The sequence below is a fragment of the Salvelinus namaycush genome, chromosome 40 (assembly GCF_016432855.1).
Source record: "Salvelinus namaycush isolate Seneca chromosome 40, SaNama_1.0, whole genome shotgun sequence".
Lineage (NCBI taxonomy): Eukaryota > Metazoa > Chordata > Actinopteri > Salmoniformes > Salmonidae > Salvelinus > Salvelinus namaycush.
The window spans coordinates 20,976,352-21,090,598 of record NC_052346.1 but is presented as its reverse complement, the minus strand read 5'-3'; the positions used below and the strand labels follow the sequence as shown (position 1 = coordinate 21,090,598).

General features: G+C 40.5%; 5 protein-coding genes and 1 long non-coding RNA gene across 6 annotated transcripts; all 6 read right to left on the bottom strand.

The window, feature by feature from the left end:
* Window positions 1-6,444: 6,444 nt before the first annotated feature.
* Window positions 6,445-16,444, bottom strand: LOC120033475 (gastrula zinc finger protein XlCGF17.1-like). Its single transcript, XM_038979841.1, has 2 exons — window positions 16,367-16,444; window positions 6,445-7,673 (listed from the first exon to the last, which is right to left on the bottom strand). The coding sequence occupies exons 1-2, from the start codon at window positions 16,442-16,444 to the stop codon at window positions 6,582-6,584; spliced, it is 1,170 nt and encodes a 389-aa protein (XP_038835769.1). The 3' UTR covers window positions 6,445-6,581.
* An 18,127-nt stretch (window positions 16,445-34,571) lies between these two features.
* LOC120033677 (zinc finger protein 135-like) lies at window positions 34,572-36,074 on the bottom strand (the record flags this gene model as incomplete). Its single annotated transcript, XM_038980110.1, has 1 exon — window positions 34,572-36,074. A coding segment is annotated over one exon (1,146 nt), but the record flags the coding sequence as incomplete, so codon positions are not given.
* Window positions 36,075-63,894: 27,820 nt separating this feature from the next.
* On the bottom strand, window positions 63,895-65,352 carry LOC120033678 (gastrula zinc finger protein XlCGF17.1-like; the record flags this gene model as incomplete). The annotated part of the gene is made up of 1 exon (XM_038980111.1): window positions 63,895-65,352. A coding segment is annotated over one exon (864 nt), but the record flags the coding sequence as incomplete, so codon positions are not given.
* A 900-nt stretch (window positions 65,353-66,252) lies between these two features.
* On the bottom strand, window positions 66,253-71,793 carry LOC120033680. Its single transcript, XR_005473982.1, has 3 exons — window positions 71,712-71,793; window positions 66,845-67,001; window positions 66,253-66,372 (listed from the first exon to the last, which is right to left on the bottom strand). It is a non-coding gene; the product is annotated as an uncharacterized LOC120033680 (long non-coding RNA).
* Window positions 71,794-83,833: 12,040 nt separating this feature from the next.
* On the bottom strand, window positions 83,834-85,070 carry LOC120033679 (gastrula zinc finger protein XlCGF17.1-like; the record flags this gene model as incomplete). The annotated part of the gene is made up of 2 exons (XM_038980112.1): window positions 83,834-84,577; window positions 84,830-85,070. Coding segments are annotated over 2 exons (780 nt in total), but the record flags the coding sequence as incomplete, so codon positions are not given.
* A 21,500-nt stretch (window positions 85,071-106,570) lies between these two features.
* LOC120033474 (zinc finger protein 214-like) lies at window positions 106,571-109,353 on the bottom strand. The gene is made up of 3 exons (XM_038979840.1): window positions 109,318-109,353; window positions 108,076-108,658; window positions 106,571-106,593 (listed from the first exon to the last, which is right to left on the bottom strand). The coding sequence occupies exons 1-3, from the start codon at window positions 109,351-109,353 to the stop codon at window positions 106,571-106,573; spliced, it is 642 nt and encodes a 213-aa protein (XP_038835768.1).
* Between the last annotated feature and the right edge of the window lie 4,894 nt (window positions 109,354-114,247).

The following is a 114,247-nucleotide window of genomic DNA, read 5'->3' as shown; positions in this document are numbered from 1 at the left end:
TCACATTTCTCCGCCTTGCAATACAGGTCATGCTCCAGCAGTCGCCCAAGTACCTTACGCACCAGAGACACATGCGCCGCGCGGGTGGCAGAGTAGATCAAGATGTCATCAATGTACACTACCATTCCCTGCCCGAGCAGGTCTCGGAGAATCTCATCTACGAAGGATTGAAAGACAGCTGGAGCATTTTTCAACCCATATGGCATGACGCGGTACTCATAATGGCCAGATGTAGTACTAAATGCGGTTTTCCACTCATCTCCTCCCCGGATACGCACCAGATTATACGCACTCCTCAGGTCCAATTTTGTGAAGAAGCGTGAAATGATTCCACCGCCGTAGCGATGAGAGGTAGTGGGTAACTAAACCCCACTGTGATGGAATTTAGACCTCGATAATCAATGCACGGGCGTAAACCGCCATCCTTCTTCTTCACAAAAAAGAAGCTCGAGGAGACAGGTGATGCGGAGGGCCGAATGTATCCCTGTCCCAGTGATTCAGTAACATATGTCTCCATAGCCGCTGTCTCCTCCTGGGACAAAGGATACACGTGACTCCTAGGAAGTGCAGCGTTCTCCAGGAGGTTTATCGCGCAGTCCCCTCGTCGATGGGGTGGTAATTGGGTCGCCTTCTTTTTACTGAAGGCGATAGCCAAATCGGCATATTCAGAGGGAATGCGCACGGTGGAAACCTGGTCTGGACTCTCCACCGTAGTCGCACCAACGGCAACTCCTATACACCTGCCTGAACACTCCTCTGACCACCCCTTAAGAGCCCCCTGTTGCCAGGAAATCACCGGGTTGTGCTGAGCTAGCCAGGGAATTCCCAACACCACTGGAAACGCAGGTGAGTCGATAAGGAACAGACTAATCTGCTCCTTATGACTACCCTGCGTTACCATGTCCAGTGGTACCGTGGCCTCCCTGACCATTCCTGACCCTAATGGTCGGCTATCTAAGGAGTGCACGGGGAAAGGTAGGTCTAACGACACAAGGGGAATCCCTAGCCTTAATGCGAGCCCCCGATCAATGAAATTCCCAGCTGCGCCTGAATCGACTAGCGCCTTACGCTGTAGAGAGGGAGAAAACCCGGGGAAATAGGTTAACACATACATATGACTGACAGGAAGCTCTGGGTAAGTCTGGTGCTGACTCACCTGGGGTGATCGAGTAGTGTTCCGCCTGCCCTCCCGACTCCCAGAAGAGTTCCTCCAGCACCGGTCGGCCGTGTGCCCTCGCCGACCACAACTGGTGCAGGAGGACACTCCTCCTCCGGTCCCCCTTGATGCTGCCCCCCCTAACTCCATAGGGATAGGAGCAGGAGGGCTGGGAGGTGGAAACGACAGGACCTGTTCCGAACGTCCGCGGGCAGCCAGCAGGTTGTCGAGACGGATGGCCATGTCAATAAGTTCGTCCAGCATGAGTGTGGTTCCCCGACACGCTAGCTCCCTGCGGACGTCCTCCCTAAGGCTACATCGGAAATGGTCTATTAAGGCCCTGTCGTTCCACCCTGCTCCTGCAGCCAAGGTCCTGAACTCCAGGGCAAAGTCCTGTACGCTCCTCGTCTCCTGACGCAGGTGGAACAGCCGTTCACCCGCCGCACGACCCTCTGGTGGGTGGTCAAACACAGCTCGGAATCGGCGGGTGAACTCAGGGTAATGATCCCTCGCCGAGTCTGGGCCATTCCACACTGCGTTGGCCCATTCAAGAGCTCGTCCAGTCAAACAGGAGACGAGGGCGCTCACGCTCTCCTCTCCGGAGGGAGTAGGACGAACGGTCGCCAGGTAAAGCTCCAGCTGGAGAAGAAACCCCTGACACCCGGCCGCCGTTCTATCATACTCCCGTGGGAGCGCCAGCCGAAGAGCCCCGGAGCCGGATGCTGTAACAGGAACAGGAGGTGTTGGAGGAGGGGGTGCTGGAGATGAGGTGGGAAGGCCACTCCTCTCCCATCGATCCATCCTCTCCATCATTTTGTCCATAGCCGACCCAATTCTGTGGAGAACACTGGTGTGATGGAGGACCCTTTCCTCCATCGATGGGAGAGGAGACGCGGCTGCTCCTGCTGATTCCATTTGTTTGGTGCGGGATTCTGTCACGCGGGACTAGGTGAGCGAAAGAACCAGACGCAGAGAGAGAGAGCCGCTTGGGAAAAATATTCCTTATTTTTACTCTTAACAAAAAACTGAATAAGCCCGAACATCCAGGGCGCAGTGAAAACACTTGCCAAACACCCAACATACACACACGTAACAAAAACAACAGGTGCAACTAATAAGACAAAACAAACAGACAAACGAAAAAGGGATCGGTGGCGGCTAGTAGGACGGTGACGACGACCGCCGAGCACCGCCCGAACAGGCAGGGGAGTCAACTTCGGCGGAAGTCGTGACAACTACACAACACAATACTAAACAATACATTAATTGCACAATAACGGTGCCCACAACCTGTTAGGTCCCACATAAAGCTGACCCAACAACTGCTACACCTGGCTATCAACAGAGCCTTGTCTGGCATCGAAAAGTTCATTCAGCCTCATTTACTGCTTTAAAAAAAATATGGCTGGCTTACTTAAACAAATGTGATTTCTACTGAAAATTGAGATGTACAAACTATGGCATAAGGGGACGAAAAGCGGATAAGAGGTCATCTGTAATTTCGATTAAGACATTAATGAGTGAGCTAGGACGGACAGTCAATATACCTATTGTACAGCCCTTTTGAAATGCAAAGAAACAGATTTCAGAACATGGGCCGTTCTTACAGTGTTCTCCCTGTACACCAAGTCAGAACCGTAGGATAAATAAAGGGGCATATAAGCAGACAATGAAAACCCTTACAATATTCAATGATTATATTCCTATAAAACAGGTTATAGGCTACATGTGAACCAAGTCAGAACAGTGGGCAAAATTAAGAGGTGAAAATAGAACAAATTATTAGGGTGAGGCACATGGGCTACTGACATCTTACTACACAACAAACACTTAGTATTACTTTCTTAGCTACAGTATACACATCTCCCTGGCATATTACATCATTTATGCAGCAGCATACAAGACATTTTTGGACTCAACTTGTTGTGCTGTGCTCACTTGAACAGGAAGGTGGCACGGCAGTCCTTTGTGGGCATATTTTGTCATCAAACTCTATCATCAAACTCTGGCATTCTCTGAATTTATGGTGCTTTCAAGACAATTAGGAACTCAGCAAAAAAAAATATGACGTCAGTGATCTTCAGGTTGTAGCTGTAGAAAGAGGCCCCAGTTCCCAATTCCGAGTTGGATGAAAGTTCAAAACCTATTTTCCCAGTCGTAGCTTGTTTTCCCCCCGAGTTCCCAGTTGTCTTGAACTCACTCAAGTCAGATGTTGCAGTACCGAGTTAAGATGTTTTGAGCACGGCACAAATCAAGCTTCATTGACAGCATGGCCAATGTTGAACGTTTACAATTTTAAACTAGGAAAAGAGCCCTTTCATCTTAGACTTGAGAACACAGAGCCACTCCAATGAATTGCAGGCTAATGATTGCTTTGCAATGCTTGCAGTTAGCCACTGATTCCTTCCAAACCACTCATTGTTGAATTTGCAATTTGTTGTGTAATGTTTATGTCCAACGGCCGATGAGCACTGATACTTTATCTATAATTTATCATTATTTCTCTTCATATGACAAAGATTAAAAAGGATTTGCTAGTAGATTGTCGACTTGATTCATGATGATGACTGCTAGCTCAGATTTTGAAAGTATGATGTTGACATGATCAGTCCAATCAAAGCGACTGTAGATATAACATGATTTGACGTTATTTTATCTATGGACAATGACCTTGAGCCTTCTTGGATGGGCACTTCTAATGTAACTCTATGGCAGCACCCAAGGGGCTTGAATTTTCAAGTTCTACCCTTAGACTTGGCAGTGACGTATTGTCCCCATGAATGACAGGACACTGAGCCAATCACGGCACAACGCTCCATATTTTCTGCTGGCTTGCTCCACCTCCAAAGAAGGCAATGAGCTAGGCTGAAAGACCTGCATTTTGGAGCTGCCTTACTCAAGAAAACAAAAAAGAGCTTGTTTTTGTATGTGGCTTTATTAGTAACTCAATTATAAATGTTTTTTTTTTTTTTTTTTTTACATTGTTTGCAAACAGATCATTTTTTTCACACTTTTTTAGCGCTAAAACTGTGGGGCTCAAAACAGGTGGCTCACCTGCCCTGATTGATGGGTCGCCACTGAACTTATCTCGAACACTGCAGTCGAGTCTGGTTGTTTAACCTTCCCAAGTTTCCCCATGTCATTCTGCTCCTCTGTACATTCCACTGGCTTCCAGTCGAAGCTCACATCCACTACAAGACAATGGTGTTTACTTACGGTGCAGCAAGAAGAACAGCCCCATCTCTACCTTCAGGCTATGCTCCAACCCTGTATCCCAACCCGAGCACTCAGTTCTGCCACCTCTGGTCTCATGGCCGTCCCACTGCTACAGGAGGTCAAGCTCCCTCTCAGCCCAGTCAAAACACTTCTCTGTCCTGGCACCCCAATGGTGGCACCAGCTTCCCTCTGATGCTAGGACAGCAGAATCCCTGCCCATCTGCCCGAAAAGGTGTGAAACCCTACGTCTTTAAAGAGTACCCCCCCCCAAAATACTAATAACACTACTAATAATAATAATAATACAACAAATAATAATAATATTAATGTGACACTGACTAATTGAGGAGAAATGTATTTACTGTGTGGTTGTCTCACCTGGCTATCTTAAGATGAATGTACTTAATGTACTGGTGACATCACAGGGTCAGAGAGAACACCTGACTGTAGTCATACAAAAACACTCAGTCCATAAGAACCATTCATACTGTCAGATCTAATATGAAGAACTGAATACAACCATAAGAACCATTCATACTGTCAGATCTAATATGAAGAACTGACTACAACCATAAGAACCATTCATACTGTCAGATCTAATATGAAGAACTGACTACAACCATAAGAACCATTCATACTGTCAGATCTAATATGAAGAACTGAATACAACCACAAGAACCATTCATACTGTCAGATCTAATATGAAGAACTGAATACTAAAGAGAAGAAGAGGTTCATGTAACTTTATTTTTCATTGGCAGATCAATAAAGTTTGCTTCAATGCAGTTATCCAAACACATTCATGATCAGTAACTAAAATAACTCATCTAGTTTTAAAGATAATTAATAAACACATGTATTCATTTCATAAACTGTGTATCATTAAATAAAGTTGTAAAACAATCGCCCCAAACTAGTGGTGAAAAGTGATCATCACACCATCTCTATCTGATACATGTTAGGGGCGGAAGGGGGCCCACTGTTCCTAGGACATCATTGTAAATAAGAATTTGTTCTTAACAGACTTACCTAGTTAAATGAAGGTTCAAAAGTTCTTGTTTTTTTAAAAGAAGTGTATACTAGCTCCTTCCCACAGAACACTGCAGAGGGACAACCTGGTCTCAGAGCAAAACGTATTATAAGAACATCCGTGCCACTCCATTTAGTATGTTAGGTTACATTACGTTGGACTACCAATATAAACTTAACGAAAATATAAACTAAACATGTAAAGTGTTGGTTTCATGAGCTGAAATAAAATCCAGAAATGTTCCATATGCACAAAAAGATAATGTCTCTCAAATGTTGTGCACAACTTTGTTTATATCCCTGTTAGTGAGCATTTCAGCCTTTGTCAAGATAATCCATCCACCTGATAGGTGTGGCATATCAAGATGCTGATAAAACAGCATTATCATTACACAGGTGCACCTTGTGCTGGGGGACAATAAAAGGCCACACAACACAATGTCACAGATGTCTCAAGTTCAGGGAATGTGCAATTGTCATGATGACTGCAGGAAAGAATTCAATATTTATATCTCTACCATAAGTCACCTCTAGAGAATTTGGCAGTACATCCAACCGGCCTCACAACTGCAGATCACATGTAACCACGGCAGCCCAGGACCTCTTCACATGCAGGATTGTCAGGGAGGGTGCTGAGTAGTATTTCTGTCTGTAATCAAGACATTTGTTGGGGAAAAACTCATGCTGATTGGATGGGCCTGGCTCCCAAGTGAGTCTATGCCCTCCCAAGTCCCACCCATGGCTGAGCCCCTGCCCAGTCATGTGAAATCCATAGATTAGGGACTCACTTATTTAAAATGACTGATATCCTTATACGAACTGTAAATCTTTGAAATTGTTGCGTTTAGATTGTTGTTAAGTATAATACGACTTGTAGGACGTATCGTATGTTACGAATTACAATTTTTATGTTATTTTACGCATTGCTATTCATACAATATGTTACGGACTTGTAATATGTATGATATGTTACGAATTCCAATTTGTTGTTGCTAACGTTAGCTGGGTGAGGGGTTAAATGGTTTTAGGGGAAAGGTTAGCTAACATACTAAGTAGTTACATGCTAAGCTAACATGCTAAGCTAACATGCTAAGTAATAGCTAAAAAGTAGTAAGTAGTTGCAAAGTTGCTAAAATGCTAAAGTCCTCCTTGATGAGATTCTAAACACAGCAGCCTTTGGCTAGAAGTTTGAGTTACACGCCCACCCTTCCACAGAGCAGGAATAAGGCTTCTCTCCTGTGTGTGTTCTCTGATGAACTTCTAGCTTAGTTGATGTTGTGAAGCATTTTACACAGTCAGAGCAGTAAAAAGGCTTCTCTCCTGTGTGTGTTCTCCGATGAACTTCTAGCTTAGTTGATGTTTTGAAGCATTTTCCACAGTCAGAGCAGGAGTATGGCTTCTCCCCTGTATGTATACGTTCATGTGATTTTAAGTTGGAAAGTTGAGAGAAACTAGTTCCACAGTCAGAGCAGACGTAAGGCTTCTCTCCTGTGTGTGTTCTCTGATGAACTTTAAGCTTATTTGATGTTTTAAAACATTTTCCACAGTCAGAGCAGGAATAAGGCTTCTCTCCTGTGTCTGTTCTCTGATGAACTGTTAGCACAGTTGATGTTTTGAAGCATTTTCCACAGTCAGAGCAGGAGTATGGCTTATCTCCTGTATGTATACGTTCATGTGATTTTAAGTTGGAAAGTTGAGAGAAACTAGTTCCACAGTCAGAGCAGACGTAAGGCTTCTCTCCTGTGTGTGTTCTCTGATGAACTTTAAGCTTATTTGATGTTTTAAAACATTTTCCACAGTCAGAGCAGGAGTAAGGCTTCTCTCCTGTGAGTGTTCTCTCATGAAATTTTAGATCAGTTGATGTTGTGAAGCATTTCCCACAGTCAGAGCAGACGAAAGGCTTCTCTCCTGTGTGTGTTCTCTGATGAACTTTTAGCTCTTTTGATGTTTTAAAACATTTTCCACAGTCAGAGCAGGAGTAAGGCTTCTCTCCTGTATGTGTTCTCTGATGCACTTTTAGATCAGTTGACGTTGTGAAGCATTTTCCACAGTCAGAGCAGGAGTAAGGCTTCTCTCCTGTGTGTATACGTTGGTGTGTTTTTAAGGTGCCTAGACGAGAGAAACTCGCCCCACAGTCAGAGCAGACGTAAGGCTTTTCACCTGTATGTATACGTTCATGTGATTTTAAGTGGGAAAGTTGAGAGAAACTAGTTCCACAGTCAGAGCAGACGTAAGGCTTCTCTCCTGTGTGTGTTCTCTGATGAGATTTTAGCTCATTTGATGTTTTAAAACGTTTTACACAGTCAGAGCAGGAATAACGCTTCTCTCCTGTGTGTGTTCTCTGATGAAGTTTTAGCACCATTGATGTTTTGAAGCATTTTCCACAGTCAGAGCAGGAGTAAGGCTTCTCTCCTGTGTGTATTTTTAGGTGTATTTTTAGCTTTGATAGAAATGGGAAAATCTCTTCACAATGTGGGCAGTGATGAGACCTCTTAGCTCTCTGATCTTCCTGCTGTTGCTCTCTGGATGTAGAGAATGTCTCAACATGGTATCCTGTGTGAAAATCAGAAGAACCAGTCAGTTGGTGTGATATACATGTCAATCAAATGTAGTTTATGAAGCCCTTTCTACATCAGTAGTTGTCACAAAGTGCTGAACAGAAACCCAGCCTAAAATCCCCAAAGAGCAAGCAATGCAGATGTAGAAGCAGTGGCCACAAAAAAAACTCCCTAGACAGCAGGAACCTAGGAAGAAGCCAGGCTCAGAGCGGTGACCAGTCCTCTTCTGGCCATACCGGTTGACAGGTAGCCTAGTGGTTAGAGCAACCGAAGAGTTGCAAGATTGAATCCCAGGGCTGACAAGGTAAAAATCTGTTGTTCTCCCCTGACTAAGGCAGTTAACCCACTGTTTCTAGGCCGTCATTGAAAATAAGAATTTGTTCCTAACTGACTTGCCTAGTTAACCTGTTTGGGCGCATGTCCAAACGCTAGCGGGACACCTACGACAACATCCGGTGAAATTGCAGAGCGCAAAATACAAAAATCGTAATATTAAACATTCATGAAAATACAAGTGTCTTACATAATTTAAAAGCTTCTTGTTAATCCAACTGCGTTGTCAGATTTGAAAAAGGCTTTACTAAGAAAGCATACCATGCAATTATCTGAGGACAGCGCCCCACATCAAAATACTTTTTCAACCAGCACAGGCGTCACAAAATCACAGACAGCAATTAAATAAATCACTTACCTCTGAAGATCTTCATCTGATTGCAATCCCAAGGGTCCCAGCTACACAATGAATGGTACTTTGTTCGATAAAGTCTTTCATTATATCCCAAAAATGTTAGTTTAGATGGCGCGTTTGATTCAGTAATTCACTCATTCAACATGCACACAAACCAATCCAAAAAGTGAAAGTCAAACGATGTTTCCAATTAATCCTCGTGTATTCTAATATCTAAATAAACAATAATATTTAGACGGAGAATAGTGTGTTTAATAGCGAAGATAAATAACGAAGAGCGCACTGTCGTTGATGCACGCAACATGACTACTTTTCTAATGGGGGACACCTTGGAAAAACTACAAATACCTGAAACCCATTCTAAAGACTGGTGATATCTAGTGGAAGCCATAGGAACTGCAATCTGGGTCCTATCTATTTGTATATCCCATAGGCAAGCACTGAAAAAACCTGTGACCTCAAAATAAACATTCCGGATGGATTTTCCTCAGGTTTTCACCTGCCATATCAGTTCTGTTATACTCACATACATTATTTTAACAGGTTTAGAAACTTCAGAGTGTTTTCTATCCAATGCTATCAAGTATATGCATCTCCTAGCTTCTGGGCAGTTTACAGGCAGTTTACTTTGGGCACGTCAGTCATCCGAAATTCCGGACAATAACCAGTACGCTAAGGAAGTTAAATAAAAGTACATTTAAAATAAATAAATAAATACACTACCATTAGTGGTGAAATAAATGAATGAATTCAAAAGATTGGGGTCACTTACAAATGTCCTTGTTCTTGAAAGAAAAGCACATTTTTTGTCAAATTGATCAGAAATACAATGTAGACATTGTTAATGTTGTAAATGACAATTGTAGCTGGAAACAGCTGAATATCTCGTACAACGCTGTGTACTACTCTCATCACAGAACAGCGCAAACAGTCTCTAATCAGAATAGTGTCTAGAAGGCCAGCATCCCGGAGTCACCTCTTCACTGTTGACGTTGAGACTGTTGTATTGCATGTACTATTTAATGAAGCTGCCAGTTGAGGACTTGTGAGACGTCTGTTTCTCAAACTAGACACTAATGTACTTGTCCTCTTGCCCAGTTGTGCACCGGGGCCTCCCACTCCACTTTCTATTCTGGTTAAAGCCAGGTTGCGCTGTTCTGTGAAGAGAGTAGTATACAGCGTTGTACGAGATCTTCAGTTTCGTGGCAATTTCTCGCATGGAATAGCCTTCATTTCTCAGAACAAGAATAGACTGACGAGTTTTCTTCTGACGAGAAGAAAGGTTTTTGTTTCTGGCCATTTTGAGCCTGTAATCGAACCGACAAATGACCCAGATCCTCAACTAGTCTAAAGAAGGCCAGTTTTATTGCTTCTTTAATCAGACCAACAGTTTTCAGCTGTGCTAACATAATTGAAAAAGGGTTTTCTAATGATCAATTAGCCTTTTAAAATGATCAACTTGGATTAGCTAACACAACGTGCCATTGGATCACAGGAGTGATGGTTGCTGATAATGGGCCTCTGTACACCTATGTAGATATTCCAATAAAAAAATCACACGTTTCCAGCTACAATAGTCATTTACAACATTAACAATGTCTACTGTATTAATTATCAATTTGATGTTATTTTAATGGAGGGGAAAAAGTAATTTTCTTTCAAAAACAAGGACATTTCTAAGTGACCCTAAATATTTCAACGGTAGTGTATGTATTCATTTCAGTAGGCTGTATGGGAATGGGAATAAAACTATTCTAAAACTGGGTAGGAGTCAAAAACTAAAAAGAGGCAAAAGTCGTGAAAATGATGAGCTATATCATCCTCCACTCACTATCACAAGGGTTAGTAACTATACAGACTCATTTCATAGAACTTAAAAACACTGGGCACTCTACATAGAGGAAGAGTTCCATAGTGGAACTCTGGAGCTCTGTCAGAGTGACCATCGGGTTCTTGGTTACCTCCCTGACCAAGGCCCTTCTCCCCCGATTGCTCAGTTTGGCCGGGTGGCCAGCTCTAGGAAGAGTCTTGGTGGTTCCAAACTTCTTCTATTGAAGAATGATGGAGGCCTCTGTGTTCTTGGGGACCTTTAATGCTGCATAAATGTTTTGGTACCGGTCCCCAGATCTGTGCCGACACAATCCTGTCACGGAGCTCTACGGACAAATCCTTCCACCTCATGACTTGATTTTTACTCTGACATGCACTGTCAACTGTGGGACCTTACATAGACAGGTGTGTTCCTGTCCAAATCATGTCCAATCAATTGAATTTACCACAGGTGGACTCCAAGTTGTAGAAACATCTCAAGGATCATCTCATAGCAAAAGGTCTGAAAACTTAAGTAAATAAGCAATTCTTATCATTTTTTTTATAGATTTGCAAGAATTTCTAAAAACCTGTTTTGGCTTTGTCATTATGGGGTATTGTGTGTAGATTGATGAGGAAAAACGTGTAATCAATTTTAGAATAAGGCTGTAACGTACCAAAATGAGAAAAATGGGAAGGGGTCTGACAGTGCCCTCGGAAAGTATTCAAACCCCTTGACTTTTTCCACATTGTTATGTTACAGGCTTATTCTAAAATTAGATAAAATATCCTCCGCAATCTACACACAATACCCCATAATGACAAAGCTAAAACAGGTTTAGAAATTTTGGCAAATTTATACAAATTTAAAAAAACTGAAAAACAAGAGACTCAAAATTGAGTTCAGATGCATCCTGTTTCCATTGATCATCCTTGAGAAGTTTCTACAACTTGATATATAAAATATTAAATATATATGTATCAGATATAAATCATCAGGATGTGGTAGTCTACTGGTTATGTTCAACACTTCCCCAATCGTTGTTGAGATCTGATATTCTGTGCAGCAAACAAATTATAATTCAATATTGACAGTGATGATGCCATGGCCTATTTTGAAATAAGGTATGCCTAACTTGGTGATTGAGGGCATAACATTTTTTCACCGTTCTTGAAACAATGTGTGGGAAAAGGCAGGCGTTACAAGTTTTTAAATGTTTTGCTTCGCTGTGAAGTCTTGAGGTTTTCAGGTATGTGTGATGTTTGTGCTGTGGTGGAGATCTTTGTAGGCTATACTCTGCCTTGTCTCAGGATTGTAAGTTGGTGGTTGAAGATATCCCTCTAGTGGTGCGGGGGCTGTGCTTTGGCAAAGTGGGTGGGGTTATATCCTTCCTGTTTGGCCCTGTCCGGGGGTATCATCGGATGGGGCTGTTAGGATTTACCTAGGGGTCATGATTGGGGCTGTACAAATGTTTGGTGTATTAGAATAATTGATTATGCTTATGTTATATTAATAGCAGGGGAGGGGTTAAAAGACCCCTCCCTCCTTACATTTATAGGGTTTTAGACTACTGATTAACAATAGATAAAGTCATTGTAGAAGTTTAGTATTGTTCTACATTTGTATTTTAGTTCTCTCTCTCTCTGCCTCATTATAAAGAGGCCCTTAGACAGAACTCTGCAGGGGAGTGAAGGAGATAAGACTAGGTAAACATTCCACAATGGGTCAACTTTGGGGGAAGGGGACATTTACTGCTAAGTGTTTAGCTAACAATAAGGGCCCTGTTTATCCAGCTTTGTAGGCATGGTTTTGGTCCCAGGAGTAGAGGATGATGATTTAGGCAGTGACGTCACCAGGGCGCGACTTAGCGTTTAATAAAACCACTGGAGACCTTTTGTTTGAGACAGGACTTACTCGGAAACATGTGTGCTATGTTCCTGTTTGTCAACTTCTGTCTGCAATTGCATTAATAATAATGGTTTTTGAATGATTTAATTAAAGATATTGTCATAATGCTAATTTCACCAATGAACCAATGATTGACAAAGAAGGACGTAAGAAACGAACCCTAACAGGGCCACAGTGTCTCCTGACCCCTCCTGTCTCAGCCTCCAGTATTTATGCTGCAGTAGTTTGTGTCGGGGGGCTAAGGCCAGTTGGTTATATCTGGAGTACTTCTCCTGTCTTATCCAGTGTCCTGTGTGAATTTAAGTATGCTCTCTCTAATTCTCTCCTTCTCCCTTTCTTTCTCTCTCTCGGAGGAACTGAGCCCTAGGACCATACGTCAGGACTACCGGGCATGATGACTCCTTTCTGTCCCCAGTCCACCTGGCCTTGCTGCTGTCCCAGTTTCAGCTGTTCTGCCTGCGGTTATGGAACCCCTACCTGTCCCAGACCTGCTGTTTTCAACTCTTAATTATCGGCTATGAAAAGCCAACTGACATTTATTCTTGATTATTATTTGACCATGCTTGTCATTTATGAACATTTTGAACATCTTGACCATGTTCTGTTATAATCTCCACCCGGCACAGCCAGAAGAGGACTGGCCACTCCTCATAGCCTGGTTCCTCTCTAGGTTTCTTCCTAGGTTTTGGCCTTTCTAGGGAGTTTTTCCTAGCCACCGTGCTTCTACACCTGCATTGCTTGCTGTTTGGGGTTTTAGGCTGGGTTTCTGTACAGCACTTCGAGATATTAGCTGATGTACGAAGGGCTATATAAAATAAACTTGATTGATTGATGTCAGATTTACAGAATTCAACCTAGCAATAGACTGGGTCATAACTTATGGAGGTCTAATATATGAAGATAACTTATAGATTGAACCAGCTCTTACCATGACTAACAGTTGTCCTAATCTTCTCCTCCTCTTCTTCATCTTTAATGTTGACATTCAGCTCCAGTGTTTGACTGCAGTCCTCCAGGTTCACTGATGCCATCTCTGGATCCTGCAGTGCAAACTGGGCTCCACTGTCACAATCAGGACCAAGTGACTGTAGGTTTCTACTCAGTGTGGAAGGAGAGTGGCAGGCTGGGTTTGTCCTCACTGTTGATGTTCCGGCCTCAGACTTAATCTGAGTCGGCCTGTAGTAATAAAGACAAACAGACACAAAAGTTATTTTCTTGACAGTTCTGGCACTTTATTCTGTAAAAATATTTTCTCTCTTTTCTTGTTCAATTATCTCATTTCAGTAGATCAGGTAGCTAATCCTTGAAAAAACATTCATTCACATTAGACACAAAGTACACATTTTAAATTGCACAACATAAGAGCACTTAATCTATAGTAGATTTCCTAAATTCACATAAATCCATAAAAAAACATTTAGTACAAGATTGCAGTATGTTGTAGGCAGTACTATGTAAATTTTTTTATGAATAACCTTGTGTTCACTGTATTATTTCACTCACAAAAAACAATTTTATTTCCCGTTCACACCATAGTAAGAATTATCAGGGCAATGGCAAGTCAAATTCAAAGTGGCAAGTCAAATTCAAGGATTTTCAAGTTCTTTTTCAAGCGCTAATATTTATTTACTTTAAGCCCATTGTGCACACCCTGAAATATAGATAAATATAGAAACAACTGAATGTGTCTGAATATTAGTACACATGTAAAGGACTGATAATCATTACATTCAGCTTCAAAACTGTAGAGCAACTGAAATGTTCTCTCTCTGATGAGGCACTACCTGCACTGAAGTCCGTTGATGCAGACCTATTGTATCATGGTGGTCCACAAACAAACGTTTAAGGTCCATGTCTGTCTCATTTTGTACTAAGAAAATAAACCAAGAAATCCCTATTAACTTCTACCACACCCTCCCCTTCCACAAAAACCCTCCCACACCCCCAATAAACTTTATCAATAGATCCCTTTCTGTGTTTGCAAACATTGGGGTCTATATCATGCTGAGACCATCCACCCCCAGGTTATCCAGCTTATCAAAAACCATACCGACAGTAACATCTGTTACCCCCAACAACTCTGCTGCAGTTTACAAGATAACTTTCAACCTGGTATTTCTGCTTCACACAATCCAAGTGTTGATAACCTTACCAATGAAAGCTATGAAGTACATATTATTCAATATTAAAGTATCCTTTGTCACAGTGCATTTATGGGCGCAAGATTTCTGAACAGCCCTCGAAACCATGTCAGGACTAGTAGAAAGACCAGTTCTGACAGTAGGTCCTCTTACTACGGGACCAGCTATGGAAGCTCCATCAATCTGACAGTAGGTCCTCTTACTACGAGACCAGCCATGGAAGCTCCATTAGTCTGACAGTAGGTCCTCTTACTACGGTACCAGCTATGGAAGCTCCATCAGTCTGACAGTAAGTCCTCTTACTACAGGACCAACCATGGGAGCTACATCAGTCTGACAGTAGGTCCTCTTACTACGGGACCAGCCATGGAAGCTCCATCAGTCTGACAGTAGGTCCTCTTACTACAGGACCAACCATGGAAGCTCAATCAGTCGGACAGTAGGTCCTCTTACTACGGGACCAGCCATGGAAGCTCCATCAGTGTGACAGTAGGTCCTCTTACTACGGGACCAGCCATGGAAGCTCCATCAGTCTGACAGTAGGTCCTCTTACTACGGGACCAGCCATGGAAGCTCCATCAGTGTGACAGTAGGTCCTCTTACTACAGGACCAGCCACTTGGCACATATTTTCACTCAACAGCTACATGTCCCATTCTTTGGCATTTAAAAACACTGTGATGATTCTCCTTTGCTGCTCCAGTTTCAACTGTTCTGGCTGCGGCTATGGAACCCTGACCTGTTCACCAGACGTGCTGTTTTCAACTCTCTAGAGACAGCAGGAGCGGTAGAGATACTCTGAATGATCGGCTAAGAAAAGCCAACTGACATTTACTCCTGAGGTGCTGACCTGTTGCACCCTCGACAACCACTGTGATTATTATTATTTGACACTGCTTGTCATCTATGAACATTTGAACATCTTGGCCATTTTCTGTTCTAATCTCCAGCCAGAAGAGGTCTGGCCACCCCTCATAGCCTGGTTCCTCTCAAGGTTTCTTCCTAGGTTCTGGCCTTTCTAGAGAGGTTTTCCTAGCCACTGTGCTTCTACACCTTGCTGTTTGGGGTTTTAGGCTGGATTTCTGTAAAGCACTTTGTGACATCAGCCGATGTCAGAAGGGCTTTATAAATACATTTGATTAATAGTTGATTGATGAGGCTGGGTCAAATTCTCTGACATTGAAGCTAAGGAATCCTATTCTGTACCTTTCCAGATAAAACCTTCTCAAACCTCAACAGCACTGATAAGCTTTCACTTCTTTAACCCTCTTTCCTACTGATCAACCTTTAGGCTTCAACCACTGTCTCCTTCACATGTTCTTTAACAATATCATCCATGGACATAGATATCGGGACCTCAGATTACTCCCTTCAATTTAGCATAAGCTCCAGGGTCATGCCTTCTGAGCTTCATCCCATTATGATTTTCCAATTGAAGAATCTTCCCTTGCTGAACCTGACTAGCACAAGATATTAACAATCTACCATTTTTTATTTCACTTTTATTTAACCAGGTAGGCTAGATCAGAAAAAGTTCTCATTTACACAGAAGCAGCCCAGTTTAACTTCACCTCTCTTTTTATGGCCTTGGTTTATCAGATAGGGTGTAAATGAGGCCCTGTGGTCTCCTCAAACACCATCCCAACTTTCCACTGTGACACATTATTACTCTAGCTCCCTACCTTGGGCCTCTTTAGAGTTTCTATACTACATACACCTCTGCTTCCAGTACCATTATCGCTGTTCTTCATGTCTTTCCACTACAGACCATTCACATACTAGGCCCTCATCCTCCCGCTCCATATCATCAGAACTGTCCCCCACATTGATCGCATTCGAGCACAGCTGTTGCTTCTCAAACTCTCTCCATGTCCATTGTTTCAGGGGTGTAAAACTCATCCCATTGACAGCTGAGCCTCACAGGTTTTCGTTTCTTCATTTCAATTAAAACCTAGACAATCAGACGAGGGGAGTTCCTTTCTAATTAGTGACCTTAATTAATTAATCAAGTACATGGGTGGAGCGAAAACCCGCAGACACTTGGTCCTCCATGTTATGAGTATGACACGTGCTCCGATTCATCCGCATTAATCGACGCCATTCCATGCAGTTGGTGTAAGAAAAGACATTTTTGTTTAATAACATTACACAGTTAAAACTTGTTATAACTACCTCTTTCTTAAGCATGGTCTGTTATTCAACACCCCCCTACATTTCTACACAAACACACATTGTGTTCTCATCAGATACTAACCACACACGCACACCCAGAAACAGGTGGCTGACTTAGAACGTTACATGACCCTGAAAGAACAGGAAACGCTCTGACCACAGACACTAACTGCTAGTTTTAGCAATCTCATAGCTATCTCATGACGCTCAGACACACACAGGACAGGCCCCTACAGATATACACACACTCACACCCCCCTTTAGGTTGGGGTTCGAGGACAAAGAACAATGCCAAGAGCCAAAGGAACTTCGACACCAGGCCCAAACAGGACCGCCCTCAACCCACACCGACCAGTCAGAAGAACAGACTGTCAGAATCTACCTACGTCATTTTAATGTATTAAATGTAATGCACACCATGTTTAGGGGCTCTCTTCTGCTAGTTCCCTCTGAACTAAATGAACGGGTCCGTGCACGCTTTGCCAGATATCTTTACCTCTGAATAAACTGCTTTTACTATACCAAGATCCACCGTGTCCCGCGTCTCAACTTGGTCTCGTTTCTCAGATAACGAATCATCAACAAAATGGTAGCAGAGGATGGTTTCAACCTTTGAATTCGGTCCATAGAGAGTTGATGAGAGAAACGACAAGTTGGAGACAGATTCCAGAAGGACGGGTGACCTGTCCTCAGGTGATCGGGGATTCAACTCGCCTCAGGAAACTGATCAAAGAGCTCGACATTAAAAGGTAAGCAGAGCCTGTTAAATCAAAATCTGCATATTGTATTATAGTCCATATCTAAATTAAGATCAGTAGTACTGGGCGTGAGTATGAATTACTGTTAAATTTTATGTGAAAATTGTGCATAACCGAAGGCATTGTGTAAAGATATCTGAGTAACAATAGGTCGAGACTTATTCACACAGTCTGACACTAGTCGAAATGTTGATCGACTAGATGTACAGTGAGGAATAAGCTTGATAAGGATTCACACAGTCTGGCAATAGTTGATGCATTTGATCAACTAGATGTACAGTGAGGAATCCGAAACTTGATAAAAGATTCATACAGTCGGGAAACCGTGAGGAATCCAAGTTAAAGAAAAAGTTCAAACAGTCTGGCATTAGTCGATTTGTTGATCCACTAAGTGTACAGTGAGGAACTTAGAATTATAAGGATTCACACAGTCTGGCAGTGGTTGTGTTGTTGATCAACCAGATGTACAGTGAGGAATCCGAAACTTGATAAAAGATTCATACAGTCGGGAAACCGTGAGGAATCCAAGTTAAAGAAAAAGTTCAAACAGTCTGGCATTAGTCGATTTGTTGATCCACTAAGTGTACAGTGAGGAATTTATAATTATAAGGATTCACACAGTCTGGCAGTGGTTGTGTTGTTGATCAACCAGATGTACAGTGAGGAATCCGAAACTTGATAAAAGATTCAAACAGTCGGGCAACGGTTGAGTAACGATCAATTAGGTGTAACCGTGAGGAATCCAAGTTCTAATGAGGAAATGTGATATTATTTGATCAAGTCGTATTAGCAAATCTGGGCCTGGCAGGGATGGCATCCCACTAGCAGCATCAGCAATAAGTCTGAGCTTGACATTTCGAGATTAGCAGTAGAAGGTATTAAACCTGAAACTCTCCAAATTATATGTGACAGATTGACCATTCCACGAGACTGATTATTGAATAACTGTGTTGTGTTGACCGCCGGGTCAAATTTTGGCCTGTTTTGCAGCCGCCGCGCTGAGTGCTGACTTGAAGGTTTTTCCCTCTTGTGATGTTGGTATTTCCATAAGGACTAGAATTAATTTGATAATTGTTTTAGGAGCGCTTGAATTTACTAACATATTGTTCCAAAAGCCCAGATTTTAAATACTTTAGGAAAGTACATAATTAATTCATTGAATACATACTAATAAAAGTTTCTTGAAAAATAAGTCCTAAAACTATTTTGATAATTGTTTTAGGAGCGCTTGAATTTACTAACATATTGTTCCAAAAGCCCAGATTTTAAATACTTTAGGAAAGTACTTAATTAATTTGTTGAATACATACTAATAAAAGTTTCTTGAAAAATAAGTCCTAAAACTATTTTGATAATTGTTTTAGGAGCGCTTGAATTTACTAATATATTGTTCCAAAAAAAGTGCTGTGCTATTTCGGGAAAGTATTTAATTAATTCGTTGAATGAACGGTAATAAAACTCTTTGTGTACGAGGGTGAGACTCAAGAGATAAGTCTGTGTCGGCACCAAGAATACATCGCTGGTTTAGACCAGTGACGGGCTAAGTACGCTAAGATAGTGGATAAAATATAAAACATAACTAGGCAAAATGGCCACGACTACCGTCCCAAGCGGTAAAAGAGGCAACAGAGAGCGAGACGGAGAAGAACAAGATGCACTTATTTAAGAAAGAGGGAACTAAACACAGAGAGAGAGTTGAGGCAGAGTTGAGGATAGGGACATGGGCGATAGAGGAGAGCTGTACAGAGAATGGACAGAAGAGGGCAGCATTGCCACACTCAACGGTCTCCCAGTCGACGGGGAGCCTGTTTGAATGCTGGTGACATAGAGAAAAACTTAAAACCAATTCGGAGTAGAGAGAATACATTTAATAACTTATTTAGGTTAAATTTACAGACTAATGTTATTATTGTTATGGATTGGCTGACATACGATATAAATTTAGCGAAGTATATGGTAAGTTTACACTTTGGAGTGGAGAAAGTTGAGAAGTTGACTTTACTTATACGATAGTTTCGCTGCTAAACTCAGTCGGAGTAACTAGATGTTTTGCCTAGAGGCATGAATAAGACAGTTATTTTTGGTATTGTATTGCCTACTAATTTTCTGAGTACGTTACTAGACACAGGATTGATTTGTTGTGTAACGACGTAAAACAACGTCATTAGGTGGGATATACAATTACGTTACTCGAATGGATTCGGCCATTGTTCAGGTAAATTATTTTCTATACTTCTGGCAGTATGGTTCTGATTAAGAGATCAAACCTTTGTGATAATTTGTGTTTGGTTTATCGAACCCGTACTATTGCCTGTTGCGTTTAGTCAACAATGATTTAGAGTTCGTTGAAAGTTGCTGCGTTCTGAACACAGGTTGAGCGCTAGTAAACGCATATCTTTATTTGAACTATACTAATCTATTTGATAAAATTACTAAACCTGCATATTTAGCATTTGACAATGATTGACAAATCCATATATTTAACCACAACTTTGAATTTAGCATTGGGTATTATAGGAGGAACGGGATACAATTTGTACTTTCGCCACCGGGTGTGGCTGTATTAAATTATGCTAGAGAAAATTGGTTATGTCATTTAGAGAGAAAATGTGTGCATTATAGCTTTGCTTCACTTTTTCAAAGGTGGCTAAAAGTTATTGGTTTTTGTTTAGGTAACACCAGGGATTTCGTACAAGAAGTAAACATATTCTAAACGTGATCTGTTTTCATTATGGTGAACAATGAGAGGGCCACAAATTGGTAATGGCTGGCTGGGAGTTTTTAAAGGAACAGTACACGTTTATCACAGTTGTGTGAATGAGTTACATGAAACATCGGGAAATTAAAGACGAATGATTTGAGGGTATTATCATAATTATTAGGTTTTGTTTTTGTAGTAAACGTTTGGTTTAAGGGGTTTCCGTGTTCCCAGAGACAAGATATCTTAAGGGGGTACACTCATATATGAAATATTGGGAGTTTTATTTTCTGAGTTTTATTTAGACAAGGGATTTTTTTTTTAGGATAAAGGGTTCTTTATGGAACACGAATGTAAGGGATGGTGTAACCTTTGACCTGTTTTCATTGCATTTTCCTGTGGCTTGATCAACCCACGGGGGGATGTAGTGAGGATAATGAATTCGTGGTCATTGGTGTCAGAAGTGGGATATGGTTAGCATTTGTTTTGGCCATTAGAAGATTTTTATTTAAATAGTATTAAAATTGACAGGGGTATATGACATATGTGATGATTTAGGATTATTGATAGGATAGAGACAGGTTTATTAAGGTTATGTAGGGACTTTAGAGATTGACACTATAAGACATGTTGTTATTTTTAAATCCATGATTTCAGATAAAGTCAAAACAGTGAGACACTTAGTTAATGTTTGGGACCAAGCTACAGACAGATAAGGGAAAGGGCAGACAGAGTGGCCCTCCCCGCACTGCTGAGACCTTGAAGGTTTGAGAGCAGAGAAGGGAGTTTTGGAAGGGGCGCCAGGACAGAGATAACAGAATGGGTAGATAACAGTTACTGAATGGAGACAAAAGGGAGAATTGGACATGTGGAAAATGAAAGGGGCGCTCCTACATAATAATGTAGAACATAAGAATATTTTACTAAGTCATTATTTAGAATAGGTAAGGTTGATACCTGGGCAGAGCCAGGTATCAAAAGGGGAATGGGTACATTGTGGTCTAGGATAGGATGGGGCATATTGGATAATAAACTAATTTAAAAATTTTACATTTCTAGCTAACAAATAGGCATAGAAGTTAAATATATAATCAGATAGAACAAATGAGAAACTGTTTGTTAACCAAACCTGTATGTCCAAGATTTTATGCATTACAGGTGAATTAAAGGAGAAGGTGATTCACTCGACCTGGGGGCATATCGCACTTGGAGGGTGAGACACACTGACACTGCCGAATGATCACAGAGTTAAGGAGAAGAACCGTTGCTAATAGAGCTCGGGGATCAACTCCTTGATGAAGAATCCCTGACCCCGACCTTTCATCACTGTGTACGTTCATAGAAGTGAAAGTGTTGCTTGATCTCTGGCTAATGATGTGTTCTCTGGGAGAGGATGGGGCTTTACAGGACTGCTTGTAGTCCTGGACTGTCTGATTAGGATACGATGGGGATGTTTGCTATCACAGTGCTGCCAGGGCCACCACCAGTTCCAACAGACCAGGTTCAGCCGGCCTCCTCCACCACTTCAAGACCAAGTCCCACACCACCACCTAAGCTCTCCAATCCGGTACAGGTAATAAATGTGAAAGACATCTCAGATAGTGACCAATTGGGGACTGATTCTGGTTAAGAGGGTAGGGAGAACATGTGGTTGGCCTATAAAACACTTAATAGAAAGGACTGTGTCGTATGTGGACATGCCAGACCTATTCTGGCTGCTCATCCATTTGCCCTAAGCAGTGGGAAGGTTGGATGTGCATATTGGAAAGTTTTTATTATAATAAGCCAAATTTAACCCTGTGTAAAACTCTGAGTCTTGTGATCCCAGAAGTCCCTCCCCAGAAGGCACCGTGGGGGTTAAGGCATATGGGGGATGCTACAGCTGTAACACTGGTACAGGTAGGGGTATAGACTATGGGAGGCTCCCTACTACTGACTACATCACTAATGTCACTATTAACTAGAGGTGTTGCTGATGTATGATGGATGTGTGGACCTGCCAGGCGGTTGACCCCCATTTTGAAAGGAGACTGTCAGGGCACATGTGCTTTGGCCAGTCTGATAACACCATTGCCTATTATTGAGGTTACAGCTAACCAACTCCTGGGAGCTGCACATGACACAGAGGCTCGGGACCAACCCAGGAGACGGCAGAAACGTGACGCTCCTTGGTCCGAGGGTACAGATAACATCCACACCAACCTTTTGGGGGTCCCAATAGGGGTCCCCCACGAATTCCAGACATTAAACAGGAATGATGGCCTGTGGCATTTATTGCCCATTATTGGCCCAGCTATTATTGATGCTAAGCAGAATGCCTGGATCAATTATATCTACTGTATTCAACAATGATTTGCTAACTACACCCACACAGCACTTAAGGGGATGGCTGAACAATTGGATGCCACCTACAAGATAGACTAGCACTAGACATGATTCTGGCCAACCAGGGGGTGTTTGTAAAATGTTTGAAGAACAATGTTGCACGTATATAACAATACCAGTCCGGATGGGAGCATTTCAAAAGCTCTGAGCAGGTTGGAAAAGTTATCGGTGGAGATGAAGGGTCTTGCAGGTGTGGAGGAGAGTGGACTGTTCCCTTGGCTGGGTGGTTGGTTTGGTAAGTACACTGAAATGATGATTACTGAATTTCTGACCCTAGTTGTTGTTTTTCTTATGCTCATGTGCTGTGCTGCCTGTATCATACCTTGTTTGAAGAAGTCTGTTACAGATGTGGAAAGGGCCTCTGGAATGATGCCGTGGCTTGATGCTCCAGTTGGAGAGGCTGATACGAAATCAAGCTTTCGCAGGAGAGTGGGCCTGACAGAGGAGGACCCTTGGTTTGCTGTAATTGATGTTGTCGAATTAATAAAAAGTGATGTTTGTCCTCCCTGTTGTGAAGGTTTGAAGTTCCCGGGTGGCGACGAGCCCACCTGGTACAGGTTGTATAGAGGGATGGACCTGAGGGTTTAACATTTTCTCGTTCTTTGGTTACTAATGTGTGATTTTGGTTAACAAGGCTTCGAGGCGGTCCATGGCCAATTGGCAGCTACATCCCTGATGACATTTCAAAATAGAATCGCGGTAGATATGTTGTTGGCTGAACGGGGGGGGGGTCTGTGCCATGTTTGGGGAGAAATATTGTACTTTCATTCCCAATAACACAGCAACTGATGGTAGTCTTACTGTTGCCCTAGAGGGTCTTCGTACACTTAATGGAAAGATGAAACAACATTCAGGTGTGGATACCACTATGTGGGACTCCTGGATGGATGCTTTTGGTAAATATAAAACACTCGTTTCCTCTATCCTTGTCTCAATCGCTGTTTTTACCACTATCCTCGTGCTTTGTGGGTGTTGTTGCATTCCATGTGCTCGCACTCTGGCTACTAGAGTTATCACCGCTGCTATAGACCCAAGCCAAACTGATAGGGCTCAAATGTTTCCATTACTTGCTCTTGAGGATGGTGAACCTGGTTACCTTTCTGATGACTAGATGTCACGTCTCTGGTGAGACGTGAAGAGGGGGAATTAAAAATTTGTCTTCTGACAAATTTTCCCCTGTTTTGCTTTACTAGATGTCACGTCTCTGGTGAGACGTGAAGAGGGGGAATTAAAAATTTGTCTTCTGACAAATTTTCCCGTTTTGCTTTACTAGATGTCACGTCTCTGGTGAGACGTGAAGAGGGGGAATTAAAAATTTGTCTTCTGACAAATTTTCCCCTGTTTTGCTTTACTAGATGTCACGTCTCTAGTGAGACGTGAAGAGGGGGAATTAAAAATTTGTCTTCTGACAAATTTTCCCCTGTTTTGCTTTACTATTTGTCACGTCTCTAGTGAGACGTGAAGAGGGGGAATTAAAAATTTGTCTTCTGACAAATTTTCCCCTGTTTTGCTTTACTATTTGTCACGTCTCTGGTGAGACGTGAAGAGGGGGAATCAAAAATTTGTCTTCTGACAAATTTTCCCCTGTTTTGCTTTACTAGATGTCACGTCTCTGGTGAGACGTGAAGAGGGGGAATTAAAAAATTTGTCTTCTGACAAATTTTACTATGTCACGTCTTTTAGACGTGAAGAGGGGGATTTGTAAGAAAATACATTTTTGATTAATAACATTACAGTTAAAACTTGTTATAACTACCTCTTTCTTAAGCATGGTCTGTTATTCAACACCCCCCTACATTTCTACACAAACACACATTGTGTTCTCATCAGATACTAACCACACACGCACACCCAGAAACAGGTGGCTGACTTAGAACTTTACATGACCCTGAAAGAACAGGAAACGCTCTGACCACAGACACTAACTGCTAGTTTTAGCAATCTCATAGCTATCTCATGACACTCAGACACACACAGGACAGGCCCCTACAGATATACACACACTCACACCCCTCTTTAGGTTGGGGTTCGAGGACAAAGAACAATGCCAAGAGCCAAAGGAACTTCGACACCAGGCCCAAACAGGACCGCCCTCAACCCACACCGACCAGTCAGAAGAACAGACTGTCAGAATCTACCTACGTCATTTTAATGTATTAAATGTAATGCACACCATGTTTAGGGGCTCTCTTCTGCTAGTTCCCTCTGAACTAAATGAACGGGTCCGTGCACGCTTTGCCAGATATCTTTACCTCTGAATAAACTGCTTTTACTATACCAAGATCCACCGTGTCCCGCGTCTCAACTTGGTCTCGTTTCTCAGATAACGAATCATCAACATTGGCCTCTCTCTCCAAATGGTGAAGGATATCTTAAGCTAGCTTCCCTCTATTTTGACACTCCACCACACTGCCTCGTGTCGCCATTTCACCACGAGCAAACTCCTAGAAAGATGACCGAAACCGTTGAAACCGCCATTTGATGAGCCTCGTCCGAACCATCCTGATCTCGCGAGCTTACATTAACGAAACAGTGTATGTAAACTCGCGAGATCAGGATGTTTCGGACGAGGCTATTTACCAGCTCATAAACAACATTTGACACAAAACCAAGAACGTGTTAAAACGAACTCAAATAAGTGGAATCTTTATGAAATGACTTTGACGAAATTATGTTCATACACTCATTCAAATCCAAAGTCTAGCTACGTGACTTGTAAAATCGTTTTTAATCACGTTCTTCACTCACTCGGTTTGACCCCAAAATAACACATACAACTTAAAACTTTACCAAACGTGATAATACCTTCACGGATTTGCTACCTATCATATTATATATTCTTTCGACATTAGAAAGTTTAAACATGCTATTACATACCTACAATGATACAGTTGAAACGGACACAACCACTATCGACATAACACAGTTCTGTCGTTTTCTACCCGGAACTTCCTGTTCCCCTCTACCACATGGCAACAGCGTCATCTTCTTCTCTGGTATACTGACATTTACACAAATATAACGTGTCTACCGCCACCTACTGTACGGTTAGTAAACTGTAGAAAGAAATACATGTCCATTGCGGAAGCAACGACATCAAAACAAAATACAAAAATAAACACATCCCACTCCTTCAGTCACAGTTCTCTTCAAATCATATCCCTACACAGTCTCATGGGCCTATTAGGAAGGAACATCTTCAGTCACAGTCCTATTCAAATCACATCCCTACACAGTCTCATGGGCCTCGTAGGGAGGAACATCTTCAGTCAGTATTCCCTGCAATCAGTGGTGTAAAGTACTTAAGTACAAATATTTTAAGTACTACGTAAGTAGTTTTTGGGGGTATCTGTACTTTCCTTTTGATATTTTTGACAACTTCTACTTTTACTCCACTACATTCCTAAAGAAAATAATGTACTTTCTACTCCATACATTTTCCCTGACACCCAAAAGCACTCGTTAGATTTTGAATGATTAGCAGGACAGGAAAATTGTTCAATTCGCGCATCCCTACTGCATCTGATCTGGCGGACTCACTAAACACAAATACTTTGTTAGTAAATTATGGGTGTGATCTTACATTCAATCTGGAGTGCCAGAGTGTGCTTGGGCGTACGTAAATTCAGAGCGTTGTCAGATTGTCAGTTCGTATCGCTCTCGGAGCGTTCAGAGCCACACTGGACGCTCTGGCGGAGGAGTAGGGTTGATTCAAGCGTTCTGACCTCACAACGGCAGCCAAGCATCCAAGCTAACTGGTTAACATTGGCTAGCTTGCTAGCTACTTCCACTACAAATGAGCGAACTCTGACCATTTCACTCGCCTTAGCAGAGCTGGTTAGGCTGCGTTCATGTTATCCAGAGCATTGGTGACTTTAACTGAGCTACAGGCAACAATTTAATTACGCGTATTCAATGGGTGTTGAGCGTTCGTTTATCATCAGTTATTCTGCCCTCTGGCACACTCAGACGAGAGTGCATTGAAGTCTGAGTGTTGGAGTGTGCCCCTGACTATCCGTACATTTAAACTACAAGAAAATCGGTTTGTCTGGTTTGCTTAATATAATGAATTTGAAATTATTTGTACTTTTACTTTTGATATGTAAGTATAATTTAGCAATTACATGTACTTTTGATAATTATGTATATGTTAAACGAAATACTTTTAGACTTTTACTCAAGTAGTATTTTATTGGCTAGCTTTCACTTTTACCTTGATAGGAAAGGACTCAAGTATCTTTACTTTTACTCAAATATGACAATTGGGTACTTTTTCCAACACTGCCTGCAATGCTTCCAATGTTAATTCCTGAACTCCCAAAAACCTTTCAGCCGCACGTACAATTAATCTTTACAATCGGTATCCTTCAACTGGTAAACGACATTATGAATCTCAACAGGTTGCGGGTCATCCACTGCCATAGCTTCCTCAGCGCCAATCGCTCTTTCAACTATTTCCCGCGCCTCCCAGTAGGAGAACTACTGTACAGTTTCTTGATGTGGATGTTCCCTGATATAAGAAAAATGTATAAATGCCATTGGTCAGTTCCGGTGTTATGAAACTGATGGAGACTATTTGGTAAAAAAAAATAGAAGTATTTATTTAACTAGGCACATAGCATACATAACAGGTTAGGATAATTAAAGTGGCAGTTAGGTGAATTAGCATGGCAGGTTAGGAGACTGAGGTTAAAGTTAGGAAAAGGGTTGGGCTTAGCTACAATTGTCAACAAGTGTTTTCCCAACGCAAAAGAAACGGTCACGGACATCATGAAACACCCGATATCAGAGAACGCCCCTAATTGCGGTCTGCAATTACACCCTTCTCGGATCAAGGGGCCAGGCTTCCAGTCTATAAGCATGCTTTCCACTGTGCTCAGAGGGCATTTTCCGTACTGCAGTTCAGCTGAAGCACGGCCCAACTCCCATTGATGGCCCCATAGCGAAGTCACATTTAAATAAAAATAAAAAATGATCATCAACTTTGTTAACAAAACATCTATTGAATTATTCAAGTAATTGCCTTAGTCTGATTTTTTCCCATCACTCACAGCCAAAGTTATTAACTATTTCAGATTCATGCTGTGAGGTGGGTGAGCTTATGCCACATGCAGATGCTGAAGGGAAAACACACCTCTTGATCTGCGTGTTTATAATGTAGGTCAAGGTGCAGCTTCGTCTCATAGACTAGATGTAACATAGTAAATATAAATCCTGGACTCTCAAAATAGTGTGATATGTTACGTTTTTATGGTTACATAAGACAGATGGTTACTTAATAAATGGAATTTGGTGGTGCTGTATTGTAACAGTGAGCTGAGCCAGGGATATATTGTTGTTGACTGTGTGTTCCTTCATTAGTTTTGTGTTTTTTATTCATTTATTTCTGGTACTCTCCTACCTGAGCAGCATGAGGCCTGTGTGGCATTGCACTGTTAAAATCATCCCAGTGTGGAGATGAAACACCTGTGTGTTACAAAGCCACATGCTCTGTCCTCTCTGATCTACCTAGGTGTTTTAATGTGGGTAATACAGAGATAATACTAATAGAGATAACCACTACTCTACCTAGGTGTTTTAATGTGGGTAATACAGAGATAATACTAACACAGAGATAACCACTGATCTACCTAGGTGTTTTAATGTTGGTAATACTAATACAGAGAACCATTGAACATGCATTTTCCATTATGCCATTGTGTTTATCACTTCAGTTCCTTAAATTTGTAATTTAAAGCATATACAGGGAATTATACAAGAGCCCTTGACTTTTTCCACATTTTGTTGCTTTACAACCTTATTCGAAAATTGATTAAATGCATTTTTTTACCCCTCATCAATATACACACAATACCCCATAATGACAAAGCGAATTTATCAAATTTTGTTTATCAAATGTATAAAAATGAATACCTTATTTGCATAAGTATTCAGACCCTTTGCTCAGACTCCAAATTGAGCTCAAGTGCATCCTGTTTCCATTGATAATCCTTGAGATGTTTCTACAACTTGACTGGAGTCCATATGTGGTAAATTCAAATGATTGGACATGATTGGATAAGAGAAAATCTGTAATTTCGATTAAGACATTAATGAGCGAGCTAGGACGGACGTAGTCAATATAACTATTTGTGCGGCCCTTTTGAAATGCAAAGCGACAGAATTCAGAACATGGACCGTTCTTACAGTGTTCTCCCTGTACGCCAAGTCAGAACCGTAGGATAAATAAAAGGCATACACGCAGACAATGAAAATTCTTGCAATATTCAATGATTATATTCCTATAAAACAGGTTATAGGCTACATGTGAACCACCAAGTCAGAACAGTAGGCAAAATGAAGAGGTGAAAATAGACAAAAATTATTAGGGTGAGGCACATGGGCTACAAACATCTTACTACACAACATACACTTAGTATTACTTTCTTAGCTACAGTATACACATCTCCCTGGAATATTACATCATTTATGCAGCAGGAGAAAATACATTTTTGGACTCACCTTGTTATGCTGTGCTCACTTGAACAGGAAGGTGGCACGGCAGTCCATCGTGGGCATATTTTGTCATCAAAGTCTGGCATTCTCTGGATTTATAGTGCTATCAAAACTGGGAACTCGAAGGGGAAAAAATGGAATCATGATGACGTCAGTGATCTTCAGGTCGTAGCTGTAGAAAGAGGCCCGAGTTCCCAATTTACAATTCCGAGTTGGATGAAAGTTTAAAACGTATTTTCCCAGTCGTGGATTGTTTTCCCCCCGAGTTCCCAGTTGTCTTGAACTCACTCAAGTCAGATTTTGTAGTACCGAGTTAAGTTGTTTTGAGGGCGGCACAAATCAAGCTTCATTGCCAGCACGGCCAATGTTAAATGTTTACAATTTTAAACTAGGGAAAGAGCCCCTTAATCTTAGACTTGGGACCACACAGCCACTCAACTGAATAACAGGCTAATGGTTGCTTTGCAAAGCTTGCAGTTAGCCACTGATTCCTTCCAAACCACTCATTGTTGAATTTGCCATTTCCAACTTGTTGTGTAATGTTTGTCCAATGGCCGATGAGCACCGATACGTTTTATCTATAATTTCTCATTATTTCTCTTCATATGACAAAGATTAAAAAGGATTTGCCAGTAGATTGTCAACTTGATTCATGATGACTGCTAGCTCAGATTTTGAAAGTAAGATGTTGACATGATCAGTCCAATCAAAGCGACTGTAGATATCACGATTTGACGTAATTTTATCTGTGGACAATGACCTTGAGCCTTCTTGGATGGGCACTTCTAATGTAACTCTATGGCAGCACCCAAGGGGCTTGAATTTTCAAGTTATACACTTAGACTTGGCAGTGACGTATTGTCCCCATGAATGACAGAACACTAAGCCAATCACGGCACAAAGCTCTGTATTTTCTGCTGCCTTGCCCAACCTCCACAGAATGCACAGAGCTAGGCTGAAACAACCGCATTTTGGAGCTGCCTTACTCAAGAAAACTAAAAAAAGAGACCATAACTGTATGCGGTTTAATTAATAACTCAATTATATATGTTTTTTACATTGTTTGCAAACAGAAACATTTTTCTCTCACTTTTTTATTGCTAAAACTGTGGGGCTCAAAACAGGTGGCTCACCTTCACTGAATGATGGGTCGCCACTGAACTTATCTAGAACACTGCAGTCCGTCTGGGTGTTTAACCTTCCCAAGTTCCCCCATGTCACTCTGCGCCTCCGTACATTCCACTGGCTTCCAGCCGAAGCTCACATCCACTACAAGACAATGGTGTTTACTTACGGTGCAGCAAGAAGAACAGCCCCATCTCTACCTTCAGGCTATGCTCAAACCCCGTATCCCAACCCGAGCACTCAGTTCTGCCACCTCTGGTCTCATGGCCGTCCCACTGCTACAGGAGGTCAAGCTCCCTCTCAGTCCAGTCAAAGCACTTCTCTGTCCTGGCACCCCAATGGTGGCACTCCCTCTGATGCTAGGCCAGCAGAGTCCCTGCCCATCTGCCCGAAAAGGTCTGAAACCCTACGTCTTTAAAGAGTATCCCCCCAAAACACAAATAATAATGTGACACTGACTAATTGAGGAGAAATGTATTCAATGTGATATGTGGTTGTCTCACCTGGCTATCTTAAGATGAATGTACTTAATGTGCTGGTGACATCACAGGGTCAGAGAGAACTCCTGACTGTAGTCATACAAAAAAACTCCAGGCACTCAGCCCATAAGAACCATTCATACTGTCAGATCTAATATGAAGAACTGAATACAACCATAAGAACCATTCATACTGTCAGATCTAATATGAAGAACTGAATACAACCATAAGAACCATTCATACTGTCAGATCTAATATGAAGAACTGAATACAACCATAAGAACCATTCATACTGTCAGATCTAATATGAAGAACTGAATACAACTATAAGAACCATTCATACTGTCAGATCTAATATGAAGAACTGAATACAACCATAAGAACCATTCATACTGTCAGATCTAATATGAAGAACTGAATACAACCATAAGAACCATTCATACTGTCAGATCTAATATGAAGAACTGAATACTACCATAAGAACCATTCATACTGTCAGATCTAATATGAAGAACTGAATACAACCATAAGAACCATTCATACTGTCAGATATAATATGAAGAACTGAATACAACCATAAGAATCATTCATACTGTCAGATCTAATATGAAGAACTGAATACAACCATTAGAACCATTCATACTGTCAGATCTAATATGAAGAACTGAATACTAAAGAGAAGAAGAGGTTGACCAGTACATATTCATGTAACTTTATTATTCATTGGCAGATCAATAAAGTTTGCTTCAATGCAGTTTTCCAAACACATTCATGATCAGTAATTAAAATAACTAATCTAGTTTGAAAGACAATTAATAAACACATGTATTCATTTCATAAACTGTGTATCATTAAATAAAGTTGTAAAACAATCCCCCCCAAACTAGTGATGAAAAGTGATCATCACACCATCTCTATCTGATACATGTTAGGGGCGGAAGGTAGCCTAGTGGTTAGAGCATTGGGCCAGTAACCAAAAGGTTGCTAGATCGAATCCCCGAGCTGACAAGGTAAAAATCTGAACCCACTGTTCCTAGGCCACCATTGTAAATAAGAATTGGTTCTTAACTGACTTGCCTAGTTAAACAAAGGCTCAATAAATAAAAAAGTGTATACTAGCTCCTTCCCATAGAATACTGCAGAGGGACAACCTGGTCTCAGAGCAAAACTTATTATATTATATAAAAAACATCCATGCCACTCCATTTAGTATGTTAGGTAACATTACATTGGACAATCACAGTAAATAAACTGAACTAAAATATAAACTAAACATGTAAAGTGTTGGTTTCATGAGCTGAAATAAAATCCAGCAATGTTCCATATGCACAAAAAGCTAATGTCTCTCAAATGTTGTGCACAACTTTGTTTATATCCCTGTTAATGAGCATTTCAGCCTTTGTCAAGATAATCCATCCACCTGACAGGTGTGGCATATCAAGATGCTGATAAAACAGCATTATCATTACACAGGTGCACCTTGTGCTGGGGGACAATAAAAGGCCACACAACATCACAGATGTCTCAAGTTTAGGGAATGTGCAATTGTCATGATGACTGCAAGAATGTCCACCAGAGCTGTTGCCAGAGAACTCAATATTTATATCTCTACCATAAGACACCTCTAACATTGTTAAAGGAATTTAATTCCTATGTTTATCAACCAATTCAATTAAAACACTCTGCCCATAAATAAGAATTTGTAAGATAATTATCAGCCAAATGGACAGAAACCAGTCTTAAAATCAATCAATCATTAGCGTTTATTCTCGAGAGTACTGATCATAATACATTTTACATCAGGTTATATAATAAAGATGCTGTCATAGGTTTTAATGTCCATCCTCCTCTTGGATACAATGGCAGTACAGTACAGTTCTCATTACTGTCTGCCACCTGTTCAACTATCTGCAACCAACCCAAGGTCTTTCCCCTCCCTGGGTAGAGACATCATTCTAGCCTGTCTGAAGATAAACCCATTCTTTCTAACAAGGAACATATTACACTCAGCATTATGATTATAATAAGTTTCATTTATACAGTAACATCTAAGTCAAATGTATACATATTTTAATCATTAAACACAAAAATCCCATAACAAACATCCTTTTAGAGAATTTGGCAGTACATCCAACCGGCCTCACAACTGCAGATCACATGTAACCACGGCAGCCCAGGACCTCTTCACCTGCAGGATTGTCTGGGAGGGGTCTGAGTCGTATTTCTGTCTGTAATAAAGACCTTTTCTGGGGAAAAAATCATGCTGAGTGGCTGGACCTGGCTCCCAAGTGGGCCTATGCCCTCCCAAATCCCACCCATGGCTGAGCCCCTGCCCAGTCCTGTGAAATCCATAGATTAGGGCCTCATTTATTTCAATTGACTGATTTCCTTATACGAACTGTAAATCTTTGAAATTGTTGCGTTTAGATTGTTTTTCAGTATAATACGACGTATCGCATGTTATTAATTACAATTCAAATGTTATTTTACGCATTGATATTCATACAATGTTACGAACTTGTAATATGTATGATATGTTACGAATTCCAATTTGTTCTTGCTAACTTTAGCTAGGTTAGGGGTGAGGGGTTTAACTTCTTGTGGCTGCAGAGGCAGTATTGAGTAGCTTGGATGAAAGGTGCACAGAGTAAACGGCCTGCTCCTCAATCATAGTTTCTAATATATGCATATTATTAGTAGTAGTGGATAGAAGTTTCTAAAACTGTTTGAATTATGTCTGTGAGTATAACAGAACTCATATGGCAGGCAGAAACCTGAGAAAAAAATCCAAACAGGAAGTGGAAATTATTAGGCTGGTCGATTTTCAAACAAGATCCCATTGAAATTACAGCGAGATATGAATGAGTTTTCACTTCCTACGGCTTCCACTAGATGTCAACCGTCTGTAGAACTTTGTCTGATGCCTCTACTGTGAAGGGGGGTCGAATGAGAGAGGAATTAGTCAGGTCTGCCATGACCTGACCATTCTTTGACCATGCGCGTGCGTTCACATAAAAGAGGGAGCTCTGATCCATCGCTCATCTGAAGTCAATGTAATTCTCCGGTTGGAACGTTATTCAAGATTTATGTTAACAACATTCTAAAGATTGATTCAATACATCGTTTGACATGTTTCTACTGACTGTTACGGAACTTTTGGACATTTCGTCAGCTTTTAGGGAACGCGCTTCGTGACTTTGGAATTGTTTACCAAACGCGCTAACAAAAGTAGCTAATTGGACATAAATAACGGACATTATCGAACGAATCAAGCATTTATTGTGGACCTGGGATTCCTGGGAGTGCATGCTGATGAAGATCAAAGGTAAGGGAACATTTATCATGTAATTTCCGGTTTCTGTTGACTCCAACATGGCGGCTAATTTGACTATTGTTCTGAGCGCCGTCTCAGATTACTGCATGGTTTGCTTTTTCCGTAAAGTTTTTTTTAAATTTTTATCGTACACAGCAGTTGCATTAAGGAGCGGTATATCTATAATTCCATGTGTATAACTTGTATTATCATCTACATTTATGATGAGTATTTCTGTTGAATCGATGTGGCTATGCAAAAATCACTGGATGTTTTTGGAACTACTGAATGTAACGCGCCAATGTAAACTCCGATTTTTTTATATAAATATGAACTTTATCAAACAAAACATACATGTATTGTGTAACATGAAGTCCTATGATTGTCATCTGATGAAGATCATCAAAGGTTAGTGATTCATTTTATCTCTATTTGTGCTTTTTGTGACTCCGATCTTTGGCTGGAAAAATGGCTGTGCTTATTGTGGTTTGGTGTGACCTAACAATCGTTTGTGGTGCTTTCGCTGAAAAGCATATTTAAAAATCGGACAATTTGGTGGGATTAACAACAAGATTACCTTTTAAATGGTATAAGACATGTATGTCTGAGGAATTTGAATTATTAGATTTGTTTTTTGAATTTGGCGCCCTGCACTTTCACTGGCTGTTGTCATATCGATCCCGTTACCGGGATTGCAGCCCTAAGAAGTTTGAAGGTAGAGTTAGATGGGTTTAGGGAAAAGATTAGCTAACATGCTAACATAGCTAAAAAGTAATAAGTAGTTACAAAGTTGCTATGAGCTAAAATGCTAAAGTCCTCCTTGATAAGATTCAAACACGCAGCTTTTGGTTAGACGTTTGACTTACACGCCCACCCCTCCACAGAGCAGGAGTAAGGCTTCTCCCCTGTGTGTATACATTGGTGTGTTAAGTTGCTATGGTGAGAGAAACTCACCCAAAAGTCAGAGCAGACGTAAGCAGGCTTCTCTCATGCTTCTCTCATGCGTGTGTTCTCTGATGACCTTTTAGCTGAGCGTATGTTTTAAAACGTTTTCCACAGTCAGAGCAGGAGTAAGGCTTCTCTCCTGTATGCACACGTTCATGTGATTTTAAGTTGGAAAGTTTAGAGAAACAAGTTCCACAGTCAGAGCAGAAGTAAGGCTTCTCTCCTGTGTGTGTTCTCTGATGAACCTTTAGCTGAGCGTATGTTTGAAAACGTTTTCCACAGTCAGAGCAGGAGTAAGGCTTCTCTCCTGTATGTACACGTTCATGTGATTTTAAGTTGGAAAGTTGAGAGAAACAAGTTCCACAGTCAGGGCAGACGTAAGGCTTCTCTCCAGTGTGTATACGTTGGTGTGTTTTTAAGGTGCACAGATGAGAGAAACTCGCCCCACAGTCAGAGCAGGAGTAAGGCTTCTCTCCTGTATGTACACGTTCATGTGATTTTAAGTTGGAAAGGTGAGAGAACCTAGTTCCACAGTCAGGGCAGACGTAAGGCTTCTCTCCTGTGTGTGTTCTCTGATGAGATTTTAGCTCATTTGATGTTCTAAAACGTTTTCCACAGTCAGAGCAGACGTAAGGCTTCTCTCCTGTGTGTATACGTTGGTGTCTTTTTAAGGTGCACAGAAGAGAGAAACTCGCCCCACAGTCAGGGCAGACGTAAGGCTTCTCTCCTGTGTGTGTTCTCTGATGAGATTTTAGATCAGTTGATGTTCTAAAACGTTTTCCACAATCAGAGCAGGAGTAAGGCTTCTCTCCTGTATGTATACGTTCATGTGATTTTAAGTTGGAAAGGTGAGAGAAACTAGTTCCACAGTCAGGGCAGACGTAAGGCTTCTCTCCTGTGTGTGTTCTCTGATGAGATTTTAGCTCATTTGATGTTTTAAAACGTTTTCCACAGTCAGAGCAGGAGTAAGGCTTCTCTCCTGTGTGTATACGTTGGTGTGTTTTTAAGGTGCACAGACGAGAGAAACTCGCCCCACAGTCAGAGCAGAAGAAAGGCTTCTCTCCTGTGTGTATACGTTCATGTGTTTTTAAGTCGGAAAGTTGAGAGAAACTCGCCACACAGTCAGAGCAGAAATAAGGTTTCTCTCCTGTGTGTTTTCTTAGGTGTATTTTTAGCTTTGATAGAAATGGGAAAATCTTCCCACAATATGGGCAGTGGTGAGACCTCTTAGCTCTGTGATCTTCCTGCTGTTGCTCTCTGGATGTAGAGAATGTCTCAACATGGTATCCTGTGTGAAAATCAGAAGAACCAGTCAGTTGGTGTGATATACATGTCAATCAAATGTAGTTTATGAAACACTTTCTACATCAGTAGTTGTCACAAAGTGCTGAACAGAAACCCAGCCTAAAATCCACAAAGAGCAAGCAATGCAGATGTAGAAGCAGTGGCCACAAACTCTCTAGAAAGCAGGAACCTAGGAAGAAACGTAGAGAGGAACCAGGCTCAGAGCGGTGACCATTCCTCTTCTGGTCATATTGGGTGACAGGTAGCCTAGTGGCTAGAGCAACCGAAAGGTTGCAAGATCAAATCCCCGAGCTGACAAGGTAAAAATCTGTCGTTCTGCCCCTGAATAAGGCAGTTAACCCACTGTTCCTAGGCCGTCATTGAAAATAAGAATTTGTTCTTAACTGACTTGCCTAGTTAACCTGTTTGGGCGCATGTCCAAACGCTAGCGGGACACCTACGACAACATCCGGTGAAATTGCAGAGCGCAAAATTCAAAATACAAAAATCGTAATATTAAACATTCATGACAATACAAGTGTCTTACATCAATTAAAAGCTTCTTGTTAATCCAACTGCGTTCAGATTTGAAAAAGGCTTTACGGAGAAAGCATACCATACCATCTGAGGACAGCGCCCCACGTCAAAATACTTTTTCAACCAGCACAGGTGTCACAAAATCACAGACAGCAATTAAATAAATCACTTACCTTTGAATATCTTCCTCTGATTGCAATCCCAAGTGTCCCAGCTAGACAATGAATGGTCGTTTTGTTCGATAAAGTCCTTCATTATATCCCAAAAATGTCAGTTTAGATGGCGCGCTTGATTCAGTAATTCACTCATTCAACATGCACACAAACCAATCCAAAAAGTGAAAGTCAAACGATGTTTCCAATTAATCCTCGGGTATTCTAATATCTAAATAAACAATAATATTTAGACGGAGAATAGTGTGTTTAATAGCGAAGATAAATAACGAAGAGCGCACTGTCGTTGATGCACGCAACATGACTACTTTTCTAATGGGGGACACCTTGTAAAAACTACAAATACCTGAAACCCATTCTAAAAACTGGTGATATCTAGTGGAAGCCATAGGAACTGCAATCTGGGTCCTATCTATTTGTATATCCCATAGGCAAACACTGAAAAAAACTGTGACCTCAAAATAAACATTCCGGATGGATTTTCCTCAGGTTTTCACCTGCAATATCAGTTCTGTTATACTCAGACATTATTTTAACAGTTTTAGAAACTTCAGAGTGTTTTCTATCCAATGCTATCAAGTATATGCATATCCTAGCTTTTGGGCAGTTTACAGGCAGTTTACTTTCGGCATGTCAGTCATCTGAAATTCCGGACAATAACCAGTATGCTAAGAAAGTTAAAAAAAGGTTAAAAAAATAAATTAAAATAAATACACTACCATTAGTGGTGAAATAAATGAATAAATTCTAAAGATTGGGGTCACTTACAAATGTCCTTGTTTTTGAAAGAAAAGCACATTTTTTGTCCATTCAAATAATGTCAAATTGATCAGAAATACAGTGTAGACATTGTTAATGTTGTAAATGACTATTGTAGCTGGAAATGGCTAAAGATCTCGTACAACGCTGTGTACTACTCCCTTCACAGAACAGCCCAAACTGGCTCTAACCAGAATAGTGTCTAGAAGGCCAGCATCCCAGAGTCACCTCTTCACAGTTGACGTTGAGACTGTTGTTTTGCGTGTACTATTTAATTAAGCTGCCAGTTGAGGACTTGTGAGACGTCTGTTTCTCAAACTAGACACTCTAATGTACTTGTCCTCTTGCCCAGTTGTGCACCGGGGCCTCCCACTCCTCTTACTATTCTGGTTAAAGCCAGTTTGCGCTGGTTAAATTAAAATATATATATATTCTCATCAATCTACAAACAATACCCCATAATGGCATCACAATACCCCATAATGACATCACAATACCCCATAATGGCATCACAATACCCCATAATGACTGAAATATGACATTTACATAAGTATTCAGACCCTTTACACAATAGTTAGTTGAAGCACCTTTGAGTCTTTTTGGGTATGAAGCTACAAGCTTGAAACACTTGTATTTGGGGAGTTTCTCCCATTCTTCTCTGCAGATCCTCTCAAGCTCTGCCAGATTGGATGGGGAGCGTCTCTGCAAAGCCATTTCCAGGTCTCTCCAGAGATGTTTGATCGGGTTCAAGTCCGGGCTCCGGCTGGGCCACTCAATGACATTGAGACTTGTACCGAAGCCACTCCCACGTTGTATTGGCTGTGTGCTTAGGGTCATTGTCCTGTTGGAAGGTGAACCTTCACCCCAGTTTGAGGTCCGGAGCGCTCTCAAGTAGGTTTTCATCAAGGATCTCTCTATACTTTGCTACGTTCATCTGTCCCTTGATCCTGACAAGTCACCCAGTCCCTGCCGCTGAAAAACATCCCCGCAGCAAGCTGCTGCCACCACCATCCTTCACCGTAGGGATGGTGCCAGGTTTGCTCCAGACATGACGCTTGGCATTCAGGCCAAAGAGTTCAATCTTGGTTTCATCAGACCAGAGAATCTTGTTTCTCATGGTCAGAGTCCTTTAGGTGCCTTTTGACAAATTCCAAGCGGACTGTCATGTGCCTTTTACTAGGCAGTGGCTTCCGTCTGGGCACTCTACCATAAAGTCATTATTAGTGGAGACCTGCAGAGATGGTTTTCCTTCTGGAAGATTCTCTCATCTCCATAGAGGAACTCTGGAGCTCTGTCAGAGTGACCATCGGGTTCTTGGTTACCTCCCTGACCAAGGCCCTTCTCCCCCGATTGCTCAGTTTGGCCGGGTGGCCAGCTCTAGGAAGAGTCTTGGTGGTTCCAAACTTCTTCCATTGTAGAATGATGGAGGCCTCTGTGTTCTTGGGGACCTTTAATGCTGCAGAAATGTTTTGGTACCGGTCCCCAGATCTGTGCCGACACAATCCTGTCACGGAGCTCTACGGACAAATCCTTCCACCTCATGACTTGGTTTTTACTCTGACATGAACTGTCAACTGTGGGACCTTAAATAGACAGGTGTGTGCCTGTCCAAATCATATCCAATCAATTGAATTTACAACAGGTGGACTCCAAGTTGTAGAAACATCTCAAGGATCATCTCATAGCAAAGGGTCTGAAAATGTATGTAAATAAGCAATTCTTATTTTTTTTTATTTTTTTTTTACAATTGCAAGAATTTCTAAAAACCTGTTTTGGCTTTGTCATTATGGGGTATTGTGTGTAGATTGACGAGGAAAAACATGTAATCAATTTTAGAATAAGGCTGTAACGTACCAAAGTGGGAAAAATGGGAAGGGGTCTGACAGTGCCCACGGAAAGTATTCAGAACCCTTGACTTTTTCCACATTTTGTTATGTTATAGCCTTATTCTAAAATTAAATAAAACAATATCTTCAGCAATCTACACACAATACCCCATAATGACAAAGCGAAAACAAGTTTAGAAATTTTTGCAAATTTATTTATAAAAAAAAACAAGAGACTCAAAATTGAGTTCAGATGCATCCTGTTTCCATTGATCATCCTTGAGATGTTTCTACAACTTGATATATAAAACATATTAAATATCCACTACTGTTCAAACGTTTGGGGTCACTTAGAAATGTCCTTGTTTTGAAAGAAAAGCACATTGTTTGTCCATTAAAATAACATCAAATTGATCAGAAATACAGTGTGGACATTGTTATTGTTGTAAATGACTATTGTAGCTGGAAACGGCAGATATTTTATGGAATATCTAAATAGGCGTACAGAGGCCCATTATCAGCAACCATCACTCCTGTGATCCAATGGCATGTTGTGTTAGCTAATCCAAGTGTATCATTTTAAAAGGCTAATTGATCATTAGAAAACCCTTTTGAATTCATGTTAGTACAGCTGAAAACTGTGCTGCTCATTAAAGAAGCAATAAAACTGGCCTTTGCAACTCTGCCTAGAAGGCCAACATCCCGGAGTCGCCTCTTCACTGTTGACATTGAGACTGGTGTTAAGTGACCCCAAACTTTTGAATTGAGCTCAGGTGCATCCTGTTTCCATTTATCATCCTTGAGATGTTTCTACAACTTGACATATTAAATATAAAATATATATGTATGAGATATAAATCATCAGGATGTGGTAGTCTACTGGTTATGTTCAAAACTTCTCCAATCGTTGTTGAGATCTGATATTCTGTGCAGCAAACAAATTATAATTCAATATTGACATTGATGATGCCATGGCCTATTTTGAAATGGGGTATGCCTAACTTGGTGATTGGGTATTAAACATTTTCAACGTTTTTGAGACAATGTGTGGGCAAAGGCAGGCGTTACAAGTTTTACAAAGTTTTGCCTCGCTGTGAAGTCTTCAGGTTTTCAGGGATGTGTGAAGTCAGATTTACAGAATTCAACCTAGCAATAGACTGGTCATAATTTATGGAGGTCTAATTTATGAAGATAATTTATAGATAGAACCTGCTCTTACCATGACTAACAGTTGTCCTAATCTTCTCCTCCTCTTCTTCATCTTTAATGTTGACATTCAGCTCTAGTGTTTGACTGCAGTCCTCCAGCTTCACTGATGCCATCTCTGGATCCTGCAGTGCAAACTGGGCTCCACTGTCACAATCAGGACCCAGTGACTGTAGGTTTGGACTCAGTGTGGAAGGAGAGTGGCAGGCTGGGTTTGTCCTCACTGTTGATGTTACTGGCCTCAGACTTAATCTGAGTCGGCCTGTAGTAATAAAGACAAACGGACACAAAAGTTATTTTCTTGACAGTTCTGGCACTTTATTCTGTAAAAATATTTTCTCTTTTTTCTTACTCAATGATCTCATTTCAGTAGATCAGGTAGCTAATCCTTGACAAAACATTCATTCACATTAGACACAAAGTACACATTTTACATTGCACAACATAAGAGCACTTAATCTATAGTAGATTTCCTAAATTCACATAAATGCATAAATGACTCAAAAACCATTTAGTACAAGGGTACAGTATGTTTCAGGCAGCACTATGTACCATTTTCCTGAATAACCTTGTCTCTTACTACGGGACCAATCATGGAAGCTCCATCAGTCTGCACTGTAGTTCTACCAGTCTGTCTTATAGCATCTGCATATGATACATCATGAGGGATTCTATATCTCTGAGCATCTCTCTGCACCTGGCATCCACCAAATGCTGCTCTGTGTGTCCTCCACACAATTGCAACACTTAACCGTCACATTGCTCCAACATTCCCCGTAATCATGTTCCCCACCACTCTTGGCACATCTTTTCACTCAACAGCTACATGTCCCATTCTTTGGCATTTAAAAACACTGTGATGATTCACCTTTGCTGCTCCAGTTTCAACTGTTCTGTTATGGAACCCTGACCTGTTCACCGGACGTGCTACCTGTCCCAGACCTGCTGTTTTCAACTCTCTAGAGACAGCAGGAGCGGTAGAGATACTCTCAATGATCGGCTATGAAAAGCCAACTGACATCTACTCCTGATGGGCTGACCTGTTGCACCCTCGACAACCACTGTGATTATTATTTGACCCTGCTGGTCATCTATGAACATTTGAACATCTTGGCCATGTTCTGTTATAATCTCCACCCAGCACAGCCAGAAGAGAACTGGCCACCCCTCATAGCCTTGTTCCTCTCAAGGTTCTTCCTAGGTTCTGGCCTTTCTAGGGAGTTTTCCCTAGCCACTGTGCTACTACACCTGCATTGCTTGCTGTTTGGGGTTTTAGGCTGTGTTTCTGTACAGCACTTTGTGACATCAGCTGATGTCAGAAGGGCTTTATAAATACATTTAATTAATAGTTGATTGATGAGGCTGGGTCAACTTCTGACATGGAAGCTAAGGAATCCTATTCTGTACTTTTCCAGACAAAACCTTCTCAAACCTCAACAGCACCGATAAGCTTTCACTTCTTTAACCCTCTTTCCTACTGATCAACCTTTAGGCTTCAACCACTCTGTCTCCTTCACATGTTCTTTAACAATATCATCCATGGACATAGATATTGGGGCCTCAGATATTACTCCCTTCAATTTAGCATAAGCTCCAGGGTCATGGCTTCTGAGCTTCATCCTATTATGATTTTCCAATTGAAGAATCTTCCCTTGTGTTAGGATTTATGTTTATGCACTATAGCCGGGTAGCATATAGGTTGAAAATGAATGTTGTTTTGTTACGCACACACACGAGACAGAGGGGGGATGTGTGTGTAGGTGTGCAAGAACTGACCACCACAGGCCAGAAAAGCTGTGGACAGACTGGAGAGGGGAGGGGTGTATCACTCTGGGCCAACCAGGATGGTGAAGAGACAGTTCAGTACCATATTAGGAATTGTTTGAGTAAAGAATCATGGGGGACACAGGACGGAGCTGCTCTACCCAACAACCAGATGTGGACAAAGGAACGCGCCAAGGAGCTTGGACAAAGGGCCAGCAAAAGGGGCAAAGTCTAAACCAGGCCCAGCATCTACTGTGATAGGCCAACAGACGCGTTGAAACGACGTCATCCCGGTATAAGAACAGCTGTTTACGTACTTCGTGCCAGTTCTCTGTTCATCCTGCGCGGTGAAACAGTGAACCCGTATATACGAAAATTGCATTTACCATTTATAAGTTTGAGTTTAATTAAAAATACTTAAAATATATTCGGGGACTCTGAATCACATTTTGTCCTGATGCCAGATATGAACAGACGCAAATCTCTTTCACTTGCTGAACCTGACTAGCACAAGATATTAACAATCTACCATTTTTTATTTCACCTTTATTTAACCAGGTAGGCTAGTTCAGAACAAGTTCTCATTTACACGGATGCAGCCCAGTTTAACTTCACCTCTCTTTTTATGGCCTTGGTTCATCAGATAGGGTGTAAATGAGGCCCTGTGGTCTCCTCAAACACCATCCCAACTTTCCACTGTGACACATTATTACTCGAGCTCCCTACCTTGGGCCTCTTTAGAGTTTCTATACTACATGCACCACTGCTTCCAGTATTATTATCTCTGTTCTTCCTATGTCTTTCCACTACAGACCATTCACATACTAGGCCCTCATCCTCCCGCTCCATATCAGAAATGTCCCTCACATTAATCGCATTCGAGCACAGCTGTTGCTTCTCAAACTCTCCATTTCCATTGTTTCAGGGGTATAAAACTCATCCCATTGACAGCCGAGCCTCACAGGTTTTCGTTTCTTCATTTCAATAAAAACCTAGACAATCAGAAGAGGGGAGTTCCTTTCTAATTAGTGACCTTAATTAATTAATCAAGTAAAAGGGTGGAGCGAAAACCCGCAGACACTTGGTCCTCCATGGAATGAGTTTGACACGTGCTCCGATTCATCCGCATTAATCCACGCCATTCCAGGCAGTTGGCCTCTCTCTCCAAATGGTGAAGGATAACTTCAGTTAGCTTCCCTCTATTTTGACACTCCACCACACTGCCTCGTGTCGCCATTTCACCACGAGCAAACTCATAGAAAGACTACTGAAACCGTTAAAGCCGCCATTTGACTAGCCTCGTCCGAACCATCCTGATCTCGCGAGCTTACATTAACGAAACAGTGTATGTAAACTCGCGAGATCAGGATGGTTCGGACGAGGCTATTTACCAGCTCATAGACAACATTTTACACAAAACCAAGAACATGTAAAAACTAACTAAAATAAGTGGAATCTTTATGAAATGACTTTGACGAAATTATGTTCATACACTCATACAAATCCAAAGTCTAGCTACGTGACTTGTAAAATCGTTGCAAATCACGTTCTTCACTCACTCGGTTTGACCCCAAAATAACACATACAATTTAAAACTTTACCAAACGTGTTAATACCTTCACGGACTTGCTACCTAGCATATTATATATTCTTTCGACATTAGAAAGTTTAAACGTGCTATTACATACCTACAATTGAAGTTGATACAGTTGAAACGGACACAACCACTATCGACATAACACAGTTCTGTCGTTTTCTACCCGGAACTTCCTGTTCCCCTCTACCACATGGCAACAGCGTCATCTTCTTCTCTGGTATACTGACATTTACACAAATATAACGTGTCTACCGCCACCTACTGTACGGTTAGTAAACTGTAGAAAGAAATACATGTCCATTGCGGAAGCAACGACATCAAAACAAAATACAAAAATAGATAAATAAAAACATCCCACTCCTTCAGTCACAGTCCTATTCAATTCACATCCCTACACAGTCTCATGGGCCTCGTGGGGAGGAACATCTTCAGTCACAGTCCTATTCAAATCACATCCCTACACAGTCTCATGGGCCTCGTGGGGAGGAACATCTTCAGTCAGTACTCCCTGCAATCAGTGGTGTAAAGAACTCAAGTAGTATTTTACTGGGTGGCTTTCCTTAATAGGAAAGGACTCAAGTATCTTTACTTTTACTCAAGTATGACAATTGGGTATTTTTACACCAATGCCTGCAATGCTTCCAATGTCAATTCCTGAACTCCCAAAAACCTTTCAGCCGCACGTACAATTCATCTTTACAATCGGTATCCTTCAACTGGTAAACGACATTATGAATCTCAACAGGTTGCGGGGCATCCACTGCCATAGCTTCCTCAGCACCAATCACTCTTTCAACTATTTCCGGCGCCTCCCAGTAGGAGAACTACTGTACAGTTTCTTGATGTGGATGTTCCTTGATATAATAAAAATGGATACATGCCATTGGTCAGTTCTGGTGTTATGAAACTGATGGAGAATATTTGTTTAAAAAAAAAAAAATATATATATATATATATATATATATATATATATATATTTAACTAGGCACATTGCATACATAACAGGTTAAGATAATTAAAGTGGTAGTTAGGTGAATTAGCATGGCAGGTTAGGAGACTGAGATTAAGGTTAGGAAAATGGTGAGGGTTAGGGATTTGTTTACCATGCAGGTTTTGATAACTAACGTGGCGGTGGGGAGACTGAGATTAAGGTTAGGAAAATGGTGAGGGTTAGGGATTTGTTTACCATGCAGGTTTTGATAACTAACGTGGCGGTGGGGAGACTGAGATTAAGGTTAGGAAAAGGGTTAGGCCTAGCTACAATTGTCAACAAGTGTTGAAACGGCCACAAACCAATGGGGAGCATCAATTGGTGTAAACTTGATATCATGAAACACCCGATATCAGAGAACGCCCCTAATTGCGGTCTGCAATTACATCCTTCTCGGATCAAGGGGTCAGGCTTCCAGTCTATCAGCATGCTTTCCACTGTGCTCAGAGGGCATTTTCGGTTCTGCAGTTCAGCTGAAGCACGGCCCAACTCCCATTGATGGCCCCATAGCGAAGTCAATTTAAGAAAAAAGACAATTTGGTTATCAAGTTTGTAAATAAAAAATCCATTGAATTATTCAAGTAATTGCCTTAAGAGTCAGATTTTTCCAATCAATCACAGCCAAAGTTATTAACTATTTTAGATTCATGCTGTGAGGTGGGTGAGCTTATGCCACATGCAGATGCTGAAGGGAAAACACACCTCTTGATCTGCGTGTTTATAATGTAGGTCAAGGTGCAGCCTCGTCTCATAGACTAGATGTAACATAGTAAATATAAATCCTGGACTCTCAAAATAGTGTGAAATGTTACGTTTTTATGCTTACATAAAACAGATGGTTACTTAATAAATGGAATTTGGTGGTGCTGTACTGTAACAGCGAGCTGAGCCAGTTGAAACTATTGACGCCAGGGATATATTGTTGGTGACTGTGTGTTCCTTCATTAGTTTTGTGTTTTTATTCATTTATTTCTGGTACTCTCCTACCTGAGCGGCATGAGGCCTGTGTGGCGTTGCACTGTTAAAATCATCCCAGTGTGGAGATGAAACACCTGTGTGTTGCAAAGCCACATGCTCTGTCCTCTCTGATCTACCTAGGTGTTTAATGTGGGTAATACAGAGATAATACTAATACCGAGAAAACCACTGCTCTACCTAGGTGTTTTAATGTGAATAATACTAATACAGAGATAACCATTGAACATGCATTTTCCATTATTTCATTGTTTACCACTTCAGTTCCTTAAATTTGTAGTTTAAAACATATACAGGGCATTATACAAGACCCCTTGACGACATTTTTCACATTTTGTTACGTTACAGCCTTATACGAAAATTTATTAAATGCATTTTTCCCCCCTCAACAATATACACACTATACCCCATAATGACAAAGCGAAAACAGGTTTTTAGAAATATTTTCCAATTTATAAAAATGAACAGCTTATTTGCATAAGTATTCAGACCCTTTGCTCAGACTCGAAATTGAGCTCAAGTGCATCCTGTTTCCATTGATCATCCTTGAGATGTTTCTACAACTTGACTGGAGTCCACATGTAGTACATTCAAATGATTGGACATGATTTGGAAAGGAACACACCTGTCTATATAAGGTCCCACAGTTGACAGTGCATGTCAGAGCAAAAACCAAGCAATGAAATCAAAGAAATTGTCCGTCGAGCTTCTAGACAGGTTTGTTGCGAGGCACAGATCTGAGGAAGAAAACCAAAACATTTCTCAAATCTCTGTTGGCTTGGCTCCCCGCTTGTGCCGTCAAACTCCTGCCCCACGTTGGGCGCAAACCTTTTAAGGGCTCCCGAGTGGCGCAGTGGTCTAAGGCACTGCATCACTACAGTCCCTGGTTCGAATCCAGGCTGAATCACATCCAGCTGTGATTGGGAGTCCCACAGGGAAGCGCACAATTGGCCCAGCATCGTCCGGGTTTGGCCGGGGTAGGCCGTCATTTTAAATAACTATTTGTTCTTAACTGACTTGACTAGATAAATAAAGATTAAATAAAACTATTTTTAAAAAGTGGAATGCATTGCCAGCAAAGCCACTACACAACAAGACACTAAACAATACATTAATTGCACTGAAACGGTGCCCACAAACTGTTAGGGCCTACATAAAGCTGTCCCAACAGCATAGTCTCAACAGTTTACCACTGCTACACCTGGCTATCAGCGGAACCTTGTCTGGCAGCGAAACAGTTCATTCAGCCTCATTCACTGCCTTTAAAAAAAACATGGCTGACTTGCTTAATTTTCTTGTCAATAGGGGGGCGCTGTTTTCACTTTGGAAAAAATCGTGCCCAAATTAAACGGCCTCGTACAATATGCATATTATTATTACTATTGGATAGAAAACACTGTGAAGTTTCTAAAACTGTTTGAATTATATCTGTGAGTATAACAGAACTCATTTGGCAGCAAACTTCCCTATAGGAAGTGAAAAATCTGAAAACGAGGCTCTGTTTCAGGGCCTGCCTATTCAACTGGCTTTTATTTATCGATATGTATGCACTTCATACGCCTTCCACTAGATGTCAACAGGCAGTGGAAGGTGGAATGGGGTGTCTAGCTTGATCTGAGGTCGAATAAGAGCTTTTGGAGTGACAGGTCCGGTATTTTCTTTGTCTTCGACGGAGCGCGAGGGACCTCGACATTGTCTTCTGAAAAGCGTTCGGTATACACGGCGAATATCTCCGGCTCTGATTTTATTTGATACATATGATAATAACATCATAAAGTAGGTTTTTTCAACCGAGTTTTATCAGTTTATTCAACGTTTATTGGGACTTTGAGTTTTCCGTTCTTTGCGCCAAGAGAGGATGGGAATGTTAGCAACCTTGGCTAGCATTGTGGCGCGAATTCGACAGAAGAAATGGACATTCTAAAACCAAACAACGATTTATTCTGGAAATAGGACTCCTTGTACAACATTCTGATGGAAGCTCAGCAAAAGTAAGAAAACATTTATGATGTTATTTCGTATTTCTGTGGAATATGTAGAATCCAACAGGGCGGAGAATATGTGAGCGCTGTCTCACAATAATGTATTTTTTTATGTTGTAGTAAAGTTCTTTTTAAAAATCTAACACAGCGGTTGCATTAAGAACCAGTGTATCTTTCATTTGCCATAAAACAAGTATTTTTATGTAAAGTTTATGATGAGTTCTTTGGTCAGATTAGGTGAGTGTCCAAAATATCTCCGGACATTCTGGGAAAATGTTGCTACGTATTCACAATGTACAACCACGATTTGCAGCTCTAAATATGCACATTTTCGAACAAAACATAAATGTATTGTATAACATGATGTTATAAGACTGTCATCTGATGAAGTTGTCCAAAGGTTAGTGATTCATTCTATATTTATTGCTGTTTTTTGCGAAAGCTACCTTTGCGGTGAATAAATGCTGTTGTGTGTTTGGCTATTGTGGTAAGCTAATATAATTCTATATTGTGTTTTCGCTGTAAAACACTTAAAAAATCTGAAATATTGACTGGATTCACAAGATGTTTATCTTTCATTTGCTGTACACCATGTATTTTTCATAAATGTTTTATGATGAGTATTTATGTATTTTACGTTGCTCTCTGTAATTATTCTGGCTGCTTTGGTGCTATTTTTGATGGTGGCTGCAATGTAAAACTATGATTTATACCTCAAATATGCACATTTTCGAACAAAACATAAATGTATTGTATAACATGTTATAAGACTGTCATCTGATGAAGTTGTTTCTTGGTTAGTGACTAATTTTATCTCTATTTTGTCGGTTTTGTGAAAGCTACCTATGCGGTGGAAACATGGTGAAAATATGCGGTTGTGTGTTTGGCTATTGTGGTTAGCTAATAGAAATACATATTGTGTTTTCGCTGTAAAACATTTGAAAAATCGGAAATGATGGCTGGATTCACAAGATGTTTATCTTTCATTTGCTGTATTGGACTTGTGATTTCATGAAAATTATATTATATGATATCCCTGTCCCGTTAGCTGACTAGCATAGCCTAGCCTTTTTTGATGAGTAGGATTCCGGATCCGGGAGGGTGATGAAGTAGAGGTTAAACAAATGTGGTTTCTACTGACAATTGAGATGTACAAACTATGGCATAAGGGGACGAAAAGCGGATAAGAGGCAATCTGTAATTTCGATTAAGACATTAATGAGCGAGCTAGGACGGACGTAGTCAATATAACTATTTGTTCACCACTTTTGAAATGCACAGCGACAAAATTCAGAACATGGGCCGTTCTTACAGTGTTCTCCCTGTATGCCAAGTCAAAACCGTAGGATAAATAAAGGGGCATATAAGCAGACAATGAAAACCCTTACAATATTCAATGATTACATATCTCTAAAACAGGTTATAGGCTACATGTGAACCACCAAGTCAGAACAGTGGGCAAAATTAAGAGGTGAAAATAGAGGTGAGGCACACAAGGTGATGCACATGGGCTACTAACATCTTACTACACAACATACACTTAGTATTAGTTTCTTAGCTACAGTATACACATCTCCCTGGCATGTTACATCATTTATGCAACAGCATACAAGACATTTTTTGACTCACCTTGTTGTGTTGTGCTCACTTGAACAGGAAGGTGGCGGGGCAGTCCTTCGTGGGCATATTTTGTCATCAAACTTTGTCATCAAAGTCTGGCTTTCTCTGGATTTATGGTGCTTTCAAGACAACTGGGAACTCAGTAAAAAAAAATATGACGTCAGCGATCTTCAGGTCGAAGCTGTAGAAAAAGGCCTGAGTTCCCAATTTACAATTCCTAGTTGGATGAAAGTTTAAAACGTATTTTCCCAGTCGTGGATTGTTTTCCCCCCGAGTTCCCAGTTGTCTTGAACTCAACTCAAGTCAGATGTTGAAGTACCGAGTTAAGTTGTTTTGAGCGCGGCACAAATCAAGCTTCATTGACAGCACGGCCAATGTTAAATGTTTACAATTTTAAAAAAGGAAAAGAGCCCCTTAATCTTAGACTTGGGACCACACAGCCACTCAACTGAATACCAGGCTAATGATTGCTTTGCAAAGCTTGCAGTTAGCCACTGATTCCTTGACAAACCACTCATTGTTGAATTTGCAAATTCCAACTTGTTTTGTAATGTTTATGTCCAATGAGAACCGATACGTTTAATCTATAATTTCTCATTATTTCTCTTCATATGACAAAGATTAAAAAGGATTTGCCAGTAGATTGTCGACTTGATTCATGATGATGACTGCTAGCTCAGATTTTGAAAGTATGATGTTGACATGATCAGTCCAATCAAAGCGACTGTAGATATCACATGATTTGACGTTATTTTATCTGTGGACAATGACCTTGAGCCTTCTTGGATGGGCACTTCTAATGTAACTCTATGGAAGCACCCACGGGGCTGGAATTTTCAAGTTCTACCCTTAGGCTTGGCAGTGTTGTATTGTCCCCATGAATGACAGAACACTGAGCCAATCACGGCGCAAAGCTCCGTATTTTCTGCTGGCTTGCCCCACCTCCACAGAAAGCAATGAGCTAGGCTGAAACACCTGCATTTTGGAGCTGCCTTACTCAACAAAACAAAAAAGAGACAATGTTTGTATGCGGCTTTATTAATAACTCAATTACATGTTTTTTACATTGTTTGCAAACAGATCATTTTTTTCTCACTATTTTCTCGCTATAACTGTGGGGCTCAAAACAGGCGGCTCACCTGCCCTGAATGATGGGTCGCCACTGAACTTATCTAGAACACTGCAGTCCATCTGGGTGTTTAACCTTCCCAAGTTCCCCCATGTCATCCTGCTCCTCCGTACATTCCACTGGCTTCCAGCCGAAGCTCACATCCACTACAAGACAATGGTGTTTACTTACGGTGCAGCAAGAAGAACAGCCCCATCTCTACCTTCAGGCTATGCTCAAACCCTGTATCCCAACCCGAGCACTCAGTTCTGCCACCTCTGGTCTCATGGCCGTCCCACTGCTACAGGAGGTCAAGCTCCCTCTCAGCCCAGTCTAAGCACTCCTCTGTCCTGGCACCCCAATGGAGGCACCAGCTTCTATCTGATGCTAGGACAGCAGAGTCCCTGCCCATCTGACCGAAAAGGTCTGAAACCCTACGTCTTTAAAGAGTATCCCCCCCAAAATACAAATAATAATAATAATGTGACACTGACAAATTGAGGAGAAATGTATTTACTGTGATATGTGGTTGTCTCACCTGGCTATCTTAAGATGAATGTACTTAATGTACTGGTGACATCACAGGGTCAGAGAGAACTCCTGACTGTAGTCATACAAAAACACTCCAGGCACTCAGCCCATAAGAACCATTCATACTGTCAGATCTAATATGAAGAACTGAATACAACCATAAGAACCATTCATACTGTCAGATCTAATATGAAGAACTGAATACAACCATAAGAACCATTCATACTGTCAGATCTAATATGAAGAACTGAATACTAAAGAGAAGAAGAGGTTGACCAGTACATATTCATGTAACTTAATTTTTCATTGGCAGATCAATCAAGTTTGCTTCAATGCAGTTATCCAAACACATTCATGATCAGTAACTAAAATAACTAATGTAGCTTTAAAGACAATTAATAAACACATGTATTCATTTCATAAACTTTGTATCATTAAATAAAGTTGTAAAACAATCCCCCCCAAACTAATGGTGAAAAGTGATCATCACACCATCTCTATCTGATACATGTTAGGGGCGGAATGTAGCCTAGTGGTTAGAGCGTTGGGCCAGTAACCAAAAGGTTGCTAGATCGAATCCCCGAGCTGACAAGGTAAAAATCTGTTGTTCTGACTCTGAACAAGGCAGTTAATCCACTGTTACTAGGCCACCATTGTAAATAAGAATTGGTTCTTAACTGACTTGCCTAGTTAAACAAAGGTTCAATAAAAAAATTAAAAAGGGTATACTAGCTCCTTCCCACAGAATACTGCAGCGCCACAACCTGGTCTCAGAGCAAAACGTTTTATATTATACAAAAAACTTCAGTGCCACTCCATTTAGTATGTTAGGTTACATTTCATTGGACTATCACAGTAAATAAACTAAACATGTAAAGTGTTGGTTTCATGAGCTGAAATAAAATCCAGTAATGTTCCATATGCACAAAAAGCTAATGTCTCTCAAATGTTGTGCACAACTTTGTTTATATCCCTGTTAATGAGCATTTCAGCCTTTGTCAAGATAATCCATCCACCTGACAGGTGTGGCATATCAAGATGCTGATAAAACAGCATTATCATTACACAGGTGCACCTTGTGCTGAGGACAATAAAAGGACACTTTAAAAATGTACAGTTTTGTTACACAACACAATGCCACAGATGTCTCAAGTTTTGAGGGAGCGTGCAATTGGCATGCTGACTGCAGGAATGTCGACCAGAGCTGTTGCCAGAGAATTATATTTATGTCTGTAATAAAGCCCTTTTGTGGGTAAAAACTCATTCTGATTGGCTGGACCTGGCTCCCAAGTGGGTGGGTCTGGCTGCCAAGGACCTATGCCTTCCAAGGCCCACACATGGCTGCACCCCTGCCCAGTCACGTGAAATCTACAGGTTAGGGCCTAATTCATTTCAATTCACTGATGTCCTTATTATATATATTTGTATTACATTGAACGTTTATTTAACTAGGCAAGTCAGTTAAGAACAAAATATTATTTACAATGACGGCCTACCGGGGAACAGTGGGTTAACTGCATTGTTCAGGGGCAGAAAGACAGATTTTTAGCTTGTCAGCTCAGGGATTCGATCTAGCAACCTTTCGGTTACTGGCCCAACGCTCTAACCACCAGGCTACCTGCCGCCCCTTATATGAACTGTAACTCAGAAAAATCGTTGAAATTGTTGCATGTTGTGTTAATATTTATGTACAATAAACATTCAAGAAACTGGTGATGAGCTACAAAAGGAAGTAAATAGCCCTATTAGACTGAAAGATGATGGAATTTCATCAAACTTATGAGCTCCCGAGTGGCGCAGCGGTCTAAGGCACTGCATCTCAGTGGCGTCACTACAGACACCCTGGTTAGATTCCAGGCTGTATCAAAACCGGCCGTGATTGGGTACCATAGGGCGGCGCACAATTGGCCAAGTGTCGTCCGGGTTTGGCCGGTGTAGGCCGTCATTGTAAATAATAATTTGTTCTTAACTGACTTGCCTAGTTAAATAAAGGTTAATAATAATCATTGTGAGGCTCTCCATGAGCATTAGCTGCTACTTCACTCAATCCTGTTTTAAAAAGTCTCCCTGTGTCACATTCCTTGAGACCAACCAGAAATGTTTCCTTGGCCAAATATTCCCAGATTTTCATAAAAACAGCATGTTTTCTCGTTTCTGCATCACCAAATGTTGCGCGAGACAAAAGAGTAGGCTAGGTGAGCATCAATCACTAGTTCGGTGCGGCAGACTGCAGGGGTGTAGTGCTGCAAGAGCGATGAGCCGCCACAATGGTGTTTGTTTAGTAAAGGTAGATCAATGTCTTGGACGATCACCTAATGATTAATTAGTAGTCCACACAACCAAATATTATAGCATAACATTACCGTTACAACAAAAACAACACCTAATTTCTTACGAGATTTTAGAATGGTTTGCTGAATCGTCCCAAAATCAACAGCACGCCATTAGGCAGAATGTGCTTTGATTAAAACAAAATACAGGAAGTCTATATAATTTAACACCATCTTCTCTAATTTGCTAACCAAACAGTAATTCAAGACGATTTTGATGCATATCCCCATGAAATTGATTGAGATTGAACGATTGGCATGGAGAAACAGCTTGGTCATTTCACTGGTAAAACACGAAGAATTATAATTCAATATTGACAGTGATGATGCCATGGCCTATGTTGAAATGAGGTATGCCTAACTTGGTGATCTTCAGACAATGTGTGGGCAAAGGCAGGCGTTACAAGTTTTTAGATGTTTTGCCTCGCTGTGAAGTCTTGAGGTTTTCAGGGATGTGTGATGTCAGAATTACAGAATTCAACCTAGCAATAGACTGGGTCATAACTTATGGAGGTCTAATTTATGAAGATAACTTATAGATAGAACCTGCTCTTACCATGACTAACAGTTGTCCTAATCTTCTCCTCCTCATCTTCTTCATCTTTAATGTTAACATTCAGCTCTAGTGTTTGACTGCAGTCCTCCAGCTTCACTGATGCCATCTCTGGATCCTGCAGTGCAAACTGGGCTCCACTGTCACAATCAGGACCCAGTGACTGTAGGTTTCTACTCAGTGTGGAAGGAGAGAGGCAGGCTGGGTTTGTCCTCACTGTTGATGTTACCGGCCTCAGACTTAATCTGAGTCGGCCTGTAGTAATAAAGACAAACGGACACAAAAGTTATTTTCTTGACAGTTCTGGCACTTTATTCTGTAAAAATAGTTTCTCTTTTTTCTTGTTCAATTATCTCATTTCAGTTGATCAGGTAGCTAATCCTTTATAAAACATTCATTCACATTAGACAAAGTACACATTTTAAATTGCATAACATAAGAGCACTTAATGTATAGTAGATTTCCTAAATTCACATAAATGCATAAATGACTCAAAAACCATTTAGTACAAGATTTCAGTATGTTGTAGGCAGCACTATGTAAACATTTTTATGAATAACCTTGTCTTCACTGTATTATTTCACTCACAAAAAACAATTTTATTTCCCATTCACACCATAGTAAGAATTATCAGGGATCGTACAGTGGCAAGTCAAATTCAAGGACTTTCAAGTACTTTTTCAAGCGCTAATATTTATTTACTTTAAGCCCCGTGTGAAAACCCTGAAATGGTATATTAGTACACATGTAAAGGACTGATAATCATTACATTCAGCTTCAAAACTGTAGAGCAACTGAAATGTTCTCTCTCTGATGAGGCACTACCTGCACTGAAGTCCGTTGATGCAGACCTCCTATGGTATCATGGCGGTCCGCAAACAAACGTTTAAGGTCCATGTCTGTCTAATTCTGACCTAAGAAAATAAACCAAGAAATCCCTATTAACTTCTACCACACCCTCCCCTTCCCCAAAAACCCTGCCACACCCCCAATAAACTTTATCAATAGATCCATTTCTGTGTTTCCAAACATTGGGGTCTATATCATGCTGAGACAATCCACCCCCAGGTTATCCAGCTTATCAAAAACCATACCGACAGTAACATCTGTTACCCCCAACAACTATGCTGCAGTTTACAAGATAACTTTCAACCTGGTATTTCTGCTTTACACAATCCAAGTTGTTGATAACCTTATCAATGAAAGCTATGAAGTATATTTTATTCAATATTAAAGTGTCCTTTGTCACAGCGCATTTATGGGCGCAAGATTTCTGAACAGGCCTCAAAACCATGTCAGGACTAGTAGAAAGACCAGTTCTGACAGTAGGTCCTCTTACTACGGGACCAGCCATGGAAGCTCCATCAGACTGACAGTAGGTCCTCTTACTACGGGACCAGCCATGGAAGCTCCAACAGTCTGACAGTAGGTCCTCTTACTACAGGACCAGCCATGGAAGCTCCATCAGTCTGACAGTAGGTCCTCTTACTACGGGACCAGCCATGGAAGCTCCATCAGTCTGACAGTAGGTCCTCTTACTACGGGACCAGCCATGGAAGCTCCATCAGTCTGACAGTAGGTCCTCTTACTACAGGACCAGCCACTTGGCACATCTTTTCACTCAACAGCTACATGTCCCATTCTTTGGCATTTAAAAACACTGTGATGATTCTCCGTTGCTGCTCCAGTTTCAACTGTTCTGCCTGCGGCTATGGAAGCCTGACCTGTTCACCAGACGTGCTGTTTTCAACTCTCTAGAGACAGCAGGAGCGGTAGAGATACTCTGAATGATCGGCTATGAAAAGCCAACTGACATTTACTCCTGAGGTGCTGACCTGTTGCACCCTCGACAACCACTGTGATTATTATTATTTGACACTGCTTGTCATCTATGAACATTTGAACATCTTGGCCATTTTCTGTTATAATCTCCAGCCAGAAGAGGACTGGCCACCCCTCATAGCCTGGTTCCTCTCAAGGTTTCTTCCTAGGTTCTGGCCTTTCTAGAGAGGTTTTCCTAGCCACTGTGCTTCTACACCTTGCTGTTTGGGGTTTTAGCCTGGATTTCTGTAAAGCACTTTGTGACATCAGCTGATGTAAGAAAGGCTTTATAAATACATTTGATTGGTTGATTGATGAGGCTAGGTCAAAATTTCTGACATTGAAGCTAAGGAATCCTATTCTGTACTTTTCCAGACAAAACCTTCTCAAACCTCAACAGCACCAATAAGTTTTCACTTCTTTAACCCTCTTTCCTACTGATCAACCTTTAGGCTTCAACCACTCTGTCTCCTTCACATGTTCTTTAACAATATCATCCATGGACATAGATATTGGGACCTCAGAGATTACTCCCTTCAATTTAGCATAAGCTCCAGGGTCATGGCTTTTGAGCTTCATCCCATTATGATTTTCCATTTGAATTATCTTCCCTTGCTGAACCTGACTAGCACAAGATATTAACAATCTACCATTTTAACTGTTTTATTTCACCTTTATTTAACCAGGTAGGCTAGCTCAGAACACGTTCTCATTTACACGGATGCGGCCCAGTTTAACTATACTTCTCTTTTTATGGCCTTGGTTAATCAGATAGGGTGTAAATGAGGCCCTGTTGTCTCCTCAAACACCATCCCAACTTTCCACTGTGACACATTACTACTCTGTTCTTCCTGTCTTTCCACTACAGACCATTCACATTCTAGGCCCTCATCCTCCCTCTCCATATCAGAACTGTCCCCCACATTGATCGCATTCCAGCACAGCTGTTGCTTCTCAAACTCTCTCTCCATTTCCATTGTTTCAGGGGTGTCAAACTCATTCCATTGAGGGCCGAGTCTCCGCGGGTTCATTTTTTTTTCTCCATTTCAATTATAACCTAGACAATCAGATGAGGGGATTTCCTTTATAATTAGTGACCTTAATTAATTAATCAAGTACAAGGGTGGACCGAAACCCCGCAGACACTTGGTCCTCCATGGAATGAGTGTGATACGTGCTCCGATTCATCCGCATTAATCGACGCCATTCCATGCAGTTGGCCTCACTCTCCAAATGGTGAAGGATATCTTCAGTTTGCTTCCCTCTATTTTGACACTCCATCACACAGCCTCGTGTCACCATTTCACCACGAGCACACTCCTAGAAAGACTACTGAAACCGTTGAAGCCGCCATTTGAAGAGCCTCGTCCGAATCATCCTGATCTCGCGAGCTTACATTTACGAAACAGTGTATGTAAACTCGCGAGATCAGGGCGGTTCGGACGAGGCTATTTACCAGCTCATAAACAACATTTTACACAAAACCAAGAACATGTAAAAACGAACTCAAATAAGTGGAATCTTTATGAAATGACTGACGAAATTATGTACATACACTCAGGCAAACCCAAAGTCTACCTAAGTGACTTGTAAAATCGTTTTTAATCACGTTCTTCACTCACTCGGTTAGACCCCAAAATAACACATACAATTAAAACCTTTACCAAACGTGAAAATACCTTGACGGATTTGTTACCTAGCATGTTATATATTCTTTCGACATTAGAAAGTTTAAACATGCTATTACATACCTACAATAATACAGTTGAAACGGACACAACCACTATCGACATAACACAGTTCTGTCGTTTTCTACCCGGAACTTCCTGTTCCCCTCTACGACAGTACAACAGCGTCATCTTCTTCTCTGGTATACTGACATTTACACAAATATAACGTGTCTGCCTCCACCTACTGTACGGTTAGTAAACTGTAGACAAATATACACTTCCAATGAGGAAAAGGGAAGGGGGAACAACATCAAAACAAAATACAAAAATAGATAAATAAAAACTTCCCACTCCTTCAGTCACAGTCCTATTCAAATCACATCCCTACACATTCTCATGGGCCTCGTAGGGAGGAACATCTTCAGTCACAGTCCTATTCAAACTACAGTGTATGATATATATAGGAAAATTGTTCAATTCACACATCCCTACTGCATCTGATCTGGCGGACTCACTAAACACAAATACTTTGTTAGTAAATGATGGGTGTGATCTTAAATTCAATCTGGAGTGGCAGAGTGCGCTTGGGCGTTCGTAATTCAGAGCGGTGTCAGATTGTCAGTTCGTATCGCTCTCGGAGCGTTCAGAGCCACACTGGACGCTCTGGCGGAGGAGTAGGGTTTTATTTATTACATTATTTATACTTTTACTTTTGATACATAAGTATATTTTAGAAATTACATTTACTTTTGATACTTATGTATATGTTAAACTAAATACTTTTAGACTCAAGTAGTATTTTACTGGGTGGCTTTCACTTTTACCTTGATAGGAAAGGACTCAAGTTATCTTTACTTTTACTCAAGTATGACAATTGGGTATTTTTCCACCACTGCCTGCAATGCTTCCAATGTTAATTCCTGAACTCCCAAAAACCTTTCAGCCGCACGTACAATTAATCTTTACAATCGGTATCCTTCAACTGGTAAACGACGTTATGAATCTCAACCGGCTGCGGGTCATCCACTGCCATAGCTTCCTCAGCGCCAATCGCTCTTTCAACTATTTCCCGCGCCTCCCAGTAGGAGAACTACTGTACAGTTTATTGATGTGGATGTTCCCTGATATAATAAAAATGGATACATGCCATTGGTCAGTTCCGGTGTTATGAAACTGATGGAGAATATTTGGTTAAAAAAAATAGAAGTATTTATTTAACTAGGCACATAGCATAACAGGTTAGGATAATTAAAATGGCAGGTTAGGATCATTAAAGGGGCAGGTTAGGATAATTAAGGTGGCAGGTTAGGATAATTAAAGTGGCAGGTTAGGAGACTGAGGTTAAGGTTTGGAAAAGGGTGAGGGTTAGGGATTTGTTTACCATGCAGGTTTGGAAAACTAACATGTCAGGTTATGATAATTAACATTGCGGTTAGGAGACTGAGATTAAGGTTCGGAAAAGGGTTATGGTTCAGCTACAATGCTACATTTGTCAACAACTGTTGTTCCCAACGTAAAAGAAACGGCCACGGACCAATGGGGAGCATCAATTGGTGTAAACTTGATTTCATGAAACACCCGATATCAGAGAACGCCCCTAATTGCGGTCTGCAATTACACCCTTCTCGGATCAAGGGGTCAGGCTTCCAGTCTATAAGCATGCTTTCCACTGTGCTCAGAGGACATTTTCCGTACTGCAGTTCAGCTGAAGCACGGCCCAATTCCCATTGACGGCCCCATAGCGAAGTCACATTTAAATAAAATAAAAAAATGATCATCAAGTTTGTTAACAAAACATCTATTGAATTATTCAAGTAATTGCCTTAGTCTGATTTTTTCCCATCACTCACAGCCAAAGTTATTAACTATTTTAGATTCATGCTGTGAGGTGGGTGAGCTTATGCCACATGCAGATGCTGAAGGGAAAACACACCTCTTGATCTGCGTGTTTATAATGTAGGTCAAGGTGCAGCCTCGTCTCATAGACTAGATGTAACATAGTAAATATAAATCTGGAACTCTCAAAATAGTATGATATATTACGTTTTTATGGTTACATAAGACAGATGGTTACTTAATGGAATTTGGTGGTGCTGTACTGTAACAGTGAGCTGACTGTGTGTTCCTTCATTAGTTTTGTGTTTTTATTAATTTATTTCTGGTACTCTCCTACCTGAGAGGCATGAGGCCTGTGTGGCGTTGCACTGTTAAAATCATCCCAGTGTGGAGATGAAACACCTGTGTGTTACAAAGCCACATGCTCTGTCCTCTCTGCTCTACCTAGGTGTTATAATGTGGGTAATACAGAGATAATACTAATACAGAGAGAACCACTGCTCTACCTAGGTGTTTTAATGTGGATAATACAGAGATAATACTAATACAGAGATAACCACTGCTCTATCTAGGTGTTTTAATGTGGATAATACTAATACAGAGATAACCATTGGACATGCATTTTCCATTATTTCATTGTGTTTATCACTACAGTTCTGTAAATTTGTAATTTAAAGCATATACAGGGCATTATACAAGACCCCTTGACTTTTTCCACATTTTAATACTTTACAGCCTTATTTGAAAATTAATTAAATGCATTTTTTACCCATCATCAATATACACACAATACCCCATAATGACAAAGCAAATATTTTAGCAAATTTATACAAATGAATACCTCATTTGCATAAGTATTCAGACCCTTTGCTCTGAGACTCAAAATTGAGCTCAAGTGCATCCTGTTTCCATTGATCATCCTTGAGATGTTTCTACAAGTTGACTGGAATCCACCTGTGGTAAATTCAAATGATTGGACATGATTTGGAAAGGAACACACCTGTCTGTATAAGGTCCCACAGTTGACAGTGCATGTCAGAGCAAAAACCAAGTCACGAGGTGGAAGACATTGTCCGCCGAGCTCCGAGACAGGTTTTTGGCGAGGCACAGATCTGGGGAAGAATAGCAATACATTTCTCAAATCTCTGTGAGCTGGGCTCCCCGCTTGTGCCGTCAAACTCCTGCCCGACGTTGGGCGCAAACCTTTTAGCGGCTCCCGGGTGGCTCAGCTGTCTAAGAAACTACATCTCAGTGCAAGAGGCATCACTACAGACCCTGGTTCGAATCCAGGCTGAATCACATCCAGCCGTGATTGTGAGTCCCATAGGGAAGCGCACAATTGGCCCAGCCTAGTCCGGGTTTGGCCGTCATTGTAAATAAGAATTTGTTCTTAACTGACTTGCCTGATTAAATAAAAAAAAGTGGGATGCATTGCCAGCAAAGCCACTACACAACACATTACTAAACTATACATTAATTGCACAATAACGGTGCCCACAAACTGTTAGGTCCCACATAAAGCTGACCCAACAGCATAGTAGCAACAATTTACCACTACTACACCTGGCTATCAGCGGAGCCTTGTCTGGCAACAAAACAGTTAATTAAGCCTCATTTACTGCCTTTAAAAAAAACATGGCTGACTTGCTTCAACAAATGTGGTTTCTACTGACAATTGAGATGTACAAACTATGGCATAAGGGGACGAAAAGCGGATAAGAGGCAATCTGTAATTTCGATTAAGACATTAATGAGCGAGCTAGGACGGAGTCAATATTACTATTTGTTCACCACTTTTGAAATGCACAGCGACAAAATTCTGAACATGGGCCGTTCTTACAGTGTTCTCCCTGTATGCCAAGTCAAAACCGTAGGATAAATAAAGGGGCATATAAGCAGACAATGAAAACCCTTACAATATTCAATGATTACATTTCTCTAAAACAGGTTATAGGCTACATGTGAACCACCAAGTCAGAACAGTGGGCAAAATTAAGAGGTGAAAATAGACCAAATTACAAAGGTGAGGCACATGGGCTACTAACATCTTACTACACAACATACACTTAGTATTACTTTCTTAGCTACAGTATACACATGTAGCCTATACATATTACACACATATTACATCATTTATGCAGCAGCAGACAAGACATTTTTGGACTCACCTTGTTGTGCTGTGCTCACTTGAACAGGAAGGTGGCACGGCAGTCCTTCATGAGCATATTTTGTCATGAAACTTTGTCATCAAAGTCTGGCATTCTCTGGATTTATGGTGCTTTCAAGACAACTGGGAACTCGAAGGGGGGAAAAAATGGAATCATGATGACGTCAGTGATCTTCAGGTAGTAGCTGTAGAAAGAGGCCCGAGTTCCCAATTTACAATTCCGAGTTGGATGAAAGTTCAAAACCTTTTTTCTCAGTCGTAGCTTGTTTTCCCCCCGAGTTCCCAGTTGTCTTGAACTCACTCAAGTCAGATTTTGAAGTACCGAGTTAAGTTGTTTTGAGCGCGGCACAAATCAAGCTTCATTGACAGCATGGCCAATGTTGAACGTTTACAATTTTAAACTAGGAAAAGAGCCCCTTCATCTCAGATTTGGGACCACACAGCCACTCCACTGATTCCTTCCAAACCATTCATTGTTGAATTTGCAATTTCCAACTTGTTGTGTAATGTTTATATCCTATGGCCGATGAGAACTGATACGTTTTATCTATAATTTCTCATGATTTCTCTTCATATGACAAAGATTAAAAAGGATTTGCCAGTAGATTGTCGACTTGATTCATGATGAGGACTGCTAGCTCAGATTTTGAAAGTATGATGTTGACATGATCAGTCCAATCAAAGCGACTGTAGATATAACATGATTTGACGTTATTTTCTCTGTGGACAATGACCTTGAGCCTTCTTGGATAGGCACTTCTAATGTAACTCTATGGCAGCACCCAAGGGGCTTGAATTTTCAAGTTCTACCCTTAGGCTTTGCAGTGTTGTATTGTCCCCATGAATGACAGAACACTGAGCCAATCACGGCACAAAGCTCCGTATTTTCTGTGGGCTTGCCCCACCTCCACAGAAAGCACTGAGCTAGGCTGAAAGACCTGCATTTTGGAGCTGCCTTACTCAAGAAAACAAAAAAAGAGACCATGTCTGTATGCAGCTTTAATAACAACTCAATTACAGGGACAGAGAGAACATCTGACTGTAGTCATACAAAAACACTCCAGGCACTCAGCCCATAAGAACCATTCATACTGTCAGATCTAATATGAAGAACTGAATACAACCATAAGAACCATTCATACTGTCAGATCTAATATGAAGAGCTGAATACAACCACAAGAACCATTCATACTGTCAGATCTAATATGAAGAACTGAATACAACCATAAGAACCATTCATACTGTCAGATCTAATATGAAGAACTGAATACTAAAGAGAAGAAGAGGTTGACCAGTACATATTCATGTAACTTTATTTTTCATTGGCAGATCAGTAAAGTTTGCTTCAATGCAGTTATCCAAACACATTCATGATCAGTAACTAAAATAACTCATCTAGTTTTAAAGACAATTAATAAACACATGTATTCATTTCATAAACTGGGTATTATTAAATAAAGTTGTAAAATAATCCCCCCAAACTAATGGTGAAAAGTGATCATCACACCATCTCTATCTGATACATGTTAGGGGCGGAAGGTAGTCTAGTGGTTAGAGCATTGGGCCAGTAACCAAAAGGTTGCTAGATTGAATCCCCGAGGTGACAAGGTAAACATCTGTTGTTCTGCTTCTGAACAAGGCAGTTAACCCACTGTACCTAGGCCATCATTGTAAATGAGAATTTGTTCTTAACTGACTTGCCTAGTTAAATAAAGGTTCAATAAATAATAAAAGTGTATACTAGCTCCTTCCCACAGAATACTGCAGAGGGACAACCTGGTCTCAGAGCAAAACGTATTATATTATCCATGCCACTCCATTTAGTATGTTTGGTTACATTACATTGGACTACCAATATAAACTGAACTAAAATATAAACTAAATATGTAAAGTGTTGGTTTCATGAGCTGAAATAAAAAAATCCAACAATGTTCCATATGCACAAAAAGCTAATGTCTCTCAAATGTTGTGCACAACTTTGTTTATATCCCTGTTAGTGAGCATTTCAGCCTTTGTCAAGATAATCCATATTAACATCCATCCATATCACACCTGATAGGTGTGGCATATCAAGATGCTGATAAAACAGCATGATCATTACACAGGTGCACCTTGTGCTGGGGGACAATAAAAGGCCACACAACACAATGTCACATATGTCTCAAGTTTAGGGAATGTGCAATTCTCATGATGACTGCAGGAATGTCCACCAGAGCTGTTGCCAGAGAACTCAATATTTATATCTCTACCATAAGACACCTCTAACGTCGTTTTAGAAAATTTGGCAGTACATCCAACCGGCCTCACAACTGCAGATCACATGTAACCACGTTGCTAATTAGCTAAAATGCTAAAGTCCTCCGTGATGAGATTCAAACACGCAACCTTTGGCTAGACGTTTGAGTTACACGCCCATCCTACCACAGAGCAGGAGTAAGGCTTCTCTCCTACGTGTAAATGTTGGTGTGTTTTTAAGCTGCCCAGTTGAAACTCTCCCCACAGACAGAGTCAGACCAGGCTGAGAGGGAAGCAGTACCACCTAGTCAATTGTCAGACTAGTGTCTGACAAATCTCAAATCAAAATGAGAAGCCTCACAGAGGGTCAACACTAAGTGCACATCTTTACAGTAGAAGCTAACAAAACAAAGCACACTAAAACTGACAAGGTGCACACTGATCAGTAAAGTAAAGAGAGGCTAACATTATGTAATGCTCCCTTTCCTCTGGACAGTTCTCTCACAGTGAGAAACAATAGGATTACAATTGTGTTCTATACTTTCTTCATTTGATCCAATTCAACGTTACAACTTCTTTTATGAGATGAATTAAGTGATGGAGTGACTTTATTCTTAGCTGGTCAGAGAACTGATGAGGCTTTTCTCCTTAATGTACACGTTGGTGTGTTTTTAAGTTGCTCTGGTGAGAGAAACTCTTGCCACAGCCAGAGCAGACGTAAGGCTTCTCTCCTGTGTGTGTTCTCTGATGAACTTTTAGCTCATTTGAGGTTTTAAAACATTTTCCACAGACAGAGCAGTAATAAGGCTTCTCTCCTGTGTGTGTTCTCTGATGAACTTTTAGCTCAGTTGATGTTTTGAAGCATTTTACACAGTCAGAGCAGGAGTAAGGGTTTTCTCCTGTATGTATACGTTCATGTGTTTTTAAGGAATCCAATCGGGAGAAACTCTTCCCACAGTCAGAGCAGAAGTAAGGCTTCTCTCCTGTATGTGTTCTCTGATGAAGTTTTAGCTCAGTTGATGTTTTAAAACATTTTCCACAGTCAGAGCAGAAGTAACGCCTCTCTCCTGTATGTGTTCTCTGATGTACTTTTAGCTCAGTTGATGTTTTGAAGCATTTTCCACAGTCAGAGCAGGAGTATGGCTTCTCTCCTGTATGTATACGTTCATGTGATTTAAAGTTATCCAATCGGGAGAAACGTTTTCCACAGTCAGAGCAGTAGTAAGGCTTCTCTCCTGTATGTATACGTTCATGTGATTTCAAGGTATCCGATCGGGAGAAACTCTTCCCACAATCAGAGCAGGAGTAAGGCTTCTCTCCTGTATGTATTTGTTGGTGTGCTTTTAAGCTGCTCATTTGAGAGAAACTCTCCCCACAGTCAGGGCAGTAGTAAGGCTTGTCTCCCGTATGTATACGTTGGTGTGTTTTTAAGGTATCCAGTCGAGAGAAACTCACCCCACAGTCAGAGCAGGAGTAAGGCTTCTCTCCTGTGTGTATTTGTAGGTGTATTTTTAGCTTTGATAGAAATGGGAAAATCTCCACACAATGTGGGCAGTGGTGAGACCTCTTAGCTCTGTGATCTTCCTGCTGTTGCTCTCTGGATGTAGAGAATGTCTCAACATGGTCTCCTGTGTGAACAACATCAGAAGAACCAGTCAGTTGGTGTGATATACATGTCAGTCAAATGTATTTTATGAAGCCCTTTTTACATCAGTAGTTGTCACAAAGTGCTTTACAGAAACCCAGCCTAAAATCCCCAAAGAGCAAGCAATGCAGATGTAGAAGCACAGTGGCCACGAAAAACTCGCTAGAAAGCAGGAACCTCGGAACAAACCTAAAGAGGAACCAGGCTCTGAGGGGTGGTCCTCTTCTGGCCGTTCCGGGTGACATATAAATTCATGTAAGTCGGCTGTACAATTACAGAACGGGAATAAAACTATTTTAAAACTGGGTAGGAGTCAAAAACTAAAAAGGGGCGAAAGTCAAACACTATGAGCCATATCATCCTCCATTCACTATCACAAGAGTTAGAAACTACACAGCCGTATCACAGAACTTAACTACTTCACATATTTAGTCTCCTCTCTGACCACTCCAGACAGCCCAGTGAATAAAACACATGCTGACAATACTGGTGTCAAACCATGCAAGTGTCAGTAGCATAAAATAACATCTTCCTTCTCATTGAAACAGTTCATCATGAAACAGTTCTACTGCAACTTTTCATGCACAGTGGGAAGTTGGAATGAACAACAAACTTAGTTAGATAGAACCTGCTCTTACCATGAGAAACAGATTTCCCAATATTCTCCTCCTCTTCTTCATCTTTAATGTTGACATTCAGCTCTAGTGTTTGACTGCAGTCATCCAGCTTCACTGATGCCATCTCTGGATCCTGCGGTGCAAACTGGGCTCCACTGTCACAATCAGGACCCAGTGACTGTAGGTTTCTACTCAGTGTGGAAGGAAAGAGGCAGGATGGGTTTGTCCTCACTGTTGATGTTACCGGCTTCAGACTTAATTCAAGTCGTCCTGTAGATATAATGAGAAACGGACACAAAAAGTTATTGTCTTGACAGTTCTGCCACTTTCTTTATTATAACATAATAAAAATGTTATTTTGTTAATTTCTCTCATTTCCATATATCAGGTAATTAATCATTGACAACAAAACGCTCTGGATAAGAGCGTCTGCTAAATGACTTAAATGTAAATGTAAATGTAAAACATTAATTCACATTAGACAAAGTACACACTTTAAATTACAGAGGACAGAGAGAGGGAGAGATGACAGAGAGAGGGAGAGAGGACAGAGAGAGGGAGAGAGGACAGAGAGAGGGAGAGAGGACAGAGAGAGGACAGAGAAAGAGGACAGAAAAAGAGAAAGAGGACAGAAAAAGAGAAAGAGGACAGAGAGAGGGAGAGAGGACAGAGAGAGGGAGAGAGGGAGAGAGGACAGAGAGAGGACAGAGAAAGTGAGAGAAAGAGAGAGTAATGGACTGACCTGCTGGGAGAGGTAGATATAGGGGGGAGTGTGTGTATGTGTGTGTGTGTGTGTGTGTGGAGAAAGAGTGTGTGATATGAACAATTAATCAAACAGTACCGACCACTCCCCCTCTTTTGTTTTGAGTAAGGCAGCTCCAAAATGAAGGTGTTTCAGCCTAGAGAAATAATGAGAAATTATAGATAAAACGTATCGGTGCTCATCGGCCATTGGACATAAACATTACACACCTAGGAAGAGCAGTGGTTCTCTCTATTAGTATTATCTCTGTATTCATATTATCCACATTAAAACACCTAGGTAGAGCAGTGGTTATCTCTGTACTAGTATTATTCACATTAAAACACCTAGGTAGAGCAGTGGTTATCTCGGTATTAGTATTATCTCTGTACTAGTATTATCCACATTAAAACACCTAGGTAGAGCAGTGGTTATCTCGGTATTAGTATTATCTCTGTACTAGTATTATTCACATTAAAACACCTAGGTAGAGCAGTGGTTATCTCGGTATTAGTATTATCTCTGTATTACCCACATTAAAACACCTAGGTAGAGCAGTGGTTATCTCTGTATTAGTATTACCCACATTAAAACACCTGGGTAGATAAGTGGTTGTCTCTGTATTAGTATTATCTCTGTATTAGTATTATCCACATTAAAACACCTAGGTAGAGCAGTGGTTATCTCTGTATTAGTATTATCCACATTAAAACACCTAGGTAGATCAGTGGTTATCTCTGTATTAGTATTATCTCTGTATTACCCACATTATAACACCTAGGTAGAGCAGTGGTTCTCTCGGTATTAGTATTATCTCTGTATTACCCACATTAAAACACCTAGGTAGAGCAGTGGTTATCTCTGTATTAGTATTATCTCTGTATTACCCACATTATAACACCTAGGTAGAGCAGTGGTTCTCTCGGTATTAGTATTATCTCTGTATTACCCACATTAAAACACCTAGGTAGAGCAGTGGTTCTCTCGGTATTAGTATTATCTCTGTATTACCCACATTAAAACACCTAGGAAGAGCAGTGGTTATCTCTGTATTAGTATTACCCACATTAAAACACCTAGGTAGAGCAGTGGTTCTCTCGGTATTAGTATTATCTCTGTATTACCCACATTAAAACACCTAGGTAGAGCAGTGGTTATCTCGGTATTAGTATTATCTTTGTATTACCCACATTAAAACACCTAGGTAGATCAGAGAGGACAGAGCATGTGGCTTTGTAACACACAGGTGTTTCATCTCCACACTGGGATGATTTTAACAGTGCAACGCCACACAGGCCTCATGCCTCTCAGGTAGGAGAGTACCAGAAATAAATGAATAAAAAAAGAGTATGATATGTTACGTTTTTATGGTTACATAAGACAGATGGTTACTTAATAAATGGAATTTGGTGGTGCTGTACTGTAACAGCGAGCTGAGCCAGTTGAAAGTATTGACGCCAGGGATATATTGTTGGTGACTGTGTGTTCCTTTATTAGTTTTGTGTTTTTTTATTCATTTATTTCTTTTTTTATTTTACCTATCACACTATTTTAAGAGTCCCAGATTTATATTTACTATGTTACATCTAGTCTATGAGACGAGGCTGCTCCTTGACCTACATTATAAACACGCAGATCAAGAGGTGTGTTTTTATTTGTCAAACGGCAGTCAAGCATCGATCACAATGTCACCAGAATAAGACCCTGGAAATGTATTGGAAAGGAGTATCAAGATAACCTTGCACTTTCACCAAGCTGTGAAGGTAATCCTGTTGTTTAATCTGTAATAAACTGCATGGTTTCCCGAGCGGTAGTGGCCGTTTACATCGCCATTTCTCGCATAATACATTTAAACGCCTACGGTGGTAAGCTTGATCACCGACGACGACGAGACAGCCTATAGGGAGTAGGTCAGAGACCTGGCAGTGTGGTGCTAGGACAACAACCTCTCCCTCAACATGGGCAAAACTAAGGAGCTTGTCAAGGACTAAAGGAAACAGAGGGCTGAACACGCCCCCCATTCACCTTGACGGGGATGTAGTGGAGCGAGAGCGTCGAGTTCCTCAGTATTACCACAATTAACCCTGCAGATTCATCCTGTATTACCACAATTAACCCTGCAGATTCATCCTGTATTACCTCAATTAACCCTGCAGATTGATCCTGTATTACCTCAATTAACCCTGCAGATTCATCCTGTATTACCTCAATTAACCCTGCAGATTCATCCTGTATTACCTCAATTAACCCTGCAGATTCATCCTGTATTACCTCAATTAACCCTGCAGATTCATCCTGTATTACCTCAATTAACCCTGCAGATTCATCCTGAATTACCTCAATTAACCCTGCAGATTCATCCTGTATTACCTCAATTAACCCTGCAGATTCATCCTGAATTACCTCAATTAACCCTGCAGATTCATCCTGTATTACCTCAATTAACCCTGCAGATTCATCCTGAATTACCTCAATTAACCCTGCAGATTCATCCTGTATTACCTCAATTAACCCTGCAGATTCATCCTGAATTACCTCAATTAACCCTGCAGATTCATCCTGTATTACCTCAATTAACCCTGCAGATTCATCCTGTATTACCTCAATTAACCCTGCAGATTCATCCTGTATTACCACAATTAACCCTGCAGATTCATCCTGTATTACCTCAATTAACCCTGCAGATTGATCCTGTATTACCTCAATTAACCCTGCAGATTGATCCTGTATTACCTCAATTAACCCTGCAGATTCATCCTGTATTACCTCAATTAACCCTGCAGATTCATCCTGTATTACCTCAATTAACCCTGCAGATTCATCCTGTATTACCTCAATTAACCCTGCAGATTGATCCTGTATTACCACAATTAACCCTGCAGATTCATCCTGTATTACCTCAATTAACCCTGCAGATTGATCCTGTATTACCACAATTAACCCTGCAGATTCCTCCTGTATTGCCTCAATAAACCCTGCAGATTGATCCTGTATTACCACAATTAACCCTGCAGATTCATCCTGTATTACCTCAATTAACCCTGCAGATTGATCCTGTATTACCACAATTAACCCTGCAGATTCCTCCTGTATTACCTCAATTAACCCTGCAGATTCATCCTGTATTACCTCAATTAACCCTGCAGATTCATCCTGTATTACATCAATTAATCCTGCAGATTCATCCTGTATTACCTCAATTAACCCTGCAGATTCATCCTGTATTACCTCAATTAACCCTGCAGATTCATCCTGTATTGCCTCAATTAACCCTGCAGATTCCTCCTGTATTACCACAATTAACCCTGCAGATTCATCCTGTATTACCTCAATTAACCCTGCAGATTCATCCTGTATTGCCTCAATTAACCCTGCAGATTCCTCCTGTATTACCACAATTAACCCTGCAGATTCCTCCTGTATTACCTCAATTAACCCTGCAGATTCATCCTGTATTACATCAATTAATCCTGCAGATTCATCCTGTATTACCTCAATTAACCCTGCAGATTCATCCTGTATTACCTCAATTAACCCTGCAGATTGATCCTGTATTACCACAATTAACCCTGCAGATTCATCCTGTATTACCTCAATTAACCCTGCAGATTGATCCTGTATTACCACAATTAACCCTGCAGATTCATCATGTATTACCTCAATTAACCCTGCAGATTCATCCTGTATTACATCAATTAATCCTGCAGATTCATCCTGTATTACCTCAATTAACCCTGCAGATTGATCCTGTATTACCACAATTAACCCTGCAGATTCATCCTGTATTACCACAATTAATCCTGCAGATTCATCCTGTATTACCTCAATTAACCCTGCAGATTCATCCTGTATTACCACCCTGCACATTGATCCTGTATTACCACCCTGCACATTGATCCTGTATTACCACCCTGCACATTGATCCTGTATTACCACCCTGCACATTGATCCTGTATTACCACCCTGCACATTGATCCTGTATTACCACCCTGCAAATTGATCCTGTATTACCACCCTGCACATTGATCCTGTATTACCACCCTGCACATTGATCCTGTATTACCACCCTGCACATTGACTCGGTACTGGTACTCCTTGTGCTACTATTACTTTCTTTAGAAAATATTTCCCTTTATTTATTAACTATGTATTATTGGAAGGAAGAGTTTCACTGTAAAGTCTACCAGTTGTTATATTTATTAACTATGCATTATTGGAAGGAAGCTTTTCACTGTAAAGTCTACCAGTTGTTATATTTATTAACTATGTATTATTGGAAGGAAGAGTTTCACTGTAAAGTCTACACATTGTATTTGGCGCATGTGACCAATACAATGTGATTCAACTCGCAAAAACAAAAACCATTTGTATTTACCATTCACACCATAGTAACAAAAATAGATAACATAGAAACAACTGAATGTGTCTGAATATTAGTACACATGTAGAAAACTGATAATCATTACATTCAGCTTCAAAACAGTAGAGCAACTGTGAAATTGTCTCTCTGGTGCAACCTCACTGCCTGCACTGAAGTCCATTGACTCAGACAGAGTTGCCGCCGCCATTTTATCAGCTCGTAAAACAAACATTACACAACAAAACAATAACATGTAAAACGAACTCAGAAATCTCAAACACATGGATTCTTTATGAATTTATCTTGACGAAATAATGTATATTCATTCAATCAGACAAACCCAGTCTCTAACGATGTGACTTATCACGATCTTCACTCACTCGGTTTGACACAACAAAAACGTCATAAAACCTTTACCAAACGTGACAATACCTTGACGGATTTGCTACCTAACATGTTATGACATGTTCTTTCGATATTATAAAGTGTAAACGTGCTATTACATACCTGTAGTAATACATTTGAAACGGACACAAAATCTATCGTCTTCATAGCACAGTTCTAGTGCTCCTTCTTCTTCTGAGGTTTTAACGGCAGTTGGCATCCAATGCATGTTGCATTACCGCCACCTACTAGACTGGAGTACAACTCGTTAATACTTCGCTTGGAAAAATAAACAAATACGCGACTATCTACACTCACAAATATACCACCCTACTCCACTATTTAAATCTATTTAGTGCTATCTCAGGCCAACAACCTGAAAGGATGGGACACCACCACTTAACACACCCTGTAACTCTTTTGATGTCAAATCTCGCACACACAAATACCTCTCTGCAGCTGCCACCAGAACCTCAGTTTTCTGCGACCTACATTCCATCCCTTCAGTACAGTTGATAACCATTGCTATAAATGACAAAAATCCAATCTTACCGAAAAATATATCACTTGTTGGTTTAACACCTCTGTACTGGTACAAATCTACTACTCACACCGCTCCTCTCAGAATCCCTCCCCCTTGACCCATCTTCCTCTACTTTCTTCACTGCCTCAGCATATGACAACTTCTACACTACCCTAACCCTGGAAACCTCAACCTGCCTCTCTCGCACGGGACATTTCTGATCCCCAGCCCCATGGGAACCCCTACAATTAACACATACCACTACTTTCCCCAATGCTACACATTCCTTTGTCTCATGCCCTTCTGCACACTTCTCACACCCAGGAACCTCCCTCCTACACACTGCTGCCACATGCCCATAACCTTGACACCTGTAACAACGTAATGTATTCAGCACAAAAGCTTGTACAGGATAACTTATATATCCTAACGTCACTTTTAGTGCTAGTTCTTCTTCAATGTTTTATTTCAGGCTTCACCTATTGGTGTATTGCTACCAACTAGAATACCGGTAGTGAATAAGAAATGTAAATATCAGGCCTCCCGAGTGGCACAGTGGTCTAATGCACTGCTGTTAGCTGTGCCACTAGAGATCCTGGTTCGAGTCCAGGCTCTGTCACAGCCGGCCACGACTGGGAGACCCATGGGGCGGTGCACAATTGGCCCAGTGTAATCCAGGAGAGGGTTTGGCCGGCAGGGATGTTCTTGTCCCATGTGGGTAGTTGTTTTGTGTGTCTTCACCTTACAGAACTGTTTCGTTTCGTTCACTCTCTTGGTTGTTTTATTTGTTATTGCAGTGTTCAGTTTATTTATTAAAGTTAACATGGACACTTACCACACTGCGTTTTGGTCCGATCCTTCCTATTCCTCATCCGACGATCGTTACAGGTATGCCATCAAGCCCTGGGTTTTTTCCAGACTGAAAGGATTTAATTGCTTCAAAAAGTTATTCCTCTGTAATTTGGCCTTTGCACTGATCTTTCTGTACATTTGTTAATTTTCCATTTTTTTATATTATTTGTAAAGAATTCCTTACAATAATCTTCATTCAGCGGGAAAGGATGAGATGGAAAAGAGAACATCTGCCTAAAATAATTAGCATCCTCTTTTAAAATATCATTCGGGGAATCATAGATGACTCCGTCTTCAGTAACGAGTTCCTGCAAATTATTTTTGTTAGCGTTCCTGTATTGGAGATTCAGGAAGAATTTTGTGCATTTTTCTCCATATTCCATCCAGTTTGCTTTATTTTTGTAATAGATTACATTAGATCGTTCTTGAATAAGTTCCTCAAGTTCTTTTTGTTTTTCCTCTAACTTATTTTGTATCTCTGTAGTATCCTTTTTATTGCTATCTACCTATACTATTAGTTCATGGATTTCCCTTGTTAGTCTTGGCTCTTTAGCCAGAAACTGCTTTTTTATTATTGATGAATATTGAATTGAATGACCCCTTAAGGTATATTTAAAGGTATACCATACAGCAAACGGATTTGCTGAACCTATATTATACTGGGGAAAAAATCAGTTATAAATTATTTTGTCTTAGTTAAAAATAAGTTGTCCTCCAGTAAACTTTGATTAAATTTCCAATATCCACGTCCACGTGGAAAACCTATAAGAGTTATGTGAATGCCAATTAGATGATGATCCGATCGCATTCTGTCTCCTATTAAAAAGTTTTAAACCTTTGATGCAAGAGAGAAAGAGACAAGAAAGTAGTCAAGACGACTAGCTTGATTAAGTCTCCTCCATGTATATCTCACTAGGTTGGGGTTTTTTAGTCTCCAAATATCCACTATTTCTAATGTGTCCATAATATTTCTGATTTCCTTAAGGGCACGGTGATGATAGTTTGTAGAGTGATTAGCTTTAGGGTCCATTGAGGTACTTAACACTGTGTTATAGTCTCCTACCATAATGATTAGATCATCTGTTGCCTGTAAGTTCAATAAATTGGTATAAATGTTCTCGAAGAAATGTGGATCATCCTGATTTGGACCATATAAATTAATGAGCCAAATCTCTTTTTCGTTCACTTTCATATTCAAAAGGATCCACCTTCCTTGCGAATCATTCCTATTATTTGCACATTCAGATCGAAATGATTGTTAATTAATGTCATCACACCCTTTCCCCATTCCTTTTCCCACGCAACTTCATCTAAGGATGTAGAGTGAGTTTCCTGTAAACAGTATATGTTATATTCCTTTTCTTTTAGCCATGTAAAGACGGATCTTTTTTTATAAACTGCTAAACCATTACAATTATAACTGGCTATACTTATTTCACCCCTTACTGTAACTAGATACTATTCTCAGTCAAAATTGACCATAATTAGTGCTTGTAAAGTTACTGCCATCAGAGGTATTATGAAGGTCAAAACTAGAGCTTTCAAATGTCTGATAATTAGAATTCAAGAAATAGGTTCTAGCAATATTTGTTTTATTCCCTTGCCTGTTTGCCTGTGAGCCAATGCCACAGATGTTAGAAAATTGAGACAAGATATTATGTGTGTGGCAAATCTGAGTAGGTTGATGTGTATGATATTGGATGGGATATAGTGAGAGTGTGTACAATGTCTGTATAAGAGTAAGACTATAATCTGTGATGTCCAAATAAATAATAACTCTGCCAATTTGCATGGTTCAGTGTCTATGTGTGTAACATGTAGTGCGTATAGCCCTTGATATTCATGATGATAATTGTAATCCATATCGTATCACCATCATAGTTGCATCATAATTACCTTTAACATAATTGAAAAATATAGCCCAGCATTTCCATAGCAATTGACGTTTCACATGATCATGAAAGAGACCTTGCATTACTCTAGAGACGACTTCACTACAGTACAAATGTTTTCCATACAATATGTTATTATTCCCCAATGCCCCTATTCTGATATCTTCCCCTTGCTTGTTGTAAACATATATAAACGTGTAGACAAATACATTAAAAAGATAGACAAACAATAAACACATTAAATTATAAAACAGTTCTCAACAAGAGAGAGAAAGGGAGAGAAGAGCTGAGAAAAGAGAGAGAGAGAGGAGAGCGAGATCAGGTGTGTGTGTGTGTGTATAAGTCCGTATGTGTAAGCAAGCATGTAATTGAGTATGTGTGTGTTCATATCCACTTCATAATGTTCAGATAATTTTACAGTTCCCATATCTTCTATTTTTTTCTCGTAACCTGAAGTCCCTGTAGAATTTAGTACAGCCACGGTGTTATGGAGCTGTCTCGGAATAGCTGTCCATCTATAAAGAGTTGGTCCACAATGATAAAGGCACGCCTACCATCCTTCCTTTGTTGTCTTTGTACCGGATACAGTCTCTTACGACGTTCGTTTATCTCCCTTAGAAATTGGTCATTGAGACCGAATTTGGTCCCTTTAAACTCCCTTCCTCTGCTTTTGATCAGCTCCTTTTCTTTGGTAGTGTTCAAATTTTGCGATGATCGGTCGGGGACCCTTGGTCTTGTCGCTCCGAGCTCCAAGTCTGTGTATTCGGTGGAAAGCCACCTTGTTTACAGACTCTATAGGAAGTTTCAAGGTGGATTGCATGAATTCTCTGATCGCGCCCTCTGGATTATTGGATGCGTCCTCAGGAATCCCAGAAAAAAATAGATTTTCACGCATGTCTAGTAGCGACTCCATCACCCTGTTTTCCCTGAGTAGACAATCCATGTTGGAATCGTGGATTTTTACCTTGGCTGTGAGTGTCTTGTTTTTTCTCTTTTTTCTCTTTACACTCTGGCTGATCTCCAAACCCCCCCTTCAGCCCTGCTAAGTAAATCGTCCGTGTCTGTAGATGAATCTGTTTTTCTTTTTTTTGTCGGGTTAAAGTTATTTTGTGAGGTGGTCGGATCTTTCCACGAAGGAGTATGTTGTTCCTCCATAGCGTAAAGCTGTTGATACTCGTCGATTTCCCTCAGGATCTCCTGCAACCAGGTGTTTTACCAAAAGATAACAATGAGTCTTTCCCACGACGACGACAGGTGTCTGTAGTACAGCCAGCTAGCACTCACTGAACCCACGCAAAACAAAGGAACACAAACTGCTCAGTCCCAGCCGTAAAGGCTAACCGCGTCGTGGAATCCTTAGCAACAAAACGTTTGTTCGGATTAAAATTGATTTAATGAAAATGTTTTAATGTAAACAACAAACCGAGTGTAGACAGTACAATGTCCTGTTGCGCGTTCTGATGACGTTTTGACGCTGCATCACCACTTGGTATAGCAACTGTTCGGCATCTGACCGCCTAAACCAAATACTTTTAGACTTTTACTCAAGTAGTATTTTACTGGGTGGCTTTCACTTTTACCTTAATAGGAAAGGACTCAAGTATCTTTACTTTTACTCACATATGACAATTAGGTACTTTTTCAACCACTGCCTGCAATGCTTCCAATGTTAATTCCTGAACTCCCAAAAACCTTTCAGCAGCACGTACAATTCATCTTTACAATCGGTATCCTTCAACTGGTGAACGACGTTAGGAATCTCAACAGGCTGCGGGTCATCCACTACCATAGCTTCCTCAGCACCAATCGCTCTTTCAACTATTCCCTGCGCCACCCAGTAGGAGAACTACTGTACAGTCGTGGCCAAAAGTTTTGAGAATGACACAAATATAAATTTTCACAGTCTGCTGCCTCAGTTTGTATGATGGCAATTTGCATATACTCCAGAATGCTATGAAGAGTGATCAGATGAATTGCAATTAATTGCAGACTCTCTTTGCCATGCAAATTAACTGAATCCCCAAAAAACATTTTCACCGCATTTCAGCCCTGACACAAAAGGACCAGGTGACATGTCAGTGATTCTCTCGTTAACACAGGTGTGAGTGTTGACGAGGACAAGGCTGGAGATCACTCTGTCATGCTGATTGAGTTCGAATAACAGACTGGAAGCTTTAAAAGGAGGGTGGTGCTTGGAATCCTTGTTCTTCCTCTGTCAATCATGGTTACCTGCAAGGAAACATGTGCTGTCATCATTGCTTTGCACAAAAAGGGCATCACAGGCAAGGATATCGCTGCCAGTAAGATTGCACCTAAATCAACCATTTATCGGATCATAAGAACTTCAAGGAGAGCGGTTCAATTGTTGTGAAGAAGGCTTCAGGGCACCCAAGAAAGTCCAGCAAGCGCCAGGACCGTCTCCTAAAGTTGATTCAGCTGCGGGATCGGGGCACCACCAGTACAGAGCTTGCTCAGGAATGGCAGCAGGCAGGTGTGAGTGCATCTGCACGCACAGTGAGACAAAGACTTTTGGAGGATGGCCTGGTGTCAAGGGCAGCAAAGAAGCCACTTCTCTCCAGGAAAAACATCAGGGACAGACTGATATTGTGCAAATGGTACAGGGAATGGACTGCTGATGACTGGGGTAAAGTCATTTTCTCTGATGAATCCCCTTTCCGATTGTTTGGGGCATCCGGAAAAAGCTTGTCCAGAGAAGACAAGGTGAGCGCTACCATCAGTCCTGTGGCATGCCAACAGTAAAGCATCCTGAGACCATTCATGTGTGGGGTTGCTTCTCAGCCAAGGGATTAGCTCACTCACAATTGTGCCTAAGAACACAGCCATGAATAAAGAATGGTACCAACACATCCTCTGAGAGCAACTTCTCCCAACCATCCAGGAACAGTTTGGTGACGAACAATACCTTTTCCAGCATGATGGAGCACCTTGCCATAAGGCAAAAGAGATAACTAAGTGGCTCGGGGAACAAAACATCAATATTTTGGGTCTATGGCTAGGAAACTCCCCAGACCTTAATCCCATTGAGAACTTGTGGTCAAGCCACAAGAGGCGGGTGGACAAACAAAAACCCACACATTCTGACACACTCCAAGCATAGAATGGGCTGCCATCAGTCAGGATATGGCCGAGAAGTTAATTGACAGTATGCCAAGGCAGATTGCAAAAGTCTTAGAAAAAGAAGGGCCAAAACTGCAAATATTGACTCTTTGCATCAACTTCATGTAATTGTCAATAAAAGCCTTTGACACATATGAAATGCTTGTAATTATACTTCAGTATTCCATAGTAACATCTGACAAAAATATCTAAAGACACTGAAGCAGCAAACTTTGTGGAAATTAATATTTGTGTCATTCTCAAAACTTTTGGCCACGACTGTACAGTTTCTTGATGTGGATGTTCCCTGTTATAATAACAATTGATACACGCCATTGGTCAGTTCCGGTGTTATGAAACTGATGGACACAATTTGTTAAAAAAAACAAGTATTTATTTAACTAGGAACATAGCATACATAACAGGTTAGGATAATTAAAGTGGCAGGTTAGGATAATTCAAGTGGCAGGTTAGGAGAATTAGTGGCAGGTTAGGAGAATTAGTGGCAGGTTAGGTGAATTAGCTTGGCAGGTTAGGAGACTGAGGTTAAGGTTAGGAAAAGGGTGAGGGTTAGGGATTTGTTTACCATGCAGGTTTGGATAACTAACGTGGCGGTTAGGAGACTGAGATTAAGGTTTGGAAAAGGGTTATGGTTTAGCTACAATGCTAAATTTGTCAACAACTGTTGTCCCCAACGCAAAAGAAACGGCCACGGACCAATGGGGAGCATCAATTGGTGTAAACTAGATATCATGAAACACCCGATATCAGAGAACGCCCCTAATTGCGGTCTGCAATTACACCCTTCTCGGATCAAGGGGGCAGGCTTCCAGTCTATCAGCATGCTTTCCACTGTGCTCAGAGGGCATTTTCCGTACTGCAGTTCAGTTCATAGCGAAGTCAATAAAAAAAATGACAATTTGGTTATCAAGTTTGTAAATAAAACATCCTTTGAATTATTCAAGTAATTGCCTTAGTCTGATTTTTTCCCGTCACTCACAGCCAAAGTCATTAACTATTTTAGATTCATGATGTGAGGTGGGTGAGCTTATGCCACATTCAGATGTTGAAGGGAAAACACACCTCTTGACCTGCGTGTTTATAATGTAGGTTAAGGTGCAGCCTCGTCTCATAGACTAGATGTAACATAGTAAATATAAATCCGGGACTCTCAAAATAGTGTGATATGTAACCAGAAAAACTTACCTAAGACAGATGGTTACTTACTAAATGGAATTTTATTCAGCATGGAGGTGGAAATGCAAATTAATTACTTAAAAAACATACAATGTGATTTTCTGGATTTTTGTTTTAGATTCCGTCTCTTTGTTTTAGATTCAGTGTACCTATGATAAAAATTACAGACCTCTACATGCTTTGTAAGTAGGAAAACCTGCAAAATCAGCAGTGTATCAAATTCTTGTCCTCCCCACTGTTGGTGTTTTAATGTTGGTAATACTAATACAGAGATAACCACTGCTCTATCTAGGTGTTTTAATGTGGGTAATACTAATACAGAGATAACCATTGGACATGCATTTTCCATTATGTCATTGTGTTTACCATTTCAGAACCTTACATCTGTTTGAAGCATATACAGGGCATTATATAAGAGCCCGTGACTTTTTCCACATTTTGTTACGTTACAGCCTTATTCGAAAATTGATTAAATGCATTTTTCCCCTTGTCAATATAAACACAATAGCCCATAATGATAAACCGAAAACAGGTTTTTAGAAATTTTAGCAAATTTATACCTTATTTGGTAAGTATTCAGACCCTTTGCTCTGAGACGCCAAATTGAGCTCAAGTGCATCCGGTTTCCATTGATCATCCTTGAGATGTTTCTACAAGTTGACTGGAATCCACCTGTGGTAAATTCAAATGATTGGACATGTTTGGAAAAGGAACACACCTGTATATATAAGGTCCCACAGTTGACAGTGCATGTCAGAGCAAAAACCAAGCAATGAAATCAAAGAAATTGTCCGTCGAGCTTCGAGACAGGTTTGTGGCGAGGCACAGATCTGGAGAAGAGTACCAACACATTTCTCAAGTCTCTGTTGGCTGGGCTCCCCGCTTGTGACGTCAAACTCCTGCCCCACGTTGGGCGCAAACCTTTTAAAGGCTCCCGAGTGGCGCAGGGGTCTAAGGCACTGCATCTCAGTGCAAGAGGCATCACTACAGTCCCTGGTTCGAATCCAGGCTAAATCACATCCGACCGTGATTGGGAGTGCCATAGGGAAGCGCACAATTGGCCAAGCATCGTCCGGGTTTGGCCGTCATTGTAAATAAGAATTTCTTCTTAACTCTTAAATAAAGATTAAATAAAAAAGTGGGATGCATGCCAGCAAAGCCACTACACAACACATTACTAAACAATACATTAATTGCACTATAACGGTGAGAAAGGGTGCCCACAAACTGTTACATAAAGCTGACCGAGAAGCATAGTCCAAACAACTTACCACTGCTACACCTGGCTATCAGCGGAGCCTTGTCTGGCAACGAAACAGTTCATTCAGCCTCATTTAAAAAAAAAACATGGCTGACTTGCTTTAACAAATGTGGTTTCTACTTACAATTGATATGTACAAACTATGGCATAAGGGGACGACAAGCGGATAGGAGGCAAACCGTAATTTCGATTAAGACATTAATGAGCGAGCTAGGACGGACGTAGTCAATATAACTATTTGTTCACCACTTTTGAAATGCACAGCGACAAAATTCAGAACATGGGCCGTTCTTACAGTGTTCTCCCTGTGCGCCAAGTCAGAACCGTAGGATAAATTAAGGGGCATATAAGCAGACAATTAAAATTCTTACAATATTCAATGATTACATTTCTCTAAAACAGGTTATAGGCTACATGTGAACCACCAAGTCAGAACAGTAGGCAAAATTAAGAGGTGAAAATAGACCAAATTACAAAGGTGAGGCACATGGGCTACTAACATCTTACTACACAACATACACTTAGTATTACTTTCTTAGCTACAGTATACACATGTAGCATATACATATTACACACATATTACATCATTTATGCAGCAGCATACAACACATTTTTGGACTCACCTTGTTGTGCTGTTCTCACTTGAACAGGAAGGTGGCGCAGCAGTCCATCGTGGGCATATTTTGTCATCAAACTCTGGCGTTCTCTGGATTTATGGTGCTTTCAAGACAACTGGGAACTCGAAAAAAAAAGAGAAAAAAAGGAATCATGATGACGTCAGTGATCTTCAGGTCGTAGCTGTAGAAAGAGGCCCGAGTTCCCAATTTACAATTCCGAGTTGGATGAAAGTTCAAAACGTATTTTCTCAGTCGTAGCTTGTTTTTCCCTCGAGGTCCCAGTTGTCTTGAACTCACTCAAGTCAGATTTTGCAGTACCGAGTTAAGTTGTTTTGTGCGCGGCATAATTCAAGCTTCTTTGACAGCACGGCCAATGTTGAATGTTTACAATTTTAAACTAGGAAAAGAGCCCCTTAATCTTAGACTTGGGACCACACAGCCACTCCACTGAATAGCAGGCTAATGATTGCTTTGCAATGCTTGCAGTTAGCCACTGATTCCTTGACAAACCACTCATTGTTGAATTTGCAATTTCCAACTTGTTGGGTAATGTTTATGTCCAACGGCCGATGAGCACCGATACTTTATCTATAATTTCTCATTATTTCTCTTCATATGACAAAGATTAAAAAGGATTTGCCAGTAGATTGTCGACTTGATTCATGATGATGACTGCTAGCTCAGATTTTGAAAGTATGATGTTGACATGATCAGTCCAATCAAAGCGACTGTAGATATAACATGATTTGACGTTATTTTCTCTGTGGACAATGACCTTGAGCCTTCTTGGATGGGCACTTCTAATGTAACTCTATGGCAGCACCCAAGGGGCTTGAATTTTCAAGTTCTACCCTTAGACTTGGCAGTGATGTATTGTCCCCATGAATGACAGAACACTGAGCCAATCCCGGCACAACGCTCCTTATTTTCTGCTGGCTTGCCCCACCTCCACAGAAAGCACTGAGCTAGGCTGAAAGACCTGCATTTTGGAGCTGCCTTACTCAAGAAAACACAAAAGAGACCATGTCTGTATGCGGCTTTAATAACAACTCAATTACAGGGACAGAGAGAACTCCTGACTGTAGTCATACAAAAACACTCCAGGCACTCAGCCCATAAGAACCATTCATACTGTCAGATCTAATATGAAGAACTGAATACAACCATAAGAACCATTCATACTGTCAGATCTAATATGAAGAACTGAATACAACCACAAGAACCATTCATACTGTCAGATCTAATATGAAGAACTGAAAACTAAAGAGAAGAAGAGGTTGACCAGTACATATTCATGTAACTTTATTTTTCATTGGTAGATCAATAAAGTTTGCTTCAATGCAGTTATCCAAACACATTCATGATCAGTAACTAAAATAACTCATCTAGTTTTAAAGACAATTATTAAGCACATGTATTCATTTCATAAGCTGTGTATCATTAAATAAAGTTGTAAAAAAATCCCCCCCAAACTAATGGTGAAAAGTGATCATCACACCATCTCTATCTGATACATGTTAGGGGCGGAAGGTAGCCTAGTGGTTAGAGCGTTGGGCCAGTAACCAAAAGGTTGCTAGATCAAATCCCCGATCTGACAAGGTAAAAATCTGAACCCACTGTTCCTTGGCCACCATTGTAAATAAGAATTGGTTCTTAACTGACTTGCCTAGTTAAACAAAGGTTCAATAAAAAAAATTAAAAAGGGTATACTAGCTCCTTCCCACAGAATACTGCAGAGGGACAACCTGGTCTCAGAGCAAAACGTTTTATATTATACAAAAAACATCAGTGCCACTTCATTTAGTATGTTTGGACTATCACAGTAAATAAACTAAAATATAAACTAAACATGTTTAAAGTGTTGGTTTCATGAGCTGAAATAAAAAAATCCAGCAATGTTCCATATGCACAAAAAGCTAATGTCTCTCAAATCTTGTGCACAACTTTGTTTATATCCCTGTTAATGAGCATTTCAGCCTTTGTCAAGATAATCCATCCACCTGACAGGTGTGGCATATCAAGATGCTGATAAAACAGCATTATCATTACACAGGTGCACCTTGTGCTGGGGGACAATAAAAGGCCACACAACACAATGTCACATTTGTCTCAAGTTTAGGGAATGTGCAATTGTCATGATGAATCCAGGAATGTCCACCAGAGCTGTTGCCAGAGAACTCAATATTTATATCTCTACCATAAGACACCTCTAAAGTCCTTTTAGAGAATTTGGCAGTACATCCAACAGGTCTCACAACTGCAGATCACATGTAACCACAGGCAGCCCAGGACCTCTTCACCTGCAGGATTGTCTGGGAGGGGGCTGAGTAGTATTTCTGTCTGTAATAAAGACCTTTTCTGGGGAAAAACTCATGCTGAGTGGCTGGGCCTGGCTCCCAAGTGGGCCTATGCCCTCCAAAGTCCCACCCAAGCCTGAGCCCCTGCCCAGTCATGTGAAATCCATAGATTAGGGCCTCATTTATTTCAATTGACTGATATCCTTATACGAACTGTAAATCTTTGAAAATGTTGCGTTTAGATTGTTGTTCAGTATAATACGACTTGTAGGACATATCAGATGTTAAGAATTACAATTCATATGTTATGTTACGCATTGCTATTCATACAATATGTTACGAACTTGTAATATGTATGATATGTTACGAATTCCAATTTGTTGTTGCTAACGTTAGCTAGGTTAGGGGTGAGGGGTTTAAGGTAGAGTTAAATGGGTTTAGGGGAAAGGTTAGCTAACATGCTAAGTAGTTGCATGCTAAGCTAACATGCTAACATAGCTAAAAATTAGTAAGAAGTTGCAAAGTTGCTAATTAGCTAAATTGCTAAAGTCCTCCTTGATGAGATTCAAACACGCAGCCTTTGGCTAGACGTCTATAGTCTATACATTGGTGTGTTAAGTTGCTATGGTGAGAGAAACTCACCAAAAAGTCAGAGCAGACTCACCCAAAAGTCTCTCATGCCTGTGTTCTCTGATTAACTTTTTTTCTCCCCTGTGTGTGTTCTCTTATGACCTTTTAGCTGAGTTAATGTTTTGAAGCATTTTACACAGTCAGAGCAGAAGTAAGGCTTCTCTCCTGTGTGTATACGTTCATGTCTTTTTAAGTGGGAAAGTTGAGAGAAACTAGTTCCACAGTCAGAGCAGAAGTAAGGCTTCTCTCCTGTGTGTGTTCTCTGGTGAAGTTTTAGCTCAGTTGCTGTTTTAAAACATTTTCCACAGTCAGAGCAGGAGTATGCCTTCTCCCCTGTATGTATACGTTCATGTGATTTTAAGTTGGAAAGTTGAGAGAAACTAGTTCCACAGTCAGGGCAGAAGAAAGGCTTCTCTCCTGTGTGTGTTCTCTGATGAACTTTTAGGTCATTTGCTGTTTTGAAGCATTTTCCACAGTCAGAGCAGGAGTAAGGCTTCTCTCCTGTGTGTGTTCTCTGATGAACTTTTAGCTCATTTGCTGTTTTATAACATTTTCCACAGTCAGAGCAGGAGTAAGGCTTCTCTCCTGTGTGTATACGTTGGTGTGTTTTTAAGGTGCCCAGATGATAGAAACTCGCCCCACAGTCAGAGCAGACGTAAGGCTTCTCTCCTGTATGTATACGTTCATGTGATTTTAAGTAGGAAAGTCGAGAGAAACTAGTTCCACAGTCAGGGCAGAAGAAAGGCTTCTCTCCTGTGTGTGTTCTCTGATGAACTTTTAGCTGAGTTGATGTTTTGAAGCATTTTACACAGTCAGAGCAGAAGTAAGGCTTCTCTCCTGTGTGTATACGTTCATGTATTTTTAAGTGGGAAAGTTGAGAGAAACTAGTTCCACAGTCAGAGCAGAAGTAAGGCTTCTCTCCTGTGTGTGTTCTCTGGTGAAGTTTTAGCTCAATTGCTGTTTTAAAACATTTTCCACAGTCAGAGCAGGAGTATGCCTTCTCCCCTGTATGTATACGTTCATGTGATTTTAAGTAGGAAAGTTGAGAGAAACTAGTTCCACAGTCAGGGCAGAAGAAAGGCTTCTCTCCTGTGTGTGTTCTCTGATGAACTTTTAGCTCATTTGATGTTTTAAAACATTTTCCACATTCAGAGCAGAAGTAAGGCTTCTCTCCTGTATGTATACGTTCATGTGATTTTAAGTTGGAAAGTTTAGAGAACCTAGTTCCACAGTCAGGGCAGGAATAAGGCTTCTCTCCTGTGTGTGTTCTCTGGTGAACTTTTAGATCAGTTGACGTTGTGAAGCATTTTCCACAGTCAGAGCAGGAGTAAGGCTTCTCTCCTGTGTGTGTTCTCTGATGAACTTTTAGCTGAGTTGATGTTTTGAAGCATTTTACACAGTCAGAGCAGAAGTAAGGCTTCTCTCCTGTGTGTATACGTTCATGTGATTTTAAGTTGGAAAGTTTAGAGAACCTAGTTCCACAGTCAGGGCAAGAATAAGGCTTCTCTCCTGTGTGTGTTCTCTGATGAACTTTTAGCTGAGTTGATGTTTTGAAATATTTTACACAGTCAGAGCAGGAGTATGGCTTCTCCCCTGTATGTATACGTTCATGTGATTTTAAGTGGGCAAGTTGAGAGAAACTAGTTCCACAGTCAGGGCAGGAGTAAGGCTTCTCTCCTGTGTGTATTTTTAGGTGTATTTTTAGCTTTGATAGAAATGGGAAAATCTCTTCACAATGTGGGCAGTGATGAGACCTCTTAGCTCTCTGATCTTCCTGCTGTTGCACTCTGGATGTAGAGAATGTCTCAACATGGTATCCTGTGTAAACATCAGAAGAACCAGTCAGTTGGTGTGATATACATGTCAATCAAATGTATTTTATGAAGCCCTTTTTACATCAGTAGTTTTCACAAAGTGCTGAACAGAAACCCAGCCTAAAATCCCCAAAGAGCAAGCAATGCAGATGTAGAAGCACAGTGGCCAGAAAAAACTCGCTAGAAAGCAGGAACCTAGGAAGAAACCTAGAGAGGAACCAGGCTCAGAGCGGTGACCATTCCTCTTCTGGCCATCCCGGGTGACAGGTAGCCTAGTGGTTAGAGCAACCGAAAGGTTGCAAGATCGAATACCCGATTAGACAATGTAAAAATCTGTCGTTCTGCCCCTGAACAAGGCAGTTAACCCACTGTTCCTAGGCCGTCATTGAAAATAAGAATTTGTTCTTAAACTGACTTGCCTAGTTAACCTGTTTGGGCGCATGTCCAAACGCTAGCGGGACACCTATGACAACATCCGGTGAAATTGCAGAGCGCGAAATTCAAAATACAAAAATCGTAATATTAAACATTCATGAAAATACAAGTGTCTTACATCATTTAAAAGCTTCTTGTTAATCCAACTGCGTTGTCAGATTTCAAAAAGGCTTTACGGAGAAAGCATACCATGCGATTATCTGAGGACAGCGACCCACGTCAAAATACTTTTTAAACCAGCACAGGCATCACAAAATCACAGACAGCAATTAAATAAATCACTTACCTATGAAGATCTTCCTCTGTTTGCAATCCCAAGGGTCCAAGCTACACAACGAATGGTACTTTGTTCGATAAAGTCCTTCATTATATCCCAAAAATGTCAGTTTAGATGGCGCGTTTGATTCAGTAATTCACTCATTCAACATACAAACGAATCCAAAAAGTTACCGGTAAAGTTCATCCAAACGATGTTTCTAATTAATCCTCAGGTATTCTAATATCTAAATAAACAATAATATTTAAGACGGAGAATAGTGTGTTCAATAGCGAAAATAAATAACGAAGAACGCACTGTCGTTGATGCGCGCAACATGACTACTTTTCTAATGGGGGACACCTTGGAAAAACTACAAATACCTGAAACCCATTCTAAAGACTGTTGACATCTAGTGGAAGCCATAGGAAATGCAATCTGGGTCCTATCTATTTGTATATCCCATTGGCAAGCATTGAAAAAACCTGTGACCTCAAAAAATTTAAATTCTGGATGGATTTTCTTCGATGTTTTCGCCTGACATATCAGTTCTGTTATACTCACATACATTATTTTAACAGTTTTAGAAACTCCAGAGTGTTTTCTATCCAATGCTATCAAGTATATGCATATCCTAGCCTCTGGGCAGTTTACAGGCAGATCATTTTGGGCACGTCAGTCATCTGAAATTCAGGACAATAACCAGTATGCTAAGGAAGTTAAATAAAGGTAATTAAAAAATATATATATATACAAATACATACACTACCATTAGTGGTGAAATAAATGAATGAATTCAAAAGATTGGGGTCACTTACAAATGTCCTTGTTTTTGAAAGAAAAGCAATTTTTTTGTCCATTCAAATAATGTCAAATTGATCAGAAATACAGTGTAGACATTGTTAATGTTGTAAATGACTATTGTAGCTGGAAACGGCTGAAGATAGTAATTTACAACATTAACAATGTCTACACTGTATTAATGATCAATTTGATGTTATTTTAATGGAGAAAAAAAAGTACTTTTCTTTCAAAAACAAGGACATTTCTAAGTGACCCAAAATATTATATGGCATCACAATACCCCATAATGACATCGCAATACCCCATAATGACAAGGGCAAAAACAGGTTTCTAGAAATAACTGAAATATTACATTTACGTAAGTATTCAGACCCTTTACACAATAGTTAGTTGAAGCACCTTTGAGTCTTGTTGGGTATGGAGCTGCAAGCTTGAAACACTTGTATTTGGGAAGTTTCTCCCATTCTTCTCTGCAGATCCTCTCAAGCTCTGCCAGGTTGGATGGGGAGCGTCTCTGAAAAGCTATTTTCAGGTCTCTCCAGAGATGTTTGATCGGGTTCAAGTCCGGGCTCGGGCTGGGCCACTCAATGACATTCAGAGACTTGTACCGAAGCCACTCCCACGTTGTCTTGGCTGTGTGCTTAGGGTCATTGTCCTGTTGGAAGGTGAACCTTCACCCCAGTCTGAGGTCCGGAGCTCTCTCAAGTAGGTTTTCATCAAGGATCTTTCTATACTTTGCTACGTTCATCTGTCCCTTGATCCTGACAAGTCACCCAGTCCCTGCTGCTGAAAAACATCCCCACAGCATGACGCTGTCACCACCATGCTTCACCGTAGGGATGGTGCCAGGTTTGCTCCAGACATGACGCTTGGCATTCAGGCCAAAGAGTTCAATCTTGGTTTCATCAGACCAGAGAATCTTGTTTCTCATGGTCAGAGTCCTTTAGGTGCCTTTTGGCAAACTCCAAGCGGACTGTCATGTGCCTTTTACTGAGGAGTGGCTTCCGTCTGGGCACTCTACAATAAAGGCATGATGAGTGGAGTGCTGCAGAGATAGTTGTCCTTCTGGAAGATTCTTTCATCTCCATAAAGGAACTCTGGAGCTCTGTCAGAGTGACCATCGGGTTCTTGGCCACCTCCCTGACCAAGGCCCTTCTCCCCCGATTGCTCAGTTTGGCTGGGCGGCCAGCTCTTCCATTGAAGAATTATGGAGGCCTCTGTGTTCTTGGGGACGTTTAATGCTGCAGAAATGTTTTGGTACCGGTCCCCAGTTCTGTGCCGACACAATCCTGTCATGGAGCTCTACGGACAAATCCTTCCACCTCATGACTTGGTTTTTACTCTGACATGAACTGTCAACTGTGGGACCTTACATAGACAGGTGTGTGCCTGTCCAAATCATATCCAATCAATTGATTTTACCACAGGTGGACTCCAATCAAGTTGTAGAAACATCTCAAGGATTATCTCACAGCAAAGGGTCTGAAAACGTACGTAAATAAGCAATTCTTATATATTTTTTTTTACATTTGCAAGAATTTCTAAAAACCTGTTTTGGCTTTGTCATTATGGGGTATTGTGTGTAGATTGACGAGGAAAAACATGTAATCAATTTTAAAATAAGGCTGTAACGTACCAAAATGGGAAAAATGGGAAGGGGTCTGACAGTGCCCACGGAAAGTATTCAGAACCCTTGACTTTTTCCACATTTTGTTTTTTTACAGCCTTATTCTAAAATTAAATAAAAAAATATCTTCAGCAATCTACACACAATACCCCATAATGACAAAGCGAAAACAAGTTTAGAAATTTTTGCAAATTTATTTATAAAAAAAAACAAGAGACTCAAAATTGAGTTCAGATGCATCCTGTTTCCATTGATCATCCTTGAGATGTTTCTACAACTTGATGTATAAAATATTAAATATACACTACTGTTCAAAAGTTTGGGGTCAATTAGAAATATCCTTGTTTTGAAAGAAAATCACATTGTTTGTCCATTAAAATAACATCAAATTGATCTGAAATACAGTGTGGACATTGCTATTGTTGTAAATGACTATTGTAGCTGGAAACGGCAGATATTTTATGGAATATCTAAATAGGCGTACAGAGGCCCATTATCAGCAACCATCACTCCTGCGATCCAATGGCATGTTGTGTTAGCTAATCCAAGTTTATAATTTTAAAAGGCTAATTGATCATTAGAAAACCCTTTTGCAATTATGTTAGTACAGCTGAAAACTGTGGTGCTCATTAAAGAAGCAATAAAACTGGCCTTTGCAACTCTGCCAAGGCGGCCAGCATCCCGGAGTCGCCTCTTCACTGTTGACGTTGAGACTGGTGTTAAGTGACCCCAAACTTCTGAATTGAGCTCAGGTGCATCCTGTTTCCATTGATCATCCTTGAGATGTTTCTACAACTTGATATATAAAATATTAAATATATATGTATGAGATATAAATCATCAGGATGTAGTAGTCTACTGGTTATGTTCAACACTTCTCCAATCGTTGTTGAGATCTGATATTCTGTGCAGGCCAAATCGAGACGTAGGCCTCTATCATATTTCTCAAATCCTTTTCAGGCTAAATTCCAGTCGATCACGGAGAGGACAGTTATGCCTAACTACACTGGAAAAAAAATTAAAACGCAATATGTAAAGTGTTGGTCCCATGTTTCATGAGCTGAAATAAACAAAATCTCAAAAATGTTCCTACACACAAAAAGCTTATTTCTCAATTGGCATGCTGACTGCAGGAATGTCAACCAGAGATGTTTACAGGGAATTGAATGTTAACTTCTGTAGGATAGGGGGCAGCATTCGGAATTTTGGATGAAAAGCGTGCCCAAATTAAACTGCCTGCTACTCAGGCCCAGAAGCTAAGATATGCATATCATTAATAGATTTGGATAGAAAACACTCTGAAGTTTCTAAAACTGTTTGAATCATGTCTGTGAGTATAACAGAACTTATTTGGCAAACAAAACTCCAAAGACAAACCATTCAGAATTTTAATTTTTGAGGTCACTCTCTTTTTAATGATTTTCATTGGGAATCCAGATTTCTAAGCGACTTTCTTGCAGTTCCTATCGCTTCCACTGGATGTCAACAGTCTTTAGAAATTGGTTGAGGTTTTACCTTTGAGAAATTAAGAAGTAGCACTGTTCAGAATGAGGCTAGAGGGAAGTGTAATCTTTGTTAGAGGAGCTTAACCTGAAAGCTCGCTACACATTGTTTTCCTCCAGTTATGAACACAGTATATCCCGTCTTAAATTGTATCGATTATTTACGTAAAAAAATACCTAAAGTTGTATTAGGAAAATAGTTTGATATGTTTGGACAAAGCTTACAGGTAACTTTTGTAGTCATGTTGCGCGAGTTGGAACCGGTGTTTTTCTGGATCAAACGCGACAATAAATGGACATTTTGGATATATATCGACGGAATTAATCGAACAAAAGGACCATTTGTGATGTTTATGGGACATATTGGAGTGCCAACAGAAGACGCTCGTCAAAGGTAAGGCATGAATTATATCTTTATTTCTGCGTTTTGTGTCGCGCCTGAAGGGCTGAAATATGATGGTCTGTGTTTGTTTGCTGGGGTGCTATCCTCATATAATAGCATCGTTTGCTTTCGCCGTGAAGCCTTTTTGAAATCTGACACGTTGGCTGGATTCACAACAAGTGTAGCTTTAATTTGGTGTATTGCATGTGTGATTTATTTGAATTTGGCGCTCTGCATTTTCACTAGATGTTGGCCAGTTGGGACGCTAGCGTCCCACATATCCTAGAGAGGTTAATTCCTCGACCATAAGCTGCCTCCAACGTCGTATTAGAGTATTTGGCAGTACGTCCAACCGGCCTCACAATCGTAGACCACGTGTAATAACGTCAGCCCAGGACCTGAGGTGGGTCTGGCTGCCAAGTGGGTGGGCCTATGCCTTCCAAGGCCCACCCATGGCTGCACCCCTGCCCAGTCATGTGAAACCTACAGGTTAGGGCCTAATTCATTTCAATATATATATATATATTTTTATTACATTTAGCATTTATTTAACTAGGCAAGTCAGTTAAGAACAATTCTTACTAACAATGACGGCCTTCCGGGTAACAGTGGGTTAACTGCATTGTTCAGGGGCAGAAAGACAGATTTTTACCTTGTCAGCTCAGGGATTCGATCCAGCAACCTTTCGGTTACTGGCCCAACGCTCTAACAACTAGGCTACCTGCCGCCCCTTATATGAACTGTAACTCAGAAAAATCGTTGAAATTGTTGCATGTTGTGTTAATATTTATGTACAATAAACATACAAGAAGCTGGTGAATAGCTACAAAAGTAAGAATATAGCCCTATTAGACTGAAAGATGATGGAATTTCATCAAACTTATGAGCTCCCGAGTGGCGCAGCGGTCTAAGGCACTGCATCTCAGTGCTAGAGGCGTCACTACAGACACCCTGGTTAGATTCCAGGCTGTATCACAACTGGCCGTGATTGGGAGTCCCATAGGGCGGCACACAGTTGGCCAAGTGTCGTCCGGGTTTGGCCGGTGTAGGCCGTCATTGTAAATAATAATTTGTTCTTAACTGACTTGCCTAGTTAAATAAAGGTTAATAATAATCATTGTGAGGCTCTCCATGAGCATTAGCTCATCACAACACCTCATTTCTTTAGAAATAGATTTTAGAATGGTTTGCTGAATCGTCCCAAACTCAACCATTAGGCAGAATGTGCTTTGATTAAAACAAAATACAGGAAGTCTATATAATTTAACACATCTGCTCTAATTTGCTAACCAAACAGTAATTCAAGAAGATTTAAATGCATATTCCCATGAAATTGATTGCGATCGAACGATTGGCATGCAGAAACAGCTTGGTCATTTCACTGGTAAAACGCAAAGAATTATAATTCAATATTGACAGTGATGATGTCATGGCCTATTTTGAAATGAGGTATGCCTAACTTGGTGATTGAGGGTATTAAACATTTTCAACGTTCTTGAGACAATGTGTGGGAAAAGGCAGGCGTAAAAGTTTTAAAATGTTTTGCTTCGCTGTGAAGTCTTGAGGTTTTCAGGGATGTGTGATGTCAGAATTACAGAATTCAACCTAGCAATAGACTGGTCATAACTTATGGAGGTCTAATTTATGAAGATAACTTATAGAGAGAACCTGCTCTTACCATGACTAACAGTTGTTCTAATCTTCTCCTCCTCTTCTTCTTCATCTTTAATGTTGACATTCAGCTCCAGTGTTTGACTGCAGTCCTCCAGCTTCACTGATGCCATCTCTGGATCCTGCAGTGCAAACTGGGCTCCACTGTCACAATCAGGACCCAGTGACTGTAGGTTTCTACTCAGTGTGGAAGGAGAGTGGCAGGCTGGGTTTGTTGATGTTGATGTTACCGGCCTCAGACTTAATCTGAGTCGGCCTGTAGTAATAAAGGCAAATGGACACAAAAGTTATTTTCTTGACAGTTCTGACACTTTATTCTGTAAAAATAGTTTCTCTTTTTTCTTGTTCAATTATCTAATTTCAGTAGATCTGGTAGCTCAACATTGATAAAACATTCATTCACAGACACAAAGTACACATTTTAAATTGCACAACATAAGTGCATTTAATCTATAGTAGATTTCCTAAATTCACATAAATGCATAAATGACTCAAAAACCATTTAGTACAAGATTTCAGTATGTTGTAGGCAGTACTATGTAAACATTTTATGAATAACCTTGTCTTCACTGTATTATTTCACTCACAAAAACCAATTGTATTTCCCATTCACACCATAGTAAGAATTATCAGGGATCGTACAGTGGCAAGTCAAATTCAAGGACTTTCAAGTACTTTTTCAAGCACTAATATTTATTTACTTGAAGCCCCGTGTGAAAACCCTGAATTATAGATAAATATAGAAACAACTGAATGTGTCTGAATATTAGTACACATGTAAAGGACTGATAATCATTACATTCAGCTTCAAAACTGTAGAGCAACTGAAATGTTCTCTCTCTGATGAGACTACCTGCACTGAAGTCCGTTGATGCAGACCGCCTATGGTATCATGCAAGATTTCTGAACAGCCCTCGAAACCATGTCAGGACTAGTAGAAAGACCAGTTCTGACAGTAGGTCCTCTTACGACGGGACCAGCCATGGAAGCTCCATCAGTCTGACAGTAGGTCCTCTTACTACGGGACCAGCCATGGAAGCTCCATCAGTGTGACAGTAGGTCCTCTTACTACAGGACCAGCCACTTGGCACATCTTTTCACTCAACAGCTACATGTCCCATTCTTTGGCATTTAAAAACACTGTGATGATTCTCCGTTGCTGCTCCAGTTTCAACTGTTCTGCCTGCGGCTATGGAAGCCTGACCTGTTCACCAGACGTGCTGTTTTCAACTCTCTAGAGACAGCAGGAGCGGTAGAGATACTCTGAATGATCGGCTATGAAAAGCCAACTGACATTTACTCCTGAGGTGCTGACCTGTTGCACCCTCGACAACCAGTGATTATTATTTGACACTGCTTGTCATCTATGAACATTTGAACATCTTGGCCATGTTCTGTTATAAATCTCCAGCCAGAAGAGGTCTGGCCACCCCTCATAGCCTGGTTCCTCTCAAGGTTTCTTCCTAGGTTCTGGCCTTTCTAGAGAGGTTTTCCTAGCCATTGTGCTTCTACACCTTGCTGTTTGGGGTTTTAGGCTGGTTTTCTGTACAGCACTTTGTGACATCAGCTGATGTAAGAAGGGCTTTATAAATACATTTGATTGGTTGATTGATGAGGCTGGGTCAAAATCTCTGACATTGAAGCTAAGGAATCCTATTCTGTACTTTTCCAGACAAAACCTTCTCAAACCTCAACAGTACTGATAAGCTTTCACTTCTTTAACCATCTCTTTCCTACTGATCAACCTTTAGGCTTCAACCACTCTGTCTCCTTCACATTTTCTTTAACAATATCATCCATGGACATAGATATTGGGACCTCAGAGATTACTCCCTTCAATTTAGCATAAGCTCCAGGGTCATGGCTTCTGAGCTTCGTCCCTTTATGATTTTCCAATTTAATAATTTTCCCTTGCTGAACCTGACTAGTGTGAGGTTCTGAGTTATGCACTACAACCCAATACTATATCACATGTGATTGAATATTAGCAACTGTTGGCCTGGGCGCCTGGGTGTCTGTTGGAAGTAACAGGTAGCCCCAGATAAACCTGACTAGCACAAGATATTAACAATCTACCATTTTCAATTTCACCTTTACTTAACCAGGTAGGCTAGTTCAGAACAAGTTCTCATTTACACGGATGCGGCCCAGTTTAACTTCACCTCTCTTTTTATGGCCTTGGTTAATCAGATAGGGTGTAAATGAGGCCCTGTGGTCTCCTCAAACACCATCCCAATTTTCCACTGTGACACATTACTACTCTGTTCTTCCTGTCTTTCCACTACAGACCATTCACATTCTAGGCCCTCATCCTCCCTCTCCATATCAGAAATGTCCCCCACATTGATCGCATTCCAGCACAGCTGTTGCTTCTCAAACTCTCTCCATTTCCATTGTTTCAGGGGTGTCAAACTCATTCCATTGAGGGCCGAGTCTCCGCTGGTTAATTTTTTAATCTCCATTTTAATTATAACCTAGACAATCAGATGAGGGGAGTTCCTTTATAATTAGTGACCTTAATTAATCAAGTACAAGGGTGGAGCGAAAACCCGCAGACACTTGGTCCTCCATGGAATGAGTTTGATACGTGATCCGATTCATCCGCATTAATCGACGCCATTCCAGGCAGTTGGCCTCTCTCTCCAAATGGTGAAGGATATCTTCAGTTAGCTTCTCTCTATTTTGACACTCCATCACACAGCCTCATGTCGCCATTTCATCACGAGCAAACTCCTAGAAAGATGACCGAAACCGTTGAAACCACCATTTGACTAGCCTTGTCCGAACCCTCCTGATCTCGCGAACTTACATTAACGAAACAGTGTATGTAAACTCGCGAGATCAGGACGGTTCGGACGAGGCTCTTTACCAGCTCATAAACAACATTTTACACAAAACCAAGAACATGTAAAAACGAACTCAAATAAGTGGAATCTTTATGAAATGACTGACGAAATTATGTTCATACACACAGACAAACCCGAAGTCTACCTAAGTGACTTGTAAAATCGTTTTAAATCACGTTCTTCACTCACTCGGTTAGACCCCAAAATAACACATACAATTAAAACCTTTACCAAACGTGAAAATACCTTGACGGATTTGTTACCTAGCATGTTATATATTCTTTCGACATTAGAAAGTTTAAACATGCTATTACATACCTACAATAATACAGTTGAAACGGACACAACCACTATCGACATAACACAGTTCTGTCGTTTTCTACCCGGAACTTCCCGTTCCCCTCTACGACAATGCAACAGCATCATCTTCTTCTCTGGTATACTGACATTTACAGAAATATAACGTGTCTGCCTCCACCTACTGTACGGTTAGTAAACTGTAGGAAAAGATACACCTCCAATGAGGAAAAGGGAAGGGGGAACAACATCCAAACAAAATACAAAAATAGATAAATAAAAACTTCCCACTCCTTCAGTCACAGTCCTATTCAATTCACATCCCTACACATTCTCATGGGTCTCGTAGGGATGAACATCTTAAGTCACAGTCCTATTCAAACTACAGTGTATGATATATCCTGTTTGGGGTGCAGCCCGACACCGGTACACTTATGACAACATCCAGCTCAAGTGCAGGGCGCGAAATTCAAAAGCTATTTTTTAAAAATATTTAACTTTCACACATTAACAAGTCCAATACAGCATATGAAAGGTAGACATCTTGTGAATCAAGCCAACATGTCCGATTTTTAAAATGTTTTACAGGGAAGACAAAATATGTAAATCTATTAGCTAACCACGTCAGCAAAAGACAGCACTTTTCTAACTCCATCAGTTTTTTACTCCGTCACTAGCTATCACTAATTCGACCAAATAAAGATATATATAGCCACTAACCAAGAAACAACTTCATAAGATGACAGTCTGATAACATATTTATTGTATAGCATATGTTTTTTTTGAAAAATGTGCATATTTATGGTATAAATCATAAATTACATTTCAGCTACAATCAGAAATTGCACCGAAAGCAGCCATAACATTTACAGACACCAACGTCAAATAACTAATTACTCATCATAAAACATATCTGAGAAATACATACTGTGCAGCAATTGAAAGACAGGATTCTTGTGATTCCAGACAATATTTCCGATTTATTAAATGTTTTACAGCGAAAACAAAATGTATCGCTATGTTAGCATAGCCACAATAGCCAGACACACTTGGGCGCTCGCGACCAGTTGACATGCACGACAGATATATGAAATAACATTATAAATTGGGTCTTACTTTGGCTGATCTTTCATCAGAATGTTGATCAGGGTGTCCTTTGTCCAGATGAGTCGTTGTTTGGAGTCAGAATGGCAACTTTCCCTTCTCACTTAGCATTGGCACTGGTCGACTGGCACGGATTTGTCCAACGTAAAAAAAGTCAGAGAACGGAACACGGCAAAACTCCCGAAAAAAATTCAAATAATCTGATTAAACTATATTGAAAAAACATACATTACGATGATATGGTCTCATTTATCAAATAAAAACCCAGCCGGAGATTGTTCCCGTGCAAAACAGAACGCAATATCACTCCCAAGTCGCGCGCTTCAGACTTCCGGAAGTGGTCGGTCACGTCAAAGAAATAGCTCTTATTCAACCTCTGAACAAGATGAACAGAAAATGTCTTCTCTCACACCCTCTTGACACCCAGAGGAAGGCGTATGGAGTGTAAGTAGGGTCTTACGTATAATGACCATGTATAGGCATAACGTTGAAGCGAGCATAGATTTCTGACATTCTACTTCTTGGTCAGGGAAAGTGCTGCCAAATGACTTCTGTACCACTCAGAGAAAAAATTAGAACGGTTTTAGAAACTAGAGATTGTTTTCTATCCAATATTAATAATAATATGCATATTGTAAGAGCAAAAATTGATTAAGAGGCCGTTTGAAAATTGGCACATATTTTCCAGTTTTTCCAATACGCCCCCTGCAGCCATAACAGGTTTTAAATAGGAAAATTGTTCAATTCACACATCCCTACTGCATCTGATCTGGCGGACTCACTAAACACAAATACTTTGTTAGTAAATTATGGGTGTGATCTTAAATTCAATCTGGAGTGGCAGAGTGCGCTTGGGCGTTCGTAAATTCAGAGCGTTGTCAGATTGTCAGTTCGTATCGCTCTCGGAGCGTTCAGAGCCACACTGGACGCTCTGGCGGAGGAGTAGGGTTTTATTTATTACATTATTTATACTTTTACTTTTGATACATAAGTATATTTTAGCAATTACATTTACTTTTTGATACTTATGTATATGTTAAACCAAATACTTTTAGACTTTTACTCAAGTAGTATTTTACTGGGTGGCTTTCACTTTTACCTTGATAGGAAAGGACTCAAGTTATCTTTACTTTTACTCAAGTATGACAATTGGGTATTTTTCCACCAATGCCTGCAATGCTTCCAATGTTAATTCCTGAACTCCCAAAAACCTTTCAGCAGCACGTACAATTAATCTTTACAATCGGTATCCTTCAACTGGTAAACGACGTTATGAATCTCAACAGGCTGCGGGGCATCCACTGCTATAGCTTCCTCAGCACCAATCACTCTTTAAACTATTTCCCGCGCCTCCCAGTAGGAGAACTACTGTACAGTTTCTTGATGTGGATGTTCCCTGATATAAGAAAAATGTATAAATGCCATTGGTCAGTTCCGGTGTTATCAAACTGATGGAATTTAAATTTTTATTGAAGTAGGCACATAGTATACATAACTGGTTAGGATAATTAAAGTGTCAGTTAGGTGAATTAGCTTAGCAGGTTAGGAGACTGAGGTTAAGGTTAGGAAAAGTGTGAGGGTTAGGGATTTGTTTACCATGCAGGTTTGGATAACTAATATGGCGGTTAGGAGACTGAGATTAAGTTTAGGAAAAGGGTTAGGCTTAGCTACAATGCTACATTTGTCAACAAGTGTTGTTCCAACGCAAAAGAAACGGCCACGGACCAATGGGGAGCATCAATTGGTGTAAACTTGATATCATGAAACACCCGATATCAGAAAACGCCCCTAATTGCGGTCTGCAATTACACCCTTCTCGGATCAAGGGGCCAGGCTTCCAGTCTATAAGCATGCTTTCCACTGTGCTCAGAGGGCATTTTCCGTACTGCAGTTCAGCTGAAGCACGGCCCAATTCCCATTGACGGCCCCATAGCGAAGTCAATAAAAAAAAAGACAATTTAGTTATCAAGTTTGTAAATAAAACATCCTTTGAATTATTCAAGTAATTGCCTTAGAGTCTGATTTTTTCCCCATCACTCAGCCAAAGTTATTAACTATTTTAGATTCATGCTGTGAGGTGGGTGAGCTTATGCCACATGCAGATGCTGAAAGGAAAACACACCTCTTTACCTGCGTGTTTATAATGTAGGTTAAGGTGCAGCCTCGTCTCATAGACTAGATGTAACAGAGTAAATATAAATCAGGGACTCTCAAAATAGTGTGAAATGTAACCAGAAAAACTTACCTAAGACAGATGGCTACTTAAGAAATTGAATTTTATTAAGCATGGAGGTGGAAATGCAAATGAATTACTTAAAAAACATACAATGTGATTTTCTGGATTTTTGTTTTAGATTCCGTCTCTCACAGTTTACAAAAATTACAGACCTCTACATGCGATGTAAGTAGAAAAACCTGCAAAATCGGCAGTGTTTCAAATTCTTGTTCTCCCCACTGTAGGTGTTTTAATGTTGGTAATAATAATACAGAGATAACCACTGCTCTATCTAGGTGTTTTAATGTTGGTAATACTAATACAGAGATAACCACTGCTCTATCTAGGTGTTTTAATGTTGGTAATACTAATACAGAGATAACCACTGCTCTATCTAGGTGTTTTAATGTTGGAAATACTAATAGAGACAACCACTGATCTACCTAGGTGTTTTAATGTGGGTAAAACAGAGATAATACTAATAGAGACAACCACTGATCTACCTAGGTGTTTTAATGTTGGTAATACAGAGATAACCATTGAACATGCATTTTCCATTATGTCATTGTGTTGACCACTTCAGAACCTTACATCTGTAGTTTGAAGCATATACAGGGCATTATATAAGAGCCCTTGACTTTTTCCACATTTTGTTACGTTATTACCAGCCTTATTCGAAAATTGATTAAATGCATTTTTTCCCTCGTCAATATAAACACAATACCCCATAATGATAAACCGAAAACAGGTTTTTAGAAATTTTAGCAAATTTATACCTTATTTGGTAAGTATTCAGACCCTTTGCTCTGAGACTCCAAATTGAGCTCAAGTGCATCCTGTTTCCATTGATCATCCTTGAGATGTTTCTACAACATGACTGGAGTCCACATGCGGTAAATTCAAATGATTGGACATGTTTGGAAAAGGAACACACCTGTATATATAAGGTCCCACAGTTGACAGTGCATGTCAGAGCAAAAACCGAGCAATGAGGTCGAAGAAATTGTCCGTCGAGCTTCGAGACAGGTTTGTGGCGAGGCACAGATCTGGAGAAGAGTACCAACACATTTCTCAAATCTCTGTTGGCTGGGTGTAACAGTATAACTTTAGTACGTCCCCTCGCCCCGACCTCGGACGCTAACTAGCTAGTCACCCACGAAGGATCGTTACCCATCGCTCCACAAAAAAGCTCTGCAAGGGGCAACACTACTTCTAGGTTTCAGAGCAAGTGACGTAACTGATTGAAACGCTATTAGCGCGTACCCGCTAACTAGCTAGCCATTTCACATCCGTTACATGGGCTCCCCGCTTGTGACGTCAAACTCCTGCCCCACGTTGGGCGCAAACCTTTTAAAGGCTCCCGAGTGGCGCACTGCATCTCAGTGCAAGAGGCATCACTACAGTCCCTGGTTCGAATCCAGGCTAAATCACATCCGACCGTGATTGGGAGTGCCATAGGGAAGCGCACAATTGGCCAAGCATCGTCCGGGTTTGGCCGTCATTGTGAATAAGAATTTCTTCTTAACTGTTAAATAAAGATTAAATAAAAAAGTGGGAAGCATGTCAGCAAAGCCACTACACAACACATTACTAAACAATACATTAATTGCACTATAACGGTGAGAAAGGGTGCCCACAAACTGTTACATAAAGCTGACCGAACAGCATAGTCCCAACAACATAGTCCTATCAGCGGGGCCTGGTCTGGCAACGAAACAATTCATTCAGCCTCATTTAAAAAAGAAAAACATGGCTGACTTGCTTTAAAACCTTTTCTCAATAGGGGGGGGCGCTATTTCCACTTTGTAAAAAATCGTTCCCAAATTAAACTGCCTCGTACTCAATTCTTGCTCGTACAATATGCATATTATTATTACTATTGGATAGAAAACACTCTCTAGTTTCTAAAACCGTTTGAATTATATCTGTGAGTAAAACAGAACTCATTTTGTAGCAAACTTCCTGTCAGGAAGTGAGAAATCTGAAATCGAGGGCTCTGTTCCAGGGTCAGTTTATTAATTTGCATGGAATCTATGGGTCTACATGCACTGCATACGCCTTCCACTAGATGTCAGTAGGCAGTGAGAGTTGGAATGGGGTGTCTAGCTAGATCTGAGGCCGAACAAGAGCTCTTGGAACGGTGGGTCTGGTCTTTTCACCGTTTGGCTTGACGCGAGAGGGACCTGTGCATTGCGTTCTGAAAAGCTTTCGTTTTAGAAGTTAGATATATCCGGCTCTGATTTTATTTGATATATGTGTTAAAAACATCATAAGGTAGTTATTTTAAACCGAGTTATATCAGTTTATATCAGTATATTGCGATTTTCGGTATTTCCTTTGTTATGCGTTATTGTGAGTTGGACACTTCAGTGCCGCATGGCCAGCTTTGTTAGCTAAATCGACAGATGAAGACGACATTCTACAACCGAACAACGATTATTCTGGAAAAAGGACACCATGTACAAGATTCTGATGGAAGCTCATCAAATAGTAGGAACCATTTATGATATTATTTCGTATTTCTGTCGAAAATGTTTAGACTATATTCCGCCCAGATTTCGGGCGCTGTCTCGCTATAACGTAAGCTGTATGTCGTACTAAGGTTATTTAAAAAAATCTAACAGCGGTTGCATTAAGAACTAGTGTATCTTTCATTTGCTGTCCAACCTGTATTTTTTAGTAAAGTATATGATTAGTTATTTGATTAGATGATGTGAGTGTCAGAAATATATCCGGATTATTTTGTGCAGTTTGGCTAGTATTCACATTGTTCAACCACGAATTGTACCGCTAAATATGCACATTTTCGAACAAACCATATATGTATTGTGTAATATGATGTTACAGGACTGTCATCTGATGAAGTTTGAGAAGGTTAGTGAAAGCATTAATATCTTTTGCTGGTTTATTCGCTATCGCTAACGTGCCTTGAATGAATGCGGTTGTGTGGTAGGCTATTGTAGTAAGCTAATATAATGCTATATTGTGTTTTCGCTGTAAAACACTTAAAAAATCTGAAATATTGGCTGGATTCACAAGATGTTTGTCTTTCATTTGCTGTACACCGTGTATTTTTCATAAATGTTTTATGATGAGTATTTAGGTATTTCACGTTGGTTTCTGTAGTTATTCTAGCTGCTTTGGTGAGACTTGTGATGGTGGCTGCAATGTAAAACTATGATTTATACCTGAAATATGCACATTTTTCGAACAAAACATATGCTATACAATCAATATGTTATCAGACTGTCATCTGATGAAGTTGTTTCTTGGTTAGTGACTATTTATATCTTTATTTGGTCGAATTTGTGATAGCTACCTATGCAGTAAAAAAATGGTGAAAATATGCGGTTGGGTCTTTTGCTATCGTGGTTAGCTAATAGAAATACATATTGTGTTTTCCCTGTAAAACATTTTAAAAATCGTAAATGATGGCTGGATTCACAAGATGTGTATCTTTCATCTGGTGTCTTGGACTTGTGATTTCATGATATTTAGATGCTAGTATTTACTTGTGGCGCTATGCTAGGCTATGCTAGTCAGCTTTTTTACTGATGAGGGTGCTCCCGGATCCGGGATGAGTACCAAGTAGAAGTTAACAAATGTGGTTTCTACTGACAATTGATATGTACAAACTATGGCATAAGGGGACGACAAGCGGATAGGAGGCAAACCGTAATTTCGATTAAGACATTAATGAGCAAGCTAGGACGGACGTAGACAATATAACTATTTGTTCAGCCCTTTTGAAATGCACAGCGACAAAATTCAGAACATGGGCCGTTCTTACAGTGTTCTCCCTGTACGCCAAGTCAGAACCGTAGGATAAATAAAGGGGCATATATGCAGACAATGAAAATTATTACAATATTAAATTATTACATTTCTCAAAAACAGGTTATAGGCTACATGTGAACCACCAAGTCAGAACAGTAGGCAAAATTAAGAGGTGAAAATAGACCAAATTACAAAGGTGAGGCACATGGGCTACTAACATCTTACTACACAACATACACTTAGCATTACCTTCTTAGCTACAGTATACACATGTAGCCTATACATATTACACACATATTACATCATTTATGCAGCAGCATACAAGACATTTTTGGACTCACCTTGTTGTGCTGTGCTCACTTGAACAGGAAGGTGGCGCGGCAGTCCTTCGTGGGCATATTTTGTCATCAAACTTTGTCATCAAACTCTGGCGTTCTCTGGATTTATGGTGCTTTCAAGACAACTGGCAACTCAAAGAAAAAAAATGGAATCATGATGACGTCAGTGATCTTCAGGTCGTAGCTGTAGAAAGAGGCCCGAGTTTCCAATTTACAACTCCGAGTTGGATGAAAGTTCAAAACCTATTTTCCCAGTCGTAGCTTGTTTTCCCCCGAGTTCCCAGTTGTCTTGAACTCACTCAAGTCAGATTTTGCAGAACCGAGTTAAGTTGTTTTGAGCGCGGCACAAATCAAGCTTCATTGCCAGCACGGCCAATGTTAAATGTTTACAATTTTAAACTAGGAAAAGAGCCCCTTAATCTTAGACTTGGGACCACAGAGCCACTCCACTGAATAGCACGCTAATGATTGCTTTGCAAAGCTTGCAGTTAGCCACTGATTCCTTGACAAACCACTCATTGTTGAATTTGCAATTTCTAACTTGTTTTGTAATGTTTATGTCCAATGGCCGATGAGAACCGATACGTTTAATCTATAATTTCTCATTATTTCTCTTCATATGACAAAGACTAAAAAGGATTTGCCAGTAGATTGTCGACTTGATTCATGATGACTGCTAAATCAGATTTTGAAAGTATGATGTTGACATGATCAGTCCAATCAAAGCGACTGTAGATATCACATGATTTGATGTTATTTTATCTGTGGACAATGACCTTGAGCCTTCTTGGATGGGCACTTCTAATGTAACTCTATGGCAGCACCCACGGGGCTTGAATTTTCAAGTTCTACCCTTAGACTTGGCAGTGACATATTGTCCCCATGAATGACAGAACACTGAGCCAATCACGGCACAACGCTCCGTATTTTCTGCTGGCTTGCCCAACCTCCACAGAAAGCACTGAGCTAGGCTGAAACACCTGCATTTTGGAGCTGCCTTACTCAAGAAAACAAAAAAGAGACCATGTTTGTATGCGGCTTTATTAATAACTCAATTATTTGTGGGGGGTTTTTAACAGATCAACAGATCATTTTTTCCCCTCACATTATCGCTAAAACTGTGGGGCTCAAAACAGGTGGCTCACCTGCCCTGAATGATGGGTCGCCACTGAACTTATCTAGAACACTGCAGTCCGTCTGGGTGTTTAACCTTCCCAAGTTCCCCCATGTCACCCTGCTCCTCCGTACATTCCACTGGCTTCCAGTCAAAGCTCACATCCACTACAAGACAATGGTGTTTACTTACAGAGCAGCAAGAGGAACTGCCCCATCTCTACCTTCAGGCTATGCTCCAACCCTGTATCCCAACCTGAGCACTCAGTTCTGCCACCCCTGGTCTCATGGCCGTCCCACTGCTACAGGAGGTCAAGCTCCCTCTCAGCCCAGTCAAAGCACTTCTCTGTCCTGGCACCCCAATGGTGGCACCAGCTTCCCTCTGATGCTAGGACAGCAGAGTCCCTCCCCATCTGCCCGAAAAGGTCTGAAACCCTACGTCTTTAAAGAGTATCCCCCCAAAATACTAATAATACAAATAATAATAATAATGTGACACTGACTAATTGAGGAGAAATGTATTTACTGTGATATGTGGTTGTCTCACCTGGCTATCTTAAGATGAATGTACTTAATGTACTGGTGACAACACAGGGTCAGAGAGAACTCCTGACTGTAGTCATACAAAAACACTCCAGGCACTCAGCCCATAAGAACCATTCATACTGTCAGATCTAATATGAAGAACTGAATACAACCATAAGAACCATTCATACTGTCAGATCTAATATGAAGAACTGAATACTAAAGAGAAGAAGAGGTTGACCAGTACATATTCATATAACTTTATTTTTCATTGGCAGATCAATAAAGTTTGCTTCAATGCAGTTATCCAAACACATTCATGATCAGTAACTAAAATAACTAATCTAGTTTTAAAGACAATTAATAAACATGTATTCATTTCATAAACTGTGTCTCATTAAATAAAGTTGTAAGATTGCTAGATCGAATGCCCGAGCTGACAAGGTAAAGATCTGTTGTCATGCCTCTGACCAAGGCACTGTTCCTTGGCCATCATTGTAAATAAGAATTTGTTCTTAACTGACTTGCCTAGTTAAACAAAGGATCAATAAAAAAAAAAAGTGTATACTAGCTCCTTCCCACAGAATACTGCAGAGGGACAACCTGGTCTCAGAGCAAAACGTATTATATTATATAAAAAATATCCATGCCACTCCATTTAGTATGTTAGGTAACATTACATTGGACTATCACAGTAAATAAACTGCACTAAAAAATAAACTAAACATGTAAAGTGTTGGTTTCATGAGCTGAAATAAAATCCAGCAATGTTCCATATGCACAAAAAGCTAATGTCTCTCAAATGTTGTGCACAACTTTGTTTATATCCCTGTTAGTGAGCATTTCAGCCTTTGTCAAGATAATCCATCCACCTGACAGGTGTGGCATATCAAGATGCTGATAAAACAGCATTATCATTACACAGGTGCACCTTGTGCTGGGGGACAATAAAAGGCCACACAACATCACAGATGTCTCAAGTTTAGGGAATGTGCAATTGTCATGATGACTGCAAGAATGTCCACCAGAGCTGTTGACAGAGAACTCAATATTTATATCTCTACCATAAGCCACCTGTAACATCCTTTTAGAGAATTTGGCAGTACATCCAACCGGCCTCACAACTGCAGATCACATGTAACCACGGCAGCCCAGGACCTCTTCACCTGCAGGATTGTCTGGGAGGGGGGGCGCCGAGTAGTATTCCTGTCTGTAATAAAGACCTTTTCTGGGGAAAAACTCATGCTGAGTGGCTGGGCCTGGCTCCCAAGTGGGCCTATGCCCTCCCAAATCCCACCCATGGCTGAGCCCCTGCCCAGTCCTGTGAAATCCATAGATTAGGGCCTCATTTATTTCAATTGACTGATTTCCTTATACGAACTGTAAATCTTTGAAATTGTTGCGTTTAGATTGTTATTCAGTATAATACGACGTATCGTATGTTATGAATTACAATTCGAATGTTATTTTACGCATTGATATTCATACAATATGTTACGAACTTGTAATATGTATGATATGTTACGAATTCCAATTTGTTCTTGCTAACTTTAGCTAGGTTAGGGGTGAGGGGTTTAACTTCTTGTGGCTGCAGGGGCAGTATTGAGTAGCTTGGATGAAAGGTGCACAGAGGTGCCCAGAGTAAACGGCCTGCTCCTCAATTATAGTTTCTAATATATGCATATTATTAGTAGTATTGGATGGAAAACACTCTGAAGTTTCTAAAACTGTTTGAATTATGTCTGAGTATAACAGAACTCATATGGCAGGCAAAAACCTGAGACAAAATCCAAACAGGAAGTGGAAATTATTAGGCTGGTTGATTTTCAACCAAGATCCCATTGAAATCACAGCGAGATATGAATGAGTTTTCACTTCCTACGGCTTCCACTAGATGTCAACCGTCTGTAGAACTGAAGGGGGGGTCGAATGAGAGAGGAATTAGTCAGGTCTGCCATGACCTGACCATTCTTTGACCATGCGCGTGCGTTCACATAAAAGAGGGAGCTCTGATCCATTGCTCATCTGAAGTCAATGTAATTCTTTCGGTTGGAACGTTATTCAAGATTTATGTTAACAACATTCTAAAGATTGATTCAATACATCGTTTGACATGTTTCTACTGACTGTTACGGAACTTTTGGACATTTCGTCAGCTTTTAGGGAACGCGCTTCGTGACTTTGGAATTGTTTACCAAACGCGCTAACAAAAGTAGCTAATTGGACATAAATAACGGACATTATCGAACAAATCAAGCATTTATTGTGGACCTGGGATTCCTGGGAGTGCATTCTGATGAAGATCAAAGGTAAGGGAACATTTATCATGTCATTTCCGGTTTCTGTTGACTCCAACATGGCGGCTAATTTGACTATTGTTCTGAGCGCCGTCCCAGATTATTGCATGGTTTGCTTTTTCAGTAAAGTATTTTAAAAATCGTACACAGCAGTTGCTTTAAGGAGAGGTATATCTATAATTCCATGTGTATACCTTGTATAATCATCTACATTTATGATGAGTATTTCTGTTGAATCGATGTGGCTATGCAAAATCACTGGATGTTTTTGGAACTAGTGAATGTAACGCGCCAATGTAAACTCCGATTTTTTTATATAAATATGAACTTTATCAAACAAAACATACATGTATTGTGTAACATGAAGTCCTATGAGTGTCATCTGATGAAGATCATCAAAGGTTAGTGATTCATTTTATCTCTATTTGTGCTTTTTGTGACTCCTATCTTTGGCTGGAAAAATGGCTGTGCTTATTGTGGTTTGGTGTGACCTAACATAATTGTGTTGGGCTTTCGCTGAAAAGCATATTTAAAAATCGGACAATTTGGTGGGATTAACAACAAGATTACCTTTTAAATGGTATAAAACATGTATGTCTGAGGAATTTGAATTATTAGATTTGTTTTTTTGAATTTGGCGCCCTGCACTTTCACTGGCTGTTGTCATATCGATCCCGTTTCCGGGATTGCAGCCCTAAGAAGTTTTAAGGTAGAGTTAAATGGGTTTAGGGAAAAGATTAGCTAACATGCTAACATAGCTAAAAAGTAATAAGTAGTTACAAAGTTGCTATGAGCTAATATGCTAAAGTCCTCCTTGATAAGATTCAAACACGCAGCTTTTGGTTAGACGTTTGACTTACACGCCCACCCCGCCACAGAGCAGGAGTAAGGCTTCTCCCGTGTGTATACATTGGTGTGTTAAGATGCTATGGTGAGAGAAACTCACCCAAAAGTCAGAGCAGACGTAAGCAGGCTTCTCTCATTCGTGTGTTCTCTGATGAACTTTTAGCTCATTTGATGTTTTGAAGCATTTTACACAGTCAGAGCAGAAGTAACGCTTCTCTCCTATGTGTATACGTTGGTGTGTTTTTAAGGTGCCCAGATGAGAGAAACTCGCCCCACTGTCATAGCAGAAGAAAGGCTTCTCTCCTGTGTGTATACGTTCATGTGATTTTAAGGTGGAAGGGTGAGAGAAACTAGTTCCACAGTCAGGGCAGACGTAAGGCTTCTCTCCTGTGTGTGTTCGCTGATGAGATTTTAGCTCATATAATGTTTTAAAACATTTTCCACAGTCAAAGCAGACGTAAGGCTTCTCTCCTGTGTGTATACGTTGGTGTGTTTTTAAGTGTGTACGTTGAGAGAAACTCGCCCCACAGTCAGAGCAGAAGAAAGGCTTCTCTCCTGTGTGTATACGTTCATGTGTTTTTAAGTCGGAAAGGTGAGAGAAACTAGTTACACAGTCAGGGCAGACGTAAGGCTTCTCTCCTGTGTGTGTTCTCTGATGAACTTTTAGCTGAGCGTATGTTTTAAAACGTTTTCCACAGTCAGAGCAGGAGTAAGGCTTCTCTCCTGTATGTATACGTTCATGTGTTTTTAAGTTGGAAAGTGTAGAGAAACTAGTTCCACAGTCAGGGCAGACGTACGGCTTCTCTCCTGTGTGTGTTCTCTGATGAACTTTTAGCTGAGCGTATGTTTGAAAACGTTTTCCACAGTCAGAGCAGGAGTAAGGCTTCTCTCCTGTATGTATACGTTCATGTGTTTTTAAGTTGGAAAGGTGAGAGAAACTAGTTCCACAGTCAGGGCAGACGTAAGGCTTCTCTCCTGTGTGTGTTCTCTGATGAGATTTTAGCTTATTTGATGTTTTAAAACGTTTTCCACAGTCAGAGCAGACGTAAGGCTTCTCCCCTGTATGTATACGTTCATGTGATTTTAAGTCGGAAAGTTGAGAGAAACTCGCCACACAGTCAGAGCAGGAATAAGGTTTCTCTCCTGTGTGTTTTCTTAGGTGTATTTTTAGCTTCGATAGAAATGGGAAAATCTTCCCACAATGTGGGCAGTGGTGAGACCTCTTAGCTCTGTGATCTTCCTGCTGTTGCTCTCTGGATGTAAAGAATGTCTCAACATGGTATCCTGTGTGAAAATCAGAAGAACCAGTCAGTTGGTGTGATATACATGTCAATGAAATGTAGTTTATGAAGCACTTTCTACATCAGTAGTTGTCACAAAGTGCTGAACAGAAACCCAGCCTAAAATCCCCAAAGAGCAAGCAATGCAGATGTAGAAGCAGTGGCCACAAACTCTCTAGAAAGAAGGAACCTAGGAAGAAACGTAGAGAGGAACCAGGCTCAGAGCGGTGACCATTCCTCTTCTGGTCATATCGGGTGGCTAGAGCAACCGAAAGGTTGCAAGTCAAATCCCCGAGCTGACAAGGTAAAAATCTGTCGTTCTGCCCCTGAATAAGGCAGTTAACCCACTGTTCCTAGGCCGTCATAGAAAATAAGAATTTGTTCTTAACTGACTTGCCTAGTTAACCTGTTTGGGCGCATGTCCAAACGCTAGCGGGACACCTACGACAACATCCGGTGAAATTGCAGAGCGCAAAATTCAAAATACAAAAATCGTAATATTAAACATTCATGACAATACAAGTGTCTTACATCATTTAAAAGCTTCTTGTTAATCCAACTGCGTTGTCAGATTTGAAAAAGGCTTTACAGAGAAAGCATACCATGCGATTATCTGAGGACAGCGCCCCACGTCAAAATACTTTTTCAACCAGCACAGGCGTCACAAAATCAGACAGCAATTAAATAAATCACTTACCTTTGAAGATCTTCCTCTGATTGCAATCCCAAGGGTCCCAGCTACACAATGATAAACGATAAAGTCCTTCATTATATCCCAAAAATGTCAGTTTAGATGGCGCGTTTGATTCAGTAATTCACTCATTCAACATGCACACAAACCAATCCAAAAAGTGAAAGTCAAACGATGTTTCCAATTAATCCTCGGGTATTCTAATATCTAAATAAACAATAATATTTAGACGGAGAATAGTGTGTTTAATAGCGAAGATAAATAACGAAGAGCGCACTGTCGTTGATGCACGCAACATGACTACTTTTCTAATGGGGGACACCTTGGAAAAACTACAAATACCTGAAACCCATTCTAAAGACTGGGGATATCTAGTGGAAGCCATAGGAACTGCAATCTGGGTCCTATCTATTTGTATATCCCATAGGCAAGCACTGAAAAAACCTGTGACCTCAAAATAAACATTCCGGATGGATTTTCCTCAGGTTTTCACCTGCCATATCAGTTCTGTTATACTCAGACATTATTTTAACAGTTTTAGAAACTTCAGAGTGTTTTCTATCCAATGCTATCAAGTATATGCATACTGAAATTAATGAATAAATTCAAAAGATTGGGGTCACTTACAAATGTCCTTGGTCTTGAAAGAAAAGCAAATTTTTTGTCCATTCAAATAATGTCAAATTGATCAGAAATACAGTGTAGACATTGTTAATGTTGTAAATGACTATTGTAGCTGGAAATGGCTAAAGATCTCGTACAACGCTGTGTACTACTCCCTTCACAGAACAGCGCAAACTGGCTCTAACCAGAATAGTGTCTAGAAGGCCAGCATCCCGGAGTCACCTCTTCACAGTTGACGTTGAGACTGTTGTTTTGCGTGTACTATTTAATTAAGCTGCCAGTTGAGGACTTGTGAGACGTCTGTTTCTCAAACTAGACACTCTAATGTACTTGTCCTCTTGCCCAGTTGTGCACCGGGGTCTCCCACTCCTTTTACTATTCTGGTTAAAGCCAGTTTGCGCTGGTTAAATTAAAAAATATATATATTCTCATCAATCTACAAACAATACCCCATAATGGCATCACAATACCCCATAATGACATCACAATACCCCATAATGACATCACAATACCCCATAATGACTGAAATATGACATTTACGTAAGTATTCAGACCCTTTACACAATAGTTAGTTGAAGCACCTTTGAGTCTTTTTGGGTATGAAGCTACAAGCTTGAAACACTTGTATTTGGGGAGTTTCTCCCATTCTTCTCTGCAGATCCTCTCAAGCTCTGCCAGATTGGATGGGGAGCGTCTCTGCAAAGCCATTTCCAGGTCTCTCCAGAGATGTTTGATCGGGTTCAAGTCCGGGCTCCGGCTGGGCCACTCAATGACATTGAGACTTGTACCGAAGCCACTCCCACGTTGTATTGGCTGTGTGCTTAGGGTCATTGTCCTGTTGGAAGGTGAACCTTCACCCCAGTTTGAGGTCCCGAGCGCTCTCAAGTAGGTTTTCATCAAGGATCTCTCTATACTTTGCTACGTTCATCTGTCCCTTGATCCTGACAAGTCACCCAGTCCCTGCCGCTGAAAAACATCCCCACAGCAAGCTGCTGCCACCACCATCCTTCACCGTAGGGATGGTGCCAGGTTTGCTCCAGACATGACGCTTGGCATTCAGGCCAAAGAGTTCAATCTTGGTTTCATCAGACCAGAGAATCTTGTTTCTCATGGTCAGAGTCCTTTAGGTGCCTTTTGGCAAACTCCAAGCGGACTGTCATGTGCCTTTTACTAGGCAGTGGCTTCCGTCTGGGCACTCTACCATAAAGTCATGATTAGTGGAGACCTGCAGAGATGGTTTTCCTTCTGGAAGATTCTCTCATCTCCATAGAGGAACTCTGGAGCTCTGTCAGAGTGACCATCGGGTTCTTGGTTACCTCCCTGACCAAGGCCCTTCTCCCCCGATTGCTCAGTTTGGCCGGGTGGCCAGCTCTAGGAAGAGTCTTGGTGGTTCAAAACTTCTTCCATTGTAGAATGATGGAGGCCTCTGTGTTCTTGGGGACCTTTAATGCTGCAGAAATGTTTTGGTATCGGGTCCCCAGATCTGTGCCGACACAATCCTGTCACGGAGCTCTACGGACAAATCCTTCCACCTCATGACTTGGTTTTTACTCTGACATGAACTGTCAACTGTGGGACCTTAAATAGACAGGTGTGTGCCTGTCCAAATCATATCCAATCAATTGAATTTACTACAGGTGGACTCCAAGTTGTAGAAACTTCTCAAGGATCATCTCATAGCAAAGGGTCGGAAAATGTATATAAATAAGCAATTCTTATCAATTATTTTTTTACATTTGCAAGAATTTCTAAAAACCTGTTTTGGCTTTGTCATTATGGGGTATTGTGTGTAGATTGACGAGGAAAAACATGTAATCAATTTTAGAAAAAGGCTGTAACATACCAAAATGGGAAAAATGGGAAGGGGTCTGACAGTGCCCACGGAAAGTATTCAGAACCCTTGACTTTTTCCACATTTTGTTCTACACACAATACCCCATAATGACAAAGCGAAAACAAGTTTAGAAATTTTTGCAAATTTATTTATAAAAAAAAACAAGACTCAAAATTGAGTTCAGATGCATCCTGTTTCCATTGATCATCCTTGAGATGTTTCTACAACTTGATATATAAAACATATTAAATATACACTACTGTTCAAACGTTTGGGGTCACTTAGAAATGTCCTTGTTTTGAAAGAAAAGCACATTGTTTGTCCATTAAAATAACATCAAATTGATCAGAAATACAGTGTGGACATTGTTATTGTTGTAAATGACTATTGTAGCTGGAAACTGCAGATATTTTATGGAATATCTACATAGGCGTACAGAGGCCCATTATCAGCAACCATCACTCCTGTGATCCAATGGCATGTTGTGTTAGCTAATCCAAGTTTATCATTTTAAAAGGCTAATTGATCATTAGAAAACCCTTTTTGAATTTATGTTAGTACAGCTGAAAACTGTGGTGCTCATTAAAGAAGCAATAAAACTGGCCTTTGCAACTCTGCCAAGAAGGCCAGCATCCCGGAGTCGCCTCTTCACTGTTGACGTTGAGACTGGTGTTAAGTGACCCCAAACTTTTGAATTGAGCTCAGGTGCATCCTGTTTCCATTGATCATCCTTCAGATGTTTCTACAACTTGATATAGAAAATATTAAATATATATGTATCAGATATAAATCATCAGGATGTGGTAGTCTACTGGTTATGTTCATCACTTCTCCAATCGTTGTTGAGATCTGATATTCTGTGCAGCAAACAAATTATAATTCAATATTGACAGTGATGATGCCATGGCCTATTTTGAAATGAGGTATGCCTAACTTGGTGATTGAGGGTATTAAACATTTTCAACGTTTTTGAGACAATGTGTGGGCAAAGGCAGGCGTTACAAGTTTTTTAAATGTTTTGCTTCGCTGTGAAGTCTTGAGGTTTTCAGGGATGTGTGATGTCAGAATTACAGAATTCAACCTAGCAATAGACTGGGTCATAACTTATGGAGGTCTAATTTATGAAGATAACTTACAGATAGAACCAGCTCTTACCATGACTAACAGTTGTCCTAATCTTCTCCTCCTCTTCTTCATCATCTTTAATGTTGACATTCAGCTCCAGTGTTTGACTGCAGTCCTCCAGCTTCACTGATGCCATCTCTGGATCCTGCAGTGCAAACTGGGCTCCACTGTCACAATCAGGACCCAGTGACTGTAGGTTTCTACTCAGTGTGGAAGGAGAGTGGCAGGCTGGGTTTGTCCTCACTGTTGATGTTACCGGCCTCAGACTTAATCTGAGTCGGCCTGTAGTAATAAAGACAAACGGACACAAAAGTTATTTTCTTGACAGTTCTGGCACTTTATTCTGTAAAAATATTTTCTCTTTTTTCTTGTTCAATTATCTCATTTCAGTAGATCAGATAGCTAATCCTTGACAAAACATTCATTCACATTAGACACAAAGTACACATTTTAAATTACACAACATAAGAGCACTAAATCTATAGTAGATTTCCTAGATTCACATAAATGCATAAATGACAAAAAAAAACCATTTAGTACAAGGTTGCAGTATGTTTTAGGCAGCACTATGTACTATTTTCCTGAATAACCTTGTCTTCACCGTATTATTCCAATCACAAAAAACAATTAAATTTCCCGTTTACACCATAGTAAGAATTATCAGGGGTTGTACAGTGGCAAGTCAAATTCAAGGACTTTTTCAGGAACTAATATTTATTTACTTTAAGCCCCGTGTGAAAACCCTGAAATATAGATAAATATAGAAACAACTGAATGTGTCTGAATATTAGTACACATGTAAAGAACTGATAATCATTACATTCAGCTTCAAAACTGTAGAGCAACTGAAATGTTCTCTCTCTGATGAGG

What these genes read in the sequence shown, in the direction of transcription:
- LOC120033474 (XM_038979840.1), bottom strand. Translation starts at nt 109,353, where the DNA reads ATGACCAGAAGAGGAATGGTCACCGCTCTGAGCCTG. An exon ending in TGGTCACCGCTCTGAGCCTG is followed by an intron (nt 108,659 to 109,317) that starts GTTCCTCTCTAC and finishes ACATACGCTCAG; the next exon opens with CTAAAAGTTCATCAGAGAAC. An exon ending in GGCGAGTTTCTCTCATCTGG is followed by an intron (nt 106,594 to 108,075) that starts GCACCTTAAAAA and finishes CCCCCCCTTCAG; the next exon opens with TTCTACAGACGGTTGACATC.
- LOC120033475 (XM_038979841.1), bottom strand. Translation starts at nt 16,444, where the DNA reads ATGAAGAAACGAAAACCTGTGAGGCTCAGCTGTCAATGGGATGAGTTT. An exon ending in AAACAATGGACATGGAGAGA is followed by an intron (nt 7,674 to 16,366) that starts GTTTGAGAAGCA and finishes ACATCAAATGAG; the next exon opens with CTAAAATCTCATCAGAGAAC.